The sequence below is a fragment of the Desmodus rotundus genome, chromosome 4 (assembly GCF_022682495.2).
Source record: "Desmodus rotundus isolate HL8 chromosome 4, HLdesRot8A.1, whole genome shotgun sequence".
Lineage (NCBI taxonomy): Eukaryota > Metazoa > Chordata > Mammalia > Chiroptera > Phyllostomidae > Desmodus > Desmodus rotundus.
This window is the reverse complement of record NC_071390.1, coordinates 155,158,556-155,302,734: the sequence shown is the minus strand read 5'-3', so window position 1 is coordinate 155,302,734 and position 144,179 is coordinate 155,158,556. Positions and strand designations below refer to the sequence as shown.

At 40.5% G+C, this 144,179-nt stretch overlaps 1 protein-coding gene across 1 annotated transcript; it reads left to right on the top strand.

Annotated features, from left to right (window-relative positions):
- Positions 1 to 41,475: 41,475 nt before the first annotated feature.
- GRXCR1 (glutaredoxin and cysteine rich domain containing 1) lies at positions 41,476 to 141,815 on the top strand. Its single transcript, XM_024573507.3, has 4 exons — positions 41,476 to 41,871; positions 95,405 to 95,647; positions 130,595 to 130,660; positions 141,567 to 141,815. Exons 1-4 carry the CDS (start codon positions 41,488 to 41,490, stop codon positions 141,744 to 141,746), a joined length of 873 nt encoding a protein of 290 aa, XP_024429275.1. The 5' UTR covers positions 41,476 to 41,487; the 3' UTR covers positions 141,747 to 141,815.
- Positions 141,816 to 144,179: the final 2,364 nt, after the last annotated feature.

Genomic DNA, 144,179 nt, shown 5'->3' with positions numbered 1-144,179 from the left:
AAAAAGCAGATATGATTTGATGCTTTTGGTTGGAGGTAGAGAATATTTCAGAACATAAATAGATATTTTTAATTTCTGATTATAATGATATCATTAGATAAAAAGGCAGTTATTCTAACAAATGCTAGTTTTTGTTGGAGGAGGTAACATGTAAAAGCAACCTCAAAAATGACTCTCTCTCTCTCTCTCTCTATATAGGCATTCCACAATGGTAGATTATATTAACTTCAGAATTTCTACCTAAAAATAGTAATAGTATTATTTTGGACTCAGGTCTCACCCGCTAAGTAGCAAGGTCTTACCTGCTGAGAAGCAGGAAGCTCTTGCTCAAATCTTCTCACTCCAGACTGGAGGTTATTATGTGAGTTTTTCGCATGTGCTTTAAAAACTCCCTTTCTAGACAAAATAGCATAGGAATATCTCTTTGAGGGGAAGAGGAGAGGCAGGAACATGTTCCTAGAAATGAGAGCACTTAGTGATCACAGCTACCATTACTGTTCACTAGTGAACACTCAGTGTCTTAGTACTACTATTACTATTACTAATGATAACTATCATTATTACTATTAATTACTATTATTATTACAGCACATCTCTAAATTTCCTGTGCCTCCCTACACATCTTACCCTATAGTTGGTATCAGGCAGAGATAAGGTCAGCTGGTGAAAGGCCACAAGGCAAGAACTAGGATCAGGCAGCAGGGGGAGCCAGGCTGCAAGAAGCCAGGTACAAACTGGTAAGAGAACAGTCAAGGTCAAGGGAAGGTCCAGAAAGGTCCAAACCAGCAACAGGGTATCCTGAACACACAGGGGCTGGGCCTGTCCAAGGTGACACTTGGGAGGTAGGCGGAGGGTGTGATGTTCATATTCTTCTCCCCTGTTTGCTGCCCTCTGGCACCATCCGCCTGCAGCTCTTCTCTTTTCTATTGGGCTTCTGTGTCCTTTCCAGCTCTTCAGAGTTCACATTCCCTTGCGAAGCTTGGACTGTTCTGGTACCATCTTCCCTTACAGAATGTTCCTGCTCAGAGTCATGAACCTCGACAGATCTGTTCTAGGTGCTCTGGCGACCAGTATATAGCAAGGATTCAGTAGGTTGGTGCTGTAGTGTAATGTCTCCCTTTTCAAGTCAAGTCCATGAAACGTACATGGACTCATCTGGAAGAAATAGGAGTTTCAGGCAGATCATGAAAGAGACAATTTGGTCCGTATGCATGCAAAATTCCATCTCCTAAGACGTCTTCCTAAAGTGTTCTGCATTCAGAGCTGAGGTTTATCTTAGAATCCTATGATTTTATAGGTGAAAGGAGATTTGTCTCTGTCATTATTTCCTGATCTCCTAATGGTTCCCAGTACATGTTGTCTGCAAGGGGAGCTCACATAGTGCTTGTTAATAAACAGCCGTGACAGGGAAATAAAATTCCTGTCCTATAATGACATCTGCTGTCACTGCTGGTGACTGCACAAAGCACAGCTGATGAAATCTGTAGCTGAAATACGGAAGCAACCTTTTATAGATACTGTGGGACGGAACTGTTATTGTATTGGCACTTCGATTGGTTTGTTTAATTCCATTTGGATTGCTGTGGGTGAGGCATTTTTAGAACAGGCTCTGTCTATGAATGGGAGACGTAAATCAACTCCTGAAGGGACTTGAAGGTGCTGGAAAAGCTCTCTTCCACCTGGTCTCTAATACAACTCCCTTGCTTTCTGCGGCCTGAAATTCCACAAATGGAGCTTCAGATTTTTCCTTTTGTTTCCTTTTCCTGTGAAAATAAAATAACACAATAGAGTCACCTGGGGAGATATTAGAAAAATCCCCATGCTTGGGTCCAACTCCCAGAACATCTGCTTTTGTTAGCCTGGATAATGGCCCAAGCATTGTTTTTTTGTTGTTTTTTTTTTTTTAAGTCCTTGGGTGGTTTTAATGTGCAGTCAGTGTCGATAAACACTGTGTTAGTTGCACAGCAAAATGCATTCACTTGCACCTGAGCTATCTGAGTATGGGCATTTGCTTTTGCTTTCTTTTATATTAGGCGTCTTCTTGGAAAACAGGTTGTGAGAAGTGAGAAGGACCATAAAGCAAGAGAACTCTGGGCTCTGAAGAAATTAGAGTGGTCAAACCAGAGACTGGGAGTGGAGGACACCGGGATCCCCAAACCACGTGCTGCTTTCACAGTGCTGTGAGGCTAGGCTTATTAGTGTTAATGACAGACAATGAGGAAATGACAAGCAACAACACACCTTGCCTCCCTTCCCTTCCCTTGGGCATTTAAGGGGCCATCCACCCGTATTGTAGGGCAGGGGTCAGGGAAATGGCGCACACACTGGCCTGTAGGCAGCACAAGGAGTTTTAAGAAACTGCCGCCCCACCTTTGCCGCTGCTCTGCAAACCCATTAGGGAGGTGATTCCTCTGTCCTTTGATTTGCAGTTCCAGATTAATGGGCCTGAAAATTGAATGAGCTCAGAGACTGCTCAAAGATCCACGGTGAAATGAAAACAAGTCAGAGTGGAAACAAACCTGTGGCTAGTTGCTACAGAGGCTTTTCAGCTCCTATTGTTTTCAGGCTTAAAGTGAGTCCCAACCGGTCATACCACATGGGAAGATCAAAGTTAGGGTATGACTAAAATGTTAAAAAATATTCTCAAGTGTCAAAATGTCATAGAATAAACAAGCAATGCACAGACATTTTTTTCTTCCTAGTTATAAATCTTTTGCTTTTCTTTGCCTAGATGTTCCTTGTTTTTAAAAGCAACAAGAAATACCATATGATCTCACCTTTAACTGGAACATAATCAACAAAAGAAAAAAGCAAACAAAATATAACCAGAGACATTGAAATTAAGAACAATGAGGGGAGTGGGGAGGGGTTAGTGGGGGAGAGGGGTTTACAGGAGCCACTATAAAGGACACATGGACAAAACCAATGGGGAGGCCGGAGGTGGGGGAGGGAGGTGGGTTTGGCTGGGGTGGGATGGAGGGATGGGGAGAAAATGCAGACAACTGTAATTGAATAACAATAAAAATTTTTTAAAAATAAATAAATTAATTAAAAAAATAAAAGCAACAAGACTGGTCAAAGAAAGTAAGTAAATTAAAAAGTGGGGTAAATGTAGTCTTTGTAAGGAATTAAGATATGCTTTTAAATTGCTTGAGAATCCCAGAAATACTATCTTCCTTGTAAACAAAAATTGAGGCATTGATTGAGAGGGCTCCCTGCCATTGTTTTGGGATGTCTCTCCAGAGCTGAATTTCCTGTGAAGCTAACGAAGCTGACGCTTCAGGCCTCTCCTGCGCACTAGCCCCACCTCAGGTTCTGGGAGGAGGGGCCCTAGCAGTGAGTTCAAACCATCCTCTGTTGCCTGACATTAGAAAAGACAAGATACGTTAATATCAATCAGTTAAGACCACTTTCTCCACTCCCGACTTTCCTTTGATGGACTCCCTCTCATGGTGTGTGGCGTCGGAGGGACCAAATGCATTTTTGGGGATTTGGCTAAGGGTTTTTTGAGATAACTTGTGTAGGTCACAGCCACTTCAGTATGTACCTAAGTCATTGCTAGTTATTTTGATGCATGGATAGCTTACAGGAAAAATTTTCTGTTCATTATATGCTCGTGCGGAATCTTCACCTAAATCTGTAGGAGAACAAATTTGCCAGCCTAAAACATGTTACTCGGGCATATTGATTCTTTTGAATTAAAGTTACTCGAAAAACAGCCTGTACAAGAAGGATGCTGTGGCCCTCTTCTCTGTCCCCCTCAAAGAAGGAAGTACATCTCTCATGTGAAATGTACCTTCCCTGCAGCAGGTAGAGAGACGTCCTTAGCCAGAGAAGGGAAATCCAGGGCCCAGAAAGCCAGGTAAATAAATTCTTAGTTTCTTCACTAATGAGACCCAAGGCTACGTTTCTTTGTCTTGTCAGTTCTTCACAGGTTTATTTTTTGTTTGTGTAAAAAGTACAAAAGCTGCCTTTTTGGGTCATTTCTTTAGGTCCCATATCTATGAGACCTCTGTACGTACAGGTTAAATTTGTTTTCTTCTGTTAGTCTGTCTTGTGTGAATTGAATTGTTAGACCAGCCAAAAGAACCTAGACGGCTAGAGGAAAATTTTTTCTTCCCGACAGTCTAAGTGAGTCCCGGAAACGTGTTGGAAGGAAAAAGGGTGAAACGAAGCTTGGAATGTAAGGAGGCAGAAACCAGTTTGTGGAAACTCCCCCCTCTGTCTGAATGGGAAATTGTAAGTGGAAGGTTCAGTTCATACTGATGTCGATTTAAAGCATGGATTACCGGTAAGCAACAGTCCACTTTTTTTGAAGGGAAAATTACATAGACCGGAATTTATCAGAATCTATGGCAGCAGGAGAAATTGGTGAAGTTGCCTATTTTAGGCATTGTAGTTTAGCAGATGGCACATTAGAGAATCCGCTCTGTCTTGCCTTATTGAAATTTGGCAGTTCCAAACCACCTGGCAGGAAGCATTGCCTTTAATAAAGTGAAATAATCCACTATGCTAAGGAAAAGACTGACTTGTTCTAATATTTTAAAATCATTATATGAAGAGGTATACAAAAATGCAGGAAACAGTATTATAGATGTGTTTCATATAATGTGCTCCCATGTGTAATGTGCACACATGTTTTTGTGCGCATTATACACAGGAGTATTATACCCACAATTATACCCATGGTATGTAATCATTCTACCCATGTGTAATGCTCATTCTTATTTTCCCCTCAAAAGTTTGGGCAAAAAAGTGCACATTATACATGGCAAAATATGGTAGCTGGTTGGTAAATGGTATATTCTTTTTCTGGATTTTGTAATGTTTTTATTTTTAGTCAGCTTTTTAAAATTCAGAACTTTAATAATTAAAGTTCTAAATAAATAACACTTTTTTAACTTAATCTTATAGTCTCAGTTTCATATTATTTTCTTAAAGAGGGAACTTCCAAATTGTACAAGTGTGTCAGGCTGCCCCAAACCCAGATCAGCCTCTGTGACGCTGTGGGAGAGATTTTCATATAATAGTGAAGCTGTAAATTACAAGTATTGGGGGGGAACTGTGGCCCCTGATCTGGCCCTTTCCCACCTGCTTACGTCAGGGAATTGGGTTCTCTTCTGAGCCCAATTCTCTTCTGACCACTTCCTGGCTGAGTGGTCAGACCGAGATCTCGGAGAGAGGGAAAGAGGAAGAGAAAGTGTCTTTGTTGGAGATGCAGTAGTAAAACACCAGGGTCATACCAGCACTTTTTATACATTATCTCATGTAATCCTCGTACCTGATTTTTGAGGCTAGAGGATACTGAGACGAATAGATGAAGAACCTACGTTGAGTGACTTCAGTGACTATGACTTTTGCTATACCTTACAGATTTTGGATTCTAAGATTCCTCAGCAGTAAACTGAAGATAATTATGTCTTATTTGTATGCTTTGCAGGATTTTGTCAGCCATCAAATGGGGAGCTTATGAGAATGGATTTTCAATATTACTCTATAAATATGAAATAACATGTATGGTCTGCAGCTCTGTATGCAGCCATGTGATTTCAGGAGTTAAATTATTTAACTGCGACAGCTCTGAGGAATTGCAGCAAATGGAGCTAGTTAAATATATTTAATAGATAGTGACATTGAAGGTTTTTGTGTGCACTGGCATGAGTCGTTTCTTGCTTGGACCCCAGTAAAGTTGTGTCTCTTTTTACCATAGGAGTTCTTGACTCCATGCCGAGCAGGGAATGGAGGTATGGGAGGATAATCACATAAAAGGAGGCAAAGAGCTTAGAGCTGAGTTTGGAGAAAGATATGACTCCTTATCCGACGATATATCAGAGACAGCCGTCATCCACCAAAACAAATTAATGAAGATTTGGTCATTTCAGTGAAACTTGTACTTTTGCAGAGTCTTGGAATAATATGTTTAAAATATCACAGACTCAAAGAACGAGGTTCCTGGCAAAATTTGGAAGAAAACAAATTAAAACTAGACAAGACAGAGTGTATTCTCTTTGCCAGGGTGGCTAACAAAGGTTAATTTTTTTATTGAGAAGGAACGTTTGGTTAATATCAGGATGAAATTGGGAAATTATTTAGAAGAAGGTCTGTATGTCAACGTTCAAGTTAACTGTATTTTGATATGTAATAGGCTTTTGTTTCAATTATGTGATCAGTGATTCTCAAATTATTTTTTCCCTTAAATTATATGAATTTAAAAATCATTCTACATTTTTCGTAGATGGGCACTTGAACTAGGGAGCATACCTAATTATTGTCGTCCAGATTCTGGTTTCTGGAGAAGGCGGAAGCGGGTGAGCAAAGCTGCTTTAACACGGTTTACTTCTGAGTGTGCTACATGTAAGGCCAGACCGAGGTATAGCACCCGATAGGCAGGTTAAACAACCCGACACTTTTTTAGATGGAAATTTTAAAAATATATTTTGAAAATATATTTTAAAACATTAATATAGTGGGGGTGGGGAGAAATATTTTTTCTAAGAAGTTATAGTAGACAGAATCCCATTCATTCATTCGTGCTACCCAAAATATTTGTCAAACTATTTCCTATTTTACCTACTTCTTAGCTTTCTGTGTTTTAAATAATTTTCTAACTTATAGGCATTAGAGAATTATAAATCTGAGACAACTTCTTTGAAGACACAGAACCAGGTTTTAAAACTTAGTTAACTAGATTACTCATGCCCTTGAAGCAGACCTATATCTGACTTAATTTGGTTTTAGAACCTCAGCCCACTTTACTGACATCTAACTCACTACATTTATATACGTGTAGGGAAAAATACTCCAAAGGTAAAGTAGTGCAATAAGGAATTTTTGAATTTTGACTTCATTTTATCTACTTTAGTGGGGGAGGGGACCAATTTACATTGTGTGACTGCATCCTAATGATGTTTCATTGTTGACTAGAAATCAGTGTCCCAGGCAACCACCCATTAATCCAGTTCTAGATACAAGGTTTTTTTTTCTTGTCAAGATCTCCTCTTCTAAATTATGTTCTGTTCGGTTCTTATTTTTAATCTCTGTTTACATTTTGCTGTTTTATTGCATGTGCTCTGCTGTAAGTCATATTAAATCTTCTGGGGAAAGTGATAAGGCATAAAACAAATAATATGAGCTGTTTCAATCTGTCTTGCCTGTTCCCTTTTGTTTTTATCTTTGCTATCTGCCTCAACGTTTTCCGAATTCTGATGAGACGGTGGCCTGGCACATCCTTATTGCCCTAAAGTCCACTCCCAACTCTAATCCAACTACCAACTGTTTTTACATAGACGTGGTTGGATTGAGGGTGTATGGGAGGTCTGGCCCTGCCCTGGGCTGGAAGTTTAGGAAGATTCTCAATTCTGGGACTGGCAGTTGATCTGGGCTGAGAATCTAACTCTTTTGTTCTGAAGAGAGGTGGTACCTCTGGGGTATACACATCCCCAAGAGGAAAAGCCTTGTCATTCCATGAGTAATGTTCCAAAGGACCTGCTAATTGTGAAGGCTTTGGAGGGTCTCTGTGATCCTCCTTCCACCTAAGAGAGCACCTACCAAGATTCTTCCTGATGTTTGCAGAAGGGACTGGCATGTTTCCAGGATTCACGTCCCTGTCTGTGAACAGCAGTGCTTCCCACCACTTGTAAGCTTCTATCCCTCCCGGAAACCCTGTTAGCTTGGTGTGAGAATAAACCCATGAGTATGCAAGAGGGGTAGTTACAGTCTCAGAGAACCCAATAGTCACCATGAGATAAAACAAGCAGAAAGAGAGAGGGAGAGAGAAAGGAAAAATCAGAATAGAAAAGCTTTTAGTATAGTAATAAAATTGTTACAGAAACAGATGACTATTAAAATAGCCACAACAAAGTGTTTTTAAAGAAGAACCAGGAAAATTCTATTATAGATTTTAAAAGACTTCCTAAAACTTAAAAATCTAATACTTTAAAAATTGAGAGAATGAATTAAGGAGATATTAGTCAGTACAAGAGACCAGCATTAGTAGCCTGGAGGGTTAAATAGAAGACACATTTCAAAATACAGAGAGAATCAAATCATGAGGAAAAAGAGAAGAGATTTGGAGGATAGCACCAGATGTTCTAAGATGTGGAGAATAGGGGTCCCAGAAAGGAATAGTTAGAAGGAAACATAACAATCCGAGTAACAACTGGGAAAAAGAACATGGGATCGAAATTAAGACTCATATATTCTGATTGGAAGTACCCAGGCACGACTGGTTTCCCACTTTTGGAGGTGAGAGGGAGGGAGAGAAAGCAGGTGGGTGGCCACTAGCTTCTTATTCTGCTCCCAGTTGTACCCCTTTGGGAAGTGGGTAGTGCTTTTGTGAGTGAGGATCCTGTTATTCTCTGATAACACCATTATGATCACACCTTAAACTTCTCATGTGACATTTCAGATCTTGCTTTAACTTGCTTTCACACCAACTGTCTTTATCTAATGGATGATATAAGTTGCATAAGATACTAATTTGTATTATGCAAATTATTTTGAGCTGCTACTCACCCTGGTGGATTTGGGTATACAAAATTGGCCCGAGAACTAGGTTTTGGGCTGGGAAATGGGGGGAGTGACTTTCTGTGCAACTGGGGTGAACTTGGCAAGTCCGAAACTATCTGGAAAGAAGGAGTGAGATTGCGTGTAGGTGGGATTTGATGTGGCGTAAAGTAACGGATGAAAACTCTCACAGGAAATTGATCCAGAGACAATAATAAGGATGCCTAAGGTCTGTTGTTCAGTGTGAAATTATGTTTCTGGGGCATAAACTTTTCATGGTCCTGCACCTCCCTCATATTATGTCTAATCTACCATAATTACAAATACTTCTCTATGTATTATATTTGAAGCAGAAAGAAGTTTGCTACATGAGCATAGGTGCTTAGAAAATGATTGGAGAGGCCGAGGAAGAGGTCTGGGCTGGGTTTCCTGAAACATCTCTGGGAAGAATGCATCACTGTCCCACTAGGTGGGCCATTGTCCCCAAGGCCTTCATTGTGGCTTTCCTTAGAAGCAAGGAGCCTCCACTTTAATCCAACCTGCCTCTCAACCCAAAGACCTGAAGAGTGAACCCTGGAAGGCTGATCAAGGAAGATCTATTTCCACGACCTTTCTTAACTGCAGCTACAGCTGAGAGGGGCAGGGAACTAGAATTCACTGTATTTTGCCTTTGGAATCTTATGAAAGGTATCTGATTAGCAGGATCTAATTTGCTTCCAGATGATAGCACCTGGAAGATACTTGTAAAAGTCAGGCCAGGCAATCCAGCATAGAACTGACTTTTCACAGGGCCAAGGAAGTAGAGGCAGAGAGATACTCGTATTAGTGGTAATTAGAGAGTGTGGGGGCAGGAAGATAATTCATAAACAAAGAATCATGGGGGGAAGCAAGATCTGGGGGACCGTACGATTGTGATGCCTCAATTTAGGTTACAATTGTCTTTGGGTGACTTCGGTTGTCTTAGGATGGGTTAGGGTGACTTTGGGCTGGGATGGTGAGTGTTGGAAATGACTAAACTACCTTCTATATCCCAACTAATGGTAAACATTGAGAATGTACATTGACACCATATTCCCTGGGCCTTAGATCTTCAATAAGCTCTTTAGAAATGCAATTCACCAATTGCCTGGAGTTGGCACTAACAGAGAAAAGAAACCTGTTTGCTACCTTGCTTGTCATTACTTTTGAAACAAATTTGCCACAGTACCATGAGCTCTTACTGTTTAGACCTTGATGACCAAAACCACGGGGGCTGCACACAGAGCTGCAGGCCGTAAGTGTTATTCCCCATTTACAGAATTTATTAAGTGTCGGCGACTATCTAGGCACAGCCGCAGATGGGAAACAGCAAGCGAACAACAAAAGACACTGGGAGGGGAGGCTGGGTGTCAACTGCCCGTGTTTCATAGTGGCCAGGCGGGCTAGTCCAACAGGCAGCGTGGTCCATAAAGATGAACAGAACCATCAGCCCCACTGAAGTAACTTAACCTTAGCAATTCTGTCTAATTATTATATTGTTTCATATCATTGATGATCTTAAAAAAACTTGTTTTCAGCCTATGTAAAAAGGCATGAAGAAAGCTAATGCAAGTATACTGATGAGAGTATACTTACATACTAAAATTAAGTAAAATTAAGAAAAATGAAGATGACATACCGAAAATTTCCCATGTACTCTTATGTATGTGTATATGTATGGTATGGGGTGAATTGTCTTCCCCCAAAATTCATATGTCCTTACCCCCAGTAGCTGAGAATGTGACTTTATTTGGAAATAGGTCTTTGCAGATGTCATTACTTAAGATGAGGTCATCAGGATGGGTGCTAATCCGATAGGACTGGGGCCCTTACAAAAAGGGGAAATGTGGACACAGATGGACATGCAGGGAAGAACGTCACGTGATGATGAAGGCAAAGATTGGGGTGCTTCTCGTACATGTCAGGGACCATCAGAGATTACTAGTACATCAACAAAAGATGGAGGAGAGGCACACCACAGATTCTCCTTCACAGTCCCCAGAGAGAAACAACTCTGCCGACTTCTTATTTGGATTTCTAGCTTCCAGAATTGTGTGACAATAAATTTCTGTTGTTTATGCTGCCCAGTTCGTGGTGCTTTCTTGTGGCAGCCTTTGAAAACAAATACAGAGTATAAGAATTAAAAAAAAAATTCTTATAAAGAATTCTGAATTGATAAATTAAAATTAAAGAAGAATGAACATAATGGTGTTATATATACTAGGCACGCACACGGAGGCCAGTCAGGTAGCATCTTTCCAGATGGAGAAAACTTTGGCTACAAGTTTCAATAAGACTGACCCAGCTATAAGCAAATTCCATGCTGTTATACAGCCATGAAAGATTAAAAAAATATTTAGCCTATTAGAGTTAGCTGAACAACTTTGATGACAATTGATTCCAATTACAATTGTTTGGAAGCAATCTTTACCAAAAGATTTTGAGGCAGTGAAGCCATATGAATTAGAAGCAGGAGGTTAGTGTCATTTCAGAAATTGTGCGTGGACATATTGCTTCATTTCTGACCTCCATTGTCCCTTGTGGTATTATCCTAAAAATGATAGTCAACTTTAGGGATGTGTCTAGAGTGAACATTGCCTGGACTTTTGACATTTAGATTTTCATGGGAAATTGGGCCTGCTTCTAAGTACATGTCAAAAGCAGGCTGGTAAAGAGATCAGCTGGGGTGTGCAGTCCTGGGGTGTCTGCCGGAGAAGGTGTAGAGAGGCCACCCAGGAGAGAACCCAAGTGCAGCCTTTTCTCTTTCCACCCTTAATCACCTCTGCTACACAACAGCGAGAGTGTGTTGTAGCAAATCTTAGGGGTTTGATTCTCAATACAGGGGAAAGCATTTCTTATTAATCTGGAAATCTCTAACTGCTTTACTGAAAAGTTATTTCTTTTCCTTCCGGAGCCCCCACATTTCTAAATATGTTCTGTGTATATTTTTTCTTGTTAGTGTGCATGCTTTTTCAAGAAAGAGCCCATTTCAGAAATGAGAAGGTATTTTTTTTCTTAGATTTTATTTATTTTTAGAGAGAGGGGAAGGGAGGGAGAAAGACAGGGAGAGAAACATCAATGTGTGGTTGCCTCTCGCACATCACCTACTGGGGACCTGGCCTGCAACCCAGGCATGTGCCCTGACTGGGAATCAAACCAGCGACCCTTTGGTTTGCAGGCTGGTGCTCAATCCACTGTGCCACACTACCAGGGCGAGAAATGAGAAGGTATTTTTAACTTTACTTATTGCACAGGAAAATCATGACTATATTTTTACCCTGTGGGGAGATTTTACATGCTGCCCAAAATCACATTTCAGTGAAGTCAACAAAAGCTTCTAAGTAGGATATTATTATATATGGGACAATATGAGGATTATTTTACTGCAAGTCCAAGAAAAAACCCCAAACTTTGGTGTTAATTTGAACTAGGGTGTAAAAACAATCTTTTGAAAAGCTACTTAAGTATTTGTATAAAAATAGCTAGCAGTAGCTATCATTTATGGAATGTTTACCATGTGCTGACCCCTGTATCAATACCTTATTCACTTATCGTACACACAAGATTTTTGAAAGGGCCAAATTCCTGCTTTTGAAAAACTTCGGACACTTGAAAGTTGCTGAGCTGGCTGGAGTCCAGATCCAGGGCTAGAATCCCTTGTCCACCAAAACACATGCTACAGGCTGTGTTCACAGGTTTGAACGTTCTTACTCACTAGTATACAGGGTCCAGCAGAAGGAACTCCTGCTTGAGTGTGGTTGGTAGGGGAATAATTTATGGTTTTAATTTGAACATTTCATCTAAAATGTCATATGCTGTGCTTGAGTGTGATACTGTTATGTTACAGAATCACATGCTTATGATTGTGTAATAAAAAGGGGCATTATTTGTGTCAGACCGTGTATATTATTGAGAAACCTCCAAAGGCCTTTACCTATTAAAATTAATTAGTGATAGCAAACAATGGGAATTGGAAAGTTCTTCTGTTTGGGATGAAAAAGAGTTTGGTATAGTTATTACTGCCACTGAGGCACGTGGGTTCCTCAGTTCAATACCATAAGACTTTGTCAGCTTGGATGCATATGTATTTAGAAGTGTTAGTTCGAAACCTCCTGAGCTTCCTGGGTGAAATCTGAAACTCGTCCCCATTCAGGGAGGGCAAGGAGAGACAAAGGAAAGAGGCAGATAGCTCCAGACTGGTAAGTGGCAGTTTTAATAGGAAGGGATCTTACCTGTGAGGCTTGTTCTGGGGAGCTGCAAGACAAGGTTTGCACTTGCCCTCCAGAATCTTAAGAGTTCAGAGACCTTAACTGAGTTTAGTCATGTTTGCCATTCAGATGGTCTCAACAGCATAACTCAGCACAAGTATTTTGCGATTCATCCAAGTTGTTGCCTGCATCAGTAGTTCATTCCTTTGCTATATCGCTGAGTAGTGTTTCATTGCACAATCTTTTTATCCATGAACTTGTTGATTGACCTTTGGCTTGTTTCCAGGTTTTGGCTATTATAAAGAATATAACATAAAACATATAACATAAAACATAACATATAACATATAACATAAAAACACAGGTATTTTTATGTACCTCTGCTTTTATTTCTTTTGGGTAAACACTTAGGATTGGAATGGCTGGGGTATATAGTAGGTGCGTGTTGGATGTAAGAAACTGTTAAACGGTTCTTTAAAGTAGTGATGCCCATTTACATCCCTGCCAGCAGTGTCGGAGAGTTCCAGGCCCTCCGAGTCCCCCAACCCCCCAATACCTGGCATGGCCAGTTTTTCAATTTTAGACACTCTACCAAGTGTGTAGTGGTATCACATCATGGCTTTAATTTACATTTCCCTAATGATGGGTGATGTAGAGCCTCATTCGTGTGCTTGCCTGCCGTCGGTAAGTCTGCAAAGTGTTTCAGCCATTTTTTATTGTTTATTTTTCTTGTCATGTTCTAGTGGTTCTTTATGTATTTGGGTAAAAGTCCTTGATCAGATATGAGATTTTCAAATATTTCCTCTCGGCCTGTGGTTTGCTTTTAGAACAGAAGTTCTTTTTTTTGATGGAGTTCATTTTACTTTTTTTTATTTACGCCTTGTGCTTTGATATCTTATCTAAGAAATCTTGGCCTAACACAAGGCACAGAAATTATCTCATCTTTTGTTTTAGAAATTTTATAGTTTTATATTTTACATTTATATATATGATTCGTTTCTGAGCTAATATTTGTATTTGATACACGGTATGGAGTGAAGTTCATTATATACATATATAACGAAGACTATCCACTAAACTGTGTTTAAAGTTTTGTGGAAAATCAATTGATTCTATGTGTATTAGTCTATTTGTATTCAAATCCATGGATCAATTTTTTAAAATCTTGGAGCCGATACTGTGTCTGGATTATTGTAATTTTATGACAATTTTTAAAGTAAGGTAGAAGACCTTTTTCTCCTTTTGTGATGTTACTTTGACTATCTTAGCTCCTTTGCAATTCCAAATGAATTTTTGAATTATTTATCAACTTCTACAAAAAATCTGCTGGGATTTTGATTGCTACTGTTTTGAATTTATATATCCATTTTGGAAAAATTCCACCATAACTGAATTGTCTTCTGATTCATAAACACGACATATATCCTCATTTAGTTAGCCCTTATTTAATTTCTCTTTTCAATATTTTGTAGTTTTCAGTGTTAGTTCTTGCACATATTTTAACGGATTTATCCCTAAGTAGTTTATATTTTTTATGCTATTATAAATTATATTGTTAATTGAGATTTCCAATGGTTGACTTTTGAACACTGATGTTTTATCTTGAAACATTTAAAACCCACTTACTACTCTCAGTAGTGACATGGATTTCTGCATGAGTACATCAGGACATCTGCGAATGACTAGGCATGTGTGCAGGCAGCGGGGTAATGAGGGGACTTTGGATGACCATCACGCGTCTGACGTGGATTGCTAGGTTGACAGTGACAACATTAATAAAGATAAGAAATATACAATAATACATTTTGCAAGAATAAATACAATACATTTAATGCTGGATATGTTGAATTCTATGGTCCCATGGAAATTCAAATGGAAATGTTTAGCAGGCAATCATATCCATGCTTAGAGGAAATAAAGCTTTCAGGAATGAAATATGTTTGGGAGTCATCATTACAGATGGTGGTTGTTTTGTAGGAATACATAAAGTGAAGAGGAAAAGAAGGATGTCAATGATAGAATTATGGGGAGCATCATGTTTAATTTAGGTTGGAGAGACTTGGAAACTTTCACAGTCTGAGATAAGAGAGAAGAAATTAGTTTAGAGAAAGACTCTTTAATTTCCTTTTCTTTGGTGCTTTGTTAGGAATCACTAATATTTATTTGGATCCAAGAGAAACTATGTTGATTTCCATAGAGGATCATACCTCTGCCTCTGGCTTCTGTTGGATTCAGGTTCTGTTGGAAAATGAGTGTTTCTCATCCTTACATTGCATTTCTGAAATTGAAAATCTGAGGGACAGGTTCTAATATGATTGTGAGTCCCCCTATATGTCATAATTTTAAAAAAGTTTTTATTAAAATAACTTTTTTGTAGTTACAGAAAGAATGCACACACTGTAGATAATAGAAAACACAAACAAGCATAAATAAAAAGTAACCCAAACATTACGTCCCACTCTCTCAGGGATCACGCCATTGGTGGCTTAGTACACAGTAACATCATGCATCTTGTTTTGTAAGCTTCTTTTCTTAATCAGTGGTCCTCGTCTTTCCTGTGCAGTAAATTGTTATCTCACCTAATACCCAGATCACATGCAAATTTGCGCAACTGGCTAAATACAAATGTTCTTTACAGTTGGCTTGTCTAAGTCAAGACCACACATTGCATTTGGTTATTATATCTCTTAGGTTATTTTTTTATTTGACACTATTGCCTCATTAATAATGTGACTTATCAAAGTGATTCTTGTATATAAAAATCTTAAAGACCTGGTTTCTAAAAAGAGCAGCCAATATTGTTCATTGAAAAATACTATTGCAATAAAAATCAGTAATTAATCTACTCGTCTGTTACATGTTAACGGTTGGTACGTTGTCCAGTCAGGCATGTTTATATAAGATGCAGACGGCAAGAACAATATGTGTGATGGAGTAGTTAGTGCTGCTCTTGTGGGATCACTGGGCTTGGGTTGGCAAGACCTATTTCTCATTCCAACTCTCTGGGTGATTGCAGCTCAGCCTCCTCTGTCCCCCCAGCACCGGCCTTTGTGGCTCCAGCTCCGCAGTTACTGGTTCTTGCATTACCGATTTCTATCATCTCAGACACAAGGATGGTGGCTGCTTCCTCTGTGTGGTGGTTTTGAACATGTCTACAAATTCTCTGACATTCCTACCACTAAGAGTAGTGGGGCCTATGTGCCCTTCCCTTGTATCTAGACCACTTCCTGACAGAATCTGGCAGACCTGACACTAAGCGATGTTTGAGGGGGTGTTGTAAAGGGAGACAGGTCTTCTGACTTTTACTCATGGATTACTTGCATCCAAAGTCTGACCCATTGGGTAAGAAGTCTGAGAGTACGGTGCTGTAAGAAGGGGCAGGCGACATGGAGAAGTTCTGTGTGGGTGTGCTGACCCCTGCCGAGTTCCCGGCCAACAGCCAGCATCGCCAGCACCCATGGGAGCAGGTGAGCTTTCAAGATGACTTCACCCTCTGCCACAGATAAATTGCATGAGAAAACCCAAGTGAGAGCCACCTAACTGAGCCCGCCCAAGTCTCAGAAGGGGGAAAGATAATGATAAAAAAGGATTGTTGTTTTGAGCCAAACGAGCTTGAGGCACTTTGTTATGCAAAAATTGAGAAATGGAACACTCAGTTACTCATTTCTGAGTGACCTCATCACCCCTGGTCTTCTCTCTTAGCTCATTTAACACCTGTCTTACCACTCCCCTCAATTAAGTTTCCTCTCTTTGAAAAACTTAGCATTGCTTTTCATTTCATGTCTGGAACCTTATGGAAAACCCTCCCAGGAAGGGCGTCCACAAAATTGGCAGGACAGATAGAAAACAAATCCAGATCACATGCTGATCTTTTTTAGTCACATGGCTTATGATGTTTATTATCAACTGGTTTTGTAAAACCAGCATTATAAAATGTTGCTGTTCTCTCAAAACTGTACATGTCACCTTTTCAGAATTGTAGAAAATGGTGCTACAATTGAATAAGCACAAGACACAAGAATTCCAGCACTTGTTTTTTAAAGTGCTTATAACATAAATGTGATTCTTCAGTGATATCCTGTTTTCCTCTCTACAGCAAACTGCCTTTTATTTTTCTGACTGTCCACTTAAAGGGGAAAGGTTTAAAAGCACACCCCTAATTTTATTGTTCTTTCATGTTTTTTCCTTCGGACAGTTATAATCTGGGCAATGTGAGGAAATGCAGTGGAGATGGCCCTGGCACAGAGCAGTTCTCGCTGCTTAAAAGTTGGCTTTGCCTGTGCTCCGCAGTGCGTGTGGAAAGATGGTGCTGCCCCTGAAGGAGCCGTGCATTGGGGGTACTTAGGAAGCACAGACTGGCAGTTACAGAATAGAGTGCAGCACAGGGAATATGGTCCATGAATATAGTGTGATAACTGTGTGTGGTGCCAGGGGGGTACTGGAAATATCAGGGGAAACACTTTATAAAGTATGTGATTGTCTAATCACTGTGCTGTACAATTGGAACCAACAAAAAATAATATTGAAAATAAACTGTAATTGAAAAATTTTCAAAAAGACAAGGGGCTTAGATTTATGTAGATGGAGGAAGTAATTCTAAAGGGAATGGTATGGAAATATTTCTCTTAGGGTGTCCAGCTCTGCTGAATCCTTCAGCGGGTGATATTTCACAGCTTTGGAGTGCCTGGGTCCTGAACTGGTCAGGTTCCAGGAAGCTAGATTTTGGAGAAAGGAGACTTCTCAGAGCAGGGGTTTGCCTCAGTTCCAAGCCCCGTTTTCTTAGGGCCAGCCAGTCTGCGTCCATCGTTAGTATTGCGGTACTAGTTCAGCTCTCGAGTTTCCCTTTACCATGGGTTTCTTTGTCTCTGATTTCTTCCGCAGGCTCTGCGTGGCCTGGGTCAGCCTCAGCCTTCTCTGGCTCAGCGTTGGGCCATCAGGTCCCACTCACTTCCTGACACAGTAGAGACTGAAGGAGGAGACTCTTGTCCGTCATGCAGTTCAGAGAAGTTTTGTTGCCAAAAGCCATAAAACTAGTGCTGGCCCTCACTAGGTGCTGAACTGCAACCTTGCCTTGATTTCTGCATTGCTGGCCTCTTCCATGCAACTATCGGTCTGTAGTTCAGTGCATCAGGGCCTGTTGGTACAGGAGCTAAGTCCTGAACTCCCACATGCTCTGATGGGTCTCTGACAAGCTGCCTAGTTCTGGCCTAACCCTTTTGCCAGCTCGCTCTTTAATATCCATGGCTGCAAACTGTCTCCCATTTACTTGGGCACATGATGGAGCCTGTTCCCAGAGAATGATGACTCAGAATCCTGACCCTGTCTCCTCCCCCACCTCACCTGAGCATTGCATTGAAAATGACTCCTATCTGGACTCTCGTGCGGCCGTGCCCCACCCTCCATTGCTTGCTGCTGAGTGGAGGTGCCCAGCTGAATGCAAGAGCAGCTTGTCATGCTCTCTTGGAAGACTCCTCTTGCTTTGTTTTCTCCAGCCCTGATGTTGTTCATTCCTGGTTTCTTCTCTTTTCATGCCCCTCTCTCCTCTCCTCAGTTGGCCCTGCCAACTGTTTGAACATCTATCTGGCTTCACTTTCATTCTTGTTCCAAATAAAAGCACATAAAAAGCTTTGCATTGACATTTGAGAGGGGAGGGAGATAAATGCCAAAGTTAATTTGTAAAGCCAGATGCTGTGGAGCCCAACAGGTGTGGAATAGAAGGGAAAATAATGGAGAAGCAGGTGACCAGCACTTATCAGTAGAAAATAATAGGAAAGAGGATCCATAACAATACTTATAGCCTCAGGTGGCTGTATATTCAACAATGTACAGAGCTCAGCAATGAACAAAAAGAACTTAAAGCTTTACCTAAGAGGGCAAATATGATCTCTTAGGCATTATTGAGACTTGGTAGCATGGAACAGAGGCAATGGAACAGTGTCTCCACTGGAAGCCAGTCTTTGTTTGGGTGATGTCCCTATCTGTCCATGCCACTGATGAAACTTTTTTCCTTTGTCTTTTATTGTTGTTATACAATAGTTGTTTCAATTTCCCCCTTTGCTCTCCACTGCCCTGCCCCCGCCCCAGCCAATCCCCACCTTGTTGTCCATGTCCATGGGTCATTTATACCTGTTTGTTGATTAGATCCTTCCCCTCCTCTCCCCCGTTATCCTCCTCTCCCTTCCCCTCTGGCCACTGTCAGTCTGTTCCTTGTTTCCATGCCTCTGGTTCTATTTTGCTCTTTTGTTTGTTTTGTTCATTAGGCTCCTCTTATATGTGAGATCATATGGTATTTGTCTTTCACTGCCTGGCTTACGTGGGATTATACCCTAAGAACCCTGAAGCACCAGTTCAGAAGAACCGATGTGCCCCTATGTTCACGGCAGTGTTGTTTACAGTAGCCGAGTGCCGGAAATAGCCTACGTGCCCATCAGTAAACGAAACTGACTTTTATCTCTCCATTTCTTTTTAGTTCCGATTTTCCATGAGCATTGCCCATGGGTCATTCTCGCAACGGGGCCTGTACACTATGGGTTTATTCAGTTGCTGTTTTCAGGTTCTTAAGAGTTACACACGTCCAGGAAATGGAAGAAAAAGTATAGTTGTTGGGAGATGATGGTGTCTGAAACCAGGTACTTCAATTGTGACACACTTGTCATTGTGCAGGGTAATTTCTGGTTTCATAAAAATCACAACACTTTGACATCCCGCTCATGAAGGACCTACCAGTCGCAAGTGGGTTTGAGTGGCCCGCTCTCTTCTCAGGGCTTTGTTTTTCTTTCCCACGTGATGCTTCCAAAAGGTGTTTAAGAGCTGTTGACGTGAAGCCTTTCTACTGCATGGGGGCTGCAGAATCAGGAAGCATTAAGGATAAGGAACCCTTTGCATTTTCTGGAGATGTGAGAAATGTGAGAGAAAGGAACACTGATGAGCTGGGCTTTCTGCTCTGACACCACGATGTCTATAATCTCAAGTGCAAGGTTCATGCAGATTTGTATTTGAATCCCGGCTCTGCCTTCATGATTTTGAGTAAAGCATTTAGTGTTTCTGAACCTCAGTTTTCTCATATGTAGAATGTGGACAACATTACACATTTCATAGGCTCATTTTAAAGGCTAAAAGAGGTAACATAGGGAGCATTTTGGGGCATATAGGGAATAATAAATGTTACTTTTATCATTTTTACAGGTTTACTGGAGATATTGCAGTTTTGGCTCCAGACCACCACAAGAAAGTGAGTCATTATCTTCTTGCTGGGAAATGATCTTACCTTCAAACTGTAAAAATGCAACATCTGTGAAATGCAATAAAGCAAAGTGTAATAAAACAAGATATGCCTATATTTACCATTAATGGAGCATCCAAAATGGAGACCAGCAAGGAGGCAGTACACCAACACAGGCTAACGTGAATTCCTCACTTCAGGATTCGCTAAGTCTCTGAATTGTTATCTTCAGTTATACTCATAATTTAAAAATTACAAATTTTGTTTTCTGAAAAATTAAGAAAATGTAATTTAGAAATAAAATGAAAACACAAGGATAGCTGGGCATTCAAAGCAGAAGTCTAAACTACCTAAATAGGCCATGGTAATGGAATATGTGACTGTACCTTCCCAGTGTGAGAGGCAGCTTCTCAGTTTCAGGCTGCTGTTGTGATGATTTGTAAAATAGCAAAAAAATTTTCCTGAAAATTTTTATTGAAAGAACCAGTCCTATTTATTGGACTGTAAGTCACTACCACTGACTTTTTATTTGCCAGTCCCCCCACTTTGTTTTATTTGTAAACTAGGTAGACAGTCAATAAAAGGGGTAAAAAATATGTCTGAACAAATAGCGCTTTTGCATACACAGGTGCGGAACTGTAGCTATAAAAATATCTATCCTTTTTATAATGAAAGGGAGGGGAAGCCATGTAGCATCTGCAGAATATTAAGAATTCTTGAGAAGGAATACTTGGGTAGATTTTCTAATCGACAGCTTAGCTTGGGAAAAACAATGACAATGGTGGCTTGGAATTACATGATATTTTATAGGTATCTACAAGTGTTCAACAAACCTGTATTTGTAAGTGTTCTAAAACCATGTTTTTGAATGAATGGATTGCGATGTAGTTTTCTTTTCAATGAGGGTGAAACTCAGAAAAGGAGTGAGTTGTTTTCCTTTAAATGTGCGAGCAATATTTTGATTTCTACTTGCTCTTTATTAGAGAAAGCCTTTTCTTCAACATTCTTGGGAATTATGACAGCAGCAACTATTACTAACTTTTTCTCAGAAGTTCTCTCTAACCTTCGATGTCTGCGTCTAAGCATCATTTTACCTACCTCCACATTCCTCTCTACCTCATTTATCTCTCTTATACGGCTTGTCAAATCATACTGGGAGTATCTGAGGGCAGGCGCTTAATGAGTTCTGAATCCCCGAATGCTGTTTAACATGACATGTTCTCAATCAAATGGGCGGAATGAACAGTTGAAAAATGAATGGAGCAAGCGTCTTGAGGAAGGAATGAGGTGGGAAGTGTGCTCACAGACGGAATGTGGGGAACAGCCACGGGATCAGGATTCTTGTTTAGATGAGACTTATGGGAAATGGAGGTAGATGTGGGAATTCTACAGTGGCCTTGGCTAGGATTCGGTCCCTATTGAATCTATTTTCCATAACTTCCTCAGGCTAGTGTGGTCTGGGAGACACTGAAGACAAATCAGTTCGGTGGTTCTCAGCAAGGTAAGTATGCCCCCAAGAGGCACGGTGGAAATTGTGGGAGCGTGTGTTCTGGTTGTTAAGTATTTGGGCAGGGGTTTCCACTGTCATTTAATGAAGTTGGACCCGAGGATTCCAAATGCCTTGCCGTGCGTAGGAGAGCCCTGCCAAACGGATGGATATGTAGCCAGTGCAGATTGCATGTTACCTTAGTCTTGGCATGAGCTCCGTCTGACATAGGACCACCAGGTGCTTTCAGTACAGTTTTAATACAGTTTATTTTCCAGGAAATGCTACTGATGTGTAATCTGAGAGGGGTCTAGAAATTTATCAAAAGCTACTTATCATTTCAGAAAATTATATCATTGGGCTGGCCACAGTCGACATGATGCAGCCTTGTCAGTCCGCATGTGTGCTTGTCATGCCCAGAGATGGTGGCTCTCTGTCATACTTCAGGCATCCCACCACTACAGTGCATCTACTGTGTCAGGTTCAAGGGCTTACCTAAGGAAAGGTATGGTTTCTTATAAATTAGTATTCTGTTTCTTCTGCATGCTAGAGTTAGGCTATTACATTGAGGCTTGTGTGTGTGTGTGTGTGTGTGTGTGTGAAGGTAGGTTACATAGTTCCCAAAGTCCTTTTCTGAATCTCTTAACCCTAAGTGTTTTCTGTCCCTTTCAGATTTGAGAAAGCCAATGAAGTATATATACCTCATAAAATGTAACAGTCTCAGTGGAATGTGGAACCTCCCCAATTAACCAAACCCATTGATTTTGATGCAGCAAATACTCATAGTGGATGGGATAAATAGAAGTAATTGCTTTCATTAGTTCAGATCAGGGGATGCAGCCATGTGAGGTTTGGAGCCAAACTTTGATAAAAGTTGTCAGATTTTAGTTTATTGGGCTTTAGAATTGTGGAGAAGAAACAGGAATGAATGTATTATCTCTGTGTAGATGAAGTATAATGTCTGTGCATTTAACTTAAAGATAGTAAGAGGGGGTATAAAATGTTTGGTATAAATGGAGATTTGAGTGTGTCATAGTTAGAGACCATTGATATACTTGATGAAACTCAGACTTTTAAGTAACTGTATGCAGTGAAATCATTGACTGAGTTATGACCCAGACTTAAGTCTGAAATGGTTCCCCGAGGCTAGAGCCCATTCATAAAATATGGAGATGTACAAGTCAGGTTATTTATCTCCATCTGCTTTACAACAGGGGATTGCACGCAAGGCCAGGGGTACTTTGCTGATATGAGAATGTTATTTAGTCCCCTAGAAAAATGAAACATAAAAGCTGTAGTCAAAGAAGCCAGATGAACTCTCTAGGTTGCTGAAAAGAGGTTTTGTCCTTTTCGATTTCCCATAAAAGCCCAGCTGTACCATATTCTAAAATTGGAACTTATTCATGTGCTCACCAGGTACCAGGGCATAAAAATCAAAAGTGGAGAAAGCTGAAACAAGATATTTCAAAAATAGGAAACAGGAATAGGGAGAGAGGTAAATGAAAATGTAGGATGGAAAGAAAAAATAGCCATATGGAAACACTTTGGTGGGATAAAGTTTAAACAGGATTTTATTAAACAAAATGAATTTATTGAATAAAACATAATCATTAATCCACCTAATTGTTTTAGTTGGGTTGGCTGCCTATGGTTTATCCACTAATTCTCTGGCCTGTATTTTTACATTTAAAAACTTAGGGCCCAAAGCCAGTTCATAGGGAAGTTTGCATAAATCCAGATCTACTAATTCAGAGTACAGTTTTCTTTTCACACAGAGGACTTGGGCTTAAGTGGAGACTCTGAGAAAGAGAAGAAAGGAAATACCTGAGATACATTTAGAAGTGAGTACAAATAGGACTTGTGTATTTGGTAACCATGTAGAGAGAGACAAAGGTAGGGGAAGGGCTGGGAGCCGAAATTTTAAATCTGTTGAAAAGGAGAGTGCTACTGGCAGAAGTGGAGAAGATTAGAAAGAGAGGGGTAGGAGTTGTGAGGTTCTGTTTCAGACATATGCTTGGGTAACAGAATCACACCTTGGCAATCTCTAGTGGGCATGGGGAGACAAATCAAAGTCACCAAGTAGATCTGAACCATCAATATATTTTAATTCAAATGCTCCATTTCCCTGAAGCCAGTCTATGTATATATCATTAGCTCCAGAGTTAAAGATTTTCCCACTTGGAATGTTGGGTCCCAGAAACGTGAGCACCAGCGAGTTTAGGCCTGGTTGGTGTTTTGTAGTAATAAGAAGGAGCAACTGCTTGGAGAGTTTTTCCCAGTAAATGATGTAGGGGTTGTTGGTTGTAAGCAACAATACGCTGTTCAAACCAGACTTAGTAAACGGGTGGGTTCACTAGGCATGTACATGGTAGGACATTAAGTCAGGCCTCATGAGGAGCCAAAAGCTGTAAATCCCCAGGAATCATGACAGCTACTTTCTCTACATTGTTCTGTTTTTGAAGTTGCTAGAATTGCTGTCTTCCTATTTCAAGTAAATTGATTGGGCCAGCCAAGGAGAAGGTCATATCACTACCGCCCACTTGGTAGAGCTGCGGGGACTGACACTCTGCAAAGAGGCGTGGCCAAGGCAAGCAATTTGGAAGCACACCTGTTAAATGCCATTGGGGAAGCACTCTGCTGTGCATGTGGAGGGCAGTGGGTCTGGAGCAGGTTGGTGGAAATATATCAGGATAACAAATTTGTGAGGACATATTGCCTAATTAGAATGCTGAAGCATTAAAAGAAAAGACTGGATAGGGGACTTAGTTGATTAACTTTATATTTCACTGAATAACTAAAATAAACATTAATACTTGGGAGAAATATGTCCTTCACTTTAAAATTCATTCAACAAACTTTTTGGAATAGCTTCTCAGTGTTTTGCAGTCATTGTTCTAGATGTTGAGATGTAACATTTATCAAAGTCATTTAAGTCTGCTCTAGAGCAGCCTGCATGGGGGAAAACAGGCCATAGGAGACAAGTAAATGTAAAATATGAAGAACAATAGAACAAGTTAAGAGAAACTGACAGATTTATCTCTGTTTTCAGGGAAGGCAGGGTAAATATAATTCATTATCTATTGGGACTACTCTGAGTGTGAAAACAAGCATACTTAGTAATTCTGGGATAACATACATTGAATGGACTTTCCCAGATGCAGCCTGGTGAGCCTGCTGATAGAGGGACATTTGAGCAAAGACTGGGAGAAAGTGAGGAGCTGGTGATGTTTTTACTTAGGAGAGAGTGATCCAGGAAGAAGGGATGCTGGACCCATTCTTCACAGAGTTAGGGCATCGGGTGTGTATAGTTTTAGAATCTTTAAAACAAGGAGAGGACCCCACTGTGGCATTCCCTTTCCTGTGGATGACACCTCAAGGTCTAGCCATGTGAGGACTGGCTGGCCTGGCCTGTCGGAGCCTGGCCACTGGTACAGGGGATTGTCAGTGTGGAAGTAGGTCCATGGCTGGTAGGTAGACTTTCCCAAAGACAGCAGGCAGCCTCTTCCACACCGTGGTCACTGAAAATGGTGCTGCAATGAGGAGGTTGTGAAAGGCTGGACTCAGTCTGCGGCTGTATGTTGAGACGCCCTTTTTTTCTGGAGACTTGGCTCAATCGAAGCCTGATGGCTGCTGTGGAGTAATATGGGCTGCTCTTCTTTAAGGAGCGCACCCTTTGCTCACACATGAGGCTCTACTTCCAGGTGTCCTCTGACTGTGTGGGCTGCTCTCCCTGTGGCTGTCGCTGTCATAGTTCAGCTTATGGAGCAACAACCTACAGCTGCTTTCCTAGTGCCATCTGTTTTCCATGAGTCTTGCCCAGTAGGCCCATGTTCTGTCAGGAAACTGCACTCAGGGATTAGTGAGCCACGAGCCTGGCAGCTTGGGGAGGGTGGAGCCCTTGGGCTGTAGCAGCTCCTCCTTCCCCTTCTCATCATCGCAAAGTAGATAGGGCACAAGGACATCATGCTGGATAACAGCAGCAGCAACGCACTGTGATTAATAGCTATCACTCATTGGGGTGTACTTTTGCCAAATACTTAAAAACATTAAGATTTAAAAACTCAAATCCTCAATCACCTGTGATCTAGCTGTAATACTACTGAGTTCATTTATATGAAGTTATTTATGCTTTATCATTTTTAACATACAGAAATGACCTTTTTATACAGTTAGACCCAATGTTTTACAGACAGAGAAAACATAGTTCAGGAAAGTTAGAAAAAATTATCTTACCAAGTCACACACATTGGCTCAGAGCTAGTATTTAAATGCCTGACAGTTGGCTCCTGGGTCCAGTCCCTCCACTGTGCCTCACTGCCTGCTGGATCCTGTATCAAGTCGATTGATCTGTTCTTTCCTTGGAGAACTTGCAGGCTAGAACACACAGGTGCAGAGGGATTTGCAGATGAAATCCCCTGATCCTGCAGAGTACCGACCCCGTGCTGAGACATTCGGACCAGAGAGTGAGACCCGGATACTCAAGCTTGTGAACACTGAGAAGGTACCGAGGGGTTGAAAATTGAAAAGGGAAGTGGGCAAAATAATCAGCTCTCAGGGAGTCCAGGTGAGAGGACCTGCAAGGACATTGCTGTGGTCCAGATGTGAAACAGGGCTGCTGGAAGCAGGAAGCCGGCACCATTTTCCAATAGGGTTCCTTAAATCCCAAGTTCCCCAAGAGATCTCTCAAGCCAGATAGGCTGGAAAACTGAACTCTTCTGAATTGAGACCGGAGCCAGTAATGGGAATGAGACCAAGAACCAAGCAGTATCTCTGTGTCTCTCTGTCTTGCTGCCTCTCCCACTCCAAACTCTGTTCCTGTTTTCTTCAGGATATCTGTATCTCCTCTTTCCCTCTCTTTACAAACGATTTCTCAGTTTCTCCATGAAAGTGGTGAAAAATTATCGCTGAGAATTCTCCTGAATTCCACTGCCCACAAAGACCAATGAGAATCACTATATCCAGTTAGAAATTCCCTGGAGACATGCCGATTGATCAAGCTTGGGTTAGGGGTGAGTTTTGTGCACACTCTCTAAGGAGGGGACAAGGCACAACAGGCAACTTGTTACAGGCACTATAGTTAACTTCAAGCCAAATTGAAGAGCTAGAGAAGGTTTTTTATTTTGTTTTGTTTTTTTAATGCTCCCCCGCCCCCCTTCAGTCCTGTGATACTGATGGTCTGAAGACCACATATTCTCTAGAAAGATTCTAAGTCAATCGAAATATTATTTTGGGGTATGCCCCTCTATGATCATATTACAAGGGAACATTGGGTGATTGGAAAATGGGGGGTGGGTGGGCTTTGCTTACAGTTTCCCAAAGCAGTGAGAATAAAAGAAATATTGATATCTTTATACATTTTCCTGCAACACAAATAGATATTTTGGGGATCAAATTGTAAACTTGTTCACTTGTTTTAGTTTCTAGAGCTCAAATGTGCTTTGCCATATAGTACATAGGCAGAACCAGCTATGCTTCAGGTAATAGATGTCTAAGTGAACAAATAATTACTGATGGAGTATTTGACCTATTTGGCTGCTGGCATTATCATCTAATGTAAAATTAAAATTTTCTCTCACTAAGAAGCTATTTGGATGATCATTTTGCAAAACCAGCTTCTTCAGATCCCATTTTTATGACTTGATGTGAGAACCACTGGAAACTAAAGCAATGAAAAAGAAATGCAAAATCTTACTATCATAATTTTATGAGTTGAGTGCCACCTGGACAGCTTGGTGGGAAATGCTTCTCAAGATTCTGGTTTCAGCTGTCCTTGGTCATCCTCTAGATTACGAAACATCACTTGATAATCTTTCCATATTTCCACTGGGAATAAGAGCCCGAGGAAGGCATACACTGGAAGGCGCTCGTCCATTTTCTGTGCTCCTTCACCGATACTCCTTTGGCATGAGTACTGTGCTGGCTGAGCCTGTGCACACTTTGATCTTTTGAACAGATGCCCGTAACAAAAAGCTAGCTGGGCTTTAGGGATGGCTAATGTCTCCACAGGCTGCAGAATGTTATTAAGGCTTGATTGCAATCTCCCGACATGATGAAACCCAATGAAAGAGCAGGAACTGCCTGCCTGGCAGTGCTGAGGGCAGTTGGGAAGCTCCGAGAAGGCATAAGCATCAGGAGGAAAGAATGTTGACAGAAACTGGGCAGGCAGACAGGGCTATTTCATTCAGAGGGGTGGGTGTTAATTAATTTATCTGGGGTGAGGGAGATCTGATTTCTAAAGTAGACTACAAGCTGTTGCCAGCCTAGTTGGGGACGGTGCCCCAACAGCTGTAAGAATATCATCCATCGTCTGGGTGGCTGACCTCATATCATATCCATCTTCCTGGGCCCAGACTCTCCATGTTGTGTCATTTGGACCCCAGCAGCTCGTTTTTCTTACCCTTCAACATTTCTTTTATTGTACGCGCCTGTCTACTTGCTTGTCGCGGCTCCTAATTTCTCCTCAAACACCCCTGGAGCACAGCAATGGTCTCTGGCAGGTGGAGAGGAGGAAACCAGGAGTGAGTTGGAAAGCATTGCTTCTTCTAAAATGGCATAATTTTAAATGTATGAAGTCTTGCCTCTCTGTACTTTTCAGATGGGTCAAAAGCTATCCACAAAAAAGAAAGAAAGAAAGAAAGAAAGAAAGAAAGAAAGAAAGAAAGAAAGAAAGAAAGAAAGAAAGAAAGAAATGTAGTCATTAAAATTTACTCAAGCAAATGTCAAGCTCACCTGTCCTGTTTTCCTGTCTGGTCTCTGCTTTTTTCACCGCCCAAAATTATTTTTACTCAACCCCATTGTTTCATATAACAAAGGACATGCCTAATGACGTCCTCCCACATGTAATTCTTAGGAGACTTTTATTATAGTAATTAATATTTCAGGGCAAAAAATGGTATGATATATTATGAAATACAGGCAGAAATGAATTAAAGTTTTAGGGTAATTTTAAAAAGTGTTTTGATATTGTGGAAAGAGCATTGGATTTTGGTGCAGAAGATCTGGCTTAAACAACTCACTTAAAAATCTAAGGAGTTCTGCACAAATTTGTCAAAACCCATCGATCTGTAGCAGTAAAAGGGTGATTTTTTAATATTTATGTTAAACCCATATAAATAAAAATGTAATAGTATGCTTTATTTATTAAACATGAAGATAACACATACTCATCTGAAAATATAAAAATCACAAAATAATAAAATAACTAGTCATAACATTCCAACGATCAGATAATCACACATCTGTTGCCTGGTTATAGTGGGTTAATTGACCATACCGTATTGGTCATGGCCCTCTATCACCACTGGCCCCTGCAAATTGCCTCTTTCCCCCATAACCCTCTATTCCCGTCCCTACCCCTCCCCTCCCCTATAATATGTCTGAGATTTATTTAGCTTTTATGTAGAGGGTGAGGAAAACTTCTGAAACAGATGAAATAACCTTCCCTGAAAATGCTATTTTGGAATTTATTTGCTCTGAGCTGTGCTTTATATCAGGAGAGTAGGATCGAAGTTAGTTATGAAGGGCGGATATATCCCTTAACAAGGAAGCTCAATGCAGACTATACACCAGGAAATGTCTCATTTTCTTCTTGTGCACTTGCTTGGAACAAAGAGAGTTATTTTCCATGAATAACATTACTTTTAGAGTAAGACCTTTTTAAACACAAGGGATTACTTGGGAACTTTTGGAGGTTAAAACATTCATGTTCAAATTGTTCTGTGTTGGTATTTCAACTGGATGATGACTCCAAGAGAAAGCAGAGCAGGCCACCTTCTACATGGGCGAGGGTTTGCCTTGTGCATATCTGTAAGTATGGGCAGTATGAGAGGTGCTACAAAGTATCTGCTGGATAAATGAATGGGCTGGAAGATTAAGCAGTTGGGTTTCCAAGTGAAAGTATAAAGATTATTGATTTTCTGACTTTTTGAAAGGTTACCAGCATTCAACTTCAACTCAAATGTTTCACTTATATGGGGCATTGAATGAGGATAGACAGTGACCTAGGCATAATTGATCTCACTGAGTCACTTTCTTAGATCTGTGGATTGGAAGTATTGATATTTACTTCCTTTTTTATGTTTCCTATACCTCCTTTTTTCTAATTGCTTTAAATTTATGTTGCTATATGGAATGCATTTTTTAGCATTCTACTTCCTGTAAGAATTAGGTAGAGTAAATATAAATAGAAATAATAATAGCTACTTTATTTTAAATCAAGTTAGACTCTCTGTAACTAAGCCTTCATAAACTTCATTAATAAACATTTATAAATATGTATGAGGAGTCATTATTAACACACATTTTGCTTATTTGTATTGTAATTATATAAAAGATTATTTTCCTCAGTGTAATTCACAGCTAGTATGCTGCCCTACCTTCTCATTGTATTGGTCTGTGTTAGAGTTAGTCCAGGACTCACCATTTAGCTTCAATTTTCCTATCTGTAAAATGGGTGTTTTATACTCCCTTATTCTCAGGGATGTTATAAGATTAAATAAGGAAACAGGCAGTGTCCTCTGTTTGTTTTGCCAGTTCATTCCTTTCCATCCTCACGCTGCTGGAGCCCTGGTCCCCATACCCCTGCCAGCATGGACACATTGCATTCATGCCATGAGATGTGATCAGTGTTGGTGAGAACACCTTGATGCTTTCAGAGGAGCTCCATTCGGAAACACCTGTAAGACCTGAGCCTGTCCCCATAGAGGGGTGAGAAGATCCTGATTCAGAGGCTATGACAATGCTGAGTGATGTATCAGTGGGGTCCTGGGCCCTGGAGGAGAGCAGAGAGGAAGAGAAGGAAGAGGGCAGAGGGGAGGATGGAAGCGGGAGAAGGAAATCTCGGAAGCCCCTCTGAGGCTGACTTTATTGGATAGAAAGGTGACCTTATGGAGAAAGCAGATGAATGGATGGTCTGTCCTCTGGAATCCAGTATTTTCCTGACAAACTGCTCATAAAACTGCATCCTTTCTGGCAATGAAGGTCTTTATGTCTGTCTCTGGGTATGTAGCACAACTGTAAATAAAGTCTAAAGGTTACATGTACATGGACAGTGTGGCACAGGCCCATGTTTCATTGAATCTAAGATGCTATCAGAGGGAAGATGTGTCCTTATTTTATGAACCATTGAGAATGAAAACAGGAATCCTGCTAATTTAAACCCTGGCACAATAGTTTATTGTCACTTGAACTTCTTATTTTAAACATAAACATCTTTTAGATGTACTTACCTATAGCTTGCTGTTATACATCACTCAAGTATACACACAAAGGCAAATAAATGCAAAGTGAGCTGCTTAGGATAAATGTGTTCACATGCAGAGTTTATTCCTGTGAATCATTTCTCACGCAGTGTCGCCGGTGTGCATGCTTTTCCACACAGCGCAGTCGGTCCCTCCCCCAATAGAGAGCACTGATGACGCAGTGTTATTTCAATGTAGGCTTTGCTGTTGTCTTCGGTTTGCTTCCAGGCCAGTGGCACCAGTCTGCAAGTGTCAATGTGCAGGCGATGACAGCTATGTCACCACTGTCACCGAGTGATCTGCACACCAATTTCAGAGATGGTAACATGTCCAAAAGCATATGTCTTAGATTTTATGAACTATTGTAGTAAATACTCAGAAGCGCTAAGATCCTCATATCCCTCTTTTAACTACCTGAGCAGCATTCAGGTTGAGTCTTCCACATCTGGTCACTAGTGGATGGATGTCGTAGGCTTCCACAGCTGGAGAAAGCAAATGATTCCTAAACTACTGTGGTTCTGAGCCTTCCATGGTGGATAGCTGGACCTCGCCCTCCCCAACTCTGAAGTCTCCAGAATTATTTCAGAACAAGGGGGTTCAGTGAGTCTAATGTGGAGAACTACATATTCCCACATGGTACGCTTTCCACTTTTTGCTCCCGCTTATCAATACCCACCGCCCCTGAAGTGGCTTTGCAGGTGTCAACTGCTGCCCCGCACCTGGCGAAGCCGCAACATCCACGCCAAGGTGGTTGTCTTCTAATGCTCCCAGTCACTGTTCATCTCCGGGGTGTCAGAGATGTAGGAGTTTGCAGGTAGGAGAAGGGACAGTGCCTATTCTCAGTTGTCACCTCATTTTATTCCCCATGTCTCAAAGCAGCAAGGGTAACCCTGGAGTTCACAGCAACTTCTGAGAGACACCCAGCTTCTGGATACAGAGAACATTTTGTTGGTTGCCAGATGGGAGGAGGGTTGGAGGTTTTATACAAAAGGTGAAAGGATTGAGAAGTAGACATTGATTGTTAAAGAATAGTCATGGGTATGCAAAGTGCAGCATAGGGAATATAGTCAATAATATTACAATAACTATGTGTGGTGCCAGGTGGGTATGAGATTTATCACTTAGTTAAGATATATAATGTCTAATCAGTGAGGTGTGCACCTAAAACTGGTATGTTAAGTGTAATGAATTTAATTTTAATTGTAGTTTGTTTCCTTCAAAAGATGATAAGCTCCTTGAAGGAGTATCTCAAGTGTGCTTTGTGCAAGTCTTCTAATGCTGTGCAGTCAATGTAAGTGATTAATGAATTTTTATTTAGCTTCCAATATGACTTATGTATCCATAACGGGAAAAATATTCTATTTGCAAACAAAGCCGGTCAAAGCCAAATTGCTCAGATTACCATAGCCTTCCAAAAGCTTTGGCAACTCAGCTGGAATTACTTCATTGTGCAGATGAGCAAAATAATGAGATGATGCAAAATAATATAGATATGCAGAAGCCCTCTCTGCAGAGTGTGATTGGACTGTGGGAGAGGTGACAGCTTCTGGGGTGATGTGCTTTTTTCAGCCACAGAGCCCACAATTCATATTCCATCATTCCTTCTCCTTAGGGGAACTTCGGTTTCTCCTGGGCCCCATGCACCTTCTCTTAAAGATTAATTTATTTGTGGACTCAAAACTACAATTCCACCAGAAAAACAAAAATGCCTCTAGACCTCTAAATGAACACAAATTTTTGTGTTGTCTTGCTGGCTTCCCGTTTTCCCTCTCCTTGACAGCTTTAACCTTCATCTCAGACTCTAGAATCCACAGTCCTCTGTTACCTTGGCAACAGCGATGGAATAATAGAATTAGAATTTCCCAGGGGCCCGTTCTATCATCATGCTCTTGGAAAAAAAAAACATACAACATACTTATAAATTATAATTTATAATACTTTAAAGTGGCCATGCCCATTCATTTTAAACTTATGGCATTTATTGATAAAATGTAATTTATGTTAAACTTTCAGTGATTTAAAAAAGTTCGACCATGAGAATAAAACAGGAAATCTGTCTCATTTTTTTGCCATTTCTTTAAAAAATATGTATTTTCAGTCAGCCTTTTATGTTTCTCTTGACATTCTGCTTTTTCATCAATTTAAAATGAATAAGAAAAATTTATCAGCAGGAAAGTTTGGGAGACATTGCCATTTTATCTCAATGGATTTGAAATTCCGAAGGCTCCTTTTACACCTCCCACAAAAAGATTCTCACCGTGGTAAAGGGCCTCACACTCCCAGCTCCCATATTAGGCACTGACACCCTCTTCTGCTGCTGATTTGGAGCACTGCACTTAGTTTCCCAGGTGATGGTTCTCAGACTGTAAATTTACTTCCCTATTCTCTTATTTCTATCCTGATTCTGGAAAAATCTCATGGACAAACACTGGTCTTTTGATATTTAGTAGGATATCTTGAGTATCTCTGGGTCTGATGTAGTATTTTTGATGATTTATTCATTAATCTTTATTCTTGAGTGCCAAGTTCATTCAGATGGTTTGACCTTTTCGCCATCCCATAGCAGTTCGGTTTGCTTTGGTATGGTTCCAAGCAGAATTTTAAGAAGTAAACTTCCCATGTATAGGAGAAGAGTAATTCCATTCACTGATTATATATTTTTAGGAATTAAAAGATATAGAATTGATATACCAATATCTTGGAGTAATAATGCAGTTATTTAAAAAATCTTTTTCCATAAGACATATTTGTAAGTATCCTACAGATAGTGACAATATGATTGAAAAAGGTTATAAAAGAGATCTTTTTCTTTCTTGCGATTTAAAGAATCTTAGCCACACAACACACAAGAGACTATTCAAGAGGAAATAGCAAAGTCCTTGTTTCGTGCTTGAGAATGAAGCGTAAGCGTAGAGTTACTAGTGCTAAGTGGACTGGATATTTGAGTCATTTGGCTTTTGTAAGTTGAAGGCAGCCAAGTCAAGTCTTTAACACCTAAATAGGCAAACTTGGTTTATTTTTCCTTTATTTCTTCTGGGACTTGGATTCAATAGGCAGAGTATATATTATTTGCTGTGCAGCGTCTAACAACTTTTTATGTTGTGTAGATGGTCCTTTAATGACACCAATAGCATTATGTGAGTCAGATATCTTGCCCAGAAAGTCAAGTAACATTATTTTTTAACTTGCATATGAACTGGAAGCAGGACAAAAAGAGATGGAAGTCATCATATGAGTGTTATTTACATCTCTCCTAAATGTGAGGTCAGTTTGTTCTGACATTAAAATCTAACTTAGCTAATTCCAATTCAGCAAACATTTCTCTAAGCATTGTTTACATGCAAAACACTTTACAAGATCCAGTGGGGAAATCTAAGATGAAAATTGAACTGCAAAATTTATCTTGGGAACTGTTGCTCTGTGGACTCGTTATTTATCCTCCTTGTGTTAATTTTAGAGAGTTTAGGTTAATTATAAAACCGAAAGGCTAGGTATGTTCCAGGAGTCTGAGAGAGCTGTGTCCGCTTGGGATCCAGAGTGGCAGGAGGTAGGCCAGCACTGAAGCCCCGCCCCCAGCACAGCATCCGCAGGAACTCGCGGTCCGGAGATGGGCAGCGTGAACAGGGCTGCTGGAAACCAGAGCCCTTCTGCAAGATCGAAGTGATGACAGACCGCTTTAGCCTGGACGCCCTGCAGTCAGACCAGATAAAGCACAGTGGGTCACCTTTGCTCCCTGTCAGTTAGTTACACTTACCCAGTTCCATCCTTCTCACTGTCCTTCAAACAGTGTGCATATTCAGCTAGTTTACATAACCAGTAAGAACCTGTAGTTACCATTTGTTGAGCGGTGTGCTCGTCATTTTTATATGTCATTCTATTTAATCTTAACAAACACTCTAGGAAACAAGATACATTATTTGACAGATGAGGAAACTGAGGCTCCAAGTCGGTTAGAGAATCGCTGATTGAAGATTCGAACCCTGCATTATGTGCACCCACAGTCCCCGTTCTTAACCCCTAAGCTATAAGCTAAGAAATCATCCATCTTTGATGATGTCATTAATGACAATAGTCCCGTTCTTAAAGAATACTTTCCTGAATGTACTTACTTTCTCTTCTGATTAGGAGTGCTCTGCCTTTTAAATTAATCATTGAGCTGTGAATTTTGATTTGTGAATTCATGTTGGTTAAGAAAGATTTAATATTCTATAAGCTGAAAAATTTCAAGAATAGCCTATTTTTCCCTATTTCACCAACGGCTAATAAATTTTTCCCCCTCTAATCATTAATGTAGTTAAAAGTAAAAATTGATGGATTGTCTCCACCCGAACAGAAGTTCCGAGAGCAGAACTAGGGAGTGAATCACGGCTTATTGCTGTTCCAATGACAGGTGTTGCAGGAGAGGAGGCAATTACTCTGCCAGTGACCGGCAGAGTTTGTGCTTCACTTTCAACAATCAATTTTTAGTGTTTTCAAGACCAAAAGACAAAACAGGGAATGTGATAACTTTAAGGTAACAGCAAATTGAAGCAGGCTGCACATGTTTACTATGATTCAAGGGATTTAAAAAATTATGCTGCAAAGCCAGGAATATGGTCAAATCACTCCTCATCCTACAATGATAACCACACAAAGAATAGTGTGAGTGGCAATACTTGGAGACAGGTTGACTGAAAGAATAATTGTATTTTGATGTCATTATTTTTCTACAAATAAAGGAAATAATTAAATATTTCTGACTATAAAAAAAATAACAGCAATAAGAGATATTCAGGCCTGGATCGAGCAGTGAGGTTACCGTTTCTACCTGGAATTGAACAAGGGATTTTTTCTCTGAATTCATCATTAATAGTATTTTCCAAAGTAGTTCTAGTTTGCTTACTCCAACATTCTAACCTCTGTATAGTTTCTAGAATTTATCAACTTATTATTGCAAAATAGATGCCCTATAACATTTGAAATATTTCTATATTACAAATATTTCTAATATAGATATGGTTTACAGGTATTAGGATTCAAGTTTTGAGGAAGTTGCTTAAGTTGAAGATTAGGTTAAGAAGGAAAGGTCTTGCTGGTCTTGTCCTTTATTGAGAAGAGCTTTGTAGATTGGGAGTCAGACTTGTCTTCAGTAACTCTACCTATTTTTTTTTTTTAGTTCTTCAAACAAACCTACAGGTTTTCTGCCTCAGGACCTTTACACTGACACTGCAGCTGTGGACTGTCTCCTACTACCTGCCCACTTTAAACCTTTCCATGACCCATCTCCTCTATTTTTGATAAACTACAATTTATTTTTTAAAAGATTTTATTTATTTATTTTTAGACAAAGGGAAAGGGAGGGAGATTAAGAGAGGGAGAGAGACATCAATGTGTGGTTGCCTCTCACACGCCCTGCACAGGGAACCCGGCCTGCAGCCTAGGCATGTGCCCTGACTAGGAATCAAACCGATGACTATTTGGTTTGCAGGCCAGTGCTCAATCCACTGAGCCACACAAGCCAGGGCTATAAACTTTAATTTAATGTGTCACATTAAGAGAGGCTTTCTGTGATTATTTCCTCTAAAGTAGGCTGCCTTTTTATCATTTCCATCCTATCCAGTTCTTTTTCTTGTTATCATACTTGTTATAATTTTTACTGATTGTAATTTGTTAATTGTATGTTATCTACCACTAAAGGCAGGGAATGTGAATGTGCCTTTTATTTTCACCTGTGTAGAAGCAGCAGCTCTCTCACATTTAGTAGGTGCTCAATAAATATTGTTGAGAGAATGAATGATGGTAAGATACATCTGAAGGCAGAGGAGGAGATTCTTGCTGAGGGAGGATGCTAACCAGGCAAAGAGATTAACGTGTAGGGAACAACAAACTGGTAGTGGGAAGAGGGGGCAAGCAGAGCAGTTAGAAGTTGCTTTGTGGACATCAAGCAGAGTGAGGGTGGAGAGTGTTGAGCACAGTGTTGATGTCTTAGGTTGGAGGTGACTGGTAATTTGGTTATTTCAAGGAAGAGGGATTTTATATGAGCTTAAAGTACACTGTGTTGAACTCGAGCTATTTTGTTTAAGCACATGTTACCAATGGTAGACATGAGAATAATTTTATATATCTTTATGTTTACCATAGTGTCTTGCCATGTCTTATCCTTGGGGGACACTCATTGGATACTTGTGGAATACTACCCATTGCCTGAATGAAAGAATTGCAAAGACGTTCTCATTGTGAAGAACAGCTTAATTTTTATTTTAGTTTATGATAAGTGTGTGAGTCATAATTATCAAGGGCATATTATATATCAGGACACATATCTTCTCAAACTAGCAGATACTTCCCTATACTTGTGGCAGGCTTGTTCCCAGTCTACTGGACTGAGAGTTCATCCTTGAAAGAGAGATGACTCCTAACTAGTCATTCTTTTAAAATTGAATAAAACATTTTATATGCAATATATGCATTTGTACATGTACATATATATACATGTATGAATTTTTAATTTTCAATTTGAAATATCACAGGCTTTCCAGTAATCCCAATGATTTTTCTCTGTCCTTCAATATATCTATGGACTCAGCTTGTATAGCTATTTTGTTACCTTAGTCAGGTAACAGACTGAAGTTAGTTCTTTTCATACAAAGAGCACATGGCACATGTGCACGTCATCGCTGACACATTGAACAACTGGTTCTAGACGTTTTGCAAGGACAACTTCCTCAGGTAGACACTGTTGTCACTGCTGTACTGATGGGGAAATTGAAAGTTTAGGTGGTGGAAAGAACAGTCTCACTTAGGTGAGACTTAAGGTGCTGGAATTTGGACTCGGGTCCCTTACCTCCAAAACCTTGGTCATGCTACAAACACTTTTCCAACTCAAAAGCATAGAAAGGTGAAGCTGAGGCAGATTACGTGGGAGCTCAAGACAAAATAATAATAATTGGGACAAACACAGAATTTTGATTTTTTTCTTGATTAGGCTGATATCATGCCCTCCCCATCCATCACCGTGTGTTCTGAAAGATCGGACACATGGACGCAAAATTGCATCAGTGTTTCTTCTGCCCAGTAAGTATTTCCTCACGTAAGTTCTCATGTTACTTACTTTGATTGTAAACTCTCTAATTTTCCAGGTTAAAACCACTTTACATTGTCACTTAGGTAGAGTTCACACGGCTCCTTCTATCTCTCGCACTTTTTCTATCTCCTCCCTCCCACCCTCCTCCCCCTTTTTGGCATTGTATAGGATTCTCTAACATTAGATTCCCAATTTGATTACCCATGAGGCAGAGCTTCTCATTTTTCTCAATCTTCTCTTCAGTGAGAGTTCCAGATGAAGAGAACATTCAGAATGAAAGTTTTCATTGTGTTTAAAGTTGAGAAACTATAACATCAATGAAATACTGCTGTTTGAGTTGATAAATAAAAATTATTGACAATTGCTAATATTCAGTGTTGGCATTGGCAAGAGTTCAGTAAAATGGGAGCTCATATACTAGTAGAATTTACTAGTAGTAATTATACAATTTTTCTTATAAGTAATTAGCAGTTTGTATCAAGAGTTTTACATTAAACACATTTTTACCACATCAAGTTTTACCCAAAGGAATTGATGCTAAAGAACTATTTAATATAGGTACACTAATTTCTGAGCAAGAATATTCAGTACAGTATGATTCTACTTAATATTTTAAATAATTTAAGCATCTATCTTTCAGAAAGAGTAAAACAAAATAGGGTTCAGCGATTAGAAGGACTTTTAATACACACCCTATATCCCTGTCTTTGAGAAATAAATATATAAGAACTTGCTATATAATGCTGAATGAAAACAGCAGGATACTAAGTAAGTGCAACCTGATTTTACATATTAGAACACTTAGATTCAACAAAAATAACTTCTCTCACAGCACTTTCATTTCAATCTCCACTGCTTAACACAATCAAGTCTTAGTTTTTCTCATGACTAGGCCAGAGCAGGGGGGTGGCAGTTGTGAATTTCCCTGTGATTCCAGCAAGCTCGATATATGACTCTCGGATTGCTGGGGTCTAATTTCTTTGGTTCACATCACTGTTGCTCACCTTCCACCAGTAAAAGCTGGGCGCTCGTTCTCCCTTCCCTTAATGTGAGCGCTGGGCAGTGTAGTTCTGAGAGCACCAGAGCCTGTCATCTCCAAACACACTGGAAGCAATTCACAACATTATGAGCATCTCCTGTGAGATCATTTGTGACTTTTGTTTTCAACTCTGTGCTATTATTTTCTGAATTTTCTAAGATTAGAATAAACTAAAGTCATGATCAAACTATAGACATTTAAAACCTTGAGGTGTAGTGTGAGGGCCAGCTGCTTCTTTTCCCTCTGGAGAGGCAGACAGGCAGGGCACTCACTCTAGTGTAAGTTGCAGTGTGGCTGTCTGTCTAAAGAGCTGCTTCAGGGGCCTGCCAAGGTGACAGGAAATACACCGGGCACAGCGTAAGGAGGACCGTTCTCTGTGCACGGGTGACTTGGATGTAATATTTATCAATGTCGATCACCTGGATTGCTTTGGCTGATCTGGCAGGCTTGGAGGATTTTCCTTTCTTCCTTCATTGTTCCACATGTTTCCTTTCCAAAACCTTTCCCTCTGTCCAAGAGAACAATGTTTTCTACCAGCAGCAGTGGGAAACTAACAGACCGAAAATTCTCTCTCTTTTCACAGTCTGTTAAAAAGTTATTCTTTAAAAAAACACTTGTGCATCAAGATGTAGATGGAAAACTCATACATTGTAGATGAAGTCGGATGATTTAAGGACTAGTGGTGGTAGCTCTATGCGGGAATGTAGCCTGTTCACTGGCCTTTTAAAGTGCACGTTGAGAGTGAAATAAGGCAGAAATAAGCACTGCGAGAAGACCAGCGTCTCTGGTATTCTACATTTGTTTTTTTTTTCTTTTTCTGTTTTCTTTTTTGGCATATTATGCTTTATTATTATTATTTTTTAAATTATTTATTGTTGTTCAGGTATGGTTGTCTGCATTTTCTTCCCACCCCTCTACCCCACCCCAGCTAAACCCATTTCCCTACCCTGCTTCCACCCTCCCCCTTGGTTTTGTCCATGTGTCCTTTACAGTAGTTCCTGAAAGCCCTTCTCCCCACTGTCCCTTCCCCCGTCCCCTCGGCTATTGTTAGATTATTCTTAACTTCAATGTCTCTGGTTATAGTTTGTTTGCTTTTTTCTTCTGTTGATTATGTTCCAGTTAAAGGTGAGATCATGTGGTATTTGTCTCTCACTGCCTGGCTTATTTCACTTAGCATAATGCTCTCCAGTTCCATCCATGCTGTTGCAAAGGGTATAAGCTCCTTCTTTCTCTCTGCTGCGTAGAATTCCATTGTGTAAATGTACCATAATTTTTTGATCCACTCATTTGCTGATGGGCACTTAGGTTGCTTCCAGTACTTGGCTATTATAAATTGTGCTGCTATGAACATTGGGGTGCATAGGTTCTTTTGGATTGGTGTTTCAGGGTTCTTAGGGTATAATCCCAGCAGTGGAATTGCTGGGTCAAAAGGCAGTTCCATTTTTACTATTCTGAAGAAATTCCATACTGTGTTCCACAGTGGCCGCACCAGTCTGCATTCCCACCAACAATGTACTAGGGTTCCCTTTTCTCCACATCCTCTCTAACATTTGTTTGTTGATTGGTTTATGCAGGCCACCCTGCCCATTGTGAGATGGTACCTCATTTTAATTTGCATATCTCTGATGGCTAGTGATGCTGAGCATCTTTTCATCTCTCTCTGGGCCCTCTGTATGTCTTCCTTGGAGAAGTGTCTGTTTAAGTCCTTTGCCCATTTTTTAATTGGGTTGTTTGTCTTCCTGGAGTGGAGTCATATGAGTTTTTTATATATTTTGGAAATCAGATCCTTGTCTGAAGTATCATTGGCAAATGTTTTCCCATACTGTTGGTTCTCTTTTCATTTTAATGCTGTTTTCTTTAGCCATGCAGAAGCTTTTTATTTTGATGAGGTCCCATTTGTTTATTCCTTCCTTTATGTCCCTTGCTTTAGGGGATGTGTCTGTGAGGATGTTGCTGAGTGGAATGTCTGAGGTTTTCCTGCCAATGTTTTCCCTAGGACTTTTATGGTGTTCCTACTTATATTTAAGTCTTTTATCCACCTTGAATTTATTTTTGTGTATGGTGTAAGTTGGTGATCGAGTTTCATTTTTTTGCACGTAGCTGTCCAGATCTCCCAACACCATTTGTTGAAGAGGCTATTTTTGCTCTAATTTCTTCTTTGTCAAATATTAATTGACCATAGAGACTTGGGTTTATTTCTGGGCTCTCTGTTTTGTTCCATTGATCTATGTGCCTGTTTTTATGCCTCTGGTACTCTACATTTGATTCCATATTTTACCTCTGGCCTCCACTCTGGAGAAGGAATGTAGAGATATTTCTGTCAGGAAGACCCATTTCAACACTCACTATTCACTATTGTCATTACAGTTCAAGTCTTTCATTTCCTTGCCCCTACTTGTTGTCTTTTTCATTGCATGCCACCTTCTTGCACTTGTCCTGTTAAAGAGTCCACCATAGCTATTTAATATTTAATGGCTGGGATCATTTTGCAGGTTTTAGTTTAAAGGTAACCATAGCACACACACATTCATTATTAACAACAGAGATGCACAGTAAGGTCTTGGGAATCTTCTTTCCTTTCCATGTTAGTTTCATATGCGTGCTGCTGTCACTAGAATAAGTTCTGCTACTACCATATGGCAGGCGGACTAAAGCAATAACAGGGGATCCCGCGTTATGTGAACTGTTAGTGTGGGTGGATGTGACCATGCTCAAAAGGGAGATGAAGTCGGAAAGTGACAGGCCACGGAAAGTCCGGTTTCGGATCGCGTCATCTCACAGCGGACGAGTTCTGAAGGAGGTGTATGAGGATGGGCAACCGTCAGGCTCTCTGGATTCCGAATGTGCCAGTATCTGTGGCATAGATGGACTAAGTGAGTCTGATGGACTGCACAATGGCCACGTAGGATCAGAGAGTGATGAATATGAGAATGAGCAGGATAACTTGTTGGTGTTAGCCAGGGCTGCCAGCGAGAAGGGTTTTGGTACAAGAAGAGTCAACATTTTGAGCAAAAATGGCACAGTCAGAGGCGTCAAACACAAAGTGAGTGCTGGCCAAGCTCTATTTGACAACCTGACCAAAGTATTACAGGTAAGTCATGGCCTTTTTCTCCTCCCAAGCTTGTTCCTCACTCACCATCTCAACACCACTGGGTTCTCCAGCTTAAAGCAAGCCTCTCCTACTCACGCCTCCTGCATACTTCATGAGTCACTTTCCCAGCTACGATATTGCCTCCACAGCCACTGATTCAAAACAGGGTCACTGTGCTTAGCAAACCAGATGGTCTTCTTAAAGCAAAATTTCCACCATTTATACAGTCCATTCTGTCAGCGTGTGACGGCTAAAGCAGTATATCTGCCTCCTAGCCAAGAAAAATGACACACTATAGTGTTCAAGGCATCTGAGCAAAACTTAGAAGTTAATTCTGGTTGATCATGCTTAAGACTCCAGGTTAGTGTTCATCAGCTGTATAGATATTTAAACCAGAAAATGACCGAGTGCTGCATGAGGGGGATTGGGTTCGTGTGGAATGATGTGAAGATATGAAGGTGAACCTTGACTCTCCTGTTCCTGAGGAGGCTGCAGGTTTGTCTGTGTTGCATTTCTCCATTAATTTGCGCTTAAGGACTCTTAGAGCAGCACTGGGAAAGTTATTGTTCTGTAAGAGTAGAGACTGGGGTCCAGATTTCATAGTAAAAAATTGCCCTTAAAATTGGATACATTTTGCACAGTCAAGTAGGAATGTATTATTCAGGTCCTGGGCCTTTGGCAATGGTCTAATATTAAGACAGTTTTTTGAAATGGCCTAGAAGCATTGGTAAAATGATATTCTGTTAAAACCAGGCATATATTTCAGGGATGAAATTCATAACCACTATCATTAAAGTAGCTAACCAATATTTTTCATTGTAATACCATTTTATATTATTCTCAGTATTTAAATAAAGTGATACCTTGTGATGAATTATTCAATGTCTTGACATTATAGGGAGCTGTTGGAGTGGAAGGGAGAAAGGATTTTTAAAATGATATTTGACTGTTTTTTTTCATTTCAAAGGAAGTACACAGAAAGATCACATGATGAGGACTTTAAAAAGAAAGTAAAGGGTAAAAGCAGTGAAGATCAAAGGTTACTTGCATATACAGAACCTGTGAAGGGTTTCACAGATTATGGGTGGGTGTGGGGAACCATAGATCAGAAATGGATGACTATGTTTTACCAGGTTAGGAATAGTCGTGTATAGATTTCTAGACATGTGACTATTAGTTAGAAATCATCTTAGTGGCCTCTATGTTTCACCCAATGTGGAAATTATTTTTGCCAAAGTGTAGACCAAGACTGTGTAACAGTTATATTTCAAAATCATTAATTTATTGTAATTAATTTAGCTTGTCATGATTTCAAAAGCTTTATGGTGTGGAACATTATTTACAAAACTGCTGTACCAATTTTAGTACTTTGGTTTGATTTTGTTCATATCTCCCCCCTCAAAAAAACCCTATTATTTATTATGAGTTAATACCTTAAATCTTCAAAACCTGCAAGAGAAAACCTTTTCTTCCTTATGACTTTAATTTGATGGTGCTATAAATTTGCAAATAAGGAATGTAAAAATTACTTGTCAAAATATTAGTACTCAATTAACTTACAATATTGACTTGTATATTTTTCTGTACATAATTACATCACCCTTTTTTGGGGGTGGGTATAAAAAAAATTCAAAAAAACTGTCATTTTGTAATGACTTAACCAGATTCCACATACCCCCTGCTTTAAGAGGAAAATAGTGGTTACTGGCAGAGGGCTCTCAAAGTCTGATATTTAATGTTTTATTAATGTTAGAAGGACCCTCTATTTAGTATAGAAGGACCCACTATCTGCTCCTTCTTTCTTTATGTGGATAATCGGTATCCTGAAGGTATTCAAAAATTTTGGTCATTATTATCAGTTTCATCATCACCACCATCATCTTCATGGAATGTTCTCTGATCTCTCCAGAACAAAACATAAATTAAAGGAACTCCTACCTTGGATCAAGGCTGCCAGTTGCACTGTTTCAAGAAGCTTTATTCACAATAGTGTCTGTGTGAACAGCACCCCCAGCAGTTGTGCAATACAACCTTCAGAGCATTTGGTAGAGAACTGACTTGGATACTTGATGCTTGCTAAGGTGTATAAATATCATAAACGGTGATAAACGTCTTAGGCATATATCTTTGAATGAATGAGTAGGTTTCCACATGTGTCCCACAATGTAGTAGCAGAGAACTCCTAGGGGTTAAAAGCAGAAGTTACATTTCAATTTCCTCCATACATGGTTATGGGGCCAGATGTGACTCTCCCCTGGATCTTTTTATATTTTCCATATCCCTCGGGAAATGAGCATCAAAATTAACTAGAATAACTATAACACAGCAGTTTCTCTTAGGGAAAAAAGTGAAGAGTTATACCTTGGCTATTTGATTAAGCTCCCAATGCACAGGCAATCTTATTGAAGCAAGGAACTATGACCAAAGAAATAGATTTTTTCCCTGTTTTATGTTATAAAATCTTGAAGCACTCAACTTGGAATTTGAAAGAACACTCTAAATATAAATAAAATCTTTCAAAGACCCTGTAAATCACTTTGCTTCCTCTCCATTAGTTCCCCATTCTGTTATTCCTGTCTCCTTAAACACTGGCATGTGCTCTGTAAAAATTTCAGCTGTGCAGAGAATAGTCATTGAAAGTATTTGCTTAAAACAGTTTACTCCTTAGTAGCATCAATTTAGGAAGTTGTCTATAAAATGTATTTTTATAATAAACTTCCATTTTCTTTATCAGTTAATTTACCTTATAGACTCCTGAGCTATTGAGGATGTGCGATATTGAACCTGGTTGCTGAGGGCAGTGATGGACCAGGAGGCAGAGAGAGAAAGGTCCACTGGGTTCTCTGAGGACCTTGTAGCAGGTGGTGGGTTGGTTCCTTGCTGACGCTCTCCAGCTGGTTTCGATTATAGCTCTTCAGATCCAGGTGCTTGACTTTTACAGCTCTCACAGAGATGACAAAAATGTAATCCTCGGGGGAGGCCTATTTGGAAGTCGGAAACCTAGACTCTAAGAGTGGATGGAAAATTGCCTTTATTAGAAGCTCTTCAGGATGTTCTTACAGACAGGGCCCGGCACAAATGTCGCCCTTTTTTATTACAAAATCTTTTATTACAAAATCATAAGCCTGTAATTCTGTAACATAACACTATCACACTCAAGCACACCATATGACAGTTTAGGTGAAGTGTTCAAATTAAAACTGTAAATTATTACAGCCATATCATTACCCTACCAACCACACTCAAGCAGGCTTTGCTTCTGCCAGACCCTGTACATAAAAGTTTGAGAACCATTAACCTGGAGTGTAAAAGGGAAATGCATCCAGTTGCCTGAAGTTAATAAACATATTCCTTAGTGTTTTTATGCCTTCGATATTTAATGAGGAGAATAAAGAAGATATGTATTGAGCTATGATTTGTGAGATTACAAGAAGGGCCTTTCCTGAAGCAAACTGAAGATAACTTGACAGATGTGTTTCCCTGGGTTTTCTGATGCATCACTTAGTGACTGAGGAACAGGCCCAGAAATCCGACCAGTACACCTTGGTGTGGGTGCAGTGTTTCAGTTTTGTTTAAGAAATTCTGCTTGAAAGATATTTCTATGTAGATAAACGATTTTATTCCTCATTAAAGGAATGTTTTAGAAAGATTATTAGTTTTTATTTTTCAAAAGCAGTTACTGTTACCTCGTGGAAGACAAATTACGAACCACTGCACAGCTCAGAGCTCTCGCCGCCCCGTTCGCACGAATGGATTCAAGATATCCATTGCCGGAGAACCAAGATGGCGGCGTAGGTAGACACACTGCGCCTCCTCGCACAACCAGAACTGACAGAGAATCGAACAGCAAGGGGGACCAACACCAAGGAAACAGAAAATAATCATTCATCCAGACTGGTAGGAGGGGCGGAGACGGCACTGGGGTGGAGAGGACTCGCGTGGCTGTGGCGGGACTGAGACTGGCGGAGTGTGGGACAAATGGCGCAGGCAGTCCGAGCACTAGCAGACCCTGCGGTCCCACATTTGCACAGATAAATCCAGAGGGCCGGACTCAGAGTGGCGGAGAGTGGGGCAGGCAGAGTGGCGGATAGCACATTGCGGCACCACATTCGCCCACAGATAAACCGGATGAACGGCGGGCAGAGAAGCAGACCGCTGCACAACCCAGGGCTCCAGCTCGGGGAAATAAAGCCTCAAACCTCTGATTGAAAGCGCCCCTGGGGGTTGGGGCGGCAGGAGAGACTCCCAGCCTCACAGGAGAGGTTGTTGGAGAGACCCACAGGGGCCTAGAGTGTGCACAGGCCCACTTACTTGGGAACCAGCACCAGAGGGGCCCAGTTTGATTGTGGGTAGCGGAGTGAAGGATTGAAATCCGGAGGAGAGTGAGGCAGGCGCCATTGCTCCCTCTCGGCCCCGCCCCCACGTACAGCATCACAGCGCAGCGACCAGCATTACCCCGCCCCGGTGAACACCTAAGGCTCCGCCCCTTAAAGTAACAGACGCGCCAAGACAAACAAACAAAAAAAATGGCCCAAATGACAGAACACTTCAAAGCTCCAGAAAAAATACAACTAAGCGAGGAAGAGATAGCCAACCTATCGGATGCACAGTTCAAAGCACTGGTTATCAATATGCTCACAGACTTGGTTGAATCTATTCGAAAAACAGATGAAAAAATGAAGCCTATGCTAACAGAAACAAAGGAAAATGTACAGGGAACCAATAGTGATGAGAAGGAAACTGGGACTCAAATCAATGGTATGGACCAGAAGGAAGAAACAAACATTCAACCAGAAAAGAATGAAGAAACAAGAACTTGGAAAAATGAGGAGAGGCTTAGGAACCTCCAGGACACCTTGAAACGTTCCAACATCCGAATTATAGGGGTGCCAGAAGGAGAAGAGGAAGAACAAAAAATTGAAAACTTATTTGAACAAATAATGGAGAACTTCCCCAATCTGGCAAAGGAAATAGACTTCCGGGAAGTCCAGGAAGCTCAGAGAGTCCCAAAGAAGCTGGACCCAAGGAGGAACACAACAAGACACATCATAATTACATTACCCAAGATTAAACGCAAGGACCTACGTCCAAGATTACTATATCCAGCAAAGCTATCATTTAGAATGGAAGGGAGGATAAAGTGCTTCTCAGATAAGGTCAAGTTGAAAAGGCTCATCATCACCAAGCCCTTATTATATGAAATGTTAAAGGGAGTTACCTAAGAAAAAGATCAAAAATAGGAACAGTAAAAATGACAGCAAACTCACAGTTATTAACGACCACACATAAAACAAAAACGAGAGCAAACTAGGCAAACAACTAGAACATGAGGGTTGTCAATAAGGGAGTGGGAGGGGGAGAGGGGGGTAAAGGTACAGAGAATAAGTAGCATAGATGATAGGTGGAAAATAGACAGGGGGAGGGTAAAAATAGTGTAGGAAATGTAGAAGCCAAAGAACTTACAAGTATGACCCATGGACATGAACTATGGTGGGGGAATGTGGGAGGGAGGGGGGTGGGCAGGATGGAGTGGAGTGGGGGGGGAAATGGGACAACTGTAATAGCATAATCAATAAATATATTAAAAAAAAAAAAAAGATATCCATTGCCAAAATCTCGTAGGATGGGTCAGCGGTACAGATAATTGAGGCCATTTATTTTTTTCTAACTTATTCTCATGGGATTAAATTTCAGACATAATTAAATTTCACTCTAATATTTTCTTGACCTTATCTTCAAATTTCTATACTTTGTTGTATACTGTGTTAGAATCTTCTATTGCAGTTTTCATAATTTCAATTCCCCCTTTTTCTATAAATTTAAAATTATTATATAGAGATAAATAGTACAATGGAGAAAATAATGACACCACATATTATAATTTGGTGGCTCCTTTCTAAAAACTCAAATTAAACATTTCCCCTCATCGATGTAAGTGCGTGCACACCTGTGGTTAGTGTGCGTCTATTTATGACTGTTCCAATATGTCAAGACAAATAAAATAAAAATACTATTGAATTTGCAGAATGAGTTGCATTTTGCAGAAAGTCCTCACATGTAAAATTTTACTTCAATGTATCCAAAATTCTATGAAATAAGCAAGAAAATTATAACACCTGTTTTCAGATGACTGCTTGCCAGAGAAATCAAGCATCTGGCCCAAAGCTAGTAACATAAGAATGATGCCTTTCTCGGTTTAAGCTATGAAAAATTTTAAAACATAATGCTATACACAAAACCTCCCAATTTTACCTTTTGAAGTGTTCTAATTACAAGTACGGAGATGTATAGGATATTACAAATAAAAAACTATTATAATTACAAATATGAAGATTTACAGTACAATCTGGTTCTTTGAAAGATCAACATTTCATTATCAGGCTTTAAAATTTATTATTTAGCGAATATGCAGTCTTCACCTAGGTTTCTCTGTAGAGTTATATAGCTCTATTCATTTTTAAATTGTATTTTTAAAATTAAGTAATCAAAACCTCTCCTATCTATAACATTATTTGATTAAGTTATCATGAAGTTACAAGGGTCGCCACTGGAAGGGGATGCCTGATTATTTCGAGGAAGGCTGCTGCTCAGCATTGTTCCCTAGCTTCAGGATAGGGAAGGACAGAAGTTTTTGGCCATAATTATGATCTACCTCTGGTTCACTGAACCTAGATGTGTTAATAGAATAATATCACAGAATAAAATGTTATGTCAAAAGAAATTTTTAGTTAAGGAAATTATATGATCTCTTTGCTCATTTTTTCATTTTTGTTAAATGTATTGGGGTGACCTTGGTCAATAGGGTCATATAGGTTTCTATGTCCATTTCTCTGCTACTAGACCTGGATGTGGCACTGTGTGCCCACCACCCCAAATCAAATCATCTTCTGTCCACGTATTTGGTTCCCCTTACCATTTACTACTCCTCACTCCCTAATTATCTCATCTAATTGCTGACAAATTATTTGTGTCTTAGAAGATTTTATTAGAAGAGAAGAAATAAATGTACATTTTGTTAATGTAAATCTCCTACACAGCTAATATGACAAATTATGGGAGTATTCCTTTTTTTTTTTTGAAACCTAAACAAGAAAATTGGGTCATGGAAGAATTAAAGGAATATTACTCCTTTTATGGATCTTTAATGTAAGCAGTGGTATGGAATGAGAGATCCCTATTTTATGAAAACCCTGAAAGTGTGATTAGTCCATAAAGCAGGTAGAGTAGTGAAAGTCAATGTATTTATTTGCAAGAGATGGTTTTGTTAGAAGAGAATTATGCTCTAAGAGGTCAGTGGAGAGAGGACAGGGAGGAAGTCAGAGTACCAAAGCAATGGACACTAAATGAAGGTCCTTTGAGGAATGTGGGAAGAACTGAGTGGGCCGTGACCTCAGGGAGAAAGGGGTTTTCATGGATTAGATCAGGATCAGCATGGAGAAGCGGCTGGCAATCCTGCTCACAAGGACCTCAGAACCAGCCCCTGCTGTCAGAGCAGCTGCTCTTGCCTGTGCATGGCCTTTGGTGTACCAGGTTCAAGTCCTCTCATGGCTTCTCATGAGCATCTTCCTTTGACAGCTACCAGCACATGGCTTTTGGAGCATTAGGCGGAAGTGACACTCCCTCATGTCTGAAGATTCTGCAGAACTCCACTAAAATGTCCCACATAAACACTCCTTTCGCAGTGACGCGGGGTTAATGATTCTCTATAGAAGTGAAAGGCAGAGGCTTTGGAATATAGATTAATCATGTTCATTATGTGAAATATAAGCCTGCAGTAATTGTATTTAGGAAAGACTGAACAATGATAATTCCTAGTGTATTAGTTTTCTATTCTTTTCAAACAAATTGCTACAAACTTAATGGTTTAAAACAAAGCAAATCCATGGCTTTGGTGTTTTAGAGGTGAGAAGTCTGAAATGAGTCTTATGGGGCTAAAATTAAGGTTTCAACAGGGCTACGTTCATTCTGGAGGCTTGTGGAGAAAATCTGTTCCTTGTCTTTTGCCGCTTCCAGAGGCTGCCCCATTCCTGGGGTCCTGGGACTGCGTCACTCTGACCTCTGCTGCCATTGCTCTGCCTCCTCGAACTGTCCCACCTCCCTTCCCTTCTAAAGGCCTTCGTGACTACATTGCCCCACAGGATAATCCGAGGTCATCTTTGTATCTTAATACCCTTAATGCAGTCATGTCTATAAAGTCCACTTTGCCATGTAAGGTAGCATATTCACAGGTGTGGGGATTAGGTCATGGGCGTTTTCAGGCAGCCATTAGTTTGCCTACAAAACCTGGTAGATAAGTAAGCTTATTTTCTCTGTGACAAAACAAGGGCGTTGTGGTCAGTAAATGATTGCTCTATGTCTTCATTTCCCTGGAGTACAATAGCATCCAACCTTGATACCCTTTGGCCATGGCTATGTGAGGACAGGAGTGCACTCCTACAGCCCTTGACGTTAGTCTTGGCCACATGACCTTTGAGCAGTGGGCTGGCAACAGATGTGGCACATGCAGAAGCTTGAAATGTGCTTGCGTGGTTGTGTTTGCCCTTCGGCACTCCTTGAATCACCAAGAGAAGGACACACTGCAGAAGGCCAGCTGGTCCCAGAAGAGTGAGAGACGCAAAGATCAGAACTGGACCCAACCCACAGTTTGAAGCCAAGCCCTGCATAGCTTCACTTAGATCAACTGACTGCCTGCTAACCCTCCACAAGTGACCAGCAAATGCTTAATGCTGCATTCCATGGAGTTTGGGGTAGTTTGTGAAGCAGTGGAAGGAAAGTGGTACAAGCTCACAGCTACTGAGTATTCCTCTCAGTCCCACAATAGTAAGTGATACGAACACCAGAATGTTCAACTCCAAAGCTTGGGTTCTTATTCACTGAGCAACTACTGTCCACCCACTCACCTGCTCCCTGAGCTTTCTTTACTGTACCTCTGCTGAGACCTTACCTAGCCTTGTTGGGGGTTCCAGGGGAAAGAGATTCAGGGTACTGGCCAAATCAAGGTTTCAAATCTTCTCAGCATCCTGTGGATACTGAACCTACTGCAGCTGAAAATACTAGGACAGAGTGCAGTCCATCCGTCATTCACTTCAACCATGTAGCTTAAGGTTAAATTAATGCTTTTGGTGGTCACATCACACAGCTGTGATGTTGGCTTGCCTCTTTACTGAAACATCTTTTCTCAGTGAAAAGATTCATGAGGTTAAATTTTCAGTCCTATAAACCTTCTACTTTTTTCATTTAATGTAATACTGTTTTGTTGATTTCCTTTCTGCATTTATATAAAAGACTCTACAGTCAAGAAAATTTAATTTTATTGTGTTAGTCCAGGTGTCAAAACATTTTTGGCACCTGGTTTTGTGTCAGGCTGCATCTGAATACCTTGCTGAGTCACTGGAACACAGTTTAGATCTTGGCAAATTACGAGCACAGAACAATGTAGTGAGCAAAAAGAAGTGAATTTAAAGGAAGTTAAGCACTGCTGAGGAAGTCCCAGATGTGTTACTGAGCAGGAGAAGCCAGTAAAGCTAAACGAGTGGTCTCATTCTAACACAGGAGGAGGGGGGAGACAAACGGTGTGGCTGGGGCACAGGCTACGTCGGCCTCAGAGGACTCTGTGGGTTTCCCCTGGGATCATTAGGTTAAAAATGATCCTTATGCTTTATTCTTATACTACCAGAGACTCTTCTTCAGGAAGGGCGTCATTTGTCCCTAAGGTCCTGCATCCTTATTTCTCCAATTGGAGGGCAGTAATATGATCTTTGGGAAGCAGATAGCTCGGGTCATGGCACCAGCACAGGCTGAGTCAAATGAATGAATACCCAGTGGTGCTGGGCTCTAGAGTCATGGAGTTTTTAATTCATAATCAAAGGCAACAGCTGGAGTCTGATGGCTGAAGACTTGCCTCTCCGAGTGCCTGTGCTTTTAACTGTGGTCCAGTACACACAGTTGCATGTGTTTTCTGTTCAAGAACATATTAGGAGATCTGTTGCGAGGATAACAGGAATAAACCAACCATCCTCTACTGGCCATGCCATGTCTCCTTCTAAACCACACAGAAAGCTAAATAACAGAACTTTGGGGCACAGCTTCATAGACTTCCCTGATTAATCACATCTCACATGGCTCCCCCTCTATCTGTGGAATTTTCCTTCTCATATATAAAGGTATAGTATGTATATTCTGCAAGGCCATCCTGCCTGCCTCAATTTCTTTGGTTCAAGCTGGCTTTCTCGGGAGCAGTTTTTCTGTTTCTATGAAGGATTGCTGGAGAAGAAACTTCCTCTCCAAAGAAGTGACATGGTGGTGGGAGCTTATGAGAACTGAAACAGACTGGAAGCCTGTGTTGGAAATGAGGTTGCTGCCTATTCAACGTGCACAAGAGTCCCTTCCTCTCCCCTGCCCTTACTTCCTTCCTTCCTTCTGTTGAAGGTGTAAAAGTGAGGCACAACCAACCATGGCACGAAACATCATTTTACTTGGTGTTTCCACGTGAGATTAAAAGTGACTGGTGGCTCCAGTGTATCAGGGAGTTCTCTGTTCGTCATCGCTGGGGCTCCTTCCATCAGTCCATGTGCTCTGCAGGACATACGGGCTTACAAGGGACTAGGAAACCTAGCAATGGTCCTGGTCCACAGGCCCTGCTGGACCCATCATCACTGCTGCCCCTTCAGCGCTGTGATGCTGCAGGCAGCCCATGAGGCCCTTCCCAGAAGTCCTTTCCCAGCATGCCCAACTTTTACTTCTTCCAACTCTAGGAGTTACCCTACTTCATTGCTTTATGTCCAGCAGGAGAAGACCCATGTTTCTAGGAAAGAAAGCTCACTTTTCTATGTGAGAGAAAGAAGAGACAAATACCAGAATTCTATAGTAGTGTCCTAAATAATTTGTGTGCTTCTTTTCCCTCCACTAATAGATCAGAGTACTGTTCTCTGGAGGGAGATGACCTACAGAGTTCAGCCATTTCCTAGTTAGTATTTGGGGAAATTTCCTCAACTTCTATAAACCCCAGTTTCTTCATCAATAAAGTGAGGATAGTGATAGTGACTATTTCCCATGAAATAAATGAACTATTGTATATAAAGTATTTTGCATGATGCCTGGAACATTGCAAGGGCTCAATGAATACTGCTAATATTTTTATTATGCATCCCCCAACAATTGTGTATTGATTCCTGCTAAAGCAATGAATGTGCAAATATGAATAAAGCATCATTTCTAAGACTGAAGATTGTTGCCTAAGATTACAAGGCAGGAAATGGCAAAGCTAACAGTCAAGGTTTCTCTAACTCGAAGCCGTGTGCTTATAAGTGTGATGTTTTCATCCCCCAAACAAAATATGAATTAATTTATGCTAAGAACTCTTGTTAGGCAATGAGTGTGCAAGTATGAATAAAGCATCATTTCTATCCTTAGAGAAACTAAATTCCTCTTACGAGGGAGGCAAACTCATCGTTACTGTAAAACAAAGGTATTCAGGAGCTTACTGGGAACAGAGGCTGGACATCTCACCCAGTCCTATGAATATTATAGAGCTTCTGTTCCTTCTCATATAACATCTTTTTGAATGGGGCCAGTCCTTTTAAAAAGCATCATGGTACTTCAAGCTTTATTGGTGGAACCCACTTCCTTTGGGGAAATCTCACCTTCTGCCTCTAAACTTGGCTGAGCCCCTGCCATGCAAACCTGTTTTCCCAAGGCTAATTCCTCTGTTCAAGATCCTGTCTTGGCTTCAGCCCTTACCTGGGCTTTTGTCTTGGATTCTGTAGTTCTAACCTCCCGTGGCTACTTGGCCATGTGTTTGTCAGCCTGGCTCTGATGCTCCTGGCTCCATACCTGTGAGCTGAGCCAGCCAGCCACCCACGTGCCTTGTGTCTGAGCATTCCTCTACGACACCTGTCATCCTGAAACCTGGTCTGCTCCTTCTGTACAGACAGACTCTGTCTCTTCTTTAGCAATAGCCCGGGTTGATTATCATGCCTTTCAACACTAGTCCAGGCAATAGTTTTTATTTATAAGGGAGGTTGGAAGGACAAACCATAGAGTAGACTGCCACACATGGCTTAAAGTGCACAGACATTTATATTGTGTAAGAAGCTCAGAAGAAGCCTCCGAAGTTGTTTAGTGGCTTCAAAATGTGATAAATAAGCCGGTTTCTGTTGTTCTGCTCTATCTTCTTTAGCTTATTTGGGATGTTTGTTCGAGGATTCAAGATGGTTGCCATAGCTCAAAGGCAGGGCAGAATCAAAGACAGGAGAGGAGTGGCAGAAGAGAACAGTCTTTGTAGGTAAAGGCAATTCCAGAAACTTCCAGGAAGCTTTCTCATACATTTCATTGGCCAACATAGAGTCTCATGGGCACTCCTTGTTCTAATAGGAGGCTGGGAGTGTGAGTTTATGGCATTGCCTCTATGGTAGAAGGGAGCATGGAGCATGCGGTTGGCAACAGCTCATGAATAAATGAACAATGTCACTTTCACACCATTATCCAAGAACGTTGACAAGACAATTTTTATTTCATGCAATTTAACTCCATTAGATTATGCTACTTGAGTTACAAAATCATCTTAATAGTGATCTTATTTCATAACCTATGTACAGTTGTTTTTCCTGAACTCTTCATTTCTCTGTCTTTCCAGGTTTGTTTTTTCTAATTTTTTTTTCAGTGTTCATTCCTTTTGATGTCTGATTGCTATCCATATTTTATCAGACCTAGAGCTATTTACCTGATGGCTTTAATTATTCTAACACTAAAACTTCAGAAACCCCAAGTGATGTTAGGGATGCTAAACCATTTACTTTTAACTAACAGCAATAAAAAGTGCAAATCTATTAGTTATCTATTCTATCTCTTGTAGGGTGCTAAGTGTGCAATTTTAAAGAGGTACGTGTCACATTTGACCCAAGCTGAGCGATCGAAAACAGAAAAGCACTTTGCCCAAACAGTGCATATTGCTTTATTTTTCCCCCTGCTGCTTGTTTTCATTAAATCAGAAACAAAATAAAACACAAAGGACAATGACTACATAGTCACAGCCATCATTCCCACAGCTCACTCATTCCCTCCTCAATCCGGAAGGCAGTCACTTCAGGGGCTCCGAAGTTAGTGGGCTGGAACTCATTCCACACTTGAGAACAATGGCAGAAAAGCTCTCTGCATGCAGAGCAGGGCAGGCCGTTCTCAACAAGCCTTTCAGCAACACTGTCCCAGCTCCCTTGATTCTGCTATTCGTAAACAAGCTTTAAAAATTATTCAAAAGAATGCTATTAGGATTAATCATAAAAGCAACTGTTTATTGAATGCCTACATGTGACAGAAATTATGTTAGGTCCCTTTCTTATAACACTTTCTTTAATCCTCAGAGAAATGTGAAGGTTGATATTAACTTGTTTTACATGACGAGAGCTGACAACTTCCCAACATGACTTAAAGGGCCATTAAAAAAACATGGTCCTGGAATATTTTGTCCTTTATGTTAACCTGCTACCTGAAATGTTTTCTGTTGTTTTTCCTACTTCACTTGCTTTAAAGATCTCCTTTGTCTTCAGCGGAGTTCCCTAGAAACAGAACCTGAGATTGGGTTCTCATGCACAGTGATTTTGTAAGACAGCACTCTCAGAAGATGGGGGCGAAGGAAGCAGATTAGGACAAGAGAAGAAAACTAAGCAAGAGAGTGATCGTGGCTGGACACCAGCTGCAGCTTGGACACTCAAAGACAAATTGTACCGTGGATTTGGTCCCACCTTACAGCAAAGAGCTGGCACTGACTACTGGCTTTGCACATGTGTGTGCGTGTGTGTGCAGCATCCATTCTGCTGAGACATTTGGAGATATTTATCCAGAGAAGGGGGAAGTACAGCCTTTTTAGCAGCCCATATTTACAGTAGCTGGAGGATGGGCCTGCCAGCACTATGAGAGAAACCTAGAAGTGTCCCCTGCAGTGTGCCACTTGCACGGGTCAGAACTAGTTGTTTCTTCATTAAGTTTGCTCCATCCACACACAGCCTTGCCATAGTTAGTGGGGCAAGTCAAAGCACCACACTGTGGTGGACCTTGAAGTAATAACTGATATTTATTTTCCCTTGTCTACTATCCATTTTAGAGGCCCCTCCTCTTAGCTAGCACATCTGCTTATCTAGGCGGCTGCCATGGTTGGGTGACTCATATTCGCAGTTCCTGCGGAATCTGAGCCTCTGGTCGCTGTGCCCTTATTAGGTAGACAGCAGTTGCTGTACTTGGGGGTCTGAGCACAAAAGAAAAAAACAAGAAAGAATTTGTGGATACAAGCAACAGTGTGGTGATTGTGGGGGGTAGGAGGGGTAGGTAGAGGTGGACGAGGGTAAATAGAGGATAAATGAAGATGAAAAAAATAAAATAAAAATCAATCAATCAATTAATTAATTAATTAACTTAAAAAAAACCAAGAGAAAAAAGCAAACAAAATATACCCAGAGACATTGAAGTTAAGAACAATCTAACAATAGCCAGAGGGGAGTGGGGAGGGCACAGTGAGGAGAGGGGATTACAGGAACCACTATAAAGGACACATTGACAAAATCAAGGGGGAGAGTGGAATTGGGGCAGGGAGGTGGGTTCGGCTGGGGTTGGGTGGAGGGATGGGGAGAAAATGCAGACAACTGTAACTGAATAACAATAAAAAAATCTATTAAAGAAAAAAGAACCAGTGAGAACCATGAGAGGCACCTGAAGGCCAAACATATTTTCACCTGTCCCCAGTATGTGGGAGCAGTTCTATCTACCTCCTTGAGACAATCAAGGTCTATTACCCCTGCCAGTAACGTAATGGCTTTTCATGTCAGCTGCATTACTAGCTTTAAGTTTAATGTGCCTCTTTCTGAGTTGCTTGGTAGGCGTACTCCCTCCTGGGGCCAAGGGCTTAGACAAATAATGCCTAAAGTTTCTAGGATGGAAAGCACAGTTGCCCAGGTGGGTGACTGGGAGTGATGCTGAATGGGATCATTCTAACATCTTCCCATTGGTCCCATGAATTCCAGCTATTGGCAATAAAGCTCCATATAATGACCATTGCTGTAAGGGGTTGAGCGTAAACAAATAGACAGCCAGATATTTCTTCAGGAAAAAAACCGGATTTATTCAAGGACAACAAAGAACTGCAATTTGGGACCTGCAGTCTAATGACAAACCACACACAAGTGCAGAGAGAGGACAAAGGAGAGGAATGCTGTGTTAGAGAGGAAAGGGAAAGTTCAGAGGGATAGTTGTAAACAGAATCCGTTCGAGGAAACTGTGAGTTCAAAGTGTAGTGACTTTCCATTGGCTGACTTGTAATGGTCTCTCATTGGCCGAGCAGTTGCTGGGGAGGAAAATGTCATATTCTTTCCTGCTGGAGTAGTAGAGTAGAAAATACCTTCCTGTTAGAGGTGGAAAGTTCCCTTGTTCCTATTGGGGATAATTGATGGTGAGTGGTACCACACGAGAGCTACCCCTATACACCCTCCCAAGTCTAAACAAGGTTTTTGTTTATTAATTCTTGCTAAGGTAGAAGTGGCATCCTAAAGAATGATGCCTCTTTCTAACGGAGTGTCATCTCCGAGCTGATGCATCGACTATGCCCTCAGGATGCTACCCTGAAGCTGTGTCAGGTGGAGGTCTGGATGACATGGTACATGTAGGTACTCCTCCTTGTTCACTAGCGTACCTGAGCCCTCTGAACCTCTGTGAGCCTGACCTCAGTTAAACCTCTTTCATTTTATGCTGACTTGTTGCTCGGCCTATTTGACTTTATGACTTTGTAGACGTGACAGTAGACATCCGCAAGGCAGTATCCCTCCAAGTGGTTCTCAAGGCCCAGTAGTTCTCAGGGTACCTGCTCAGTTTCTGCTGGGGCCCAGGCCATGCCAGGAGCTGATTTTTGAATGCTGTTTAGCTTCTCCTGCCGATGGCATGGTCTTGATCCAGAACCCTGGCGGGGGGGTTGGTACTGTGTCTCTCCTATCGAGGCTCATGGGAGATTGGACACAGTGCCTTTCTCCACCACAGGTAACTAGTAACGTGGGATCTGCTGTGTTGTGTGAACCACACTTCAGAGCTGCTTGTACCTCAGGCTGAAGCCCTTGGGATGCCCTTCTTTTCTGAGCCCTGCTCAAAACTAGCAGCCTCCCGTGCCACTTGATAAATGGGTATGCACCCTCTAAAACCCGAAGGGGTCCACCAAGCACCGCGCTTCTTTCTTAGAGGTAAAATGTGCAAAATACGATAATCTTCCCTTGCCTTTGGAGGAGGTGTTCCAGCATGGCCCAGACCACAGACTCCTAAATAATTCACCAGGAGTTGCAAGTTCTTGGACCTTTGTGAGTTTTATCTCCCACATACTGGAGCAGATGTGTCTTGCATCTGAATACTTAGTACTGCTTGCTCATCAGGTCTTAAGATGTGTTACTAATATCCATTGACAGGTGTGAGGTCATGTCCAATGGATGAGGTGGCTCCCATTCATCTGAGAGAGCAATAGCAGACACCACTCACAACAGCTGAGAGACATGCACCGTAGCACACTCTAAACCTTGTCAACAAAAAATGACACTATCTGGAGACAAGGGAGGAGTGGGGGTGGTGATCAAAATTCAGGAAGCTAGGCCCAGACTGGCCTGGCTCAGTGAGTTGGGCGTCATCCTGCAAAGCGAAAGGATGCCGGTTTGATTCCCCATCAGGGCACATGCCTAGTTGCGGGTTCTGTCCCCTGTTGGAGGCGTGTGAGAATGAACGAATCGATGTTTATCTCACACATCAATGTTTCTCTTCGTCTCTTCCCCTCCCTCTGAAAACAAATAAATAAAATCTTAAAAAACCATTAAAAGTTGAGGATATTAGGATCTCTCATTAAAGTATTGCACTGGAAAGCAGAGAAAGACTGGTCCATTTTGAAAGAGACAAAAGAGAGCCTTGGTTGCCAGGGTTCCAAGGAACCAGGGGCCTTTCCCGTGGGAAGTGGCAGTGGTGTGGTGGAGAGAGGATTATTATTTGGTTGGCCAAAATGTTCATTTGGTTTCTTCTGTAAGAGGTTCCAGTAGCGCTTAGTTGTCTTTAGTTTCATTTGAAACAATTTTGTTAGTTTTATTGTGACAGCAGTTATAGCAGCGTGCATTTCAAAAAAGCTTATCAAAATTGGTGAAGTTTTGTGCAACCATTTTAATATTTATGATAGAGGAAAATACACAACACTTTCAGTGTATTGTGCTTTATTATTTAAAGAAAGGTAAAATGCAACTGAAATGCAAAAAATGATTTGTGCAGTGTATGGAGGAGGTGCTGTGACTGATTGAATGTTTCAAAAGTGGTTTGAAAAGTTTCTTGGTACTCTTGACATTTTGGCAAAATAATTCTTTGCTGTGGGGCTGTCTTATGCATTGGAAGATGTTTAGCAGCACCCCTGGTCTCTACCAATTAGACGCCAATAGCAGGAGATAGCTGACATACTCAGAATATCTATCTACATCAATGAAGTTATTGGTGATTCTTAGGTATAATCCCAGCAGTGGAATTGCTAGGTCAAAAGGCAGTTCCATTTTTAGTTTCCTGAGGAAATTCCAAACTGTTTTCCACAGTGGCTGTAGGCAAACATTAACCACCCTTTAATGTTTGCCTGGATCAATTTTTAAAGTTATGCTTGCAAAAAATGATTTTTTTTCTCTACTTTCCCACCAACAGTGTACTAGGGTTCCATTTTCTTCATGTCCTCTCCAACACTAATTTTTTGTTGATTTGGTTATGGTGGCCATTTTGACCAGTGTGAAATGGTATCTCACTGTGGTTTTAATTTGCATCTCTCTGATGGCTAGTGATGCTGAAAGTCCTTTCATATGTCTCTGGGCCTCATGTATGTCCTCCCTGGAGAAGTGTCTGTTCAGGTACTTTGTCCATTTTTGAATTGGATTGTTTGTCTTCGTGGAGTGGAGTCATGTGAGTTCTTTATATATTCTGGAGATCAACCCTTGTCTGAACAAGAAAAATATAACCAGAGACATTGAAATAAAGAACAAACTGACAGTAACCAGAAGGGAGGGTGGAGAGGGATAATGGGGAAAAACAGGGGAAGGGTTGTCAAGGAACATGTATAAAGGACACATGGACAAAGCCAAAGGGGGTAGGATTGAGAGTGGGAAGTAGGGATGGGTGGGGAGGGGGTGACTAGTAGGGGAAAATGGAGACAACTGTACTTGAACAACAATTAAGAAATAAAGTTATTGGTGAAAATGAAAAATGTCTCTTTTATTTTATGGAAAAAAACTAAATGGACTTTTTGGCAAACCCAATAAATATTCAGAAAATTTGTGAGACAGTTATTACACCCTTGGCAGTTAGAAATTGGCCCTGGTTTGACGATTCCCAGCACAGGATTCAGCAAATAAGTACTACAAATTAGTATTTGGACGGTTTTTGTCTCCCCTGAAGGTAATTTACCAGCATACCACTGCTACTACAAAGTTGCTGAAAAGAACATCAAAACAGGAAAAGGTGAAGACTCCTTAATAATTCATGCTGGAGCCCGAGCTAGCCCCTGCACATTTCATTTTCCGAAAATGCACTCAGAATGTGCCATCTGGCTAGCTATTTTTTAAGGTTATTATTGCTCTTTTCTCATTAAAAAATCGATTTAACTCCTGGGTTTGTTTAGTAACTTTATGTTGCTGTAGACATGAAGAAATTATTCCTATTTCATTTTCCAGCCTTCAGGCTTGCCTTCAACGATCCTTCCCTCCTGCGACTGAAAAGCTAATCACCCTGCTCCCCTGCTAACAACGCGCCGATGGTTCTCTGTAGCACTTACATGCAAAATCAAACATTTCAGTCTGGTGTGTGAGCCCGAGTTCCTCTCAAAACAGGGTGTGAAATAAGGACGCAGGTACAGGTAGTTTAACCCGGCAGTAATCTCAGGGGAGGAGGGAGAGAGGGAGGCCTGGGGAAGCGGGAAGGAGATAAAGCCACACAGCGTTGCACCGATGACTGCCGTGGGCAGCTAACACTCCGCCCACCCTGGGGCCTTTTGGGGCCTTCGGAGGAGTGTCTGGGATGCCTTGCAGAGTCCCCACCATCTGAGAACAGTCAGAGAAGCATTTATGGACTCCCTCCCCTAGGTGTGGATTGTCCCAAGAGATCTGTAATCCCTCGCCCCACACAGCTGTTTCTGAGCTGCACACAGTTAAGAGCAGAGAGCGAGCGTTCTTGCTCCGGTGCCCCACACTGGGGTGCGGGAGAAAACCCAGGGCGGAAGGCGGAAGATGGCTCGAGCTCCCAGAGTTTCCGTCACTACAAAGTGACCTGAAGCTCATATGGAGCTGTTTCCTGAAGCCATGGTTGTGAGGTAGCACAAAAGAGGCTGCCGATCCACAGGCATATAAAGCTCTCTGGGGTCTTCCGTTTTCTCTTCCAGTCTGGTCCCTGGACTTGTTCTCCTGACAGCCTATGCATACCAGTACAGGTAGCCTAACCATACTTTGCCATTGAGTATAGTCCATTTTCATTTTGCACATGCTGATCTGCTGAGCTCTCTTCTTGAAATGCATCCATTTGCTTCTCTTAAGTCAATTTTTAAAATTAACCTCGGATGTGCCTTTTTTTCTGGAAGCTTCCCCACTTCTCCCTGCTAGTGTTCAATGTGCCTGTGGCTCTTGCAATATCCTTATTACAGCTCTACGAAAGCCTTATTACAGCATACTGTACCAGCAATCTGTGTAGCTCTCGTCTTCTGCACAGGTCTGTGAGGAGCTGTGTTCTCAATGTCCATATTCTGAGTGCCTAGCACAGTATGTAACTACATAGCTGCATAATAAATGTTCTATAAATACTTGTGGGCTGAATGAATGAATACATTCTGATTTTGCAGTGGATTTCTTTTACTAAAAAAGAAAATCTAATGTAATTTAAGATCATTCCAAAGGAAGTGAAACATGGATATATTTTGAAAGAAGTCTACTAGGTATTCACATATGTCATTCACTATATGTATAAGTAAATAAATAAATAACACTATGTAACTGTACAACTAACAAAACAATAATAATGAAACTGTAAGAAAACCAAGCAATAAATCAATAATAATGAATGAATGACTTCTGTTTTTAAGAATTAGATATGACACAAACCTATAACAATATGAATAATGATAAAAGAGAAAAAACAAGACACTGAGTTATGAAATACTATAAGATAGTATTGAGTGAATAGGGAAATGAGCAGCTAAAATGCATTTGCTCTGATGGATTCTGAGACCTTGTGGGGATAGAGGACAGGGAGGTTTCTAGGCAGCAAGGTAGGATTTGAACTAGGCAGCATGTGCAGTAGTTACCAGCAGTGACCCTGGACAAGAACTTGGGGGTTCAAACTCCTGGGTCACATATCACTCAATAGGTGTGTAATCTTGGGCAAATTTTAGTTGCCTCATTTATAAATGAGAGTTTATAATTATACTTAATTCATGTGGTTATTGTAAGGATTAAAATAATTAATATGTTTATAGAGATGAAAACAATGCCAGGCATATAACACATCTATCAGACATGATACACTTACCTTAAAACATGGGGAGGTTAATCTCTTAGCAGAGACATAGGATATGTTTGCGAGCCAGTGAAGGGACTGGTTTACTTGCAGCAGAGAGGTTATGTGGGGAAATGGCAGGAGGTAAAAGCTGTTCTGTCTTCCTAGTGAGGACCACAAAAGTCAGCTGTAATGACAGCAAACGAAGAAGACCACTGTGCGTCTTGTTTTCCCCTGGATAATTGTGGTTTAATTATTGTCTTGATAAAATTATCAGGGCACCTTCCCTTCCCAAAGTATCTTGTTTGGATAAAAGACGCCTACAAGGGTAATCGTTAAACAAGGCTCAGAGGGATTTATTGTCTGGCGTAAATGTAAGGGGCTCTGGAGCAGAGGAATTTACAGGTTGGTAGCAAACCGTGGCACACCTATTTAAAATCACATCCGTTTCCTTAGAACCAGCAGAGGTCGGTACTGAAAGGGACCTGGAGATAATCTGGGAGAAACCCTTCTTCATTTTTTGTACCAGCACATTCTGATTTGATGTTTCCTCACGATTAGATTCAGGTTGTGCATTTTTGACAGGGATATAATATGACTGATATGTCTTATCTTTCTGGGGTTACCATATCTGGAATCGTATGATGTCCATTTTCCCCTATTTGTGATATTAATTTGATCCCTTTTTATGGTATTATCTAATTTCTCTCCTATATGGTCATTTTTCCTATAATAGTTAATAAATAATGTGTTGGGAGATACTTTGAGGTTATGTAATTATCTTGTTATTCATCAAACTTCTACACCCAAGATTAACCACCCATTGATGTTCGCCTGGGTCAATTTTTAAAGTCATGCTTGCAAAACGATGTTTTTTTTCTATGGTTACTAGCCAGCATTTTTCCGTAAGGAAGATTTTTTGTGTCTCCGTTGTTTATAGACTTATTTACACATCTATTTACTATCAGTATGAATAGACTCACAAATTCTTACTCACTGGGTTCTAATCCATCACTGCCCTTATTTATTTTAATGCTCTAGATTTTCCAGTTTTGGCCAGTGGGAACCCCTTAAAACTGGCACTAGTGTCTTTTGACATGCTCCCATCCATTTTTGAGCACTTCCTTACTTTTTGGCACATGGTGTTCCAGGCTCACCTTATCCCTTTCTTGCCCAGGAAATATACCAGGAATCAACCACTTCTTCCAAGAGCCGTGGTTGCCTTTGGTGCAGAATGATATTAGGAAGCAAAAGTCTGGGTGTTGGGTTTGCTCACTCCTCCTGAACGTCATTACTCATTGGTCCTCTTGGTGGACAGAGCTACTGGTGATGGTGGAGGGAATTCTGTTGTCGTTCAGCATTTATTTCTCTAGTTAATTTGAAGCTTGTGCTCTTCTCTCCCTGTTAGGAATTCTGAAGGCACGGGACGTGTGTGGTTTTATTTCTGCTCCTTGTCGATCCTATTTTGCGGGGAGGATGTGTGGAGTAGTTTGAATTTAAGAAGCCACCAGTATCTGAGGGCTGAGCAGAGCCTCTGAGAGCCAGTCTTTGGGTGTCTTATCCACGGCCCTCTCAGTCTCCAGGGTCATTAAACGTACATGAAGTTTTAATGAACTAATTAATGTATGTATTGATGAAAACTTTCAGAATAGAAATGTATGCTCTATCTTCCCCACAATCTTTCATTTTAACAGTGTGTAGTTGCTTTAGGGTCAAAGGTTTAGAGGAAAGAAAGGCAAGAATTCCTTAAAATCAACACTAACAGGAGGATGTTATCTGCAATTTGCTTTTATTCATTGCCTTCCGAGGCTGCTGTTGTTTACAAAATACATAACCAAAAGTGCATCCTTGGCGTATGAAAGTCAAATCTGATTTTATTGCTGAAAGCAGGAATTTATGGAGGAGGGAAAAAGTGTTCCGTTTCCCCCAGCATCGATAGCACAAATGAGAGTTTAGTGTTTCATTCCAGTGAGATTGGGGCTTTCATTAATCTCATGCTCACAGCTGATGAATGTGAATTGTTTTGTCATGGTAGGCAGACTACTCCCGCAGAGGAATTAATCCCTAATGAAGGGTTGGAACAACTGCCAGTGAAAATGCTATATATTCGCAGCTTAGCTGAGACTCACCAGCGAGGACTTTCTTGGCAGCGACTCATGACTCTGATTCCTCTCTCTGACACAGGGAAAGTGACAAATGGAGTCACCAACCCTCACTGTAATTAAACAGTCTCTGAAACAGGCAGCCAGTCAGGACAAAGGAGGTACAGAGGGCTTCTTAGATAAGAGCTTCTTAGGGTGAATATATTTCACTGGAAAAGAAGCTGCCCCGGGCAGAAAGTCTACCTTAGTGCTTCTGGGTGGAACTGGAACAACTGGGATTATGAAGCACAAACCATAGTCTTCTAATAGGGAAGTGAGATACCAATTAGACACAGGGATAGGAAGAAAGGAAGTCCATGAAATATTCACCTTAATATGTAGTTTGTCAGTACTAGGAGATCTGATATGGGGCTTCAGTGGTGAGTGTGCATTTTAGGATTTCAGGATATAAGTACTTTAGGATATAATTACTTACATCTGAGCATGGAGTGCTTGGAAATCAGTTTTACATGCACATATTTCTCCCAAACTCACCCTGGTGAGTGACCCCCCTGCTACACCAGCATCACCTTCATGAAGGCATAAACCCAGGATCGCAGTCGTGCATTTCTTGAGCAACTCGAGTTCTGTTGAAGTTTTCTGTTTTTTCCTTGGACTGAAATTCACAGAAAGAGTCAAGGTCTCCTGGCTCCTCAGCATGTCTTCTAAGGACCAGCAGCATCAGCACCACCTGCAGCTTTATCAGAATCATAGAATTTGGGGTCCCCCATTAACTTTAAACAAGTTCTTGTGCAAATTCTCACCTCTCTTCTGATACATGAGTTCTTTCCCTATAGATGCCTCAGTTTACTCCGCATGAGTAAAGCACTAGAAGACTCTGCCCCTTACATCTTTCGTACATGCTAAACCCGAGGGTAAAGTTAGCCCACACTCAAGCTGGGAGCTCTACTAGCTGCCATTTTAATAATAACCATCGTGGCAATTTGATAACAGGGTTAAAAACCGCAGGTCAGTTACTAATATTTCAAAATCAGGACATTTTACATAAATCTACATAGTAGTATCGCTTGACAAATATTTCCTACATTTCCTCAAGTGATATCAGCTAGAGCTGCACGGGGGTTGGTTGGTCCAACAGGCCTGCGCCTTCCCATATGACACTGTCTCTGCTCCTTTTCGTTATTTCCCTAACTCCAAGTTCACGGCTCCTTGGTAGTTGTCCTGATATCCACTCTGTTGCTTGCTTATACTGGCCTGAGTTCCTCATGTTTACACTTCCTGCTTATATTTTTGAGCATTTGAATTTGGTCCTGGGCCAGCTTCTTAGCTTACCTTCTTGGACATGGTATTTTAACAGTGTTCCATTTGCTTTTCAATCTGGAGTCATGTGATTCCAACATATACAGAGTCAGAACTTTCAGTAGTGTCTTCAGATTGAGAGCTTGACAGAATGTGAAAGGAATATATTTGGGTAAAATTCAAACCCATAAGGCCATGTTTTCCTGGTTGTTCTCACGGGTACTCCCTCCCCCTTTTTTATTCTCACCTGAGGACATGCTCATTGATTTTAAAGAGAGAGGAGAAAGGAAGGAGAAAGAAAGGGGTGAGAAAGAAACATTAATCAGTTGCTTCTCATATGTGCCCTGGCCAGGAATTGAACCCATGACCTTTCAGTTTATAGGACAATGCTCCAACCAACGGAGCCACACTGGCCAGGGCCAAGGACCCTTTTGAATATACTGAACCAGTGAGCACAAGGCCATTTCCAAGAAAATGTCACATGAAAAATAAATTCCCAGAACTTATCCTTTATTTTCTATCTAGAGCTTAAATTGTAATTTCTTGAGATATAAATTTCTATAGCAGTTCTCCATTTATATTAGTGATTGTAAAATCTCTTAGTTGACTCCTACATCTCTCCAGGAGCCTGATGCATCCGACTAAGTGGCTTGCTTTGGGAGATATGGAATGTGTAGCATTAGCACGTCTGTGGAGTGCAAAGCATTATGACCTCAGAGAAGGAAGCGACACGTCTGGCCCATGTCTGAGGAGCAGGCAGGGAGTTTGGCATTGCTGTCCATCATCAGTGTGCTGCTTCTGCGTCCTGGCAGCAAGTTAATTGCAGGATAGTGGACACACGGACAGATGACTTCTAGAACTGGCTGCCTTCCTTGGACTCAACAACTGAAAGGGTCAGAGGGGAAGGAAAGGTAGATGAGCACTGAGCACAGACAGTGAGTATTCCTTGGCAATTATCTCAACTACAGAGAACTTTTTAATATTCCTAATCATATGCTTGCCTGTTCAGGCAAGAAGGCTTTTATTTCAGAGCTTATGATGAGCTGATGTAGAACTAATTTGCTTCCGCTGCCATCTGCACTTCATGCACGCATCAGGAAGAATGGTGTTCAAAGCCAATTATGAAATTATGATATATATGTTGGGACAAGGAGTCACGTAGAAATAGCAAATAGTAGTGTAGTGGGTGGTAATCATCCAGAGGAGCTGGAAGCTTAGAGAATATGCTAATATGGGGTGTGCAGAGTGCACACCAAATGGGCACAGAGGTTCTGCTTCAGATCCCTGCTCTGTGCAGCTTCCAGAGCGAGTCCTTCCCTCTGTCAAACTGGTTGAGCCGAGTAGAGTCCACGTGTTCCTCCCTCTCTTCCTCCCTTCTTTCTCTCCTTTTGTTATTTCTTATAAGCTTAAATATAAATTTCAGAAAATGAAATGTTTTATTCTTCTCTTACTTCCCACACCAAGCTGTTACACTAAAACCAATGATCAAATCATTGGTTTTCTGTTTCAACTCTTATTTAGTCAGCAGAGGCCAATAAATTATCTCCATAACTGTCACTATGGGGTTATCTTTCGTGTCTGCAGTGAGTGCCTTTAAAATCTCAGAAAATAAATGCCAATGATCTTTCCACAGAAGAAGATTCATACCTACATCCCACTTTTACCCATTTTTAGATTTCTTTTTTTTTCCTCTAAGGATTTTCTAAATTTGGGAATTAGAACTAGATCGTGCTTCTGGTTACTGAAGACCCATTTGGGAAATACTGTGAAGGAGGACAGTGGGTAGTGCTCTAGTTTGAGTTCAGGGGTGGGGCATCTTGTTCATAGGAGATGCTGTAATTACATCCACATATATCCACATGCTCAAGCCATCTCTAAATAGTTTATTGAATAGTCTGAATTTGGCAAGATTCAAACAATAATGTCCTTATTTTTAAAGATTTTATTTATTTATTTTTAGAGAGAGGGGAAATGAGGGAGAAAGAGAGGGGAAGAAACATCAGTGTACAACAGATACATCAATAGGCTGCCTCTCACATGCCCCCAACTGGGAACCTGGCCTGCAACCCAGGCACGTGCCCTGACTGGGTATCAAACTGGTGGCCTTTTGGCTCACAAGCCAGCACTCAGTCCACTGAGCCACACCAGCCAGACCAACAATAATGATTTTATTTTTAAAAAGTCACTGTTTTTAGACATGTTTCCTTTTTAAGATTTCATCTCAGACAAATCCCATGATGATTCCAAACTTTTATACTCCTAAAATATTCATGCTCTTATCCATTCAAGAAAATCCTTTCCCCCATTGCTGATTAGACTTAGGGCTGGAAAGACTTGGAGAGATGAGAGGTTCTGCTCCTGGAACATACCATTTTCCTTCCTTTCCCTCACACTTCGTCTTCTCCTAGGTCCCCATGCCTGTGTTGCAGGATGGAGAAAAGGGATTGAAAATGACAAGTGTTTCTCATTTATCTTTGAGCTAACATTGATTCCTCTTGCCTGCCCCTAACATCTGTGAGGCCTTGGGCGTGAGGACAAAGGGAAATCTAGACACCCTAGGTCTAAATATTAAGTAGTTATATATCAAGATAACAAAGGGTTAAATAAATATATCCCATATACTTTTCTTGATAGATAAACGTTCACAATGGTGTTCAAGACCAGTTTGGAATTTGGAATTTTTGAACTCCTTGTAGTGGTGTGTGTTGACATGGTGACATGGGATGGACTATGTCCCTGCTCCCCTCATCATCCATGGCCCGAGGCCTACCATTCTTATCTTTACAGATTCCTTTACAGACCTGCATCTGTCTCACAGTGAGAGTGGCCTTGTGCACCTGTGTGCAATCACTCCAGCCAACATGTTTAAGCTCTGTTTTACCTGCTGCAAACAGCCACCCCTTGGCCACTCATTGGGTATAGGGGTGGCTCTCCTCAGAAGAATTAAGGGAAGAAGTATGTATAAGCTCTGAAGGCAGGCCCCAGACCATTTGGAGAGAGAATTGTGGAGTGCTAGAGAATGATCTAGAAGTTGGTACAAGTTTCAGACGGGCATGTCTCTGCCCCTCACCTCGTAGGGCTGATATTGGCTGTCGGAGAGCAAGTGTGGGGTCCTCTAGAGACAGGCCAACAGCTACCTTCTCTATGATCCTCTGCCCCATTTTCTTTCCTGGATAGAAGGAGGGAGGGGAGTTGGAAATGGGGTGCAGTGGTAGTTGGAAGATAGCAGAGCTCATTCATTTGTTTCTTAATAAACCTATGAGGGCTGTTGGTCCCCGATTATCAGGTAATTTTTTGCTTTTGTGTTCTCAGCTTGCAGTCTCAGTGGCCCATTCCTGGGCCAATAAGAAACTCTCTCAAAATCTTAATAAGCACGCAGGCATACTCCTTCTCCTGTTAAAGTAGCTAACTTCACCAATTAAAAATAAAAAGGACTATCTAGCCAAACACATATTTACCTTGTTCTTTGCTTTTTGCATAGAGAAATTTTCTTTCACTTCACAGTTATGCAATAGCGTAATTGTAGTTTAGCTTAAAATATGCTCTGGGCAACATAAAAATGGTGTTTTATCCTTTCTCTTCTTAGCCTTGTGCGTGCCTCTCTGTCCCCGTCTGTCACTAGTCTAGGAGATCCACATACACATTATTCCACAAATACCAGTTCCCTAAAAATCTCCAAGGATGCTCCACCTTTTTTTCTTTAGAAACATAATAGATGTTGCCCACTAACCAGACATTATTTTGTGGGCAATGGTGAAGGTGATACACAGCTTTGAATGTGGTACCTTCATTCCATTCTCTCTCACTCGGGAGCATTTCAGAATGTTAGTGAGTGAGCATGAAGTGATTATGGGGATAACCTAGAATTTATTTTATTCTGTTATATTAAAATGTAAATCACTTATAAGTATGATTGCTACTATCAGTAATAAATGACCTGCCTCAAATTGCACAACTGATTATGATACTAAAGTTGACAAGTAATTCCCTAGATAAGTAGAAAAAGCAACAGAGAGCAGAATAATTTACTTTCAAATTCAACAAGCACTCATCCGCCATGGACATGGTCTTAAGAGTTACTGTACCTTTAGAAATACTTATGTAAAACAAAGTAAGAGTTGTATAATAAATGCATGTGTGTAATGGTCCAAGAATAATGATAAGTGGATCTATGATTTTACCTAAATTACCACGGTTAATCCTTAAATCAACTCTGTGGGAGAGAGAGAGAGAGAGTTGATTTCATTTCATAGATAAGGAAACAGAGGCTCGGAGAACTTCCCAAACCTGCTCAAACTCATTTAAGAGGCAGTGAACTAGTACACTCACTATGGGAAGCTACATGGAGTTTCTTCAAGAAATTGAAAGTAGAACTACCATATGATCCTGCAGAACCACTTTGGGTATATACCCAGGAAACCAAATCATTATCGCTAAGAGATATCTTTGCTTCCACGTTCATAGCAGCATTGCTCACAATAATCAAAGTATAAAAACAACCCAAGTGTTTATTGACAGATGAACGGATAAAGAAAATGTGGTTTATACATACAATGGAATATTTATTATCCAGTCTTTAAAAAAGGAGATCCTGTTATTTATGACAACATACATGAACCTGAAAAGCATTATGCTAAGTGAAATAAGTCAGTCAGAGAAAGATAAATAATGCGTAACATCACTTTCATGTGTAATCTTAAATAAAAATCGGCGAACTGGTAGAAACAGAGCAGAAAGGTGGTTGCCTGGGGCTGCGGTGGGGGAAATGGGGAGAGGTTGGTGAAAGCGGATGACTTCCAGTTGTAGGATGAGTGAGTCCTGACCATCTAATGCAGAACATGGTGATGCAGCTAACACTGCTCGGTACAAGTAAGATTTGCTAAGAGACTAGGACTTAAATGTTCTCACCAAAAAGAAAAAAAATCTTAATGTGTGAGGTGATGGACTGTATTGAATAATTTAATGGGAAGAATCCTTTCACAGGAATACATATATACATCAAATTATCACATTGTATACTTAAAATATCTTGCAATTTTATTTATCAATTATATCTCAATAAACCTGGAAACAACAGAAGCAATAACAACAGAAGAAGTAATGAAACTCTGTTGCAATTCAGGGCTTTCTGACCCTCAAACCAATTTTTCTTACTATTCTTTCCTTATCATCCTTCTTTATTTCTTTCTTTTACTTAACAAAAATGTATAAAGTCTATGTGTTTTTTTAGTTGTTTTTAAAAATTAATTCTTTTTAATTTTTCAATTAAAGTTGACATTCACTATTGTATTAGGATCCGGTGTACCACATAATGGTTAGACATTTATTTAGCTTAAGAAGTGATCTCCTCAGTAAGTCTAGTACTCACCTGGCACCATACGCAGTTACTACAATAGTACTGACTACATTTCTTATGCTGCACTTTACATCCAGGAGACCATTTGTAACTGCCAATTTGTACTTCTTAATTTCTTCCATTTTTTTCACGCAGTCCCCCAACCCCTCTCCCATCTGGCAGTATTCGGTTTGTTGTCTGTATCTATGTGTTTGTTTCTGTTTTGTCTTGTTTTTAAAATTCCACACATAAGTGAAATCATATGGCATTTGTCTTTCTCTGTCCAACTTCTTTTATCAGCACAATACCCTTGAGGGCACAGGTGGCAAACACAATGCCCGTGGGCTGAATCCCACCCTCCACCTTGTTTTATCCAGCCCGGCACCTTGTTTCTACCTGGCGGCAGTGCCGAGCTCTGGCTTAACTGTTAAGGAGTGGTTACATTTATACAGTCCTAAAATTACATTTGGCCTTCTGAAGGCAACCTCGAGGCTGACATGGCCCCTGGTGAAAATGAGTTTGACACCCCTGCTCTAGGTCCACGGATGTTGTTGCAAATGGTAAGATTTCATTCTTTTTTTTTAAATTGCCAAGTAATATTCCATTGTATTCATGCACTGCATCTTCTTTAGACAGTTTTCTGTCCACGGACACTTGGGGTGCTTCCGTGCCTTGGCTATTGCACGTGAAATGTCCTTCTTTGTCTCTTCTTATTGCCTTGGGCTTAAAGTCTACTTTGTCTTATGTAAGTATTGCTACCTTGGCTTTTTTTGTCATTTCCATTTGTATGAAGGATCTTTTTCGGTCCGTTTAAACCCAGTCTGTTTGTTTCTTTCCATCCGAGGTGAGTCCCTTACAGGCAGCACACATGTGGCTCTGGTTTTGCCTGGTTAGCCGCTCTGTGTCTTTTGATTGTAACATTTAATTTACTTACATTTGAAGTAATTATTAGTAGGTATGTCGTTATTGCCACTTTATCATTCATATTTTTTCTTTTTCCTAAAGAGATCCCTTTAACATTTCTTGTACAAAAATGGTTTGGTGGTGAGGGGCTCCTTTAGCTTTTTCTTACCTGGGAAGGAGTCCTTGTTATATGCCAGGTACATTTCTAGGTGCTGTGTCTACAATGTAGACAACTCCTGCCTTTCTGGAGCTTAGAGTTACACAAATAATGTACCTTCAATTGGAGGTAAATATTATCATGACAATCTCCAAAAGGTAATGAGAGTCAGAATGAGGGGTGGGGTCATAGGAGGGGGCCAGTGTGGGATTGCCTTTCACAGACGGAAGTCAGAGAAGTCACTGGCTGCTTTTTAAAGTGTCTAAGTCCCACCATGGTCCTGTAAACAAGATGCATTTGTTAGTAGGAACCCTCAGCTGCTTTCTGCAATTTGTTCGTAGCTCCATTTGTTATGCAGCAGTGAATGCATTTGCTCTGAGCATCCCCACGAAAGACAAAAGTGCATGAGGTGGTTCTGAGTGGATGGGAAGATGTCTGAGTGTACTTAGGCATGTTGTAAGTCCTCACATGGCAAGTGGGTAGAGATCCTGTGTTTAGCTGGATGCCCCTTTAACTGAGACTGATATTACACGTTCGGAAGGAGTAAGAACAGTAGATGGTAGAGAGGGTCAAGGAGGAATTTGGGAGGCTATTAGTAAGGGCAACTTGCTCACGAAAGCAGAATGTCAAAACTCTAGATGCAAAAATGGAAGCTTCTAGTTTGTTTTACGCAGGCAGGTATAAACCTCCGAATAATCCAATTCTAGAAGCAAATAAACATGGGTCATTTTACAAAGCGTATCAGCCCCCAAATTAGAGGTTCATTTTAATAATAAATCTCAGTAGACCAATTAACTGAATTTTTCTAATTTCAATTCCCTATTATTTTTCCAGCAATTTGATTATATTGTAATTTATTTAAGCAGTTTCCTTAATGACCTCAGAATGCCATTTTCATATATAACTATCTTCAAATATATGCTGAATTTATGCATGTAAAAACTTTGCAGTCTGATTCCATTTCTAGAGTTGTAATTGAAATGGAATCATTTGGGCTTATGCTCTTCCACCATATTTGCAGGGGATTTAATGAGGTGGAGAGAGAATGCAAGATGGAGAGAGTGTTGACTTTCATAGAGGCAAAAAGTGGAGGCGGAGGGGGTGTACTGAGAGATAACTGATTCAGTTAATCCCACTGGCCATTTTCGCCACCTCCAAAGATAAGACACCGAAGCTGAGTTGGACACTTCTGGAAATAAATGAGTGAGAACTTCAGCATAGAATACCTCTGGGTGGGAGAAGTTCAGATGACTGTGACTCATTAATTACTCCAAATGCTGCCATGGGATCAACTGCTTTGACTGTACATTTCAAATGTCCTCAAGAGAAAAGGGTTCTTTCAAATGGGTTCTAATCTTCTCTTTTTCCCCAAAGATGCTCAGTTGATAGCTAGTTGGGTGCTGTTTGTGAGGGAGGAGTCATTCAGCATGTCAGTGCTCTTTTCTAGGTTTTAATAAACTGGAAAGAAAAAAGTACAGAGTTCTAGTAGAGAGTGAAATTTATTTTGATGTTCCCTTCATTTTGAGTTTTTTTGAGCCCAACTCTGGGTGAATATGTAAAAAATACTCATAGTGTTCACTAGAATGGTAACTTCATAGGAATAGAAATTATTTTTTAGCCTTTTAAAAATTCATTGCCGTATCACCAGTTCACAGAACCATGCCTAGCCTATAGCACATGAACAATAAATATTTTTTAAATAAATGGACAATTGAGGTGCTGGTATCACCCAATTTATGCTTTTGAAATTCACTATTCCTAGACTTTGTGAATTTGATTTTTTTTAACTTTTGGAGAATAATTCATTGACTGAAAAGTAACATTGACTTTTCTGTCAAATTTTAAGGCTTCAGTGTGTTGTGCTATATAACGTAAGTGTTCAAAACTGATATTACACATATTTCACACTGGGCTGTTTTGCAAAATTTTAAGTCATTCATGATGCTTTGTTAATTGAAGATATTTTTAACATTGAAATCTCTAGAAGTTTATTCTCTAATTGAGGCTGATAGCTAAGCCTGTGGTTGAAGATGTTTTTAATCGCCCAACTTTGACATTGTGGTTGAAGCTCCCCCTGAGTTTATGGAGGTATAGTTGACAAATGAAATTGCATGTATTTAAAGTGTACAACATAATGGTTTTATATTTATATACATTGTGAAACAATTGTACAGTTACCTTTTTTGTGTGAGAATGCGCACTATCTACACTCTTAGCAAATATGAAGTATACAATACGATATTAACAACTATGGTCACTATGCTGGACGTTAGAGCCTCAGAACTTAATCTACTTAAAACTCAAGGTTTTTACACTTTGACCAGCATCTCAGTGTGCCATTCCCCAGCCCCTGGCAACCACCATTCCGGCATCTGTTTCTATGAGCTTGACTTTATTTCTTTAGCATCCACATATAAGTGATACCATACAGTATTTGTCTTTCTGTGTCTAATTTATTTTACTTTGCATGATGCCCTTCAGTTTCACACGGTGTCACAAATGACAGGATTTCCTTCTTTTTATATGGCCGAGTAACATTTAATTGTATAAATGCATACCACGTTTTGTTTATTCATTTATCAGTCAATAGACATGGTTTGCTTCCTTAACTAACCTGTTAGGAATAATGCTGCAGTGGGAATGTGTGTATTTTTTTGAGATAGTTGTGTCATGTTCTTTGCATATATACCCAGAAATGGGATAGCTGAATAATATGGTAGCTTTTTAAAAAATTTCCTGAGGAAATGCCATACTATTTTCCATAATGACTCTATATTTATGTCCCCATTAATGATATCCATGGGTTCCCTTTTCTGCACATCCTTATCAATACTTCTTATTTTTTCCTTTTGATAATTGACATCCTATTAGAATTCATACAGTTTCTTGAGAATGCTCTCCCATAGAAAGGATTTTGAGGTTGCCCACAAAGGAATAAATTTTTCGTTCATCTTAGCTAGCAGGATACTACACATTTTCCTAGTCACTTGCTCTATCACGTGATAGAGCTATTTCTTTCTTGACTTCTATTATTTTTTAGAAAATATTTTCACTTATCATTCTTCATGTTTCTATTAGACTTGCTGTTTGAATAAACTTTGGAAGAATATGAGCTACCTACATAATAGCTAAACCTACTGACTTGTACCCATGTACGAGGTCTGTCTGGAAAAAGTCCAGCCAATGTTAATATAATGAGAATGGTTTGCATGAGGTTGATGTAACCTGGAAGCCAAGGGGAGTGGACTGGAATGCCCATGTGTGAACAATGCTGACTTCACTGTACTCATCAGTGGGGCCATTGGTAAGCATGTGTACTTTGTGGCCGTTGCATTCAAAATGACTGAGTGAGCAGAGTAACAAATATGCATCAAATTTTGTATTAGGCTTGAACCTTCCTCCATGGAAACCATTTGGAGATTCAGGTGGCCATAGCTATGGGCAACTTGTGATTGGCAGCTTCCTTATGACAACAGGCCCACTCCTGCATCATGTTTCATGCAGTTTTTTGTGAAACATCAAGTCACCCGGGTGATTTAGCAGGTTACAGCCCAGATTTGGCAGCCTGCAACTTCTGGCTTTTCCAAAAACTAAAATTACATTTGAAAGAGAAGAGGTTTCAGACCATTGATGGGATTCAGGAAAATACGATGGGGCAGCTGATGGTGACTGGGAGAACTGTGTAAGGTCCCAAGGTGACTACTTTGAAGGGGACTGAGGCATCATTGTCCTATGTACAATGTTACTTGTATCTTCTTCAATAAATGTCTCTATTTTTCATATTGTATGGCTGGACACCTTCTGGGCAGACCTCGTATAAATTGGGACTAAGAGCTGGGATGAACTTGGAGATGACAATACCCCATCAATGAGTTCAGAGAAAGCTCAGGAGGCTGGACAAAGATTATTCTTATGGTTAATGACACTTGTCTTTGAGATATAATTAATTTAGTTAATAACACTTCCTCCCCAGTATCTGAGTCTGGGACTGGAATTTTGGTTGGAGATTGCATACTCCATTCTCTTGGCTTCTGCTTGGGGGAAGAAAGGTTTTCAAAGAAGTTCCTTGTATAAGCTGATTATTTTGGAATTCCTGAAACGTGACTGCTCAGGAACATGTCATGGCAACAAGTATTTATCATACACCAAATGTTAGAATTGCATTTTGTAAGCTACCAACAAATGGAAGGCTTATTTTTGCTTTCAAAGAATTATAGCCTTTAAAAAGACACATGCATGTGTTCAGAGATATACAAACAACAACAAACTTAAATTTTTTCCACTGAGGTGTGTACATTTCTAGTACTAAGAAATGGTCAAGAAAAACAAAATCAAATAAATTCTGGGTGGTCCATGGGGCACATTTTATGAAAAACTGAGCAAAGTAATTGGATACTGTGCAAGAAGTGGCCTCATAGACAGTAGGAACTACAGGAAGAAAGAGCAGATAGAAATGGTTAGGGCCAGGAGAGATTCAGGAGGGCTTTGTGCAGAAGTGTGATTAAGCTGGGCTTGGAACGATGGGTAGAATTTAGAGAGGAGGGAAGGTAGGAGGCATTTTCGATAGTCTGATAGGAACAGAGTCTTAAGCAAATCTTGGAAATGAAACTAATCTCCAGATGAAGAGGGAGGAGCTTTGTAAGAGCAGAGGTTCATGGTAAAGGAGTCTGAGACGTGGCCTGAACCCTCAATGAAAGGTAGACAGATGGCAGAGGGGCATGAATACTGGGCAGGTACTGACTGGGCAGGCGCATCTAGCATGACTAAGAAAACACTTTAAATTATTCAGATTAAAGTCCTTCCTGAATGATCTCAATGCACTATATTATTAGGAAGTCTGATGTTCCTTCAGGTGTTAAGGTGTGCTTTGTGAAACACTGTGCACTTACCATCCAAAGTTCCTTTACACTAGGACTTGACAGTCTCTCACACTGAAGCACACTGTCATTTCCAAGGACGATATAACATTTCATTAAAGAAATCCCATTACATTTTTTTCACTGTGAAAAAATCCGTGGGATGTATAGTCTTGACCCTTGATAATTTGAATAAGGGAGAAATAGGATGAGAAGTAGCTTTCTTTAAAATACCTGTTTTTGTCAAATAATATAAATATTAGAAAATAGCATTGCCATATTGGAGTTTTACTTTCTATTATCATTTCAGTAAAATTACAATAGACTAGAACTTTCAGTTTTCTGAGACCACATACCAAGCTGAAAATTGGTCTTTAATGAGGGAACAACATCAATTTTCTAATATCAATTAATAATGATCTGAGTTATAGCAGACATTTTACATAAATTTTTAAGCTTTTTATTACTGGAATTAGATTTTTTCATGTTTGTTAGCTTTTTATTTTTTTAAATTAAATATTTTCCTTTGAATAGTTTTTGATTTAGAGAAATATTTTGAGGATAATACAGAAACTTACCATGTACCTCACACCCAATTTCCCCTATTATTAACACCTTAAAATGAGTATAGTACATTTGCCACAATTAATGAACAAATACTGATACATTATTATTAATTAAAGCCTACAATTTATTCAGATTTACTTAGTGTTAACTTATTGTCCTTTTTCTGTTTAGGGCCCAATGTAAGAGACAACATTACATTTAGCTCTCAGAATTCCCTTGGTTTTGATGACCTTGATGATTTTGGGGAGTATAGCTCAGGTATTTTGAAGAATATCCCTCAGTTTGAATTTGTTCTCTGTTTCTCTCATGATCAGATTGGGCTTATCTGTTTTGGGAGGAAGGTCAAAGAGGTTAAGCGCCATTTTCATCACATCAAAGTCAGGGTGTGTACTACCAACCTGACTTAACTGCACGTGAACCTAAACTTGACCTCCTGGCTGAGGCAGTGCTTGTCAAGGCTTTCACGTAATTTCCATACTATACTCTTTGGAAGGAAGTCATTATGTGCAGCCCAAACTTAAAGAATGGGGAATATTTCACAGGGTTGCTCTTCCCTGCTCCTGCCAGAGCCTGGGGATCTTTCTTGGTTCTTCACTGTAAGAGCCTGTTGGGGTTCCTGAAAGTAAAACTCATGAAAGTGTAGGAGCTTCCCTAAAACAGCAGCCCCTTGAACTCTCACATTATCATGCTAGGCCATGCTTGGGAGCCAGCAGTTTACACGAATTACCATTTAAGGGTCCCACCAGTTTATAGCTTTAAAGACTTCAGCTCCAGGTGAGCAGAGCTCAGCTATGTCTCTGAATGCATCTGTCTCCCAGGTTTGACCAAGAAAAGTCAGTGATGTTAGTTTTGCTCGGCTTTTCTTTTTGTAAGGATAGAAGTGACCACTTCTAAGCTTTTTCCAAGTTGGGGCTGAAACCAGAAATCTAAACTATTACATTCTAATGATTGCCTCATTGGGTATTTTGAGTTAAAATAGATAGTTAATTTCTACAATCTGATCTCAATTGAAGTGTAGCCCAATAAATGGATTAAAGAACAGTGTACATTGTTTTCTAGAAACCTCTTCTAGTCTTAGTATTCTAATTATGACTATTCTAATTCTAACTGTGACTATATTACCTTTCAATGACTTTGACAAAATAATTTTTCTTCAATTTTAAAAATTATCAATAATTTAGACAATTCACTTTTAATGAAAAGTTTCCCCTATTTTCACTCTCTAGCTTCTAATAATTATTAGTTCTCTAAGCGCGCAATGCTATTTCAGTGATATAGAGACACAAAAATATAATTGATTATTTATTACTTTTAATAACATTAAACATTGTTAATGTTTAGTTAGTGGGACATTAAATAACGTTGCCATATAAAACATTTCCTAACTTTCAAATATTACTTTTATTATTTATTAAGTTTCTTGATTAAAGTTTGTAAGCTGAATATTTAGTCAATTATGAAATTGATTAAGCTTGCCTTGCTCTATTGATGATGCTTTATCATTCTTTTTTGTTCATTGTTTATTAAGAAATTACAAGGAATAAATGCAGAGTTTAACATAGGTGATGCTAATGATCAATTAAAGATCTGTGGGTTCACATGGTGACCTCTTCTATGAAGACCAATAAGATCTCTGTCAACATGTAGGATTATCAAGCACGTGATAGGTTCTTTACATACGGTAAATGTGAGAAAGATCTTACTGACAAAACTTACATAGCTATCACCGGGGAGATTTTATATCTATTCCTAATCACTGAATGAAATGGTAAATGTATGGCCAAAATATTTAATCTGTTATGGTAGAGAGCTTATTTATTTGAAATGATTATTTTTATATATAAAAACATTTAAGTGGATTAGCATGGACAAGTTATTTGAACTCTCTGGGCCTCAATTTTCTCCTCTGGAAAAGGATTGTAACAATACACCTATTTTACTGAACCGTTATGAGTATTAAAATGAGTTACTTATATAAGTAAAGTCTTTAGCCAAGAGCCTGGTATATAAAAATCAACATATAAATGTTAACACTATTATCTATGTTATAAGGTGGTTTATGTTATTATTACTAGCAATTTTAGAACTCTATATGGTTAAAGCTGGAAGGTACTTTAAAAACTATCTAGTTTAGAGATTATAAGTAGTGTGTGGGCTGAATCTGACTTCCAGAGGTTTGGCTAACAAAATGTTTTAAAATTATTTTTAATTTGAATGCTTTTTGAGACGACATAAAAATCCAGTTCCTTGTAGTTCCCACTACTCCTTGTCTTACTTGATCACTTTGCTTGCCACATTGGCTTATTGGCTTAGCTCTTTAAAAAAAGCTTCACATTTGTAGCCCTTGATCTAGTCTATTCTTCTCATTTAATAGAAAAATGAATGAATTCCAGAGGGCTTAAAGAAAAGCCCAAAGGTTGTGACCAGGCTGCAGATAAGATCCTGGACTTGACTCCTAAGCCAGTGTTATCCCCATTACACTACAGCCTCTGTTTTAGTTGGAATTGCTAAGGTTGAGTCTTTCTTTAATGACAGCTAGATGGAAGGGCCTAAAACGGACCACCTTGTGATACATGTCCATGGGGAGAGTGTGTAAATTCTTGAGGACAAAATTATCCTCATTATTGAAAAACAAAAAACAAAATGGACTTAAGGTATGTGGCAATGCCCCCACCCCCTTTTTAAAATTACGTAGATGGGTCAAGTTGACACCATCAAGAGGCTTTCCCATGCCCACCCCTCCCACTTACTAACTGGTTGTATTCCCAAACCAAAATAGCAACTTGAGCTCATCATTTCAAAGTCTGCCTACGAGGTTTTCAACTGACAGCATGTTCGTGTGCTGTCTTCAACAGAGAGACTGAAGCTAAAATTATTTGTGTGGGACGAGAGCATCAAAATAGGGAACTCTTCTGGTCATGGGCATGGGAACAATGATGAAGTCATTTCTCTAAAATATAAGAGGAAGAAAAATTTTGTGACTTATTTTGAATACACTAGATCCAGTAAAATGGATGCAATGTGAAGCATATATAAGCAGAAAAATGAGGAAGTTGAGGTTTATTTAAAATGAGATTAGTGTTTTAGTGATGAATTGATTATTGTGTAAAGTTTCACTTTAATATTTTTTTTTATCACATTTCCTTTACAAAATCAAGAAAAGAAGTAAGACAGTGTAGGTACCTGGACCTGACTCATTGTCAGATCAGTGGGAGGCTTTAATTAGAAACCTTCTCTCAGTGAGAATGAGAAAACGAGAAAAATGTGACAGTGTCATCTGTTGACAGTCATTGGAATTAGGCGAACTTCCTGTAAAGTGTTTACTCTCTGCAGGGAACAAATTGAATATGCTGTTTAAAAACTCTGGGGTTTTTTTGGCAAGGATGCTGAGAGACTCCAGGTTTCAGCGATGCGCATTCTGTGCTGTGGGTCAGAATCTCTCGGGGCTCTTGCTGCAGGGCAGAGCTACTGCACCAGATCAGTGGCGTTGGGGCCTGGGACCCGCACTCCGGAAGATTTGCTGCCGGTGACCTGTGGACCACACTTGGAGAAATGATGATAATGCATCTTGTCTCCTCTAAGAATTTTAGAAAATTGACATCTTTTTTGTTCTTTCCCTCCCTCCTTCCCTCTCTCCTTCTCTCCTCCCTATGCTCAGCTTTATTTTAGGAGTAGACAATAATAAAAAAGATGAAAGACTTGAAGATCTGAATCTTACCTTCTCACAATCTCCTCGGCAGACATAATGCATTGATACATGACATAAGAAAGCCTAGATTGAAGGCTAATGGACAAATAAACAGATGCTTGTGAGCAAAAGGAAGCCACACAGCCCTTGATGGAAGGACTGGGATGGGATAAGTTAGTGGAAAGCATAGCATTATTGGTTAGGGAGGAAGACTGCTAGGGTTCAATTCTGTTTTTCCACATCATAGCTGTGTGACCTAGGGCAAGTCATTTTATATCTCTGAGTCTCAACTTCCACATCTTTCTAAAAAACAAACAAACAAATAAAAACACATTACAGAGTTGCAATGCATATATACAAATTTCTATTTCCATCAATGAGTTAGAGGGAGAGAGATTTGAAGAAGATTATTCTGACATTGATAGTGGGAAGTAAATCAAGTTAGGTGACTTAGGACACAGTAATCTAGAAAAAAGATGATGATAGTTTAGCATTGCATGGGGGCAGTGAGACAAGAGCAATACAGTATGAGGAGAGAAACCTTATAAGGATACCTCCACCCCGATAGAAACTGGTTTATGATTGGGTTTGATCAATGGAGAGGAATGTATAGAAGGAGACTCCAGTAGGTAATGGACAGACCCAAGCAGAGAGGGAAGATGAGAGAGAACATGGATTTGGGGAAAGTCTGATTTTAGACTTGCTGAGTTTGAAGTTATGTCAGAATTTTTAAAAGGAAATACCTATTAGACTATGGCCAGGTGAGAAGAAAGGAAGACAGGTATTCAGCTGGGAGCCAAGAGCTGGAAAGCGGTAGTTGAAGACAATCAAATAGATCAGTCTCTATGGGAGGGAATTTATGCAGAAGATATCAAAGTTTCAAAGATTTCAGAGTTCCATGCCATTTCAGTCGGTGCTACCAGGAAAACAGTGGATGACGATAAAGGCCAGCAGGCTTCCCTCAGGTATGACTAACATCTGCACGAGCACTTAGCCACATCTTGATGCAGTGTAAAGAAGAATTATAATGCTCTCCAATCTGGTTTAGGGGTCGTTAGCCAGTTCTGAATCTCACCTCCCATTTCGCAAATGTATATTTTAGAGCGCCACTTCAGACTTATTCCCCAGTGTCTGTGAAATCATCATGAACTTGAATAAAATGACATTCTTTCATTTTAATTGTAAGCATTAACTCTTCATCTCTTTCATATGTTATTAAAAATGATAAAATGAGGAGACGCGAGAGCCCTTTTGGTGATCTGTTGGGATGCCTCACGTTGGCTGCTGTGTAGCACTCAGCTGCAGCCTTTGGCCTGGAGAGGCGGTTTCGGCTCGAATCAGAGACAGCCGTCCCACACTTAGCCTGTTCAGAGCTCGGTGCGCCTGCGGGAATGGCTGAGCGACAGCAGTAGCCTGCATTTTCACCTTGGGTATTTTGCTGAGAGTAAATTAGTCATTATTGTTATGTCAGGAATTTGTTAATGGCATAGCAAATATATCCAGTGTAAATGTTTCCTTAAGGGACAGTTTGATGATAAAGTAGTGACATTTTGTTGGTTTGCTTATTTTAGATTGAAAACAACACTGAGGAGATTTTTCTTTTTCTTTTTGATTTCCTTCTAAATCATTCCATGTTGTGATATTCTATTATTGTGGAAAGTGAACAACCTTTAAGATCTCAGAGTCTTAAGTCTAAATTTTGGTTTATTATTCATTTAACAAACATGTGCTTAGTGCCTCTGATTATGCTCTAGACATTCCATTAAGTGTGGGAGACACAACATTAAATAGCCCAGACCCTTTGATCTCAGGAAGTTCATAGGAGGGGAGGGGTGCAGAGTGAGTGCTGGGGTGCAGAAGATGGGCAGCACGCATCCCATTGGAGAGGGGGGTGGGAGAGACTCATGGGAGAGACTCCCTAAGAGGTACCATTTGACCTAAATTGTGTCAGCTGCGAAGGAAGAGTGAGCAAGGGAGGAAAGCATATTCCAGGCACAAGGACTGCATGAGAGAAAGTCAGAGACAGTAGAGGACACGATGTGTTTTGGAGAACACCTTTGGTGTGTCTGGAGAAGTTAGCATGTAATCGGAACGTACAAATATCAGTCAAATAATCAGTGCATGTTAAGGAGAGCTGTGGGAGCTAGAAAGTAAGAGCCACAACACACAGGGCTTTATGGGTAGGTATTCTGACATTTATCCTGGAAGCTATGGGAAGCAATTGTTTCTTATCATTATTTTATGTCAAGAAGTGACATGCTGGTCTGGAGAACACACTTTGTCTTTCTCTCACTGCTTTGGATACCCTGTTGTACTGTTAGTATGGAAATTAAAATCTTTATAAATTGAAAAAAAAAGAAGTGACATGATCAGATTCTTACCTGCATGCTGGAGAAGGGAGGGAAAGGCCGTGTTGGGCATGGAGGCCAGTTAAGAAGCTATTGTTGGAACCCGGGTAAGAAGTTATGGGGGCCTGAGTTAAAGCGGCAGGAGTGGGGACAGAGGGAACGAGACAGGCTTGAAACATAAAACAGAATTGATAGGATTACGCAATGGATAGAACATGGGGAGTGGTGAAGGAAAGCTCTGGAGAGCTCAGGCCCATTCCCAGATTCGAAGCAACTGGTTGACTAGGGCTAGTGACAACGATGAAGTTAGATTCTGACATGCTGAATTTAAGGCCCAGAGGATATACTCAAGTGGAGATGCTACAGAGATAGCTGGACCTCCAACTCGGTTGTCGCAGAGGAGTCGGAGCTGAGGATGTGTACTTGGGAGCTCATCGATCTTTAATTAGCTATTGAAATTGTGGATGAGGTCATCCCAGAGGAGGGGGCCAGGGGAGCAACCTGAGAGTCTGTGGGAACCAGAATGTTTAGGGAAGAGTGACCCTCGCTGACCATGGAAAAGGACTAGCCAGACTTGGAAGAGCAAATATAGGAAAGAAGGATGTTGCAGACCCCAGCAGGAAAAGGTTTTTAGTATCTCATGACCTTGAGCAGGTTTGCAGTCTCCCTGTGACTCATTTACTTTGACAGCAAAAGTGGAATGATAGTATCTATTGCATTATATGTTGTGAAGATTATAGTGGCAATAAATGCATTCATCTGACATAATGCTTCTAACATAAAATTCATTAATGAATTTTTTTTCAATTTCCAGTGTTGATTGTATTACTAATGACATCTTTCATGATAAAATCTTCCACTTAATGAGACTTATTATTTAGTTCAATAATTTAGTTAGCGCTCTTTCCTAATGTCTGAATCTCCAAAATCTAATACTCAGGCCCAGTGAGGAGCTCTGTCGTCAAAGCAGGCATTGTCTGGTGAAGACCATTTCCAGAATTAATTTTATTTTTTTCCTTCTGATAACACTGTGCTCTATCTTAAAAAAACCCACTTGCATTTGTTTCTGATTTGAATATGCAATCAAAATCAAATGTTAAAATTCCTTTACAAAATTACATCAATAATCTCGAACAATACAGTGTATATTTGAAAAACATAACTTTTAAGGTTTTCAGCATTGTTGTTTACATCTGCTTCTGTAGACTTAATTTCCCACAATTTAGTTGCTTTTATTAAAGCAACCTAATTTGGGGGAATTTTAGAAGAGATGGGAAGGCAACATTTTCTTGACTTATGGTTATTTGTTTGTTCTCTTTGAAGTTGAAGTGAAAAATTAGCTAGGTTCCTTTCTGGAGCACACAGATAAATTGAACCTCTGGCTTCACACGGAAATTTCAAACATTTTCTTATGTATTTTCCATTTCATGTAACACAAAATACCTCTCTCATTTGGTCATACTAAGTGTGTGTTGTTCAGAGCACTTTCTAAGGCTTATTTGACAATTGGAGGCAAAGTCTATTGAAAGCTAGGAGATAGAGAAGGAAAGAAAAGAGAGGTGCTCACACTAGATTGATAAAGAGCAGGCAAATTTCTTTAATGCTCTTACTTCTTTTTTTTATAGACTTTTATGTCTTTAGTAGCAACTTAGAGAATGTGCCCTACTCACAAGTACTTCTGTTAAAGGTCTTGAAAGAACAATGTGTTTCATACCTGCTTTCCTAGAATTTACCCTCATTTTATGTGTATAAAGCAAGTGGATACACAATAAGGAAGATCTTGTCTGATAATCAGAGGTTGGAGTGTATTCTTGACATCTCACACATTTGTTCAAGTTGAGCTAGGTAACCTCCAATTTTCTGTTCTGTTCTGAGATTGTGTACTTTTTATTCCTATACCTGGGATCCAGTACCTTTAAAATCTATCTGTGTATCAATGTATCTATCTGTCCATCTATTGTAGGTTGAAAAATGGAGTCATCCCCCGCCCCCCAAAATGTCCATGTTCCAACTCCTGGAACCTGTGGGTGAATGTTACCTTACAGCAAAAAGCACTGTGCAGATGTAATTAAGTTAGAGATAATTGAGAAGCCAAAATTACCCTGCATTATTGATGGGCCCAATGTAGTCACAAGGGTCCTTATAAGAAGGAATCGTGAAGGTCAGGGTCAGAGAGGAGATGTGGTGATGGAAGCAGAGGTTGTTACAGTACACTTTGAAAGTGGAGGAAGAATGCAGGCAATTTCTAGAAGCTGGGAAAGACAACGTAGGGGAGCCTCTCCCCGAGCTGTTGAAGGGAGCATGGTCCTGACAACACCTTAGTTTCTGCCCGGTGAAACCCATTTGGAACTTCTAACCTCCAGAATTGCAAGAAAATGTTGTTTTAAGCCACTGAGTGTGGTAATTTGTTGTAGCAGCTCTAGGAAACTAATATACTATCTATCTAAAACCCCTATATATTTATAAAACTTGAGGATTCATAAATTTGGTATCTCCCCCGCTAACTTCTTGCTCTGTATCAGATGAGATGGGGTATAGCTGGACTCAGAGAGAGTCAGTCCATGACCAATAGGGTTGTATAAAGAGTTACTTCTATGATTTACGCGGATGAAATACTAGGTCCATCATTTGCTACGTGTCTGACTCTAGGCTTGTCACATACTTCTCTGTGCTTTCATTTCCTCGTGTGAAAAGTTAAGAAAATGATAGTGTCTACTTTCCTCACAGAATTAAAGGAGTCAGTGCTCATAAAAGAATTGTTCTTTCCCTGGATACAGTGTTTTGAACCTGGAGAAGGGAATATCTAGGGGAGGCTGGGACTGTGACAATCATAGTCAGAAGGACACCTGGAAGCCTGAGGAGGAGGCAGAGATGAGGGATTTGCCTGAGGCGAGTCTGGTCTTCTCAACTTCTTGGTTTTCCCCAGCTCTGTTGCTCTCCGTCTATTCTGGGAATTCCACAGAGACTGAGGTCGTGTCTCCTCAATATACACTGGCATTTATGAGAGCAACAGACTGAGATGACATGCAGGTATTTCAACCTCTGACGTAGGTTCTTATCCCATGCAAACCCACTCAAAAAGATTGACTACATTAAGCTGATTATTCAGGCATTTTCTTTGATTTAGGAAATCAAGGAAGATTTTTAATCTTTTATTGTTTGATTTTTATTTACAATATGTATATATTTGGAATAGTTGAGGAACACAAACACCTTCCCCCTTCAGAAGGGGCACCAGGGTTTTTGGAAAGCAGGGATGTAGGGCATTGTGAAAATGGTCAAGGTAAGGCTATCCAAGCATTTGTTACTCTGATGCTACTGTTTAAAGTTTTAGTTCCATTTCTTCTGGTTTTGCAACTTCAATCTTTCACAGGAAGGGAGGGGAAAATAATTTTTCAATGTCTCCATTCGCATAGTATCCCTGGTTCATTTGCTGCCTGGCTTTCACTCTTGCAGTAGGTGCCTCCCTTTGGGATTGGGTGCTTCTAATTATGGTGATTGGAGTGTTTGTTTTGCTCTCATTTGTATCTGCCAAGATGAGCAGAATCTCAAATGCCAATAACTAATGTTTGTAACAACTTCCATAGCAACCAAAGCATTCGTGTTGGAAGAGAGATACTTTTGTCTGGTAGGAAGTTGGTTTCCATTAGATCATCGTTTCTTTTCTCCCAGCTGTGCGACTTTTAGTGATGATGATAGCTAGCATGACTGTAAAGTTTTGTAATTTACAATGTGTCTTCAGGTGCATTTCACATGTGATTCTGCAACTCCCACATTACAGAAAAGAAAGCCCTGGATACGTAAACTGATTTTCCCAGTTTGGGCAGCTAAATCTCAGAGCACTGGCTCAGAATCAGTTTTCTTCCACTGCAACACAGTGCTTATTCCTAATAAAGTTTGATTCAAATAATTAAACTGCAAGTCTCAGTTTCTCCCCATATAAAGTGTGTAAGCCGATGCATTAGACTAGCTGTGATGTCACACCTTCAGTTCTCAAGGAGGAACACAGGCAATGTCAGTGCAAAGCACTGTCTTGATAGGAGGGAATGTGGCACCAGAGACATGTGCCCCTCACCGGGGTCACCGTCGCCCAGCTGCTGCTGTTGTTTTTGCTCAGGAATGCAACAATACTCTAGTGTCGTCAGATTTTCTGCTTTTCCAAGAGAAGACACAATCTAGATCTTGAAGTGAAACCTTCTTGTGCTTGATCAGTGCTAAAGTGGCAGAACTATGACCCTTTTCCAAGATCTCTATGGCGGGGCATGGGGGCACCTTCATTTCCATAACTCTGATGTATTGTTAAATCAGCATTTTGGGGGGGGGTATGGAGATTCATTAGGTTCATTGACTTTTCAATTAATGTCTAGGCCAATTCAGTAATAGATTTGGACACATAGAAAATTCCTGAGGAAATAATTGAAATTCATTTATTTATATGATTTTGGAGAATTATGCAAATAGAAATTATTTGCATGAATTGCTCGTGTCTTGGTGCCAGCAAGAAGTGAAGTGTTCTGAAATTAGGACAGGAGGGACTCTATTGTGTCTGGTACGTACACTCCCCAGAACTGACGGCACATGGAAACAAAGGTAAGTGGTGATTTAATTCATTAAGGAGATTTATTTTTTGATCATTGTATAATTATGAAATCAACCCTTGCCATTCAAGCTTGTGAGGTTTATGACACGTGAATTTGGACTTGCTGGTTGTACTGATAGTTAGTGATGATAGTGCTGGTGTGTGTCAGTAATACTTTATAATACTGATATTAATAATCAAAAAGATACCATGTCACTGAGTGTTTATTATGCATCAGGCTTCATGCCAATGTTTTTCTATTCATGAAATCATTTAATCCCCACAAATCCCCATGAAATAAGCATTAGTGTGCCTGTTTTTCAGATAAGAAAACTCAGATATAAAGATATTAAGAAAATGGTCCAAGTTACCAGTTACTAAGAGGCAGATTCAAACCACTGAGTGGAAAAGAAGCCAGAAGATATTGAGCATATACTATGTGCCAGGTAGTTTCCTGGGTTCTTAGTTCTGGTGAATAAAACTAAGTCCCTGTTTCACTGGGGTTGTATTTTATTTCTGGAGCTTGACAGTAAACCAATAAACATATACAGTGTAATGTCCAGTAATACGAGGTACTTCAAGGGACAGAAGTGGGTCAGGGGATAGAGGGCTTACTTCCCATAGGATGTTGAGGGAAGTCCTGTTAGAGTGTAACATCTAGACAGAGATATTAGCATGAAATGGGGAGTTGAGCAATGTGAATTTCAGGGACTGTCCCTGTGATAGCTCCTTGCTGGTAAAATCACAACTCATTTCTAGGATGTTATGCCCCATTGGGGGGTTGTATTTAAGAGGGATATGATATGTGGTATATCTTCCCACAGCAAGAGCAAGGACTTAGGAGGTAGACCCAGGTCAAAGTTCTGGTTCTGCTCCTTTTTCCTCTGAGCTATCTGGGCACCTTAAGTTTATTTTCAAGCTTTAGTTTCCTCATGTATGGGATTTTTATAATAGGCTTTATCTCTTATGATCAATGGAAATTGAACATGTAACATCCCCTTTGTAGTCCCTAGAACTTCATGTAAATATATAAATATGCAGGAGTCATACAATAAATAATAGTTACTGTAATTACTTTAATAATCTGTGCCTTACAGAGGGATATGGAGAAGTTCCCAGGGTGTTTTGTAGGTTTTGTTCTGTGTGTGGTTAAAGTGTAGGGAGGGGATATGGCATAGATTAGCATTTACCTTCCGAGCTGAATAGGGAATAGTGATAGAATGGGAGCAGATTCAGGAAAAAGGCTGAGAGAGGAACCTGCTGTGGATAAAGTGGATTTCGAATCACATTAGTTAAGAGCAAGAATGGAGATCAAGAGGTGATTTGAGAGCAAGATGGGTAGGAGGTTATTTATTTTAGTTCAACATTAAGAAGCATTCCATAATATATGTGGATGGACCCCCCAAAACAATAATTATATGCTGGGGGATGGAGCCCTTGTAGTACAGGTTTCCCCACTAGGTGAGTGTTGCAGGAAACCATCAGTATCAGTGTAGCAGCTGGTGTTGTTGTGAGAGGCTGTGTTTGGCTTCAATAAATTTTTTGTGAAGACTCTTTCAATGCATTTGCCCATTTCAAGATGGGCAATTTACAAGCGCACCTGCCCACACCGTGCTGAGTGTTCAGCAGTTTTTGACCAAAAATGGCATGACCCCCATGCCCCACCCTTCCTATTCACCTGATCTCACCTTGAGCAACTTTTTTTTGATTTATGGAAACATTTTGAAAATGTGGAAAAGTTGAAACAAATAGCAGAAGCACTAAAAGGCATCAAAAGCCTTTAAAAACTGTGTTAAGAGTGGAGAAAAGTTCTTGATAGGTGTATTGCATCAAGTGGAGAGTACTTTTAAGGTGACTGAAGTTTAAACATGTAAGAATAAATACACACTTTTTTATAAATAAATTCTGTTCTTTTGGATTCCCTTCTCGTATATATAGCAAAAAAGGAAAAAGGACCCATGGACATGGACAACAGTGTGGTGATTGCTGGGGGGGAGGGGGGCATAAGGGAACTAAATGGTAATGGAAAAATATATAATAAAGATTAAATTTAAAAACATTACTTAATTTTTTTTTAATTTAAGACCTGAATTCCTAAAGTTGCCTGGAGTCCCCTAGTGTCTTGATGATTGAGGGGTACACAGGGATAAGCCAGGGGGCCTATTTCAGGAGGCCTTTTCAACCTTGGCCAGGCTGGACGGGCAAAGGATGAAGTGGAAATAACCCACTGTTCTTGCTCTAGCGTGAGGAGCTGGGTGTGCTCCAGGCCTATCCTCTGACGAGGTGGGGTGGGGTCTAATTCTCGTCCTGAGTTCCATTGGGTGTGGGGGCTCAAAAATTGTCCCAAGATGACTCGGTGACTAAAGTACTTACTGTTCACAGTGACTCGTGCAGGCTATGGACACATGTTGGTTGTTTGGTAACCCCTTAGTCTTATTCCCAGCAATTCCCATCTCTTGCCTACAGGTCTACATTTGCCACAGGTTGTTGTGAGGCCTCGGGGCCCCCCTACGATTCATCCTTTAAAAAGTTTTAATTAAAAATTTTAAAGTTACAGTTTGCACTGAATATTATTTTGTATTTGTTTCATTTGTATGGCATCATGGTTAGACAATTACATACTTTATAAAGTGTTCCCCCTGATATTTTCAGTATCCAATGGGCACAAAGATTCATCTTTTTCATCAGTGGAAAAGAAGAAATGGCTTGGCTTCATTAACATCTAGGTCAGCCCTCAGAGCAAGCAGGCTGCAAATCCCAAAGGCTTGTCAGGCCTGTCTCAGATGCCTCCATCCTTCATTACGCTATTCCCATGGTAACCCTCAGGAAGGGAGCAGAGGGACAGTAACCGCTGAGAGGCTATTTTTAGATTTCAGGCAGATGCTTTGCCAAATCTGTTGAAGGAAAGAAAATGAAACAAATGTAGAAGAAGATTTTTTTAAGGTCGAAGACAATATCATTTAACATTTATATTATGAAGCTGGAAAAGACCTTGTGAGATCATTCAACATACCTCTAATTTTAAGAAGATCTGCTTCCAAGTCACACCAAAAATCGTGCAAAAGATTTTTTTTAGAACATTTTACTTAATGGCCTATTCTAATAGGTATCCATATTTCCTACCCTGAATATACCCTGTATTCAATCTCAGTTCTGAGACCAAGGCAATCGGGACAGAGACTCTGATTGCTCAAGTTGAGAACCATACAGCCCTGAAGACTGAATTCACTTAGATCTCGCTCCCAACAGCACCCCCAAGTTTGCGCCTGCGCGTCCTGCGCAACTGTCCACGCTGGCTGTGCTTACTCACCTTTTAAAAATGTGAGTCCCTCCCATCCTCCTTAAAAACCTTCAGGGATTTCTCACTGCTCCTGGGTTGAAGGTACTAGATCTTTAAAGTGACTGTAAAGTACAACACGATATTAATCATTTGGTACTATTATAATTCCATCGCTTTGCATCTCAGCAAAAGCCGTTCTCTGAGAGTCTCACCGTGCCATCCTCCTCCCATCTCGAGGTCTTTGCACTTACATATAATACTTTCCCCGTGCTCTCTGTCTAGTTAGCTTCTCCATTAACTCCTTATACTTCCGACCGGAACTCAAACATCAGAAAGACAAGAGAAGGCACTCCTGCAATAGCTTTTCCTCACATTTTGCGCATTTTCTAAACAATACTTAACAGTTTGTAATTCTACATTTATTCATGTAACTTTTTTTTATTACTTCAAACAATGAGCTCTATGTTGTTGGGCATGACATTGTTTGGTCCTCATTACATATCTAGTGCCTAGCACCGTGTTTGCCAAATAAGTTATTCTAATAATTGAATGAATGACTAGCAGTTATTTTAAAGAGACAGGACCTCAGATTCTCCGTCAAGTCAAGCTGCCAATGTGATTGCAGAGGGGCTCCTCAAGATGCAGTGTGCTCCAGGTTTCCCAGAACACTTCCTTGTTAAAGTGCGGATCTGATCCAGTAGCTCTGGGATGAGGCCTACGATCCTGCCTTTCCAACCGTATGTAACTAGCTCTAACAGGGCTGTCAAACTCTTTTTCACCGGGGGCCACATCAGGCTCGCGGTTGCCTTCAAAGGGCCGAATGTAATTTTAACTCCTTAACGGTTAAGGAGTAGTTACATTTACACAGTCCTAAAAGTATTTCCGCCCTTTGAAGGCAATTGCGAGGCTGATGTGGCCCCTGGTGAAAATGAGTTTGACACCCCTGCTCTAGAACTTGGTTTCCCATTAGAAACAGCATAGGAGCTTTAAACAAATTTGCTCTGAGGCCCCACCCCTGGTTATTCTAACTTAATTGCTGTGTGTTTGGGGCTTTGTAAAAGCTCAGTCATTCTAATAATCTAACATTCTTGGAGACCCATTCATTCCAGGCAAAGCGCACCCACGGCAGTAGGTAAAGGGATATTTTTGTCATCCTTGTGTTAGCACCCAATGTGACAATCTGATAGGAGTTTATCTTATTACTATTTTTTAAGTGCACAGCTCTTAAGAGGCACACAGAAAAGCGGTACCTAGCATTGCTATGTGAGTCGAGAGAATCCTATGTGAGTTGGCTAATGTGGCAGCAGAGAGGTTCGATCCTCAACTTCCCCACTTCTACACATGGGGCAAATGTATTTCTTATTAAATATTTTTAAAAGTACAGGTAGCTATTGAAAAAAGTAGAACATTTTGGCAGGACCAAATGCATTAAATGCAGTCTTCGCAGCCAGAAGAACAGTGCATAATTGGTCCAATATTAACAGATAAAAGATAACTTTGGGGCTCTTGTAAATGCTGCAACATTTGCAGCGAGTTCCCTGATTCTAGACTTGCCCATAATCATGAACATGAAGAGGAGCTATGAGCTCTTGGGCATTTGGCTGCTTTCTCTGAAGGTCAATGCTTCCTAATCTAAAGCATAGTACTAATCCCCTTTCCCTCACATTTATCACCCTGCTTTTTCCCGCTGACTTATTTTTGTTAGTGTGTTTAATCTTAAACATTTCATGACGTGGAGTGTAATATTTTTGTACTTGGCACAGCACTGTTGGAAGCTCCATACTCATTGTTTTCATATTCTTGCTTACTTTATCTTCTGGGCAAACCTGTTTAGTAACTGTTACTGTTATCACATTGTACAGATTCAAAGACTAAGGCTTATTAGTTTATTAGCATCAAAAAGACACACAGATGGGCGGTGGCAGAGCCCAAGCATATCAGATGCCGTCTCTACCCCAGGGTTAATATATTAGCTGTCTATAGGACAAATTCAGCCTGCAATCTATAGGTCTACATGGTCTCAATTTTTAATGAGATGCCAAAATTTAGACAGCAGCTCGTTTCCTGTAACGAGCCATATTTCAAGCTTCCGTTTAAAATAATCATGTCTGACAACATTGAGCAAACATGCCTTCAGGCCTGAAGCTTGCCTGAAGCTAAGAAAAGTTTTTCTCTTTTATATGACACTCTGCCTGCCTCTCACTAATATCTCTTTCAGTCCTGACCTGTCGAGGATTTATGAGTCCTGCTTGGCCCCTCCACGCCTCTGGGGTTTCAACTTAGCATTTAAATGCTATTGAGGGAGGAAATACTTCTTACAACTTAAAGAAACTTTACATTACAAAAGAAAGCTGTCCTCTCTTTCAGTGAGATGAAGAATACTACGTTGCCATTTTCACGATTTGGGACCTTTTTAGGACTACCTCTGCGTACACATCTGGCAGAGTTCTCTGATTTCTGTGAACACAAAGTGGTGGAGCTTAGTAACCCTACCTTCTGATTACAGTTGTAGCTAGTTGGAGTGGTTCATTGTGTGGTTGTGTTTCAACACCTGTAGCCCTCTGGAGGCCCATGTGTCCCTTGTGTCATGGAATGGCTGCCTCATGTTCAGTCTCCTGCAAGTAGAGCTGTGATAAGGGGGAGGGTCCTTCCCTGACACCAGGACAGGCCTGGTGTGAGTGTGAGCAGTGCTGGTCGGGCTTTCCCAGGAATGCAGTCACGGCTTCCCGGTGTAGCAGGAAAGGCAAAAAAAACTATTCTCCCATAGGGCGTCTGTAGCTTTGTTTGAGTGGCCTGCCTCTGTTGCAATTTGTTGCAATATGCCTGTTTCTTTGCTTCCTTTTCATGCCCGGCTTTCCCCCACCACCCGTTTTGCTGCTGGTCTCCGGGGATTCCCCGAATCACTCAGTCTTGCATTCTCTGTGGGAGAGCCGCTGGCTGCACATCCGAGCCCTGTGACTCAGCAGAGCTCATGCCCACGTGTGGTGCTACTTAAACCTCAGAACGATCCTGTGACACAGGTCTTGTTATTCCCGGGAAATTGTGGCTCGAAAGACTGAAATTTGGTAAATTGAGAAGTAAAAGATTTTTTTAATGGTTAGATGTAACCTTGACTATTTTACTCCGTATCTCACTTTGGGTTCAGGAGGCAGATACATGCCCCTAATGGAAAACTGTTAGAGGAAGCTGAGACAAAGAGAACTCTCCTTTCCTTCAGCTTTTGGTAAACTGCTAACGTGAGGTTTCAGTAGTGCCTTGTTTTGTCTCCTTAAATCAGGATGTGCGCAAATCTTCTTTTCGATGCAATGCATCTGAAGTTTGGATACCTGTGATTTTGTTGTTGTTGTTGGGATTGTTTAAGACTCATAGGGTTATTTTTTGTAACTCTTTGGCTATTTCCTCGTGTATGGCGACAGCACCATGCCTATCAGCCCGTGTCAATCAAGATGGGTAACTACCGAAATGCCAGACTTCTAAATGACATGTTTTGGAATCCAATGGGTAAATGAATGCTGCTTTGGGGATAAAAAATTTTTTAAAAAAGAGGCAAATGTAGTCAATGAACAGTGTGTCCAAAACACAAGAAAAATAATTGTACTCTTCCTTATTTCACCCCATGGCGTGCCAAGTGGGACATCACCCGTTTTAAGATATGCCATTATTCAGTGTGCCGCTGTGAACAGAAAAATACTGTCAATTAAATTATGTTGATTGAGATCCCTATCTCAATGACATGTTCTAACGTAAATAGTTGCATCTGAGGAGTGACAACACTGTACTCATTAAACTTCTGTTGCATGCCCTTAGTGTATAAGGCATTTGCTAAAGCTTGTTAATTGTCTTAACATAAGCCACAGTAAGAAAGTAAATGCAAGCATATTCACACTACAATGTTTTCCCTTCAGCAACCATCCACTGAACTAGAATTTGACCGGGTGGTGATTTACACCACTTGCCTTCGTGTGGTACGGACAACCTTTGAAAGATGCGAACTGGTTAGAAAGATCTTCCAAAACCACCGAGTAAAATTCGAAGAGAAAAACATCGCTCTGAACGGCGACTACGGAAAAGAGCTGGACGAACGCTGCCGCCGGGTGTCCGAAGCTCCTTCCCTCCCTGTCGTGTTCATCGACGGCCATTATCTCGGGGTGAGGAGAATCCTATTTTAATTAGACCCAGCTGGGGTTGGTAGAAATCTGTAAGCCAATGACAAGGTAAGTTGCAACATAACGACCAGGACACTTGCTAATTTTGGAGTTCAAACCAAGGGAGTGAAGCTCTTATTTCCATCCCCAACGACGTGTTGCAACAGTGTTCTTCCTGCAGAAGCAAGGTGAGATAAAGTCAGCTTGAAATTGCCTTTTTGAACAGGGTACATTTTTCAGATGTTCAGTGGACTTGAGTTTTGTGTTACGAAGTTTAACATGTGTTATAAAAACTATTTTTTTTTTGGTACAGACAAGAATAATGGAATATTTCTAAGATATATATTTGTGAATTCTCTTGACACTCATTTTCCTACCCCACTATCCAGCACTCAGTTTCCTACCTAACGAACCTAAGATGACAGTCTTGAAATGAAATCAATAAGGAGTGGGGCCTGGAGCCAGAATCTTATCTGCTTGTTTAAGATTATTCCTGATTTTGGTAATGCAGCCTGAGACACAAATTCCGGCTTACAGTAAGCAGAGAGAACTCCCAGAGCAGCGAGAAAACATGCCTGCTTCATTTCTCTTTGAATAATACTCTTAGCATAATAGCTCCCATTGATCTGTGGACGTGCTCAGTCTGTGAGAAGCCTTGGAGAGGGCTCTAGTGAGTGCACTTTGCAAAGACTGGGAGCACTGAGCCGAGAGACAGCTGAGTGGGGAGGGGCTGGATACAAGATAACGTAGCAAAGAACAAAGAGGGGCTGTCAAACCCAGATTCGCTTGGATCTAGTTTTTGTTTTGCATCTGGTCTTAACCTTCAGCTTTCAGGAGAGGTTAGAAAAATCCAGAGCAGAAAATACTCACGTTTTGTTACAGGGAAACTCACATTCTTGTCATGTTCTTATAGGGAAACTGTGTTCTGATATACTGTCTGAAGCCATAGTTATTAGAGGCAGCCTGTCATCCTATGGAAAGATAGACGCAGAGAGGCTGTGATTTGTTAGCTATGACGCTATGCAATCGGACTTTCGAGCAGAGCTGGGCACAGACTCCATTCTGAAGCAGAGGAATTTTGGTTTGAAGTATTGAGCCTCATTCATTATATTCCAACACAGACCCTTAGGTCTCAGAACACTAACACTGGCAGTGATCTTCACAATGAATCACAATGATAACACAAACCTACGCTGTTAGCTTTACACGTGCCCTCTCATCCTTGCCTCAGGACAGCCTCAGAAAGCAACCCCGTGGCACCCTGGTGAAGAGGGAAGACAGCCTTGGAAGCAGACCGCCTGGTTTCAAATTCCTGCTCTGCTGCCTCCGTGTCCTCCCGGGCAATTTGCAAATCAGTCTGTGCCTTCATTTCCTCATTGGTAGAATGAGAATGATAATATAACTTTTCTCGTAGGCTAATTGTGCAGATTTGATGATATATATGCTCAGTTCCTTTGCTCCTGTGCCTGGAGCAAAGTTATGTTATCAATAAATATTGATAATTATTATTCTTGCTTTGCAAAAGAGAACAGTAATTCCTTTCTACCAAGTCACACACGTAGCTGGTAAGTGGCAGGGCTAGACTCAAAGTTAGGTTGGTCCGACTTCCCACACCCTTGCTGTTTGGTGCATTACCTCAAGGAAAGGACTCTTTGACTGTAGCTGATGCGTTGCTCTTAGCACCTACAACAGGGCGTGGCACAAAGTGCTCAAAAACATGTTGAATGGATGTGTGAATGATGCTTTTTTGTCTACGTCTAATCTTTTCTTCTCTCCTAAAGACATCTTCCACAAGGAAAGGATCTGATATACTCATCCACACCAGCAAGATAATCACTGATAGGGGTTATGAGCATTTACATTTTAACCCAGAAAAAGTTGCTTCTGGCAATGTAAGATACTTCTCATTGTGGACTTTACATTTCTGTAACACTGCACAATGAAACTTCGCGGGTGACTGATTGTCTACTTATACAAGTACAAGGCTGGCCGCACGTGTTGTACTGCTCTGGACCATGCTTACGTTCTTCTTGCTTCTGAGACGATCCAACAGGCCGGGGTGCCTTTTCTGCTTTTGTCTTTTAGCTTGAAGACTAGAAAGAGAGTGCAACAAAGGAGGTAGGGTGCTGATTTCTCTCAATGGTTTTTGCTCTGCAACCACTTTATTTGCACGCATAGCAGCAGAGAGGAGGAAGGATCGCATAAGTGCTACCTTGTTGCTTCTGAAATTTGAAGCTAATGTTTCAAACTCGGAGAGAGAGGCCAAAGACAGAGAGTTTTTGACCTCTTTTTCTCCTTATAAAAGGAGAATTACTTCTAAATCTATAGTTCAAAATGAGGTGAACACTCCAGAATAACATAACAAATTCCCCTCCTACCACAAGAGCCTTTTTATTTAAAGTCCAGGGCACAGTTGTAAATGGAAGCCATTGCTGGCACTGAAGAGCCCTTTTGCTGCAGTATTCACGCTTCCGAGATGGAAGGATGCCCTCTGCTGGGTTTTGGCATGTGGAGAACCATAATTTTTATGGAGGAAAAGAGGCTGATGCTGGTGATTTTCTTATATATGTGAGGTTTGAAACAGTCACACGAAACCATCTAACTTAGTTTGAATTTGGATGAGTGAGAAAAATTAAGATGTGTGAATCATCTGCATAATACAACTTTCATTAAGAAGGGAGGGAGAGAAAGAGAGGGCCAGAGAGAGCCAGAGAATGAGTTAGACAGAGACGGAGACAGAGGCATTTAGAGGCAGATGGCAGGAGGTGGGGCGTGGGGGGCAGGAGAGCGTTTCGCAGCTCCCTCATTTTCCTCCCACATTCAGCCACCCAACCCAGATGCGCGCTGCCAGAGGAGTTCAGTTACCTGCACTGAAGGGAGATAACAGTTCAGTGGGCAAGAACAGAGGAATTGACAAAGACGCTGACCTCGTTTTTCCCAGCCAACTAAAAACTCAACATGAGAGCGATGCAATCATCCAGGGAAAGAAACGGCTTTATACAACACATTTACACTGCCCTGGGAGGCTCCATGGCCTGGGGGTGGGGGACCCCCAGGGTGGGGTCTGGGGAGCAAGTTCAGCTTGGAATTTACTTCGGACGGTTGCCCTATTGTTTTGGCACCAGAAAATCTTCTTTACACAAGAAGATTGTGTTCCAATAGTTCAAAAGTAAAGTATCTTAGAAATTGCAGTAAGAAATAAGTTAGAAATAGTGTTTGGACTCTGGACCAACTGTAAAACTCCGCAGTGGAAATCCACAAAACCCACACTGGAACTCAGCTGTAAGACGCATAGACAGAGCCTAAGTGGGGGCTTTGGTAGCAGAGTGAAGAATAGAAGGACTGTTGATTTAAGCATTTCTCTCAAACTAGCTGATATTGCGGTGAGCCTGCTGGATAATTCCATTGTTTAGAATTAAAGTACTGTTTTGTTCCATTGAAGAATGACAGAATCCCTTTTCAGCCCTGCTAGTTTACAGACTAGAAGTACAGACGCTAAGCGCGTGGCTAGGGGCCACTCGCAAGTCTCTGCAGAATGCTCACCAAGGAGGCCTCTGCCACGTCGGGAAGTGGGCAGCTCCGGACACTCGGGGTTTCTGCCACGGCTCACTGGCAAGATGGATGAGCTCTTCCCTGTCCTTTCAACACAAATCTACTCCTAGGTAGTAGAGTCTGGAGAGAGAGTACCCTCGCTTACTAAAGTCACATAGGAAAACCGTGAGGAAAAATGGGAAATGGACTTTTTCATTTCCCAGCTTCTTCAGTACAGGAAGACATTTGGAACGATTGGATTGGTTCCTGAATGAGCCAAACCACAATATCTGCCAGATATTTTGTTTTCATTTATTTTGTTTTATTTTACTCAGCTTTACTGAGGTATAATTTATTAAATATAAATTTAAAGTACATACTTTTATGAGTGAGGTTTGACAAATGTGTAAACCCGTGAATCTACCGACACATTCAAGATACTGAGGCATTTCCGTAACCCCTCTGAGACCCCTTGTATCATTTGGCAACTGATCCCTTCCTCCAACCCTAGTTCCCTGGTAGCTATTGATATTTCCGTCAACACAGTTTTCTATTCTTCTAATGTCTTTGCCTGGTTTAGTATCAGGGAAACGATGAGCTCATCCAGTGACTTTAGAAGTACGCTACCCTCTGCAGCTTAATTTCCGGAGCCCTTTATGCTTTCGTGTAGATCCTTGTGTCCATTTGACATTACTTTCCTTTTGTTTGAAGAGCTTACTATTGTAGTGTGGGTCTGCTGGAGGTGGATGCTTTCAGCTTTTTTTATGTCTGAAAAGTTATGTGACCTTTTCTGAAAAGGTATTTTTGCTGGATATAGAATTCTAGGTTGAAAACATTTTTGTTCTTTCATCACTTCTAGTTGTTCCTCTCCTTTGTACTTGCATTACTTCTAGTGAAACTATCTGCTGTCATCCTTATATTTGTCCCATCCTTATATTTGAAGGAGAAAATGTATCTTTTTTCCATCTCTGGCTGCTTTTTCTTAGTCACTAGATTTGAGAAACTTGACTATGATATGTCTTGATGTTGTTTTTTTGTTTCCTTTGCTTGGGCTTCATTGAGACTCTTGGATCCATAGGCTTATGGTTTTTTATCAAATTGGAAAATATTCAGTCATTATGTTTTGAAATATCATCTTCATCCTTTCCCTTTGTTCTCTTCTTTTGTCACATGATGCACATCTCAGCCCGCAAGGTCTGCTGTGGAGGTTTCAGTATTCAAACACACATATACACGGACTACAGACGTCCTGTGGGGGAAAAGGGATGGCTCGGCCACTCTCTCAAGAGGAGAGTGCTTCTGATTGCCTCGGCCACTCCCTCAAGGGGGGAGCGCCAAGAGCCTTGCCTTGACCAGCCTTTATAGGTTTTTTAGGCCCTTAACATCAAAGAAGGTCCTCTTTTACTACACAAAGGTTTGTTTTGGGTGGTTATCTTTTGCTGACAAAAGAGAGAGGATGTCACTGATTACATCAAAGGAGGACCTTTACAATGTAAAAGGAGAAATGGTCAAAAAGGCTTTGTCCCATACCTGGAGGGTCTAGCTCAGATTTTAGAAAGATAAAGATACTCAGTAAACATTTGCTTCCTTGATTCAGGGTGAGGGAGTTTCAGCAAGAGCAAGTCTCATAGCAGTGTGGGTACAATGCAGGCCTGATTTCCCACGGAGAACTTATCCATGGACGTGGGTCCTGCCCGCCAACCTCGCTCCCCACTGGCTTTTCTGAGTTGGGGCTGAGCCACATTTCCCACAGTCAGAGGCTCCAATTACATGCGCATTAGGCTGTCTGAAGTTATTCCACAGGTTACTTCATTTTGTCTTGGATAGTTTCTATTGCTCTACAGGACGGGGCAAAAGGAGGTTTACAGTTGTGAGCACAGGAAACACAGAGTTTATTCTTGCATTATTATTTATTAATTATTGCATTATTTTCCATAGAAACAACTGTAAATCTAGTTTTACTCCACCTTATATCTCCTAGGTCCCTGACATTTTCTTATGTAACATCTAATCTTTAGACATTTAATTAAAAATATCTTCCATGTTTCTATTTAACATGTTTAGTATTTCTTCTAGCTTTTTGAACATATGGGATATAGATATAATAACTGTTTTAATCTCTTTGACAATTCTCATATCAGTGTCAATTCTGGATTGGTTTCAATTGATTGATTTTCTCTTAATTATAAATAATAATTTCCTGCTTCTTTACCTGCCTGGTAATTTTTAAATTGAATTCCAAATATTGTGAATCTGCCTTGTTGGGTAAAAATATTCCTTGTTGGAATATTTTTGTATCCCTATCAATATTCTTGAGCTTTTTGCTGAGATGCAGTGAAGTCACTTTGAAACAGTTTGACCTTTGAATATTGTTTTTAAAATTATCTAGGTAAGCAGGGCCAGAGTAGCATTTAGTCTAAAGATAATTATCCCCCAGTATGGAGGTGTGATCCTGTGGTTACTTTTCCCAAAGCCTGGTGAATTAGGTTTTCTATTCTGGCTGGTAGAAACAGGCACTGTTATGAGCCCTGTTCCCAAATACTGTCCCTTTTTACCCTTTGTGGTGGTTCTTTTGCTGACCTTGAGTAGTTTCCTCAAATACATGTATTAATCGGTCTCTGCTGAACACCCAGACTGGGCCCTCTGCCCATCTCCAGAGTTTTCCGTGATGGTCTTTACTCTCTCGTTCTCTGCCCTATGAGCACCAGTCTCTTAGTTCCCTTGACTCTCAGGTCTGTTTCCTCAACTCAGAGGCCTCCAGGCTCTGCTTGTATTTCCCCTTCCTGCACATGGCTTGGTCAAGTGGTCATGATAGAAAGCTCAGGAAACCATAGGTCTTACCTTTATTTCCTGTCGCTCCGAGATCATAGTTCATTGCTCCCTAAAGCCCCAATTCATGAAAACAATATAATAAAAATTGTTTATCAAAATGAATCACCAGTTAGTCTACTGCCAGGTAATATAACAAAGTACAATGAAATTTTCAGGCTGTTTCTCTGGAGCAGTTATGAATTACATTATTTTCTGAATAATGATTTTTTTCCACACACAAAAAAACCTAAACACAAAACAAATCCCAAAGCATGAAAAACTAAGGATTTTATTATTTTTTCACATAAAAATTACTGTACAGAAAGATGCTCCAGGCAGAATATCAAGTTCCGTGAATCACCCAGGAAGACTACTTCTCTTTTCTAGCTCTGCCCTTCTTAGCACCTGCCTTCTATTTTCCAAGACTCCTACTGGTTCTGGATAGTTGCTGAGACTCTCGATTTCATGCCTGCGTCACATGCAGGAAGGGAGTGAAAAGCAAAGAAAAAAGGAAAAGTGCATCCTAGCTAAAGGAGCTCCCTTTCAAAGAGCTATTTCAGAAATCCCACCCAACTTCCACTTGCATTTTTTACAACATTTTATTTATTTATTTTTAGGGAGGGGAAAGGAGGGAGAAAGAGGAGAGAAACATCAATGCATGGTTGCCTCTCACCCGCCCTGACTGGGGCCCTGGCCTGCCACCCAGGCATGTGCTCTGACTGGGAATCCAAACAACGACCCTTTGGTTTGCAGGCCGGCACTCACTCCACTGAGCCATACCAGCTGGGGCCCCCTTGCGCTTTATTGTTCACTTTTAATCACAAAGTAGGCTGTGGATAGTGATCATGATATGTTGGGGAAAAAATCAGGTTTTTCTTAGAAGAGAAGGGGTATCATGGATTTTGAGAAGGTAGTCACTTGATATTTTAGCATTTAGGTATAGAATCTACAAATTTAGATCTTTGTCTTCCCTTCCTTTTTCTTCAGAATTCATCTTCACCCCCTTTTGGTCACTTCCTGACCATCAGTAACTTCATCAGAGGTCTGGACGGGGGAAGAATCTCCTGAACATTCAAAGTTAACCCTGTTGTCTTGTACTTTATTTGCGATAGACAACACACGTGATTCATCTTCAACCTCTTTGTTCAAAGTCATGACATTTCGTTTCCTGGACTGTTCACTTTACTTCAGAAAGTGCAGGGATGGAGAAGTTTGCAACTTGAGCCTTAAGTCAGGCTCTTGGAAGTTAAATTAAGCAGTAACTTTCTTGTACGGTTGCTCCTTTGTCCTTTCTCCTGAATGATTAAGGATCGTTTTTAATAGCAACAGCAATGACAATGACAGTGAAAGCTAACTTGAATGCCAAGCTTTTTGCTTGTATTCTCGTTTACATATTAAAATAATACTGTGGATAGTAAGTACTATTATCATCTCTCCCGCTGCAAATTTTGTACATGTAGAAAAGTAAGCCTGAGTGATGTTAAGAAACTGTTTAAATACCTTTAGATCATAAATGGCATAGCCAGAATTAAAATTTAGGTGTGTCTGTTTCTAGAGCTTGAACTCTTTAAAACTGAGGTCCTGAAGTTCCTTAACCCTAATCTCTAATATCTTTCTGTTGTTGGTGGAAGTTAATCTCTTCAACGGGATCAAGAGGAAAACATTCTGAGGATCCACACATGGGAGATTGTAGTGGGGCATGATTTATTTGTGTGGAAATAGAAGCTACCCCTTGGGTTTCCAATGTCCCATTTCTCTCTGTCCTGACATATAAAAGTCCAACCGTTTCTTCAACAGGCCCAAAACAAAAGCCAGTGTCCAGAGTTTTTGCTCATATTAAAGCTTAGTCTTTTGGAGCCTGCAGGTGGCTGCTAAGCGGTTTCAGTTCCCATCCAGGTAGCTTAGCTTGTTCCTGGCTGCTCCAGTGGCAGAGCCTGCATCATTGCTGGCTACATGGCTATTAAGTCCACATGACTATGGAGACAGAACACCAGGGTGTGCAGGATGAGTGCAGGGCATGAGCCAGAGAGAGAGAGAGCTTAGTCTGTGGGAAGCCCATGCCATCTTCTGTGGGCACCAGTAGCTGCCAGGCCCACATGGTCACGTGCTCCTGGGAGAGTGAGCGTGCAGGAACCAACAGGCAAGTGCATCACTGGTTGGGCAAGAGAAAGAGTTTCTTTGCTCCCCTGGGATTATATTAGCTTGGGCATTGGACGGACCAGGTACATTTTCAAAAGAACTAATCAACTTCCCAAGCTTTTGTGGGCTTTGGAGGGACTGCACTCTGGCCAATCCCTTCTTTCTCCTGCCTGGCCGGACTGATAGGCCTCTTTGGTCCAGCACCTGTCCTGCACCATTGTGATTTCTATTGAGCCTGCGTCTGCCTTCCCGGGCTCCCACCTGGTACCACAGGGGGAAAAGGAGGAGCTTTTATCCCTTTGGCTGAACACAATGCTGTGGTCTCCTAGAGTGTGAAGAGCTGTAGTTTTCTGGTGAAGCAAACAGGCTCCTGTTTTCCACTTTATTAAGTTTAATTTCTGGTCCCCTTTGCTCCCCCTTTTCTAGCTAAATACCAATGACAACCTTTCTATTTTACTCCTCAGCAGCGTATTCACATCCTGCTTTACTCCATCACTTGAAATTACTTCACATTCAAGATCTTGAACTTTGAAATGTCCTGCCCTGGCCAGTTTTCTGCCCTTTAGCCTCCCTGCTTTGCCTCTCTATTGAAGTTACTATGTCATCATTAGTATCCTTTATCCTGTCCTCCTTTGCATTTCTCTAAGCTTTTAGTCACGATTTTGGTTTCATTTGGTTCTCTACCTTACTGTATTCAGGAATAAAATCACATGAACTTTGTTAACACTTGCTGGAAAAGCTCTCTTGAGTTGCCAAGGCTGTCAGTCCCCAGTCCTTTGTAACTCCCTCCATGTGTTATTTCCTCTTTTGCTCCAGTATACTTTGGGCATTAATGGAGAAAATCACAAAAATCACAACAAAGAAGTCTACAACAAAGTTGTAATATTAAGGTCCACTATCTAATATTCCTGTTAATATCGTGTTGGTTTTCTATTGTAAGCCACATAACCAGTGTTCTTTATTTTTCTAATTTCCCCAAACAGAAGTCCCATTGTTACCTCCTGCTCCCTCTCTTTCACAGTCATTACTATCCTTCTCCTTATCCAGTCTTCAAATCTATTCACAGCCCGTATCTTGTAGCACACTTAATTTTTTTTGCAGATATTTTACCTCAATAATTTAAAGGAACATCATAGAATGACTCCTCATTATTAGTTTCTTATTCCAGTTCTCTAGCTTTGACTAATGGCTCCCCAATTCTCCTAGTCACTCAGACTCAAAATCTCAGTTTTTTGACTCCATCTTCCTCTTCCTCATATGTAGTTGCTTGCCAAAACTTATATTTTGTCCTATGGAATCTCTCACTTTTGGGGTTCCTCCCAGATGGGAAGAGCAAAACAAAGTGGAAGCAGATATCTGGATGCAAGAGTAAGTTTTTTGGTCTTACTGGTATGTATGTTAGACAAGTTATTTAATCTCTCCAAGATGAAGATAATAAAATACCCCTATGACTGTTTTGGAATTAAATGAAGTCAAGCATAAAAACTCACAGCTTCTGTAGCATAGTGCACAGTAATTAACCCTTTGCTAATTAACCCTTGGACATTAATGTCCAAGTGGTCTAATCCATGGGGGCAGGATGCTGCACGGTTATCTGAACTTCTGGATAGCAGTAGTGTTCTTAGTATGAAGCAGGAATCAAGGTCAATAGCATTGTTTCATGTAGCTGAAATATCAGGTATCAGAGACACTCCATCTCCATTCATGATATTTTTCCACGAAGAGTAAATACAATTATTTAAATGGTGTGATATTTGTTCATTTTAATACCAGATAAATTATTTTAATTAATAATGCTATTTAAAACATATTAATGAAAGTGTACAACAGAAGGGGTTTAAAAATTATTAATAATATATCTCTTTTCCCTTAAAGTAGAAGACTTTGTGTATAAGAAACTCTGTATCTTGGTCATTTTCCCTTACAATATAAACCTTTGATTTCTCCCCCACCCTCTCTCTCTCTAACAGTAAATTCACCTTTACCTTTATTCAACTCAGCATTTAATTATGCCAGGAGGTGACATCTGATTTGTTGTTTATTACTAGAATAAAGCTAATAAACTTAACATGTGTGCCTGAGTAAAAGAATTAAGGTGAAGGAGTTAATTTCTCAGATTCTTCCATTAACATCTCCCTTCTGTCATATTCTCTCAGATCAAGACTCAGTTGAGAGACTGGTGGGACGACCCTTGAGATGAGGCTGCAGAAAATTTACTTTATTAAATTTTCTAGAGACAAAGGTAGATAGATGCACATAGAAGTTTCACACAGCAGCATAGAATGTTTGGTTTGGAAGGAGCCTTCTATGTCATCTTGTCTAATGTTCCTCTCAATGCAAAATCCTTTCTACACATCCCTGGGAAAAGAAGAATAATCTTTGAACACATCCAGTGACAGTATCCTATTGTTCAAGCCAACCTATTTTATTGCTGTACCCCTTTAAATATTACAAAATTCTTCCTCGTGTTGAGAACAAATCTCTCTCTGACTTTCATCACCCATTGGTCTTAGGACTTGTACCCAGAGCAATGCAAATGGAAACTGTTTCCGAATCCTCCTTACTAAAACTTCATATACAAAAATCATGGCAAGTTTTCTCTATGATTTCCTTATTTTTACTCGTATCTCATGGTTTTCTGAACTTCCACATCCTAATTACTTTCCTTAGGGCACATTCTAAGTCTTTAAGTGCGGCACCTAAAACTCAAGTCCCCCTCCTAGATGATTATCTCCCTGAACAGGATCCCTGCCACTCTAACAATGGAGCCTACATTTACTTTAAGCATCACTACCACGGAATCCATCATACTGAGTCTGAGTCCATGGAGACTGGGGCCTGCTGGTGGCTTGGCTAGAGCTGGGTGGTCCAGGATGGCCTCAGTTACATAACTGGAAATTTGCTCCTCAGATTTCTTCCACATGGCATCTCTGGAAGATTATCTGGGACATGTCGAATGGTGGCAAAGGAGTATCTAGCAGAGAGTAAGTCCAATGTGCAAGCACATTTCAAGCTTCTGCTGGCATCACATTTGTTTTTGTCCCGTTGACTAGAGCAGGTCACATGGTCAGATCCAGATGCAGCAGGGAGAGAACAGCCTCCAGCTCTTTATGGGAGGACCCCCGATGTCAATAAGCGTGGACAAGTGAGAGCCAATTACCACAATGGTCTACCAAAATGCAGACCTTTGAAGTCATCCAGTCCTGGCCTTCTGCCTGAGACAGGTGTGCTCACTGATGTTGTCATGTTGGAGGACTGTGCACTTTTGCCAAAACCAGTTAGTTACATTTTAACATTCCATGTGTCCATGAAATTCGTTTGTGGAACAGGTTGGCATTCAATGCACAGCTGTTGGAACTAAATCAAAGTGCTAAATGTCCCTCAGATTTCCAGAGTAACATACCATCATCTTGTTCCTTTAGTAATCCTGCAGCATCACCAGTGACATCCTGGATATCCTCGGTCCTTTGACCAAAGTGTCGCCTTCAGCTTTATAGATGTGTTATTCACCTTGTTCTCTTCTGTAAGAATCACCTTACTCTCACAGAAGAAATGCAGAAGCAATAGTTTATTCATCTCGCATTTTGGGTGCTGGAGTTAATCAATGACAGGAAAAGTCCTAGAGTAGTAAGTACTTCAGAAATGATTTATGTACAATTCGACTTTCACTCCAGAAACTTAGAGTCTGTTAAAGAAAGAGAACTTTTGAGGCATGCAGACATTAAGTATTTGAAAATTATAGGCCAATGAAAAGCTCTAATCACAGAGACTTTTCTTTATATACGACCCCTGTCCTGAAAGTATTCAGCCATGTAATGTGAAAAATAGAGACACTTAATGAAGAAGATATAAGAAACATTGTCCATAGGACAAGGACACCTCAGTTCCCTTCAAAGTACACACCTTTGGATCACACACAGTTCTCCCAATCACCATCAGCTGCCCTGTCATATTTTCCTGAATCTCACCAACAGTCTGAAATTTCTTCCCTTTCAAAGGTGATTTTAGTTCTGGGAAAAACCAGAAGTTGCAGGGTGCCAAATCTGGGGTGTAGGGGGGCTGAGTCACCTGGGTGATTTGATGTTTCACCAAAGCACTCTGCACAAGATGTGATGCACGAGCGGTACGTGGTTGTGATGAAGCTGCCAATCACCAGATGCCTACAGCTGCAGCCTTCTGAAGCATCCAAATAGTTTCCATGGAGGAATGTTCAAGCTTAATGCAAAATTTGATGCAGATTTGTTGCTCGACTAGTTCAGTCATTTTCAATGCAATGGCCACGCAGTACACATGCTCAGTCAATGGCATCTACCACCAGGGTATTTGACTAGTACAGTGAAGTCATCATTGTTCACGCATGCACATTCCAGTCCACTGTCTTGGCTGCCAGGTTACATCGATGTTGTGCAAACTGTTCTCATTATATTAACAATGGCTAAACTTTTTCCAGACAGACATCATATATCCTGGTGTTATCATTTCACACATTTAAATCTATTGTCCCATCTGTCTAAGACTTTGGCACTTTTGATTTTGTCTGGTGTAGTTCTCTGCATGGCGGGATATTTTAATGTGTCTGGTAGGCCCATTGTCTTCTGATTAGCATAATATGTCAAAACCTGAGGCTTAAATTTGGTGCTTTGGACCTGGGGCTTGTACAATATAGATCAATTGTATCTATTTGTGGCTTCACCAAAAGTTAAAAGAAGCTATAGAACATGCCATTTAATAAAGGACTCCAGGAGTCAATTTGCCTATATTTGAATTTAGATGTAATTGCTAACTATTTTCAATATGATTGAAAAGAAAAGAAAATGTACTTGTACATAATCAGTTTTTTTTTTAATTAGGATTTAAAGACATAATGAATGCACTTGAGATATTTTGTTTTAATCCTAAAAAATTCATGAAAGTAAACTGATCTACAATTCTGTGAATTAGGTGAAAGTTATTAGAAATTTTAATAAGTATCCATGTAAAATAGAACTTGAAATCAGTATTTCAGTAAAGAAAAGCTTTTGTTTGTAATGAATTTTATTTCTCTTCTTATGAGCATTGAGGTTCAGTATCCTTTCCACCACCAGAGGGCTCCCACAATACAAGAAAAATATGTTAAACAGGAGAATAAATAAAAATAGAAGAAATCATTTGTGACATACCTTTCTTTAGAGCTTAACTAACGTTAAATATCTTATATAAATGGATTGTAAACAACACTTCTAATCCAGATATACTTTTAGGAAAAGATAAAGATAGCAGGAAAAATTTTAAATGGACTACCCAAGAACTTAAAGGAACTGTAATAAATACTTCACTATTTGGAGGCCTAATCCTGAATGAAATGTATATACCATTTATATTTTCACTGGAAACAAAATAAAAGGAAAGTGCATGTATTTTTCTCTCAGAGTTTCTGGCCCTTAAGACCTATTTTTCTATAAACATCTAGTTTGTAACCATGATATTATATATAATTACAACTGAGCAAACATCTCACAGGAGGATTCTACAAAGTTAATAGCTCCTGAGCCAAGTGGCAGGCTTCCTTCTACAGAGGCAGGATTATGATACATCGTGTTGCGGTTCGGTTTTGTTTTTAATCACTCCTTGGACTCCCGGTTTGATTGAGCTCATCCCAAGATGTCTGTCTCTCCAAAAACAAAAATTAAGCTAGAGACCTGACCATATGTTTTGGTGGTGATGGTGTGTATTGTTTGGATTAGATTCAAAGAATGAATAGAATGGATAAAATGAAGCAAATCACCTGTTCAATAACAAGCCCTGAAATGCTTGCCAGGGACTCATCCCTTCTGAATGTAACCTAGGTCAGCCTTGCAGGGAGGGAATCAGCAGCACTCAGCCTCCTGGGGCCAGTGCTCACCCTTTTTTGTGAATTTCGGCCCCTCACTCTCACTCAGCAGGCTCATTTGAGGGACTGAAGAGGCTGAATCAGGATCAGTGGTTTTCAAATCATTCTCTCTGGTCCCCTAGTGGTTACTTTGACCTTTCCTTAGGGTGTACTTGGTGGGTAGTGTGAGCAGGAGGGACTTTAATCTCTACTCCAAATGTCAAGCTATGCCTGCTGATCCACACAACTTTATTGTATTCCACCCGCGCTTTACCTTGAAGATTTGAAACAATCAAAAAAGTCCAGTCGAAAGACTTGGGAAAACACAGAAATACATGTCTAAAGGTCTTTTCAGCTATTTTCTATTATTTGAACTTCTCTGAAACTTGGACCATCCTGCTAAATACAGGGTGGGGTGGTATGTACAGTCAGATGGGGCGGGTTTGGATATGTCTCTCTGCACAGCTTCTGAACTATTGTAAGAATAGACACCCTGAAGAGCCTGGGAGAAACAAGCAGAGCAGTCATTGAGCAAACACGGAGCATCGTCTGTGTTCAACGCATCGTACAATGTTCCAGGAATTCAAAGCTTTTAAGTATCTAGAATCTAGGTTCAAAATTTAGAGGGTGTGTGGGGTGGGGAGGTGGGGGTAAGTATGGCTACATACTCCAAGCTAGCTGCAGTACGTGCTCAATTAATGGTAAACCAAAGTTTATTTAGATGGAAGAAAAGAGAGTCATATTTCAGTCAGGACTCTGAGAGAAGGTTCTAGGAAGGAGGCAGCAGTTGAGCTGTGCTCTGTGAATTGAGTCTGACTCCATTAAGAAATGGAGGGAATGAGCCTTTAACTCCATGCCACATATGTTCCTACCATAAGAGATTTCTAGAGAGAAATCCAATGCTATGCCTAACTTGTGAACATCTGGGATTATTTCGAACGAGGTGTGATTCAGTTCGGTTCTGGGAAAGTGCTCGGTGGTGAAATGCAGGGTAAAAGAACTCTAGGGAGTAACTGAGTTTTTCTGAAAGAATAATAGGTCAGTTTAGATCTCTCTAAAATCTTAGTTCCTAAGGAAAACGTTATAAGCCTCCCCTGACATTCAGCTTAGCTCCATGCTGATTGCATCCAGGCCCCTGCTACCTACCTTTCATTATAGCTGCCATATCGGAAGCCCCAAAGGCATTCAAGTCCACTGAGAGCCTGGCTGGAGAGTTCCTCCTTGTTCTTCTCATTGGGATCCTCAGATGTCACACATGTTTTGGAGTTTGCTGTGCTTTAGAGCTTGAAATTACTTGAGCTCGAGCTTCAGTCTTTTGTTTGTCTCTTGAGAGAGACGAGAGCGTTTAAACATGTGGCATAGGGTAGGAGAGGGGGTCTGAAGGACCTGGGTGGTGGAAAGCACTCCCTTGGCTGGGGGCGTGCTTGCTGAGGACCCTGGCTCCACTCTGCCTGCTGGGTGTTGACCCTGGGGTCAAACGGGCAAGATCCACATCTTCAGGCGTTTGTAAGTCACAATGAGAACTCAGTTCCATGCTGCCGCTGATGAGGGTGCTGATGCGGAACGGCGCCACATCTTAGGTCTTTCTCAAGCAGAGGATACAATAAAAATCATAATGTGATTTTCCTCGAAGACTGCTAACTTCAGTCCGTTCTTTTCACTTTGGTGGTGCGGAGCTCAGGGTAGAAGAAGATTATTCACCATATGTATTCTTTCAAGGTCATTTTTCCCCCTAAGTTCCAATCATATATTTGAAAATGTATTACAATTCATAGTGTAATAAATTATTAGAAGATTGGAATTGAAAATATAGTCAAATATTCAGTTATATTTTTATTCTTTAGAAGAAGACCTGGTACATTTTCCTGAATGTCTCCTCATCATTGACTAGTTTAATAGTTTTGAAATGAGCAGTTAATAAGTGAATGGGGACCTATTACGTTCTGTGCCAGGCCTTTTGGAGGATTTAGTAGCAATATAATCTGTGAGGTCTGCATGTCAGAAACCTGCAGTAAGACTGAAAAGACAAGAGTATATATATATGGAGCAATGTGTGCCATGCAGTTTTTTTTTCAGATTATAAGTGCGATAGGACACCTGTGGGGAAAAAGGTCACCGAGAGATGGAGTTTTCAGAAAAGGCTTTTTGAGCTTACAGGATTTCATTCTTGCATAATGCATTTCTGCGAACATCCCACTTAACTTTCTGGCTGAGTGACCTCGAGCACATTAAGCATCTATGTCAGTTGCACAGCTATAAAAGAGAAGCGATCATATCCGCTTCATTGGATCTTTTTCAGGTATTGTTTTAAACCTTGGAAATACAAAAATGGTAACATCACAGTCTCTGGCTGCAAGGAACTCACAGTCAATGAGAAGGGAGGCAGGAAAGGTACATAAAATGAATACGCTCTCTGCCAGATATTGCGACTCCAGAGGACATCGAGAGTAACTCCGACGTACTCAGGGAAGGTCTCTCTGAGGGTGTAGGGTTGACTACACTCAGCTGGGGGATTCTCCTATTCTTCTTCTATGCTGCGTCTACTAAGGCCACTCAGAAGTTCTAGAATATCATTTATATCTTATACTTCCTATCAGTCAAGACAAATCACAAGCCCAGATTCAAAGTGAGGGGATTGAGGGGATAGACCCCACCTCTTGATGGGTGAAGTGACATATGTCTTTAGGGAAGAGAGGAAGTGACGGTGGCCATTATTGGAGATTATCCATCAAAGTGCATACAGGAAGCTGTGGGAAATGGGGTGGGAGAGATTGCAAGAGCCAGTTAATGGAGTGATTCATAGGCTGCGCTCTATTATGTGAGGCTGGCTGGTTTTACACAGTAGTCGTTACATAAGAAGTCCATAAGGGCTTCTAGAGCCAGGCTGAAAGGATTTTAGAGTGTCAATACTGATAAAATCTTTTCGGATGGTTTTATAAATTATTTTTGACATGTACCACATTCTTTCTTTCCTTTTATTTTTTTTTTACCAGTTTTTGAGAATTTAGGCTCACTGTTGTAGAAAGTACTGCAATAAACATCTTTGTAAATGCAATTTTTATATTGTTACTATCTTCTCAGAGAAGTTTCCAAAAATGAGATAATTGAGGCCAAAGGCACAAACATTTTCACCGTTTTGGAGACATTATTTTCCTTATTCATAATCTGTGCTCCGCAGAGAGGTCTTCTGATCTCTGTCACCTCTGAATGAGCACGTGTTGGTCACGTGTGTAAAGCGTTCTCCACATTTCCCCCAGGCAAGCAACTCTTTCACGGCAGAGTTCATGGAACATCCTGCCTGGCTGCCCTTCCTTTGCAACATGACCGGTAAGCACCTGACATGGGGGTTACCCTGCTCTAGATTTTATCACTAGGTCCAGGTCCCCCAAGTCTTACATCTGTACTGTACGATGTGCTATCGTGCCTGCTATTCTTTCTACCTCGGAAGACTGCGAACATTTTACTATTCAGATACAAAATTTTCATTCTTTTCTGTTGTTCAATTTCCCTGCTTAGAACGCAAATATTAGTGTGGAAAAGAGTTGAAACTCAGATTTGTTTACATTACATTTGATATATTCTCAGTGGATCATGCTATTGCCTCAGTAACCTCAGAGCCCTTGCTTTGGTTTTCATATGGGGGCCCTGAAGCTCATAATGCTTAGTAGCTGGAGTCAGGCAAAAACATGCCGAGAAAATGACTTCCCACAGTTCTTAGCTGTCAGTACTTCAGAATGTTGAAGTGAGGGGACTGTGAGCGAGGTAAGGTTCACTTTTTAGTATAATTACTTAAATATAAAACATAATTGAAATAGTCTTCTTAAAATAGATTTAAAATATTTTTTAAATGATGTTAAGTTTTTTATAGTTGTTTTTTTTAGTGTATCTTTTCTTAAATTTCTTACCTTTATTACCTTTCAATTTGGGGAAAATAATAAAAATGTTGGTTTTTTAAACAGCTTTTTTCCCCTCCTTTTCCCATCTCAGCAAACATCACACATACTACATGTCATTTCAGTGTAGAAAATGGCAAACAGAGTTCTAATCAATGGTGGTATTTTCTCCCTTCCTTCCTTTCTGCCTGCCTCCCTCTCTCCCTCCTTCCCTTGTCCTTCCTTTCTTTCTTCCAGCTAGAGTCTGTTTTATCTTTCACAGGCAAAACCTAAGGGAAATTAAAAGAGCAGCTGAAAGTGTGCTCCCAGCCAGAGTGGAGCAGTTCACTTCAGTAACATCTCAGAAACACTCCCTTTATCTTCTCTGTCATCTGTCTCCTTGCTTTTCCTGGACTCTGGGTTACATATTCTTTTGGTTCTGTTTGAGCTAAAAAGCCTATTGTATCAACTTCTCAACAATGAGCTCTAGTTTTCAATTACTTAGTTTCAACTAAGAAATATCATTCGATTCCAAGTAGGTAGGTATCAACACTTGTGCCGAAGAGTGGAACAGACATATTGTCTCTTCTCTATTTCTTTCATAAATAATTAAGTGGGGAAGAAATCAATCAGCTCTGTGAGCATAAGCTTCTCTTTGCTAATGTTAGCCATAAGAAGGTCTGGAAGGAGCTTTCCTATTTGGGAAAGGAGGGTGAAATGTTTTGTAGGGTTGGAGGAAGAATAGTCGGTGGAAGTTCACCAGGTCCGATGAATAATTGGCCAAAGACGGTTGTTGAAAAAGGCTGTATTATTCTTGGTGATTAACAACTGTTGATCAATTTTAGATTACATCAAGAAGGATGAGAGGACTGGTTGAGGGCTGAAGTCACGCACAAGCACCTATGGGGAGAATCAGCGGTAGGACACAAGGGCAAAGCGTGCCTGTGTTCAAGATCCTCAGTCCTTCCTTCGATGGCTCTTAGGATAGTATGAGTAGTTGACAAGCCGGGGGAAATGAAGAGACAGATTACCATTAACTCTACCAAATGTGCTAGATAATTTCAACAGCGTCAAAGTTCTTATGTCGGCTGGCGACAATTGCCAAAATGAACAAGGGACCCCCCCCTCACTCCTTGCTCTGCTGCAGCCCCTGTGATAATGGGGACAAGTAACACAAGGTAAATACCTCACTGAGTATGTGCTGCTATTCAATTTCTTCCACCGGTTTTCGAGTGTTTCCCACGGACACAGTCTTTCTCTCCTAATCTAGCGGAAGAAGCACCCTTTAATAATCTCCCTAACGCGCGTATGTGTAATCACAAAGTGAGAGAGAAGTTCTGAAGGAAAGGCACTGGGTCTTTGACGACACCCAATGAGGTAGTTTCACCCCAAGTGAGGGGTGAGGGAAGACTTTCCTGAGGACGTGGGAGAAGATGAAATACCAAGGCGGAGAGAGGTTGGAGAGAAAGGGCTGATTAGATTTGAGTTCTGAAGTTTATTGGTAGCTTATTCCTACATATTACTCTGAAATAATTTACAATCTAGATCATTTTCTATTCTGTGTCTTTATTGGACGGGTGAAGACTTTTAAGTGTTAACACACAATACACAGAATATTTCTAGGGAAACTACTCTGTGTGATACCAAACTGATGAACAGGAGTCATTGGTACATTTGTCCAAACTCACCGAATGTGCAGCACAGAGTGAGCCCTCATGTGAGCTACGGACTCTGGGCGATAAGGAAGTGTCAGTGTAGATTGCACTGCTGTAACAAACCTGCTCTGGGGCGGGTGTTGCTAATGAGGGGGCTAGCCCGTGTGTGGGTGTACAGGAAGTCCCCGTGCCTTCCTCTCAGTTTTGCTGTGAACCTAAACCTGCTCTAAAATAGTCTTTTTAAAAAATATATATGGTAGTGCTGCAATCATGTTCATTTTCCATATTGCCTTCCAGTGTGTGTGTATATATATGTGTACACACACACACACACATATATAAACACACACATATTTATATAAACACACACACATACAAACACACACACTCATATATAAATGCACACACATATATATAAACACACACACATGCATATATATTTTTATGGTGACATTCACAACAAATGGACCATTTTTACTCTGTTTAGCATATTTTATCAAAAACATTTTTAATTTTCCCATGTCCTTATAAGTAAACTTGATGATGATTTTATTGATTTTATTATGTACCATCATGATGAAACATTTGAATTGTTAAAATGTTGTTTCCCTCTTGTTGGAAATTAATGTTTCTAGTTTTGGAGTTTGCTTTATATGAATGTTGGATAAATATCTTTGTGCCTGTTGAATTATGTTTTAGGACGAAATCCCAGAGATGGGAGTATTGAGCTACAGTTGTATTTTAGCCATATATATCAATGAATTTTAGTTTTCTTGCTTTGGATACTTTACATTGTAAAGTATTCATTGCTTTTTATTATAAAGAGTTTAAAAATACAATGTATTTTGTTTGCATGTGTAGAAATGATTCATTTAAAGATATTTCTGGTGGCAATATTTTTCTTGGAAGGGAGTGAAGCAGTATATATTACTTTCCCAATCCTTTTTGACTCTCCTGGAAATGGTTGCACAATTATGTAACCACCACCAGGAGTCACTAGTTTACCACGTCCTTGCTCTAAGGAGCCCACATAGGGCGATCCTATGCACACAGCTGAATTGGGGGGTGCTGAGGAAAGCTACATTCGGTGCAATCTTACTAAAATGCCCATACATTTGCTGCCTTAAAAAACATGAAGTATATATGTGCCACACTTTAGGCCAATACAATGAATTGGTAAATTAGAGAATTATATTTTAAATTTTCCATGGTTCTCCCCTTCTATGGTGATGGGCAGAGTAAGCAGTTTTATCATAGAAGAATTGGGGGGTCCACTCCATCAGCTCAGGGTAAAGTCTTGTTGAATCTGAGGGCATAGAGGCTGTTTAAAGCAGAACTGTGGTATACTTTGCCCAGGGCTGATGCTGGGCCAAAACAGGCTTTACCTGCTTTACCTGTGACTGTTTAACTTTCCCGAAGAACACCTTGAGCATAAACACCCTGAGGCATCCAGATTTCTTCATTATCCTACTACATCATCAGCAGCATTTAATCAATAAAGAGAGATATTTTTCTAGATTGTCGTTATTTCTTTTGAAACATGGAGAAAAATTTATATATTTTTCAAGTATGTTTTAAGATATATTTTAGTATGAAAATGATTTCATTAGAGGCAAAATTATAATGGAAGTGAAGTGGAAATTTACTTTGATTCATAGATCCTGCTTTATATGCAATGTCACAGAAACTGATCCCTGGCACCCATAGAGTCACTGTCGTCTGTCCTCTCGACTGGTGGTTGGCTCTGCTGTGGCTAGCGCTGTCCGATTCAAAATACACATTATGTCAGGGTAGAAATAGCTTTGGTTACAAAATGACAGCGAGCAAAGCAAAGATGTAGGTTTACTATACCCAGCGCTATTTTATGATGCTAATAAGTCATCTTTAACTCTGACCTGAAGTTGTGTGGAGAAGAGACCATCGTAGATTTTCTAACTTGTGCTCATTGATATGTGGGCCCTACGGTCTGCACCAGGAAGAAATCTTGATTAATAATCTATGTATTTTGAAAATGTATTTGTAATTCTAGTAAAATAAGAGATTTCCCTGGGACTGATTTTTATTTTTGCTTTAAAACTGGTCAAATATTCATTTTGTTGTGAATTTTTACAGCACAAACATAAATCCTACAAGTTTAGATTTATTGTGGGTAGCTGTCATCCTGAATTATAGTGTTTTGAAGATAACTCTGTAATTTCCTCCCAAAAGTGCAATTATAAAAGATGGTAAAATAACATACTGTCTAAAAATACCACCCTCACCCCCTAGTGTCTTCCATCCTCTCCCCTTCCTTTGAAAGTGAAACCCAAGAATCTGTCTCTGTCTCCTTATAGAGCAGCGAGGCCGAGGCCGTTCTCCTTTGCTGCCTCTGGGCTCCTTTCCCTGTCCCATCCTTGGGCTTACTTTTCCCCTCAGGGGATACCTCCAAATCAGGGCTCTTTCCCCAAACAGCTTTTTCCTTTAAAGAAATCATGTCTGGGCAACTATCAGGACTGTAAAAACTCATATAAAGTTCATCATACACTGAATTAAGAAAACAGCTTTAATTCACTAACAGCTCCCTAGAAGGATACAAAGTAACCAACTTGAAGCATGCAGTTGGCTCAAGAGCAACAAGCCCACTGAATTCCTAAGATGGTTTGACATAGATGGTTGTTGAAGTTTAATTTCTACTTCATGTACCTTTTGCTACCTGCTGTGATAGATGAGCCTACTCTGTTATTACCAAAACATATGGGTGGAGGTGCTGAGGACTGTATTACCAATTCATGTTTTTCCAGCCATATGCTGGTGACAATATGCATAGCTATAGGTATTTCCCTCCTTTAATTTGATTCTTACTTATTTCTCAGAGATTATGTGATGCCTTTGTACTACAGGAAATCTTTTCTTCCTTAGTCACAATGTACCATTTATGGTGAGTCTCTGCTTTGCTTCTTTTGCTTGTCCTAAATCCAGTCGTCTTATTTATTTAGTTAGTTTTGAATTCACCTTGCGCTGGGGCTGAGGCTCTGTGGATAGTAGCTTGGCATGACGCTTGATGCGAGACTTTGCAAAGGGCCAAGCTCACTTATTTAATTGAGTCTGTGACTCTTGGAAAGCATTGATTTTTAAACACTGCATTCAAAACTCAGTGGCAGTTATTTGCTCCACACTGCGAGGAAATGCATCTGGATCTATGTGGAGTGTTTTGGGAGGAAAATCTATTTGTATGTACTCTTCAAAATTTCAGTGCTCAGCAGTGTGCGTACCTCATTGGGAGCTTCTGAGGGCTTGCGTGTAATTCTTTGGACATGGGTGTGATAGCCTTCCTATATTTTAGCTGATTTGTCCCCTAATGCTGGGCTAAATGAACCAAAGGCAAGCTTTTCCTGCTTCTTATCCTCTTTTGCTCTGCTTAAAAAAACCCAGGGGCAAGGAGATGATTGTTTGTTTCGGTCTCATAGGAAAACGGGGTGCTGATACTTACGGTATGAGGTAGGCAAGACCTGTATTGAAGCAGGGTTTAGTTTCGGAGGTGTTTGCACATCTTGAATTTAAGAGTATGCCTGCATGCTGTAGTGGCCTTTGAGAGACTGGTTGAGCACATTTCATAATTTGTAGCACATTTTTTAGCTTTAATTCTATGCTTTCTTGTGTGTATTTATGAAGCGGAACAACAAATTTAAAAGTTTGATCATCTTTGGCAATGACGATAATGTTGTGTTTTTCAACTTTATGCTTATTCAAGGACAAAGAGCCACCCCAGGAAGGAAGGCTGTGGCCAGGTTGCAAACTACAGGCATCCAAGGAGCCAAGCCACAGAATTACACCTTGTACTGAGTTACCCTAACACTAGTATCTAAGGTGGGCAGGACACCTGGCAGAGTGAGATGCCAGACACGGGGAAGGGCTTGGAGACCAGGCATCCTGCTTCTACTCCTTGGCTCTGAATCTTGAAGATTCTTGTCCACAAGGAAGACCAAAGCTTTGGAAAAAAGCTCACAGTGTGGCCTGTCATTAAACAGACTTTTATTAGAAACTCATATGAGTCTGGTCCCATGCTTGCTGACAGTTTTGAATTAAACTGTGTTGAATTCAATAGCTGTTGTCTCTGCTCTCATGGAGTTTGCATTCTACTAGGGATGGGGGAGCAGATAAGTGAATATGTCCTACATTACAGATTGAAAACCGTTATGACGTTAACAGGATCTGGGATTGAAAAAGTTAATTGACTTGGGTGATGGGAGAAAGCCTGCTTAAGAATCTGAGACTTGAAGCTAAGACTTGGAACATTGTAGAGAAACCACTGTAAAGAGATCCTGGGGGAAGAAAGAGATCCTTGGAGCTAAGAATTCTGAATGTAGAGATTTTGTACGTTCAAGCCTGTGCTGCTGCTCTAAGGCAGGAAGAACCGGCACATTTTAGGAGCTAAAAGTAAATGGATAAGAAGCTCAAGGAGAAGCTCATGAGCTTGAGACAGAGGTGAGGGTGTGTGGTAGGTTAGCGTGCTGGGCAGGGCCATGCTTCATAGGATCCTAGAAATCATGGTAAGAAATCTGGCTTCGTTATAAATGGAAGGCAAAGGTGTTCAGTGTTTTCTATAGGGGGATGGCAAGTGGCGTGACCGTTTTGACTTTGCAGAAGATCATTCTGTCTCTGCATGGAGAAGATATGCGTGTCAGGGGAGAATAAAACTAGGGAAGTGGTGGACCCTTGGAATAAGATGTCAGCAGTAAGGTGATGAGAAATGGACGGATAATGGGGGGGAAGGTGTTAAGGGATTTCAGGAACAACTATAAAGGACTCATGGACAAAACCAAGGGGGGGCGTGGAATCAGGGGAGGGAGGTGGAGGTGGCTAGGGGGCGGGGAATAGTGGGGGGTAAATGCAGACAACTGTACTTGAACAACAATAAAACAATTAAAAAAGAAATGGATGGAAATAAGCATTGCAGGTGAATCAACAGGACTTAATGATGGATTTGGATGTGTGGGGTGATGAAACGTGAGGTGTCAAGTTCAACTGTTAGAATGTTGATTTGAGTAACTGCCATTAATAATTTAGACACTAAGTGCTTTGGATTTAAGAACTTGGGTAAGTTTCCATATGAGGGTTTATGTTTGGGTCTTAGAACCTGCCTCATTTATATACTCTAATAAAATTCTTTGGCTTTTATTTTCATACCTCATAATATCTTAACTGTTTAATTTAGTATTTTCAAAATTTTTTTCCATTTTGTTTTGTGTTCAAAATGTGTCTAGGGATCTCTTACCTTAATTTTCTTAGTCTGTTGTGACTCATTATACTATTATAGTTCACTAATATCTTTTTTCCTAGATTTTATTTGCTTAATCTAGTTTTCATTGATTATAATAAACTTCTTATCCTTGGAGTCTACTTTTTCATCTTTTTACTGCTTCGAGTATGCTTTCATTTCTTTCAGTTTATTTCATCTTATTAGTGATTAGTATATTGTCTTTTATCTATCGCTGTGCTTTGTCTTATTAAGTGGTTGGTCAGAAAATGGTCATTTCAAGGATGACTTTTGTCTTAGCCCATCCTTTGGATAAGAGGACTATATGTTTACTCTTTGGATCCCCTGAAACGGACCTGCCGACATCCTTTAACAAAGGATCTATATTTCCATCCATTTGCTTCTGATAGGAGACACATAGATCAAACTTCACAGCATAAGATTGCCTGTACTGTTGGCATAAATGAAACATTGAAACGGTCTTTGAGTGGTAAGAAATGACAAGATCTAAAATCTGTGTTCTTTATCATCTACCATAACTGAACATTAAGTGCCACTTACAATATATTACTATCATGGTGTTTGAGTATAATAATAAAAGTAATTTTAATAGTAGTAGCAGATATTATATATCAAAACACTTTCTATGTTTTATAATGAATTGTGGCTTAAAGTGTGTATCATGTTTTAATCTACTAGTATTCCTTAGAAGTAAATATTATTTCAATTTATTTATAAATAAAATAGTGGAGTTCAATGAAGAAAAGCATAGGCATTGGGGCCAGGTACATCAAGATCGCATCTGGACGCTGCCAGATGTCAGCTGTGTGATGCTCTTGAACAAGCAGTCTTGTAACACTTGCGCTTTGATAATCTCTTTGAGACTCAGTTTCCCTCTTTGCAAAACTGCGGGTTTTCAATGTTAGCTTGCAGAGATGCGTGCAGATCGAGTGAGTGATGCTCACAGAGCACACGGTTAATAGTAGGTGCTCATTGATTTCTCCTTACAGTTCGCTGCTTCCTCAGCGCTCAACCCTCTCCTCCCACACCCCTTAAGAACTGGCCTCTTTACATCAGAACTTGTTCAGCATTCCATTTTCAGCCTGAACTTGTATCTTTATTCCATCCCTTCTCCCAGAACTATCCCCCGATACTATACAAACTTGCACCCGAAAATCTTTTGTTGAGCACTCTAACATACTCTTCTGTAACAATAAAAATATGTATATGTAATTAAAAAAGAGAACAATCCTTCTGGTATTGTCCTGCTCACTGAAACGGCCAATGTCCTCAGGAGATGAAGTAAGGGAGCCTTGTAACTCTGAGACAATCCCAAGCTTGTTTTCTTTGGAGGCCACAGAGGCCAGGACAAAGGGAGATGGCACAGGAGTACCAACCAGGCTTTGTTCTCATTCCACCTGCAGAGACCCGAGTTTATTCACGCTCCCTGAGCTTGCCAACACAGATAGTTCCTCAACTTGCTTCTTCAAGCAGGAGACAGTTCTGATAGGGAGAGTTCCTGAAGGAATGGAGGAGAAGGGTCTTAACATTTCTAAATCTCTCTGGCCAAGGTTATTATGACCACCTTGTTTTACTTATTTTCTTAAATCTTGCAGCTAAAAAAGAGCTTAAATTTGGGCAGTGCCCAAGAGTTTGTGCTGGCCTCCAACTTGCTCTAGCTAATGTCATCTTCATTCTCTCTCTCTCTTCATAAATCCATCTATCTGTCTATCTATCTATCATTTGTCATCTATCCATCTATACGTATGTATACACATGTCTATGTATCTGTAACTTTATATCTATCCATCATCTACATGAATCAGAGGCTCCTGGTCCAGACCAAGTAGGTATTTGCCTCTCCCATAAGTTCAAGTGGTACAGAGGTACAGATGTCTATGCCCCATGAGTGAGTGTTTCATCTTGTTGCACCTCCCTTTCACAGTGAGTCCTCACCTCACGGTTAAAATGGCCCTACTCCATCCTATTTTTCCAGCTTGTTACGAGGTACAAAGAGTAAGTATGGGATGATCACCTCGCTCTTCAGAGGATGGCCAGGGAGCTGTGTGCAGTACTTCTTTCCTGTCTCACTGACGAGGATTAGTGCCTCGGATAGCCAACCATGTGGATGCTGGGAAAGAGACTTTTTCACTATATGCTCTGCCCAGTTAAATTGCAGAGGATTTCCTAACTGATAAGGAGAATGGAGAGTGGACAGTGACAGTGGGCAGGGGAAATTAGGATTCTCCATACACTGTTAGTAGAGGTAGGACAGGCACAGTAAGAGAAGGTCACTATGGTTTATTTAAAAAAACAAAACAAATAATTGACAATGAATCCTTCAGAAAGGATCTTTGGAATTAGGCTCAGTGGAGCATCCATTACTTCTACTCGTCTGCTGAAAGTAACAACAAGAATAAACAAATATTATTCTGGTTACCAAGGCCCTATGCTAAACACACAGTGTTACCAAGACCTGGCACTATGCTAAACACATAACATGCATTATCTCATGTATTTCTTACCACTCCACATGCTAAAGATATTTTTCTCCTCATTTCATAGCTGAGAAAACAGGTCTTGAAATGTAAAGTACTTTGCTGTAGCAATCTTTGGTAGTTTTACTAAGACAGTAATGTGAATAATAAAGGAATTGCTATTGCCTGTATAAGCTGCAGTGATGAACCTTTAGGAGCTTGTCGGTGCCCGAACGTCCTTGGACACCAGCTGGGATCAAAGCCCTTTCCAGCTGGAGCTCCCTCCTAGGAATGAAATTTTAATTGACATTTTGATCAACTAATTATACATCTCAATTACTCTCATCACTTGACTCTTACTCAAATATTCTTCCTGCTCAGCGATTTAACATCCACATTGTCCCAGGAAAACAACCCACTCAATTTTGTTCAGCAGTATTGGTCACTGACTAGCCCCAGTTTTTCACTCTTCAGAGAGCACTGGCTGGAAGCTAGTTAAATCTCCCATAATAAAAAAAGTACTTTAGCCATTCTATAACTTAGCCGAGAAGTTTTATGGTCTAGAAAGTCCTAAAATTTTATAGCAATGTGTCGTTTTAAAAAGTCACAAAATAGAGTCATTCCAATATTTTGCGTGAGGCCCCCCTCATTTTTATTATATTCTTTATCACTTTATGGTGATATCCAGCAACAATGTAAACTCTTGTAAATATCCAGTTATCTTTCATAAGTTATTGACTCTAGATGTTTGTGGATAAAATTTCATGTGCTCAACATTGATTCTTAGTTATAAATGCTCTCAGGGAGTTCGATAGTAATAATAATACACACAACTACCATTTATTGAATTCCTATTATGTCATGCCGTGTTCCAGACTCATATATCATCTCTTGGAATCTTTGCAATACTATAAACATTTTGTCCCTGATTTCCAAATGAGGAAGCTGAGTCTTCAAGAGTTTACATTACTTGTCCCAGTTAAGTTAGAATTGAATCCAGAGTCTTATTCAAAAAGCCTTCGCTGAGCTTAGTCACTTCAATCGAAAAGTGAGTTCCTGCAAAGAGGATTTACGACACAGTCGACAGCAGTCTTAAATCTATTAAAGAGAATAGCCTTCTGGCTTCTTCCAGCTCAGCCCCCCAAACTGTATGTATTTATTAACCTGACGACTTGATGTCACTTTTCATATAATTTGATATTAATCTTAAAGAAACAGAAGAGATGGCCTTCTGCCAGAGAGAAGAAAATAATACATCCTCAAGATCACCTATTTTGATGATACTTCTTTTTTATTTCATTATAAAAATCAAGATTGGCTTCTATGGGAAGTTGCTCTTCATAGCTACACTGCAAAAAGTGGCTCAGCGTTAATTTTATACGACAAAAGTCACTTTCTTTGGCAGACACGTTTCCTAACACCCAAAGGGCTGCATTGCAGAACTGCACAAACCAACTCAACTGGTTTAGCTAATTCTGCAGTTAATTCTTCCTGCCAGAGACACAGGAAAGCTGTGTTCCTTCGGATGAGATCATTCATGGAGCTTTTGCTGTGCCTTTTAAGAGACTGGTGGGATACTGTTACACTTGTTTTGAACATTTTTCACACCCAAGCGTTTGGTGTAGAACTTCAGGGCCTCCATGGAGTATGTTCATGTCCTGGAAAAGATCCAGAACCGATTGCTGAAGCAGGTTCTGACTGTCGGCAGGACACGGGTGGCCGGTCCCCAGGGTTGAGGTAAGCTCCCATTCTGGCGGCCACGGCAGCCACAGCCACACACATTTACTGAGCACATCCTTTGGCAGGCACCATGCTAGGTGCTGGGTGAGCTCCTGAACGCCAACCCTGCCATCTGCTCTCCCGATTACAGGGCAGAAGGCTTCCCTAGCAGCCAGCACTGGGCAGTCCTAGCCTCCTGGTTTGCACCAGAGAGCACAGCCTCCAGCGGTTTGCTCTGCACTTCCCATGGAGTACTCAGCAGAGAGAAGTGACGGCTGGGAGAGCTCCTGTGCACAGCGTTCATCCCTGATGTCAGGCCTCTTGCATCTGGCATTCTGCCATCACATCCTCCCGGCTTGGGCCCTTTGCAAATCTCCCTCTACCGAGGCGCTTTTGATTCATGCCCTTGCTTGTTTTCCCCTTTTAAATCGGCAGTCATTATAAGAAACAGCCCTTTGGAATTCAATGCTGCATTTATCACAAAAAAGGCTGGAGATAGAAACACAGCAAATACTTATTGAGTGTCTGTGGTGTAGCCTCTATCCTCCCCACTGTGTTCCCTGTGCAGTGGGGAAAGTGTGATCTGGGAACAACTGTTTTTGTCTGGGAAAACCAAACAAGCTCCACTGAGAAGGTAGGCAACATTCCCATTGAGTTTGAAGCATTTGCAGGATTTTTTCAGAAGGTAGTAGGGAAGATACAAGAAACTTTGGGCAAAGGATGGAGCATGTATGTGTGAAGGCATATTATCTCATGGGAGCAGCAGGAAAAAGGGAAGAATTCAGGGGTCCAGAGCAAGTGATATTAAAGGATAAGGCTGGAAAGATTGATGCGACCAGAGAGTGAAGGCCTTTATGGACTGTGCTCAAGAGTTAGGGTTTAGTCCCAGTCACTAGAAGGCGTTCCAATGAGCAGGGCAGGTATACAGTACAGTAGAGAGAAATAGACTGCAGGGAGGTAATTAAGTGAGAGAGAAACGAGCCTTGTTTAAGCCACCAAGAGGGATGAAAACTTATGTTTGATTCAAGAGCCACTTCTGTGATGGCATTTATCTGGAGACTATATTTTTATGGTTAATTAAAAAGCAAGATCATTACTTATTATATCAGCCAGTTCACCTAAAATATTATCTAAAGCATTGCTTTGTTGCACTACTGTGCTAAAAAAAACTGTTTTAACTGAGAAGCTGGCTCAGAATTAAACTTAAGGCTCAATCATAGTTATCATTTTTGAGATTTATTTAGGACACTTTCTATATCCTGAATTCCTATCAAATTTTATTTTATTACTATATCATCATATGGATGTTTTGTTGGAAGCTGATTTTTAAGTAACATGAAATGATGTGTGAATAAATGCAAGTAAAAATAAAATAAAGGATACAACTAAAGTTTGTGTTTGGTTTTGGTTAGTGGGAACGGTTTTCTAGTTCTTCTGGACCTCTCGGAAATGTCAGGTGAATTATTTTCAAATATCGGTGCTCCCTGTGGAAACCAGAGCCTGGATGTAAACACGGAGATACATCAGCGTGTGTTTTTAAACGACTTTTGAAAAAGAATACTTGAATGTTTGTATTTGTTTACTTTGTTTTTGATAATGTGTTTGGAACCCCTGGACTGAGCAGTGTTTCCCAGAAACCCAGGAAAGTATGCTAAATGCACACTGGTTTACAGCAATCTGTTATTTTCCCCACTTGTTGTTAAAACAGATTTCTTACACTGTGGCCTGGGTTCCTACCTCTGCTTCCTTCCCAGCATCATGCAGAATATCACAGAAAGTTTCGTGAAACATAGATGTTCTTATTTTGAGTGAAAGGAAATGGTGATTACACAGGGTGATGCACACATAATACTTGGCAACCTTATTGCCCTGAATAATTTCCTTCCTTTATTCTATGTGCTCCATCAACTACTATTCTTCCTAAAGATTACATCATCATTACTTTATGGAGAGAGCTTTTCCTAATCTTCTTAGGTTAAATTCACCTTATTATATTCTTTTATAACATCTTCTACCAAGGTCTTTTTTGTAGTATGTATGACAATTGTGAGTTTACATTTATTTATGTGATCTTTTGTTTAACATCTGCTTCCTCCAAAAGACCACATTTCTCCAGAAGCAGGGAGCCATTCTCTAGTTTTTGTTACGTCTCTCGCACTCAGCACACTGCCTGCTCCAAAGCGGTGGTGACTAGGAAGGAAGGAATGGACACATGTGTAAGTAAGTATGGTGCATGCCGCACACTCATGGATCAAAAACAACAGGCAAATGTTCCAGCAGCCCTAGCAGCAGGGGACTGATTTCTTTTCTACCCTTTTTGTTATTCCTTAAAGGTATGAGTCTCTTCTTGGGGACCCAGACAAGAGGAAGGGTTATGCAAACTATCTTGTCTTTGTCTGAGGTACTTGTTACTTGTAAAGTAGAGGGGTTTGTTCACATGCCAAACTCACTACTCAGAATTTTAAGGTGGGGACTATTTGAGAATAAAGCTAGTTTCATGTATTGAAGGGTAATGCAAAGTACAAGATCCTATAGGCAGACGAGGAAATGAGACGGCGCCCTCTCTGCTCCTGAACAGCAGCAGATGGGGAGCTCAGCGTAAGAGGCAAGTTTTGGGGAACATTTAGATTTCCCCCATCACGAGACCTGGGGCTTCTACTAGGGCAGCTCTCCATCTCTCCTGCTCTGCATTTATATGTCCCAGGGGCCTCATTCTCTGCAGCTCTGCTTCAAAAGTATCTCCATGATTGCTTGGCCTCAAAAGAGACCCTCATACCCACGAAAGGGTGTATCTCCTTATGTATTGATTATTCTCAGGAAATAATCTTTTCGTGGACGGTATTTGGCTAAGAATTTCACGTGAGTTTGTTATTTCCTAAATATAACCCCACATTCAATTACTTATTGTACTACCTGGCACAGTTTATCAAGACTTCCCAGATACCCATGGAAATAGTTCTACAGTATTTTTAATTGATTCAGAATCAGTTTTTCCTGAAAATTAATACAACCCTGAAAATAATGGTAACAGTAATGTATTAAGTGCATTACAGATATTGGCTCTTTTAATCATCAGTGCGAAGAAAGAATTATTGTCTCAACTCTTAAAATGAAGCCACTGAAATTTGAAGGGGATAAAGAACATGCCCAGGGCCTTTAGTTAATCAGTGCAAAACCTGGCTGGATCCTGAATTCAGGTCCTCCTGACTCCGTAACCTACAGAGGTTCAGCAAGGACAGGGTCAGGTGGAGTGTGAGGATGTGGGACCCCGTGAGGATACGAAGGGGGGTTTAGCTACTGTTTCTGCTCAGCACGTGCGTGAGGACCAGAGGGCTCCTTCCTGGGAAAAACACTGAGGGCTGGCCAGATACAGTTGCGGATGGAGGCCAGGCGGAGTAGCCAGGTATGAGAGCGAGACCTCCCCTGTCTCTATCACAGAGCAAAGTTCTTCCCACCTTCTGCACTTGGCACACCGCCTGTGCACTAGACACCCTGGCTGTCTTGAAGAACAATGATTATCATGCCCTTAAGTGCATTGTCTGAAATGGGCAAAGCCTGCATTTCATCTGCAACATGGAATCTACTTCCGTGATAAAGACGGCGCTGGAATCATTGGACTGAGGCCGAGCACGTTCCGCAGGTTTCAGGCTAATGAGACAGTCCTTTTCCGGCCTGTGCGCTGCATTTTGCACAGCGAGCTGAAGCACGCTGACTGCTAAGGTGGGAGCTGCGAAGCAGGTGTGTGAGAGCTTCTCTGGCACATTCATTTTGCTTAGAGTTACTGCGGTGCGTTTTCTTTCATTGAAGAAAAATGACTCGTATATTGCTTCCTTACTGCTTTGGTTTTTGTACCGAATTCCCCAGAGGCTTTTCCCATTTTAGCTTAGCTAACTCTTAAAAGAAATAAGATGTAGCAACAGGAAAACATTACCAGATACTATGATGTTTTAGACTTTAATGTTTTATTTTGGTGCTTTTGTTACCTTTGTTCTCACTTTAGGGTTGTCACATCTCTATTCCTGGCAAAACTACCCACAAATAAAAGAACATTACCAGCCTCGTAGAGCTACATATATTCTCTGTAGCCCTGTGCATTTACTCATAGTGCTTTTTAATATATCAAGTTGACGTTCCTGAGGGTGATTAAGATGGCATGAATTATGTAAGATGAACTGAGCTGCAGTGAAACCAGAACGACAGGGTCCTTCCTATACAGGAATTACACCCACCAGGGGTGTCCAACCTTTTGGCGTCTCTGGGCCACACTAGAAGAAGGAGTTGTCTTGGGCCACACATTAAATACATTGCAACACATGATTACAGAAAAAATCTCATAATGTTTTAAGTACATTACGATTTTGTGTTGGGCCTCATTCATAGCCATCCTGAGCTGCCAGTGGTCCGCGGGCTGCAGATCGGACACCCCTGGCTTTAGCTTATCTTAGAAACCTCACCCAGCTTCAAGGTCCAGATCAAATGCCACCAACTCCAGAAATCCTTCTCTGCCCTCAATAAGCAGAACTGTCATTTCTCCTGTTGTGATTGCCCAGCTCGCCCCTTTTCTGCATCATTTTTTTGGCACTTATTTTCCATTCCACCCTGTGAGCCACTTCATCTTGGGTTTCCATAACGGTGTATTGTAATGTCCTTAAGAACTAGGGCCATTTTATTTAGAAGTGACTCTGTTTTCTACCCTGTCCAGCACAAACAGGCGTGCGGAAGTCTGTGTTGTGTGGTGACGTTTCACTCTGTCTTGTTGATTAATCCACAGGGGGCTCGACATTCTGTGCTGGAGATAGGATGTGAACGAGTCAGATGTGGTCTCCGCCTTTGATTAGAAATAATTACCCCAAGTGTGCTTTCTTCCACCTCTGTTACCATGTGTCGGAGTGGGGGAACGTAAGAGGACACTGGAGAGGAAAGGGAAATCGGCAGTGAGAAGAGACACGGCGAGTTTGGGGGAAAGTGCATACATGGCCCCCACCTCACTGTCACAGTGAGGCTTTAGAAGTTAAAAACATTGGTTCTGGAGCCAGTCCCCTGCCTGTGTTCCATTCTCACTCTGCTTCCTTTCTGGGTAAACTAGAACTTATTTAATCTCACTCACCGAGGCTCTATTTGTGCTATTAATAGAGTCAACTACATCAAATTAGACAATGTTGGATGCCTAGCTCAGAGAATGTGCTTAGTGCTGGTGGTTACTCATTTTATTGTTTTAACTACTGTTCTCTGTACATGTGTGACTAAGGAAGCCCATCTCCAGGACTGCTTAGAATGGGCAGGGGCAGCCCAGGTTGGGAGTTTGCTCAAAGTCTTCCTTTCCCGAGTGGCACGGCCAGCTTCAGGCCCCCTGAACAACTCCTGAGGCTGTGCTGGAGCCTTTCCTGTCTGGACTTACTCCGAAAGCTGTGGGCTTTCCAGTGCTTGCCCCCGCCTGGCGGTCCTCCTCTCGGCCCCAGTGAGCCTTACTGGATGGGAGAATACGTGAAAGGAAGGAGAAATTTCTTCTCTTCTTTGGCCTCCCGGTTGTAAACTTACTTGGATCTGATGGGAAGAATCATGTTCGATGTTTTGTAGGTTAAATTTTCCTGGCTAGATCTTTGTTTTTTCCAATACTAACAAAATGGATTTTCTTTCCCCCCCTACCCTCTCTTGTTAATAGGGTGCTGAGAAAATTTTGTCAATGAATGAATCAGGAGAACTGCAAGACCTCTTAACCAAAATTGAGGTAATTGTGCTTTTGGCAACTTATTTTTGGTAATCAAAATGTTAAACACATTCTGATCATACCTGAGTTTTCCTAATTAAATTTTCACATGTGTTTACAAATATGTAACAGGATACGTGTGGCAGTTTTAATTTGATGTCACCTGCTATTAAGTTTGCTCCAGCTAGTGACTTCAGTGTTAGCTTCTAACAACCCCGTAGTATAAATTATAGGTGAAAATTCTAGTCAGCTTTATCAGAGCCAAATTCTCTGTAATAGAGATGGTGTTGGTGAGGTGTTTCCAACCAGATGGTTGTCTTGAAGCACATGTAAACTTTTTCACTTAGAATTATTTTATTTTTCTCATGGACCAGGTCATCATTTCTAAAGATTACAGAAAATGTATTTCTATGACAGTGCACATTTAAATTTTGTTCCTGTACTGATTATTTCAGCATCAGAGAAATACTCATTCAAATATTCAATGTATCAAATCAATATGCAAGCAGAAAGCCCTCAATACCTCTCCGCTAAACCTAGTTTCCTCCGTAGGAAGGAAGATCAAATATTTTATCGTGCAAACTGGGATACTTTGAGAGTGCAAGGATGCATTCATCATCACTCTGGGACAGCAAACATGAACCAGGACTTCCCCGGGGGGACTGGGCAGTCTGCTTACCTGGGATCTGGCGTACATCCCCCTACCTGCTTGCCGTGCTGGTCTCCTTTGCAGACCTTGTTTTTGATTGTCTACCAATCCTTCCACGTCAGCTGAGAGACAGAACGTTTTTGTGGCTTATTACTACCATTCCTTGGTGCAAGCTGTTCCATCTTCCTAGAATGCTGTTCTTCTTATTCCTCCCCCCTCCACCTTCCTCGAGGCCCACCTGCAACAGCACTTCTCCCCCAAGTCATTCCTGATCTCTCCCACCTTTGAATTCCTGTAACCATCTTTGTGTTGGGTGCTTATCAAATTATTTTGACTTTTGTATTGCTTTTCTTTGGATATTTGATTCATGTCCCAGATGACTATATACTTCTTGGTTTTAGGCATCATGTTTTATTCATATTGCCCATGCCCACAAGGACAAATGCAATGATGTGTACTTGATAGTCGAAGACTCCTTTCAGCTCGAAAATGTATGTGGACGGAGTTTATTTCTTTCTTGTTGTACCTATACCCTACTCCAACCCCATGAAACCATCAATTTGGGTTACCATGTATTTTTTATTTAAGTGAGTGAAGTTGGTTAATGCATATTTATTTTTTTCTGAGTACATTTTTAATTTATGTACTATTTTGCTTTGAAATATATCTAATTTTGTTTCATATTTTTTCTCCAGGCATTGTGTTTTTAGATACCATCTATATTGCCATGTGAACCTTTAATCTATTTCTTCTAACTGTTGCAGAGTGCTTTGTGACAGTGCTTTTCAACAGAACTTTCTTCAATGATGAAACGTTTCTATCTATACTATCCAAAATAGTAGCTGCTGGGTACAAGTGACTACTGAGCACTTGAAGTATGGCTGGTGTGACTAAGGACCTGAATTGTTAATTTTATTAATTTTTTCTTGATTTAAATTTAAATTCAAGTAGCCACATGTGACTAGTGCCTTCTGGTTTGGACTGTGTGACTCCATGAAACCTGCCCACCGTTTTTTTTTTAATCTACTTTAATCTTTTTTTTTTAATCTTTCTTTTCTACTATGGCCATGCAGATGTCCTCCAACTTCTTCTATCAAATAAAACGTACTGTAAGGAACACACTTGAACATGTTCCCTCTGGATCTCCCTGGGAGTAGAATTGCTGGATCAGAGCTTATGCAAACACTTAGTTTTCCCAGAAGTGCCAGAGGGCATTCCAGAATGGTCACACCATTCCACACTCCCCTCCCACAGAGAAAGAGGTTTTGTACGTTACCACATTCCTGACGATTATTTTACCTTGTTCTCTAATTTACAGTTGTCTAGTTTTTGCCAAGGTATTAAGTGTAGAGGTACGTTGCTTTACTTTTTTTAACTTACATTTTTTTGATTATCACTGAGTTTGGACACTTCATTATAGGCTTTTTAGGTTTTTACCATTTCTTCTTCTGTAAATTGTATGTTCTTACACTTTGCCATTAAATGTCTTGAATTTGCCCTTTTTGGGGTTGATTTTCAGAAGGTCCTTCTATAATCTAGATGTTAATTTTGGTTGATTTTAGTCATTGCAGTTTCCTCCCCTTCTTTCATCTTCTTTCATGGTGTTGTTTATTCAACAGAAATTCTCTAGTATAATCAAAACCATCATTTTTCTTTATGTTTTGTGCTTTTGAATTTTTATTTATAAATGCCCTTCCATCTCAAGGTCAGAAGATATTGTCCCACATTTTCTTTTATTAACTCTATAATTTTTCACATCTAGGTGTTTAATTCATTTAAAACCCAATTCCATTTTCTTACATATGTTGAGCCAGCTTCCCAACATCATCTACTAAATTATTGCTTTGTTACGTCAATTTCATATTATAGTAAATCCCCATATATACCTGGGTCTTTGTCTGAGCTCTGTAGTAAGTTCCCCTAATCTATTTGTTTCTTGTTGTGCCAGTACCACACCCTTTTTATTTTTGTGCTTTAATAACGAGTTTTAAATTTTGATAGGGTGAATCTTCCTCATTACTTTCTTAAAGATTGATCATTGACTTAACTATCTTTGGGCATTTATTCCTTTGAGTCTATAATTGTTTAATTCTGCAACTTTATTAACACCACCAAGCTATATTAACGTAACCTCTCCCCCTCCCCTCTCTCAGCTCAAACACATTTGGAAATAAGATTTTGTTTTCTTCATTAAGTCTGCCTCCATGCTACTGATATCATAAACAAGGCACAGACACTTAAGACTATTCTTAGTGTTGAAACTAATAGTATGGTGCTGGCTCCTAATGCTGCAGTAGTTGTAAAGTACTATGACTCTGTTGGGTTGTTTTGCCCATGTAACAAGCTGGGAGAGAATTTGAAGCCATCCATGAAAGCCCTGAACTATGCCTGGGAAGGGGGCTGGGATTTGAGGCAAACTAACCCAAATAAAGATACTGAGTCTGGACAATCATTTGGAAGAGCCAAAAAAAGTGGATAGGGGATGCAAGCTTCAACCCAAACCCATTCTGTTCTTCTGGTTGGCAGGAATTAAACATTCATGAGGCAGGAAACACTGGCATCTTTACTATGTAGCAAGTAATATTATTGGTATTTTATGTATTAAGTGTCTGAAACCTCATAACAACTTCACAAGGTGGGTTCCAGTTTCCCCATTTTTACAGACAAAGTAATGGAGTCACAGAGGATTCATTCACTTGCACAAGACCTCACAATACCATTTGATTCATACCTGACTCCAAAGCCCATGATCTTAACCATGAATCTATGCTGTCATCACTATCAAATGAAGTGTCATGTAGGCCCCCCACCCCAGCCAAACCCACCTCCCTCCCCTGCTTCCACCCCCTTTGGTTTTGTCCATGTGTCCTTTATAGTTGTTTCTGAAAACCCTTCCCCTTTTCCCCTCATTATCTCCTCCCACCTCCCCTCTGGTTACTGTCAGATTGTTCTTAATTTCAATGTCTCTGATTCTATTTTGCTTGCTTGCTTGTTTTGTTGATTAGGTTCCAGTTAAAGATGAGATCGTATGGATTTGATGAAGGTTGTCAGTGGCCTCTTACAAGAGGAGCTGGCTAAGGCAACAGAAGGAAGTGAGATATGGTGATAGCTGGTATGAGACTTGGGTGCAGTAAAGCCAAGCATACCAGTGGAGGCTCTGCACCTGAGACAGTTCACAGGGCATCCTCCTGAGAGAATATGAGGCTCATGTGGACCCAGATTCTGGTCTGTTTTGTTTTATTCTTCACCTCTAGGGCCTAGAGCAGGAACTGGAAAATAATGGGCACACAGTAAATATTTTTGAGTTGAATCCTTTTTCATCCAAGGTGTTTTTGAGAAGGAAAAGCAGTTACTTAATGAAAAGAGGACAAAAAAATCATTATTTTATGTAGGGGAATGCTTGGGTAAAAAAAATGAATAAATACAATACCATTTTTGGTAAAAATATTTATTGTTATATTTATGTATTGATTTATACTAATAGGAAAGCTAAAGATTAGAAGCAGGGAGGTGGGAAAGAGTTCCCCAACAGCGATAACCAAGATGGATAGCTGGTCTTGCAGGTGTCCAGACAGAGAAAGCAATCGAGCCTAGGGCATATTGGCAAATACCTTGTCGCGGCAGATACTGGATTACAGTTCTAAAGCCCAAGTTGGTAGAGATCTAAGCAGGCATTTGCCTTGCTATAGTTTTTAATGATATGAGCAAACATTTTGTTGTCATTTCTAGTGAGGTTGCCAACATAGTGTACATTTTCTGCACTTTTTTTTCTTGTAAAGCCTAATTCTTCCCTGGGGGCTGGTGACTGCTCATTTGTTGTTCATGTAGAACAGAGGTAAGAGGCCCAGCAACACACTGAGGATGCTGGAAACGGCCCAGGCTGTCTGTACAAGGCGCTGCAGCTGTCAGAGCCTGTCCCGAGCCTCCCAGGAGACGCGCCGGTCTGGAAGACGGCCCTTCTCAGTGGGAAAATGGCCACTGCCTGTTCTGAGACTGCAACCTCACAGCACCACCTGCCCGCTCACTGGGGAAACCAGGCCGTGTGCTCAGCCTGCCTCTCTCTGAAATCTGGACATGTTTTTAAGTAGATTTGTGGCAGTATATCCCATTGGGTCCAAGAACCAGACTTTCACATTCAGGCTTATCCACTTAGTATCACAAGCTACAAATATCCCCTGTGTCTGCCTTTTGTTCAGTGGCTTCTTTCCCAACTCTGCAAATTGAGGATGCTAGAAACTCTATCAGGTATGATTATGATTAGCAGTTTGGTCAGACAGAAAGGTGTTTATTAGGCACTCAGCAAGCATTTGCTGAATTAAATTATTGAACACAGTTTAAAGCAAAATACATAGACAAAGCTGAATCATGCAGAGAGCTCATATGTTGAGCATGCACTCTTTGACAATGTGTGACACGGATGAAGTCTGCATCACACGCAATCTGTATGATAAGGTTTGTGGTCACAGAGACTCAGATAAATTGCTTCCTCTTTGGTAGAGTACTTAAGGGACTATCAAGCTCTTCTGGAGAGATTAGATGATCTGAGATAGAGTAGGAAGTGCATTTATTTCCTGATCTTGAAAAAGACATTGAAGATTATTGATTTTAGCATCTTATTCCTATATTAGATAACAGCAAAAACTTTATATTTACAAAATTTGAGTTTTTGCTACAAAAGAAGTCCATTTAAATATCATTTATGAAATCCACCCTTGTATCCTCTTCCCTGTTAGAGGTTTGGGAGTTCCTGTTGCTTCAACTAGATGACTGCAGTATGGAGTGGACCTCCACAAAGATCTATGATTGGAGCTAAGAGCTCTATTTAAGAGAAAAGGAAGTGTCTGGTCCATTGCTGTATCCCCAATGCCTTAGTGCCTGGCAGGTGGGCACCCACAAAATATTTGTGGGATGAATGAATACGTCTCACTTGCTGAATATCTATTTTTTTAAGTCCTTCACCAAGAATATGTGAACAGAAAGAGATGAAAGGATGATAATTCTTCACTCTTTATTTTTTTTGGACTTGTACACCAAAGGGGCGTACTTCTACCCAAACCACTGTTGAGAGGAGTGACATTCTGCAGATTCTCCACTGAATGCTGTTCTCAGCTAAGTCAGCATGGGCTCTCACTTTGTTACACATTGGAACACTGGAGAGCTCCCTAGATTCCTTAGTGGCTTGATGGTCAAAGTCCTGTAGTAGACCTCTTCTTTGAAAGTGGAAGTCTGTTTTGTTGCTAATAATAATGGTTATTGTTAACTTTAGTTACTCCTCCTTCCTCAAAGCTAGGACACTGCCTAAATTTGGGGGAATTCCTTCTCTCCTTTTCCATTTTGCCCTGAGGGCAACACTGTCTGTGGAAGTGCCAGACTTAGGACACAGGAGCTTCTATCATAAACCAGCTTTTTATCTTTATAAAGAACTTTTTAAGGTGGAACCAGAGTTCCAGTGTAACACAAGTGCTCTTTGAAGGAGATGTCTAGGAGTGAATGATTGTTTATTTTTATTAGAGGGTCAAACGGAGTAGATTGCACGGGATGACTTAACAGGAACAGGATTCCTGGAGGCCGATTGAGTCCCGGGAGAGCTTAGGGGCCTCAAGGCCTACTCCCACCCCACCCCACTTTTTCTTTAGTCAGAGCACATGTTTGCTTAACTGTTTTACCTTTGGGAATCCTATGTAATATATAATTTGGGAAAAATTGAAATAAATAAAGCTTGAAACTATGGTGAAAGAGAAAAGACAACGAAGTTTGCTCTTGAAGAGAGTTTGATTTTCAGTTTTCTAACTCCCTGGCAACCTGAACATTCTCCTAAGACTGATTCGGAGGCTTTGTCTCCTCATTTGTAAAATGAGGCTGGTATGACTCTGCAGGCTAAGGAAGCCATCCTTTCCAAGTTTATGGCCAAACCAGTGAGTTTTTCTTAGGAATGGAAGTGGCTTCATAATCTTTCCAACACTGTGCTCCAAGACATCAAAATTCACACATGAATTGAACTACATTTACTCTTCCTTAAGACCTTAAACCAAAAGACTATGTATAGAAGATATTTAAATAAAATGATTTTAAGAATGTTACAGAAAATAATTGTATCTTGTGACCACAAGCAGTTTAGCTTGAGGCAGCAGTTAGTAAAAATCTCTTCAAATAAGTATTTATTAATGAAATAATGGCTGACAATGACTAACTTTATTGAAAGGTTACTATGTACCAGGCATATTCTATTCATTTTTTCATGAATTAACTCATCAAATCCTCCCAACAACCTTAAAGTAAAAGACAGATCTCATAATAGCGTGCCATGGATTCCGATAACATTGTTTTAAGATAGCCATGGTCCTTATTTGTGATTCCCTTTAAAATGACAATTTAGCTTTTAGTATTTATATATTAATTTTATTTTAGGAAATTTATTTGATCTGACTTATGAATATACTACTAAGAAACAGCAGTGGATTTAACATATGACACTTTGGCCCTTTGAAAGTCATGTTCATCAGCTGCAGGCCCATGCTATAACATATTATTCTTGTTGAGTTACCAGTTCGAATTGTGCACTGTGAGCCTGGTGTTTGGAGTGCGTGACATAGTGAGTGAGCTAGGAAGCTGCCTGGCATTCCATTCACTTCAGCTTTGCTGTTCTTTGCTTTTCATCACAAACATTTTGTGGCAAAACTGCATACTATTGAAGAATGTCTTGGGTTATAGCAGGAGTTACTAGTTGGCTAGTGTGCACTGATGCAGATGTACTAGTTTTTAAACATACTGAAACATGTTTGCACTGGTTGTTAAGACAGTGAACTTAGTAAATATCTGTTGCCCCAGACACCCAAGCATCTCCTCTTTTCTGCTGGCAACTCCCCTAGAAGGCTTGCCATTTAAAATATGGCATTCACACTTACATTTAAACCTCAGACAAATTATTAATAATTTCTTTAGTCAAAGTGTGTCCCATGAGATATTTGGCACACACCTGTGTGAAATATTATTTGTTGTCTATTTAAAACTCAGTATAACCAGGCATCCCAAAGTATAGTTGCAAAATCTGAAAGTGCTATGTCACTTGGAACCCAGAGCATTCACAATGCAGCACCCACGGGTGAAATCTTGGGTTCTGTGGTCCTGCAGATTCTTTCCCTGGGACCTAGGCCAACTGGCATCTGCTCTCGCTAGTTGGTGCTCTTGCTGTACATCATTAAATACTTTTAATATATGTGGTCTGTCCGGCAAAAGTCCAACCATTGTTAATATAAAGAAAATAGTTTGCACAACATCAATGTAACCTGGCAGCCAAGGAGAGTGGACTGGAATGCGCATGTGTGAACAATGATGACTTCACTGTACTAGTCAGTGGGTTTGGTAGACGCCACTGAGTGAGCATTTGTACTGTGTGGCCATCCCATTCAAAATGACTGAGCAAGTAGAGCAATGAATCTGCATCAAATTTTGTGTTAAGCTTGAACATTCCTCCATGGAAACTGTTCGAATGCTTCAGAAGGCCGCAGCTGTGGGCAACTGGTGATTGGCAGCTTCATCACAACAACATGTCCGCTCATGCATCAAGTCTTGTGCAGTTTTTTCGTGAAACGTCACATAATGCAGGTGACCCAGTATCCCCTACAGCCTAGATTTGGTGCCCTCTGACTCCTGGCTCCTCCCCAAACCAAAATCACTTTTGAAAGGTATACAGAAAGTATCCAGCCATGTAATATGAAAAATAGAGACATTTATTGAAGAAGATGCAAGATACAAGAAACACTGTATATAGGAGAATGACGTCTTAGTCCCCTTCAAAGTAGGCACCTTGGGATCTCACACAATTCTCCCAGTCGCCATCAGCTGCCCTGTCATATTTTCCTGAATCTCATTAATGGTCTGAAATCTCTTCATATTCAAAGGTGATTTTAGTTTGGGGAAAAGCCCGAAGTGCGTTGCAGGGCACCAAGTCTGGGCTGTAGGGGGGCTGAGTCACCTGGGTAATTTGATGTTTCTCCAAAAAACTTTGCATGGACTGTGATGCATGAGTGGGTGTGTTGTTGTGATAAAGCTGCCAATCACGAGTTGCCCATAGCTGTGGCCTTCTGAAGCATCTGAATAGTTTCTGCCAAGGAATTTCAAGCTTAACATGAAGTTTGATGCAGATTCATCAGCCTACTCAGTCATTTTGGATGTGATGGCCACACAGCGCACATGCTCACTCAATGTCGTCTACCGATCCCACAGGTTAGCACAGTGAAGTCGACGTTGTTCGCACATGTGCATTCCAGTCCACTCTCCTTGGCTGCCTGGATACATCAAAGTCATGCAAACCATTTTCTTTCTTTTTTATTGATTATGTTATTACAGTTTTCCATTATATTAACAATGGCTGGATTTTTTCTGGACAGACCTTGTAATGTTCTGGCATAGGTCTAGTGAATGTCAAGGATCTGTTTACCTTAAACATCTTAATTTCATGCAATATTTTAGTCCATTTTTGGTCAATTTTTTTTTTGCTGATTCTTGGACAAATAAATGACAATAACCCACCTACAAAGTAACTGAATTGCTACACACACTCAAACTTCTTGGAAGAGCTTTGAATCTCTACAAACTTGATGAAGTTCCTTCCTTGTGTCATTCCAATTGGCAGTCATTACATCAAAGTAACTCTGTACCACTAAACATGAGCTCTTACATGGGTTTGTGCCGTCTTGATACAATAGCTAAATCAAACTGCAATTGCCTACGAATCTTGCTACGTACAGAAAATGCACATCTGAAAAGTGGTCTGGGCATATAAACATTTTAAGGCAACCATGTTCTTCAAGTTCATTTCCCAAAGTACATTCCACAAGGTAGTATGAGACCATTACCTTTGTTCTGTGGGAAAGGGTTTGTAAAGTTGTTTGTGCTTGGGAAATAGTGGGCTCAACAAAGTTAAGCAGGTTCCTTTCAGTCATGTATTTCTGAGACTTTCATATGTGCAGTTGTGACCCTCCAGAGAAAAGCTGTAGCCTGTGTAAGTGTGCCCGGTAGGTTTGTCTGTGTGTGTGTGTAGGTTCACACTTCCCACCTTTATTTCAGCCATTATTCTTGTTTCCAAGATACATTTTCAAACATTGCTGCAAACTCCTACCTTGCAAATCAGAAGCTTGGATTAACTCAGTTTTGTTTTTGCTTTTGTTTTCATTTTATACTGGCTCCTATTCTGTCCTCAGCTGACGGATGCCACTGGTGAACTCTAGCAAAGGTCACAGCTCAAAAAAAGCAAATAGAAATGTGTATGGATAATTTTCAAAATATTATCCTCAACGCACTGCCTACTTATTTTCATTTTACTATCAAGCTTCTCTACCTTTACTTCAAGTAGAAAGGCTGATAGCCACTGTGTGAAGTTTTACAGACTTAGGTAAATGTCTTAAGATTTTTATGCCTGTTTCTTCAAATATAAAATGAGGTAAAAGTCGCTTGAATAATCTGCCGTGCCAGGGTGTCTGTGTATGTGCAGGGAGGGGTGAGGGAGGTTTCTACATATATTACTGCATTTGCAAGTGCTTTTTAAAAACAAAATGTATTCAAATGTACAGTGTAACATTGGCTCTCCAGTTGGTATTGGCTCCTATACTGATATTCTAAACTCACTACTATTGATACCATTCTCTCAACAAAGACATAAAACCATTAAGAGATGCTAGAAATTATGGTATTTCCCTTTGATGCAAGTTATCATCTCCTGAATTATTTGGTTTGTAAAGATGTATTTTTTAAGTTAAATTAACCATTTAAAAATATTTTACTAATTTATTTTTAGAAAGAGGGGAAGAGAAGGAGAAAGAGAGGGAGAGGAATATCAGTATGTGGTTGTCTCTAGCACGCCCCAACTGGAGGCCCAGCCCACAACCCAGGCATGTGCCCTGACTGGAGTTGAACTGGCAACGCTTTGGTTCACAGGCCATTACTCAGTTCACTGAGCCACACCAGCTAAGGCTGCATGTATGTGTTTTTATGTGATGAGTTTCTCTCTAAATGTGTGCCCTTCAAACTAAAGTGCACCAAGCTTTATAAATTCAGCTTCTACTATTCGTGGCCATCAATGGGGCAATGAAGGAAACTTCAGGTGGCTTTTCCTGAGTCTAAGTAACATATTCATGGATAAGTGATTCCAATCCACAGCTATATTTTGCCAATATTGTTTTTACGACCATCAATAATACAGAATGACACAAAGGCTGGTTGAGTTGTTCATGCTAACACATCTCCTGTTCTCTCTTGTCCCCCTGCCACCCTGTGCAGAGAGTGCAGCATCCACATGAGTGCCCCTCCTGCGGAGGCTTTGGCTTCCATCCGTGCTCCGTGTGCCATGGGAGCAAGATGTCAGTGTTTCGAAACTGCTTCACAGACTCTTTCAAAGCCCTGAAGTGTACGGCGTGCAACGAGAACGGTCTTCAGCGCTGTAAGAGCTGTGCTGGTTAGGCCGAGCTTCCGCCCAGGGAGAGGCTCATTTTACTAACCGAGGCAATAATTTGCTTTATACTTTTTTAAAAATGGTCACATTTATGGATTAATCAATAAACTTCATTTATTATAATTGCCTTTGTTTTGAATTTTTACTGTGACCATTTTATTTGGGTTATTAAATAAATGTTCATTTAACAACGCTATGTTCCAAGCCCTGTGCTAGATCATGGTTTCTAATTGGAATTACCCAGTACCATTCCAAGACACCCAAAAGTGACTCCTTAAATGGGTTTGCTTTTCTAAAGAAAAGACAAAGTCCATCTAATGGTGCCTATTGCAATGTCCCCCTACTGATGAGTTAGTTCGACTCTCCAGGTGTACAACCCATGTCCACGTGTGTCCCAGCTGCAAGGGAGGACCGCGTTCTGGATAGTGGGAAAGAAGATGATCGTATGCATTCTTTGACAGTAAATTTTTTTTGTGTTGGAGCTGATGATATTAATGATAAATAATTAATGCTACCAGATGGATTTCTTGGTGATGATCAATAATGCTGCCAGGAGACTTATCTGTACTTACTGTTTTTCAAGCAGCCTCCTTGTGCTGCTGTTATAGCACGTCCTCCTAAAGGCCGCTCCGATAGTCTTCCAGAGCAGGACACAGGGAGCTGCAGAGTTTGAACACAGAGTAGGCAATGATAGCAACGTGCCCGGGAGAAATTTTGCTGTAATTATTGGCTGATGCCTAACTGTACACATATCTGTACTCTGATGGTTTCTTTATCAATGATTTTAATAAATCACCTTCACCATATTTGTAATAAGATCATCGAAATATTTACTCTTTGGTTTTATTAAAAGCTACAAATATTTACCAAATTCTTTCCAATCAGCTAGGCACAGTCTACAGTATAATTTCTGCTTTCATGGTGCTTACCCTCTAAGAAGGAAGAAAGTATTAAATAACTATAAGCAGGCTGGAACCTATAAACACTAAATGAAACAGTGTGCTATGGGAATATGTAGAGGAAAGAGCAACCTAGATCAGTTAAGTAATGGTAAGGAAAGACTACTGAGCAACTGATATTTAAACAGACATGAAGGGTAATTGGAAACTCATTAGTCCAAGAGCAAGAGGGCCTGCTTCAGGTAAAGGAGAGCATATGTGGAGACTCCGAGGTCAGAGAGAAGGTGTGTGTTTGAAGAATTGTTAAGAAATCCAATTTGGCGAGCTTCAGTCTGGTGATAGTTGATCAGTTTATGGCAGACTAGGTACACTGCTAGTAACCCATCTATCGTGAACAATACAGTAAGAGAAACCAACTGCTCAAGGTATTGGAAAGCAACTAAAAATAGAAAGAAACAAGAAGGGATTCAATCACTAGGCAAAGGAAAACAAAATTAACCCCGCATTTATCCAGCTTATCCTCTGAGAGCACTTCCCAGTTTGCACCGAATAAGGCTCACAAAGAAACCACAATGGGACTATAGACATTTTTAAAATGTTGTCTTCCAGTCCACAAACACTGTAGATTTCTCCATGCATTTGGATTTTACATAATTTCTTGGCAATATCTGCACGGTAGTTTTAAATGTGGAAGTCTTACACATCTTTCGTAAAATTTATTCCATTACTTGATGTTTTCTGATAGTATTATAAATTGTGTTATTTTCGTTTTATATTCTAAGTATCTTTTGCATGTGTATTATATTTCCAATTTTGTTAACTTCACTTTGAGGTTCAACAGTTTGTAGATTCCTTTGGATTTCTACATGCCAATTCTGTTATTTACAAATAATGTACATTATTTTCATCCAATCGTTATGGCTTTTTTTCTTGTCTTATTTAAGGTTTTCATCACAATGTTGAATAGAAGTGATGAAAGTAAACATTCATGCACTCTTCCTGAAAAAAAAAGTTGGAATTTGGGGCTGTAGTGTGCCTGGAATTGAATGGAAAATTCTAAGAAATGAGAAGACCAAAGAAAGGTCCCCAGATCTGATAATTAATTCCACTCAAACCCTTGGCTGATTCCTAATCTACATTCACAGAGTAATATCCTGGGACCAGTTTCAATGTGTGGGGCTTTTCCCCACACCACCAAGCAACTCTCTGTCACCACCTGGGCATCCTACAATTCAGCTCATCCCTGACACTCTCTGAAGACAACGTCAGATCCCACAGGTTAATGACTCAGTCCTATAAGACTGCCCTCCCTCCCCAAACATTTGTTACCTGTGTTGCTGACTAGCTGACTATGGATCACAATACCCTCCTTCGGTTTGATGAATTTTCTAGAGCAGCTCACGGAACTCAGAGAAACATCTTACTTAGTAGGTCACAGGTTTATTACAGAAGGATATAACTCAGGAACAGCCAGATAGGAGAGATACATAAAACAAGGTATGGGGTAGGGATGCATAGGTTCCATGCCCTCTACAGGTGCAC

What these genes read in the sequence shown, in the direction of transcription:
- GRXCR1 (XM_024573507.3), top strand. Translation starts at nt 41,488, where the DNA reads ATGCTCAAAAGGGAGATGAAGTCGGAAAGTGACAGGCCACGGAAAGTC. An exon ending in TCGACGGCCATTATCTCGGG is followed by an intron (nt 95,648 to 130,594) that starts GTGAGGAGAATC and finishes TCTTGTTAATAG; the next exon opens with GGTGCTGAGAAAATTTTGTC. An exon ending in ACCTCTTAACCAAAATTGAG is followed by an intron (nt 130,661 to 141,566) that starts GTAATTGTGCTT and finishes CACCCTGTGCAG; the next exon opens with AGAGTGCAGCATCCACATGA.